Source organism: Hordeum vulgare, chromosome 2H (genome assembly GCF_904849725.1).
Source record: "Hordeum vulgare subsp. vulgare chromosome 2H, MorexV3_pseudomolecules_assembly, whole genome shotgun sequence".
In the NCBI taxonomy this organism is placed as follows: domain Eukaryota; kingdom Viridiplantae; phylum Streptophyta; class Magnoliopsida; order Poales; family Poaceae; genus Hordeum; species Hordeum vulgare.
In genome coordinates this window covers 291,016,794-291,160,972 of record NC_058519.1, presented here as the reverse complement: position 1 = coordinate 291,160,972, position 144,179 = coordinate 291,016,794, and positions in this window count along the sequence as shown.

The window sequence follows — 144,179 nt, the reverse complement described above, 5'->3', positions numbered from 1 at the left end:
CAAGCGACTCTGCACACCTTGGTATTGTCCCTTCATGTTGGAACCATTGTCATAACCTTGACCTCTCACATCAGCAACATTCAAATCAAAGGAACTCAATGTATCCAATAATACATTCAAAAGCCCCAATCCCGATGTGTCCTCAACCTTTAGGAACTCTAGGAAAAACTCCTCCACCCTCGGAATGTTGCTTGGCATATTGACACAACGCATAATGAGAGTCATTTGTTCTTCATGGCTCACATCCGGGGTACAATCCAAGATAACCGAGAAATACTTGGCATCTTTAATGATCTTTAAAATAACCTTTCTCACAGCATCGACAAGAACTGACATCAACTCATTCTAGATTCTGTGGCAAAGATAGTGATGATGAATTTCATTACTTTGAATGCGTCGGATATGTTCTTGCATAACAGGATCAAATTCAGCAATCATTTCAATCGTTCCCAAAAAATTACCATTATTATCTTGATACAACTTCTCATTTGATCCACGAAATGCCAAAGTATGTTTTGCAAGAAACTTAACAACAGAAACTATTCTTACCAATACTTGTCTCCAATGCTCCTTCTCCTTTGCAATCTCCCTTTGCATATCATCATCATTGTCTTGTTTTTTCTAAGTCTCAACGTAACTTCATTCCATGTATTCATGTTTGTTAAATGCTCAACGTTGTTCTCATGTTCTTTGAGTCGCACACTCAAACGCTTCCAGTCATTCAATCCATCACTTGCTAGCAGAGACTTCCTCTGTTTTGATTTGAACAACTTGCAACAAAAATAACATACTTTGTTCGCAGCTTTATGGTAAATCAACCACTTTCTCTAAAAAAACTCACCATTACTTAATTTTCTAGAGTAGAATGCATATGAAAAGTGTCTACCAATGATGTCCTTCTCAAACCCCATATCTGGTTCTCTAAAATGTCCCTTATCAATTAAAATATCCCTTTTGGTATTGTCAACAATTTCCCATGTTCTTGGATCAAAAATAAACAAAAGGGAATCTTGATGTTCATTATTAGCAGAAGGCTGCAAATTTTCCTCCATTGTACTGTCAGCGTCAACTTCAAAATCTGTTTGCTCCCCTCTATTTGCGCCATCTTCATTGACCTCAATATCTGAATCGACATGCTCGGGATTACTTATTTGCGCTCGTTGTACACTCGCATCAACATTGCTAGAGGATGTAAAGTACCTATTCAAAGAACCCTTCAATGGTTGAATTTTTAAATCACTTTCTTTCTTTTTTTTTCTTTTTTCAGCACCCGATAATTGCTTCTTAGGCAACATGACAGACCCTAAAATTATAAAGAAAAGAGGAATAGAGAATATAAAGAATTAGAAATTTATACATCAAATGATTGAAACCCAAGACATACATGAAAAAGTACTTGAATTACTATTTACTAAATAAAGTTGATTGTAGCACCTGATTCTCAACTCATCAAAGAAGCCTTGATAGTCAATAAGTCAAAGAAGCCGTGATGCTTTGATCACTTGACTATAGATACTATATCGATCCAGGCGAAGTAGAGAGGTACAGGGCCCTGGACAGGTATTGGAAGATTGTCAAGCTCCTGGTACAAAAAGAGATTCGCGTGCTTGGTCGATCCAGGCGACGTAGTACCTCCTGACTACTGGCCGAGCGACGTCGACCGAGGCGGCGAGGCACCATATGATTGAGGCGGCGAGGCGCCGTGCTGGAGGGCAGCGGAGACGAGGCGTCGAGCAGGTTTCTCCATTTCTGACGTGAAGTTTTTGGCTGGGCCTAGCATCTGATGATTTGACTATCTATTTTTCTAATGGGCTATATTGTATATACATACTATACTATCGGGCCCCCTCTTGTATGGGCCCTAGGCCGTCGCCCCGCCGGCCATACGCTAGGGCCGGCCCTGCCCGCTACACCAGGGGCCGAGCTGAGCTTCTGATCGTGCTCGGGAACCCCCTTTGCTTGATGCTTGCCGTGATCTTCCCTCGGGAATTAAGCCCCTAGTAGTTTCCACAGCCCGGGTGCGGTTTTCTTTTAACGATGGCTACCTAACTGGCCATCGGCGCTATCGAGGACTCCTCTGTCGCAAGCTGAAGAAATCACGTCTTTTTGTGTACTTTAGATATGCAGCGCCCCTTTGTTCAGTTGTGGAGTCGTAGCCAAGTGGTACAGAGCGCAGTGCACCACCAGGAGGTCTCGGGTTCCCTTTTCTTTTGTGTGTGGTTTGATGCATGTGGTTGTCTAGTCGGTCCTATGGCCCACTTGTCATACGGCTAGGGGACCCTGGTGTCACTGTCATTGTGACCCCCCTCTGTTATTTTGTGTGTGTGTCTTTTTGTATTTTATTATATCCAATTTACGAAATTGTACACTTCTAGATCTGTCCATAAATGGAATATGCCAAATTTGGCATATAACTTGTTATAACTAGTTGGGGGTAACTTTCTTTTCTGGTTATGGGTGTTTTTCCTACAGTAACATAGCCTTATGATATATGAATTTGTGCTAGAAAAATCTCAGGAAACCAATGGTGGCAGTATTTTTTCCACTTGAGGAAGTTTGTGAAAATGCTATTTAGTACTAAGATGTCATTTTGTTAATTTTGAGTGGAGCAATCATTGCACCCTTTGTCAAACTTCTCAACATGAAAGTTATAATGTTTAGGGAGTACTAGGCCCTTGTATTTTTACTTGCCATGAAATCCTTGTGTATTTGTGGGTTTCTTCCTATTAACATATCATCTTAATATTATGTTTTAGGAGATGTTGAAATATGACTAAGTCTGCAAATTGTTTCAAGTAGCTGTGTTGCCATGAAGATTGCCATGTCTCTACAAATTCTTTGTGCTGGTACTTTGGTGTGAATTAAAGAGCATGTTGTCGTCTGTCAAATAGTGTCATTACTTTGCAAAATACGTCTGGCGTCTAAGCTACTCTTCTATCAAACATGCCAAGTTGATGTAAACTGATGTGTATTCACCCAAGTCTGAGAATCTACTTATATCATCATGCCATGTTTAGAGGATGATATCATCGTTTCTGTTCAATTTTAGCTAATGTTTAGTTGGAGTGAATTGTAATAGATTTTACCCTCTATAACGCTCTTAAATTTCGTGCCATGAAAGTTGCTGTAGAATAGTTTTTTATTGATGTCAACATGCCATCATGATAATTCTGCTTGTGTAAAACTAAGAATTTCACGAAGTCCTAATCTGCTATATTTTCAGCCATGTTATGAGCCTGATTGCCATTGGTCCATGAACATATTCATGTTTCTGTTAGCTACGGGTTATTGTACTCTTTGATAGCTTTATACTCATGTCTTGGTTGAACTTGATGGGTGGTTGTAGCTGTTAGTTTTCATCTGAACAAAGTGGTATGTTGCTGTTTTTGGACAAATTGTTTGTTGGATTGTTTTGTGCTTTGTGTGAGTTGTGCTCCTTTGTTTTGCATGAACTTTAGGTCTATTTTACGTAGAATTTCGTGTCTAATCCAGTGTCATACTTGGAATGCCAAGGAATTGCCCATAGCCTCTCCTAAATTCTGTTCTATCATCATTGCCTTATGTATCTTATAGTGATAGTTCCGAGAGATCCGTAATTCGGTTTGCAACGTTGTTTATATGCATTTTTATCGTTTTCTAGTGATGCAATAATTTTTTCAATGTTAATTCATGCTCAAATAATTGATATTGAGGTTCTGTCTAGAATGGTAACAACTAAATAATTGCATGAGAAAGTTGACTAGTGTCGCATTGTCAAGCTTCATTCACATCATATTCATGCATAATATGTTTGAGCATCAAGCTGTGGATATGTTCTCATTGGACATTGTATTTTTATTTGGCTAGAACGGATGCCGAGAACAAGTACGAGGATCCCGTTGAGATTGTTCCCGAAGAGCAACAGTATGATCCCTCGGAAGAAGTGCCACACAACATGATCGTGACCTTGATATCGTTTCTAATTTTGTTATGCTTAGCTATCTTGTTTCCATCAGTATTTATCGCTGCCAACCATTCCAATATCAAGCCTCCTAAAATTTGCATGAAAATACTCTAATACCTCCACATCCTAGAAAAAATTGACTAACTAAGTTAGCGATTGCTCAAACCATCTCATAGCATTGCTAGTTGCAGGCGCAGGTTGATCAATGTGTTGACATGCATATTTTGGATTATCATCTTCCTACTGCTATTTAATTTAATTCACATGCATACCTACCGAAGGCGGAAGGCTTGGCCTTTTTATCGGTTTTTTGTTCTGCTTTTTCCGCCCAAATTTTGGTTACCGGTGTTATGCTGCATATTGATCGCTCCTAACACGCTTGGGGTTGTTATGGGGACTCCCTTGATAATTCATTTTTGAGTTAAGATTTTTTCGGCAAGGCCCAAAATTGGTGTTAAATTTTCTAAAAAACTTAATAAAAATGAATAGGGAATAGCTACCATGTGGATAATTAATCAACAACCTGGGCCAGTGCTCCTCATGAGTGTTGGTCCAAAACGGGCTGCTTGCGGGGTCACCGCGAGGAAACTCAAGGGTTGGTTTTTCTTGTAGCTAGACCCATCTGGTAGTGCCCTGAGAAAGAGATACACGTGGCACCAATTGGGATATGGCGTGTCGGGCGGCCTTGCTGGATTTGTACTACTCCCAAGGAATTTCTTGTGCACTAGGATATCGGTGATAGTTCGGGCTATCTCGAGGTTGAGGTCTTCTCTCCAGAGAAGCTTGTGACAGTGTGTGATAGACTAGTTGAAGCACCCCTGGAGGGTTAATATCTTTCGTAAAGCCGTGCCCGCGGTTATGTGGCAACTTGGCATTTTTGTTGACATCCGGTTATAGAAAAATCGAAGTAAACTCAATTAAAATATGCTAACTATGTGCGTAACCGCGACCGCCTGTGCTCGTGAGATTCTACTCTGACTGGGGACACGATGGGGTTATGACTGACTTAAGTAGGTGTTCAGGATCACTTATTGATCATTATTAGCTCATGTCCATTATGCCTAGACCACTCAATGTACATTCTGTCCTCGTAAGTTAGCCACCAAATAATGCTTAGTGTTATTGCAACCTCACCACTTAACCATTCCACACCTAATAACTAAATTAGTCCCGATATCACGGTCACAAGATTGTTGAGTCCCTGCGGCTAACAGATTACTACAACACCACAGGTCGAGGTACCACAGATCTAGAGACGTTCGATGCTTTTTAGCTCGAGTGGGATTTCAATAAGGAGAGCAGGCGCATGTATGTGATGTACCCCGACGAGTAGATGGCCTTGGACATCTCCTGGGCTAGCGAGGCGAACTAATTGCAATTTTACCATTTGTTTTCGTCCACACTCGGACCCTATGGCACTTTCAGAGGCCCTTGTAGCTGAAGAGCTCACCAAATTAAGATCCATGGTCGACAGGGATGATGTAACTCTTAGCAAGAGACCCAAGTCCACCTCCTTCAAGCGTGCTGATGAAATAGTCAAATTCCAATTGTACCTGATGAACACCGCTAAAAAACATTCATCGGAGCACAGCTTGACCCCGCGGACGATTACGCATTGTGCACATTCTTGTGGGAAAATCGGTATATATTTGCCCGGCACCCTTTGGACATGCCAGGAATTCAATGAAGACTCGTCGAGCATAGCTTGAACATAATAGACAGCTTCAAACCCGTCAAACAACCGCTACGTCGCTTCTCCGAACCTAAACGTCAAGCCATAGGCACCACACTAGCAAAGTTTCTCGAAGCCGGATTCATTCGGGATATCAAACATCCCTAGTGGTTGGCAAAATTGGTTAGGGTCCCAAAAAAGGACAAATCTTGACGATTATGCGTCGATTCAAAGACCTCAATAAAGCCTGCCCTATGGATCAATTTCCTTTACCTCGCATAAACCAAATCAATTATGTCACCACGGGACCCGACTCACTATGTTTCCTCGATGCTTACTTCGGATACTATCAAATAACTATGAAGGAATCCGATCAAGCCGCAACTTCTGGTTAAAGAATGTAGGTGCCTCGTATCAACGCATGATTCAAACATGCATAGAAAAACAAATTGGCAAGATAGTCGAGGCATACTTGGATGATGTGGTCATCAAGAACAAACACATCAGCCAGCTAGTGGAGAACCTCCGACAAACCTTTGACAATCTAAAAACAATATGACATATGACTCAATCGAGAGAAATGTGTCTTCGGTGTCCCCGCAGGTAAACTACTCGGTTTTATCGTCTCTCATGGGGGAATAGAAGCCAATCTGGAAAAAATTCAAGCTCTATCCCAGTTGGCGACCCGTGACAGAGTTGAAATATGTTCAAAAGCTTGTGGGTTGCATGGTGGCGTTAAGCCGTTTTATCTCCTGTCTCGGCGACATGCCACTATTGTTGTATTGAATGCTCAAGCAAACCAAAAACTTTAAGTGGACTGAAGAAGCAATGATAGCCCTAGAATTAATTGAAACATTGTTGGCCAGCAACCCAAAACTGACAGCACCTATAGTAGGGGAACATGCTATTGTACAAATCATCCACAAATCAGGTTATGAGCGAAGTACTCGTGGTTGAACGAGAGGCAACAGATCAAAAATCACGAATATAGAAACCAGATTATTTTGTGTCCGAAGATTTCGCCCTGTGCAAAACTCGATATCCTGACTACCAAAAGATAGCCTATAGAGTCTACATGGCATTTGGTAAGCTCCGACACTAGTTTCAAGAGTGTTCGGTGATGGTAGCATTTGAAGTACCCTTGAATGATATAATCAATAATAAGGATGCCACGGGATGCATACCCAAATGGGCTATATAACTCTTATCCTTGGAAATCATTTACAAGCCACACCGAGCTAGTAAATCTCAGGTGTTGGCTTACTTTCTAGCCGAATGGATGGAAGCGGAACTCCCTAGAGATTATAATACATATTACCATTGGAAGATGTACTTTGACGGCTCCAAGACGCTTGCTGGCGTGGGGTTGGTGTCATACTTACATCCCCCACTGGCGATAATATTCGGTATGTGTTGAAAATCATGTATACTGATTCTAATAACGCGGCCGAATACGATGCTCTCCTACATGGCTTAAGGATTTAAACTCTGATGGGCATACAAAGGCTCGAGGTATGAGGGGACTCGAAGCTCGCTATCTCTCGAATCAATGGTCAATTCGATGCCAAAAATACGAAGAAGGCAGCTCATAGGAACGTCGTCCTCAAAATATCAGCTTGGTTCGAAGGCCTTGAGTTCCACCACGTTTCTACATACAATAATCAGACTACCGATACCATCGTTCGTATTGGCGCCAAGCATGAACCTGTCCCTAAAAATATCTTCTTGGAATGACTCTTAAGGCCTTGTGTTGTATGGCAGGACAAGAATGAGAATATTGAAGCCATAGGAAAGGAGCAAAATACTCCTGCTGTAGTTGATCCAGACAAACAAATCATCGGTGGCTCCGCATTAGAGGAAAGACTCTCGGCTCACAAAATTATGGCCGTAATCGCGCCATGGACCGAACCCTTCCTGGCTTATCTTCATCGCCAGGAACTCCCCAATGACCAAACAGAAGCAAGACTGATAGTTTGATGGCCAAGTCTAAAGCACTACGGCTGTCCTACAACGATGCATATGAGAAGAAGAAGGTAAACAACTCTTGGCTTAAATACACGCGGGTATGGGCGGCCATCACGCAACATCTAGAGCTCTGGTGAGCAAAGTGTTCTGAGTTGGCTTCTTTTGGCCAATAGCTTGAGTTGACACTCACTCGGTTGTCCGGCATTGTGTTGGATGTCAACTCTTTGCTAATCTCAGCCACATGCGTGCAACAAATCTTCAGACAATACCGATTACTTGGCTGTCGTCGGGCCTCTGGTACCAGTGGTACTCAAGCCCATCGGTCTGCGGCCCTAGGTGTGATGCGGCTAGGCCAACCTGCCCTACCCATGAGCGAGCCCGACAAGGAGGACCTTCACGAGGGCCCTTGCCTCGCGAGGTGAGCATTTGAAGATCGTCGCCAAGGTCCTCGAGAAGGTGTCCGTGGCGAGGACGCATCCTGAGGCTACCCCTGAGACTCTCGAGGGGTGGGCCCGCGGAGGGCAACCTGGCAGAGTCCCGTGACCCTGCGCCTTCATGTGGATTATACAGGCTATGCATGTGGCCCAAGAGCGGTGCTAGCATGCACGGAGAGGTAGCATTTCCTTTTAGGATCTAAGAGAGCCAAGTTTGCTCGCGTGCTCCCGAGGTGACTCCCAATGGTTTGCAGATCGGTGCAAGAAGACTAAGGTTGGGAGCTCCAAAGGATGGAGGTCATCCCCGAGCCCACCAACGCGTCATGAAGTGAGGATTTTAAACGCGAAGACCACCTTTGTCAGGGCGGACTGGAATCCTGTCCCCTTTCAAAATGGTTGTTGTGACAATCCTTCCCGCCAATGTTTTCGAGGGAGAGGAACAAAGACAATTTAAAAGAGAGGCCTAGAATCCATAGTAGGAGAGGGATCCTCATCATCTCCACTAGGGTGAGAACACAACTTTGTACTTTTCTTCCACCTAAAGCAATCTGAAACAAGCAGGAGAAGTGTTTTACACCGCAAGGTGGCCCGAACCTAGGTAACCTATCGTGTGTTCCTGTTAGCGTCCCTTAGCTCGAGCCATCATAGAGTCATCATGAATACGAGAGATAGAATAGGGTAGGAGAGCGAGGGAACCTCTTTTGGGTGTGCAAAGCCATTATTCCAACTTTTGGTGCGCCAGGTAGGGGTGCTCGGACGCTCCTCGGCTCTAGTTTTGCTCCGGCTTCACCGACCCCGTGGGTGACGCTCATTGCATGTGCCCCGAGAGCTCGGTGCCGGACGGCCATTACAGACCTACGAGCATCGTGGCCACCATCGTCTTTGCCTCCACCACTCATGGGAGGTAGGGCTTCCTGTGGCCACCGGCGGAGCAAGGCGGCCTCCCTGTTGTGTCCCTTCCAACGTTTGTCTCAGCCTGCGTTTACGTGGGAGACCTGAACATGCAGGACGCGCTGCTCATGGCAAACGAGCTGCTCCGCCACCGCCCGAACGGTGGAGGACACAACGCCTGGGTGGTCCACATAGCCGAACTCATCACCGTTGTCAGGGAGGCCTTGGCGCCCTATGCCGCACTTGCCCCCCCCCCCCACCGGAGGTAGGGGCTCGACCAGGGAGCCGCCTTGGCCCCCACGTGGTGACTCGCTCGGTCGGCCACCCGCGGGGCCTGAGCAGACCCCGCCTCACACCGTGCTCCTCCTCCTGATGGTCCCGGTAACTGGCTCCGGGCCACCACGAGCCTCTCGTGGCGACACATGTGCAGAGGTCGGTGGGATGTTCTACGCCCATCACAACGTGCACACTCACAACACGGAGGAGTGCCAGGCAGCCAGGGTCCCCTACAATAAGCACGATGCTCACCGCTGAGACTGTGCCATCGCCGCAGACCGCGAAGGTGACCGTGGTGGCGGAAGAAGGGGCGAACTTGGCGACCACCTCCGTCGGCCTTGCTGCGACGGTGGATGTGGTCTGCCCCAAAATAACACTTGGCACGGGTGCTCCAGTGATGTGCAACACTAGGACAGCGTTGCCTTGCCGCCAAGTTCGCGGCCCCTCGGTGAGAGGGGTGTCACATAAGGTGTTGGTGTCACGGGTCTTGTGCTCCAAGCCCGCGCTCGCTCCCCCTTGATGTAAGGGGTACGCCAGGTGACCCCATTGGATCAGGATCGGGGGCTCTAGCTTAGGGCCACCGGGCATGGACGATGTGATGAGGAGGCATTGGGGTCCCCTGGACGCACGCCCCTATGTGTTCCTTCACGGGCTAGGAGAGTGGCGCCAAGCGCCAAGGTCACGGGAGTTCACCACTCAGGAGGTCGACAAGATGCAAGAAGTGTAGGCCGTGCGCACCTTGCGAGGTGTCGGAATCTCGAGGGCTCGTAAAGCTTAAAGATCTAGAAGGCTCAAGACCAAGTTGTGCCCCACGAGCAGGGTGAACCGGAGCAGTACATAATGACAGGCAGCCTGACGCACCCATAATGGTTGGGCCATCAGGTGAATTTTTGGACCGTTCGGCTTAAACAGTTCCTAGTATTTCGTATCACCCCAATAGGATGTTCGTGAATGTGTAATGAACTTGATTAACCTTCACTTGACATGGTGTCATTTGCCTTAATCCTAAGCTTTAGTGTCAAGCCGCCAGCTTGCAACCGGACTCTTCGGGCCGTATGGGACGTGATGGGTTTCGCGCTTAGGCCACGGGAGCATTGTGCTAATGTACGTGTTTCCATGCCGAGGGGCAAGAAACGTTATAGACGAACACTCTAGGGGAGGAACCCTCCATAGGCACCCATGTGTCGAGGGTGGACGTCGCTTGCCTGGAACCGGAGGGTGGGGCCCCCTACAGAATTGCCCATATCCCCACGCCAAATGCCACACACTTGCCGAGCGAGAGTCGGGGGGGCCGTCAAGACCGCTCGTTTCTCCAGGCCCCGCGCCACTTACCTAGGGACGAAGGATGGGAGGTTGGAGTCAAACACCCGGAGGCCAACCCGTGACACTCCCGCGTAATAATGAGTGAGTTGTATACGCCCGGGGCCTCGTAATAGTAACCCCACGATGAGCTGCATCGTGGCCATAGTGGAGGCCCCCTCCCATGCCCAAGTGGAAGTCCCTATGCTCAGCGTTGGCGGAATGAGTGTCGAACTGCGAGTATGCCCAAAACACAAGGGAAGCCCTTGCATAGCACCTGGGATCGATTGAAGAAGACATCTCGCAAGCCGCAACTAACACTTCTTTTAGGTTGACCCGTGCTGGATACGGCAGCCGCATTTCTTCTTAGGTCGATTTGTCCTGGGCACGGCGGCTGCTTTAATCTTTCCTATTTTTGACTTGTGAACGAGCTCATCGGGCTAGCCCGTGTTTCGTGCGGCAGTCGCACCTCTCCTTTTTGGGCTCATGAACAAGTTAGCTTTGAATTTCCTAGCGACGGTCTTGCTCTTCTGGTTTTCATCGAGCTCCCTTGGTTTTCGTCGAGCTCCCTTGGTTTTCTGCCCTCTTACCATGCACAAATGCAAGCGGGGACGCCCAAATGCAAGCGGGCAAGCGCGCCCCATCGAAACAAGGTATGTTCTTTGTAGGACTTCCCTCAAGGGTCCTTGTGAGGGTGACCTCGCGAGAAGCAACCGCTTGCGCGAGCGATCCACGTGAAGAAGGCGAGCTTCTAAGCACTATGCCTAGGGAGCCTCGCACCCACGCTCGAGGGCTGGGCTCGAGCACCACGAGACATCAAAGTGACCTCGGAGGAGGTGCAAGCTTGACAGGGAGGAGTTTATTTTCAACCGAGAATAGCGTTCAAATCAATTTGGGGCGAGTCAGCAAGTTACGTTGCAGGGAAAATAAGGCGAAGGGAAAGAGGAGGAGGCCAAGTACCAAACCACCGCCACTAGACGGCTCGGGTGGGGCCCTCACAAGGGTACCGGCCTCATGAGATTCGCGCGAGTAGCTGTTGTAGGGAGCCTCATAGTGCGTGCACACATCCGCGTCGAGGATCTGCCCCCAGGGACCTCATGGAGGACCGTGGCTAAGGGAATACGAAGCTGGACAACGCTTGCAAGATGCTGGCCCGCGGCCGGAACACACGTCAGGAATGGAGCCTCAGGAGCTACGTGGTAAGGGCTCTCGTCGGCCAGGACGTAGGAAATGCACGAAGAAAGACGGAAGACATCACATAAGGAACGAAGATATCCCGAGCATAACAGACAACCGTTACTCGAAGAAAAGTAAGTTTCAATTGTGTGATGCCCCCACGGGGCCAAGGGTTCTTTGGTGCAACAGGTAAAGGTTGTGGAATCTCAAGCAGAGGAGGCGCCATCCTCGCCGTGGTCCTCAGAGGGTGCAGCGTCGAGGCTGTCACCCTCCCAGGGAGGCGCCGTCTAAGCGAACCGTCCAACCAGAGATTCCATGTGCCCGTGCACCTCGTCCGTGAGGGGGCTCCGGAACTCCGTGGAAATTGACTCCATTATGCGGGAGAGGTCGAACGCAGGATTGTGGCGGTGCAGGTTGGAGAAGACAAGCCTCAACGCGTTACAAAGGAGGTCGCACGCGCCCGACTCGATGTCTTCCTCCATCTTGAGAGCCCGTCTCCAGTTCCTCCACCACCCATAGGAGGAACTCAGGGTGGCCTCCATCGCCATAAGCTCGCAGTTGTGCGGGGACGTCCCTAACGAACCGGCAGCACATGGCGCCCGCGCGGAGGGCCAATTCCTTGGACCATTGGGTGCACTGTGCCTCCATGCGGCGTGTGTGCACTGTCGTCCGCCGCGTCGTCCTTGGCCGCTTGCGGAGCGTCGACGGCTTCACTAATCTGGGCCAGGGGCGACTTCAGAACCTCCTTTGGCCTCCCCCTCGCTCCTGGATGTGGCCTTGATGGCGGACTGAGCCCCTTGCAGATGGGCCCTCAATGTGTTTATCTTCTCTTGGAGAGCGTCGTACTTGAGCTCGAGGAAGGTCTCCCATTGAGCGAGCTCGCCATGGTACTCCTCCAGGGTGGCTGCCCCCTCTCGAGCTTCCATCGTATTTCTACCGGAAGGATCACCTCGCACGCTGCCACAAGGGTGGCCTCGCCGGCGAGAATGCGCCTCTCCAAGGCTTCGAGGCGCTCGTGCTCAGCCTCTTGGTTGCGAGCGGTTTGGGTGGCCTCCCACTCGCGGCGGGACACGATCGCCTCCTGCTGGATTATGGTTGTTTCCCCGAGGATCAGGTCCGCCGCACGCCGAGGGCTCTGAAGGGCGAATGTGGCATCCTCGACCGCGCGCTCTTGGGGCTCCACTGCTGCCCCAGCTAGGATCGCGCCCCTGGGGCCCTGCTAGGCCAAGTGTGGAGGAAGAGGCATCACCAACCGGTGGGAAAGGCATCCCTGGGCCTCAGGAAGGATATGCAAGGAGAAGTGATAATGAAGACACACTACTCATCACTGGCGACCCAGCGCCCGCTAGTTGGGGTTGGCCTTGGGGCCGGACCTCGCCCCTCCCCCGGGGATGATGGCGGTGTCGAGGGCCATGCCCGTGCTTCGGCCCTCATGGCATATCTGCTAGCCGCCATAGAAGGGATGATGTCGGTGTTCTGGGAATGTTGGTACCCAGACCCTGCCTGCTTGCGTCCCAGGGTTGGCCCACTTCATCGTCCAAAAACCAATAGGCTCGGCACCACTCAGGGAAGGCCCGCGCGAGGGACCAAGCCTTTTGAGGAGGAGTAACATCAAGACCCGCAGGGGGCCTCTCTAGGACCCCTCCGGAGCGGCGTATATTCCGAGGTGAGACCCGGCGTCAGGAGTCAAGGATGATTCGGGGGAAGGAAAGGCGAGCAGCAGACAGCAGGACGATGGAGTTCCCCCTTTAGTGCAAAGGAGGCAAGAATGCACGCAGGTCTCCAAGGCATCTCCCAAAGTTTTCCATTCTTGTGCAACAAGGCCACCTCCGTCCGCCAGTTGGACGGATGTCATCCCTGGACCCACCCCTACTGCGTTGACACCCGCTTTGCAGGCGAAGACTACTTTTGGACAGAGGAAGAATGTTCCCCTGTACACCTTTAAAATTGGTTGTTGAGGGATCCCTTCCCGCCGAAACGATAAGGGAAGAGGACCAAGGCCGCCACTATATATATAGAGAGTAGGTTACTCCATAGGAGGGGATCCGATCCATTGATTCACCCAACGGCACCACACAAAGGCCACCCAGACACTAGAGGCTCACCAACTCTGTACTTGTTCATCCACCAACCTCCAATAGGGGCAATCCACCAAAGGAGGAGTAGGGTATTACGCTTCTCAGCAGCCCGAACCTGTCTAAACTCTCGTGTTCTGTGTCAACCTCACCATCGAGTGAGTTCTCTGCCATCCCGAGCGAGTAGCAAGTCAGGCAAACCAAAGATTTCAAGGGTCCTCCCCTACGTCACCATCGAGTGAGTATGCACATGCCCTCGAGTTAGAATCTTTAGGGTTTTGTGGAGCCCGAAATGCGACAGATGAAGACTGAGTTCGCACAACGATGGTGGAGAAGCGGGGAAAGAAGGCAGACGAGGGAGCAGTGTGGTGGCGGTTCCACCCCTTGGGCACGGCGGTTTTTGTAGGCGTAACCATGGTACCCAACACGTCGTATGGGGTGGAGGTGGTGTATGCCCAGTCGGGAACCACATGCCAAGCCTAGCGCTAGGTAGGGGGCTTGTGTCGGAGCCTCCACGCCAACAATAAGAGCCAGGCCTGGACTCGGCGACTCCATGGCAGGCGCGACCACCGACAGCCGCCGGTCCCCGGTGGTGGACGCCGTCCGGGCGAGCACGACCACCCATGCGGTTGCCTGCATTCTCGGTGGATCGCATGTGCCACCTTCTGACCGTCACGTCACGCGTTCCCTACAGCGTGAGGGGTGATTCACCCAAGGCCCGAGCCCGCGGAACACCGCGTATGGCCGGAGGTCAACATCACCTTCGGCCCCGACGATCACCCCAAGTCCACGACAGGCACCGAGACACTTCCTATGTTGTGCACGCCGACCATATCCAGCGTGGCCATCTCCAAGACCCTCATCAACGGTGGTGCGGGCCTCAACGTCATCTCAGTAGAGGCCTTCGACGCGCTGCGGCTGACCCGAGAGCGGCTTGCGCCTTCAAGGCCCTTTTCCGGGGTGGTGGCGGGATCTGTCGCCAATGTAGGACGGATTCACCTCCCTTCACTTTTAGAACCCCTTCAACTTCCGCACCGAGCAGATCGACTTTGACGCCGCCCGCATCCACCTTCCGTACAACGCAATCCTCAGCTACCCCACCATCACGCAGTTCACGGAGGCGACGCACTGAGGCTACAACGTGGTCAAGATGCCCGTGAGCGGCGGCTTGCTCACCATCGTGGGGAACATGCAGGACGCATCTCGGGTAAGCGATCTCTCCCACAAGGCCACGGCCGTGGCACGTGCCAACCTTAGGGGCATGGCGCACGCAGCGGAGGACCCTGGGAACGTTCCCGACATCGCGCCCGTGAAGAAGAGGCAATTGTTCTCCCAGGACCGGGCGAAAACTTCGCAAGTACTGGTGGATGAAGGAAGCTCGGCTCCCACCTTCCCCATCGGCGTAATCCTCCCCCAAGACAAAGAGAAGGCATTGGTGGGTTTCCTCAGGGCGAACAAGGACGCATTCGCCTGGAGTGCTTCCGACCTGGTGGGGGTCCCAAGGGACGTCATTGAGCACCACCTCATGGAGTTCTCGAACGCGCGCCCAGTGAAGCATAAGGCAAGGAGGCAAGCCCCGGAGAAACATGCGTTCATTGCTGAGGAGGTGCGCAAACTGAAGGAGGTAGGGGTCATTCAAGAGGTGCACTAACTGTAATGCGTGGCCAACCCGGTGGTCGTCCCGATGAAGTGCGGGAAGGAACGCATGTGTGTCGACTTCATGAGCCTCAACAAGGCTTGCCCCGAGGACCCGTTCCCGCTACCACGCATCGACCAGATCATGGATTCCATCATGGAGTGCGATCTCCTGTGCTTCCTGGATGCATTCTCAGGCTACCACCAGATCAAGTTGGCGGTGGGGGACATCGAGAAGACAGCCTTCCTCTCTCTGTGTGGGGGTATACTGCTATGAGTGCATGCCCTTCGGGCTGCAGAACGCCAGGGCAACCTTCCAGCCGTTGAGGCAGATCGCTCTGGGACAACAGCTCCGGAGGAACGCACATGCCTACGTCGACGACATCGTGGTGAAGTCAAGGCAGTCAAAAACCCTGGTGGAGGACCTGGAGGAGACATTCGACAGCCTAAGAGAGGTGAACCTGAATCTCAACCCCGAGAAGCGCGTCTTCGGGGTCCCATCAGGCAAATTGCTCGGTTTCCTGGTGTCACACCGGGGGATCAAGGCAAACCCGATGAACGTCAATGCCATAAACAAGATGAGCGCGCCCACAACCCTCAAGGAGATGCAGAACTTGGCAGGGTGTGTTACCTCCTTGGGTTGTTTTATCTCCAAGCTCAGCGAGCGGGTCTTCCCTTTCTTCAAGATCATGGAAAGAAAGGGGCCCTTCGAATGGACCCCGGAAGCTGATGCATCCTTTGATGAATTCAAGCGATACCTCACGAGCCCGCCGATCATGGTGGCGCCACGCCCATGGGAGCCTCTGCTTGTGTACCTTGCTGCCACCCCTCACTCCACCAGCGCCGCGTTGGTGGAAGTAAGGGAGGAGCGAACCAGCAAGGGCGCCACTTCGGGGAATCCCGGTAGGGTCCCACCCGCGGATTCTTGGGGCTCGGACAACTCGCGAGCTCCGATTCCCCCGCAGGTAGAGGTACCTAAGGCTTAGACTGCAGGGTCGGGCCATGAGATGCTCAGCCCTCTTGAGGCCCTGGCCCCTCCTCCGAACCGCGATACGCCCAAACCTCTGGGCCGCATCCTCGTCGAACACCCTGTGTACTTCGTCAGCACGGTGTTGCAGGATGCGCGCTCGCGCTATCGAATGCAGCAAAATCTCCTTCTAGCGCTCCTCGTTGCTTCATGCAAGCTGCGCCAGTACTTTCAGTGGCACCCAATCAAGGTCATCTCGCCTACCCCTTATAGAAGATCCTACATAACCCAAGCACGGCGGGAAGGGTCGCCAGGAAGGCCTTGGCTAACTTGGTGGCGGAGTGGATGGACACACAAGACAGGGGGATGGAAGGGAGCCAATCCCTTTCCCCCGGTGTGGAGGCACCCGAGGGATGGACCATGCACTTCGATAGAGCCTTCACGCAGAGGAGCAAGGGCTGGAGTCATGCTCACTTCCCCGACGGGAGACAAGCTCCGGTATGCCGTACAGCTTTGCTTCCAGTGTGGGGAGAAGGTCTCCAAAAACATAGAGGAGTACGAGGGCCTCATCGCCGACCTCAAAGCGGTAGGGGCCTTGGGGTTCCGGCGCCTTGCCGTGATGGGCGACTCCCGGCATCTCGTCAACTTCTCCAACAAAGAGTACATGCCCAAGGACGAGCACATGGAGCTGTACCTGCAAGAGGTACGTAAGATTGAGAAACGTTTCCAGGACCTAGAGCTACAACATGTCCCGCATGGCAAGAACAAGGAGGCGGAGGACATTGCCAAAAGAGCTTCGCGTCGTGAGGCTCAAAAGCCATGCGTCTTCGAGGAGCGGCTCTTCAATCCTTCCGCGACACTGTCACCCGAGTGCCCGGCGCTACGTGGAGAGGAGCTCGCCCCAGCATCGCCCTCTTGGGCTTCGGATTGCAGCAAGGCCTTGGGGGATTGACTGCTCCTCGCCCTGGAGGCGCGGTCCGATGATTGGATGGAGGAACTCGGGGCGTACCATCTCCATGGGACATTGCCGGAGAAGGAGGCAGATGCGGAGCGTGTAGCATGACAAGCCTCGACCTTCTGCTTGTGGGACAGTGACTTGTACCGCAGGCAGCCGAACGACATCGTGTTGCGGTGCATTTCCAGGGAGCACGGGCGCGAACTACTGGCTGACATCCATGGAGGGTACTCCTGCATCACTCCTCTTCGCGCACGCTCGTAGGTAAGGCATTCAAGCCAGGTTTCTACTGGCCTACAACGTTGGACGACGCCACCGAGTTGGTCCGGTCTTGCGACGCCCGCCAGTTCCACGCCAAGAAGATCCACCAGCCCGCGCAGGGCCTCCAGACCATTCCGCTCTCTTGGCCCTTCGCGTCTGGGGGTTGGACATACTAGGGCCCTTCCCGCGGGTGGCGGTCGGCTTCCGCTACCTCTATGGCGCCATCGACAAATTCACCAAGTGGGCGGAGGTGGAGCCCGTGCGCACCATCCATGCCTGGTCGGCCGTCAAGCTCATCAAGGGCCTCGGGAGCCGCTTCGACGTCACCAACTGCATCATCATCGACAACGGTTCGTAGTTCATCAGTCAACTCTTCAAATTTACTGTGCTAACCTAGGAATCCAGGTATGCTACGCACAGGCGAAGCGCGCCAACGCAGAGGTCCTGTGTGGCCTCAAGGTGAGGAGCATCAAGAAGAAGCTCCAACATTGCGGCCGGGGTTGGGTCGATGAGCTCCCATCGTTGTTGTGGTCCATCCGCACCACCGCAACTAAGCCCACCGGAGAAACCCCGTTCTTCCTCGTCTACTGAGCCGAGGCGGTCCTTCCCCACGAGATCAAGCACTGGTCCCCGCGGGTCATGACGTTCGATGACGAGCGTCACGAGGCTGCGTGGGGGATGCACCACGTGCTTGGAGAGGAGGCGCTCTGCCGGGCCTCACTCTGAGCGCGAGGTACCAGCGGGCATTACGACGCTATCACTACCGCAACATCCGCTCCAGGACGCTTGAAGTCGGCGACCTCGTACTGAGGTGGGTTCAGTCCAGGGAGGGCTTGCATAAGCTCTCACGCATGTGGGAGTGCCCGTTTAGGGTCACCCATGTATCCAGGCCTGGCGCCGTGCGCCTGGAGACTCAAGATGGAGTTCCCATCCAGAATGCCTGGAACATCCAACATCTCCAGAAGTTCTACCTGTAATGCCTCTGCATCGCCTCTGCACCGCTTCTGCATCGTCCTTTAATCCTTCCGGAACCTACTTCATCCCGTGACACTCTCACATAATAACGAGTCGAGGATGTATACACCCGGGACCCCCCGAGTACGTGGAGGGGTCCCTCCCACACCTAGTGGAAGCCGTACACTCCGCGCTGGGGAGAAGACGGTGGCAATCAACACAGTCCACCAATGACTTCCGGAATCAGGCGCCTATGCCTCGTGGGTAGGTACACCAGCGAGGCCAAAGCGTTCTCGCGACCTCCCTGATACACCCCCATCGTGACACTCTCACGTAATAACGAGCCGAGGCTGTATGCTCTCACCTAGTGGAAGCCCTATGCTCCCCGCTGGGGGGAGCCGTAGGCGGAGAATAGATTAGGCGCCAGACACGGCTTTCATTTGCTTTTTTCTCACTTGGATATGCTGAGATTTATGAAATCAAGCTTGGGGCTTTTTGAAATGAAGTCTTTTCGAAAACTTGTTTTCTTGGCCGTTCTTCGTAGCGCGCTCTCTTCCTCTGACTCAAGCATTCGCCTGCCCCCCCCCCCCCCGCTCTCGCTCGTACCCATTGAGCGGGGGCTGGGGGCATGGTGCCGATACCTCACGAAGTCCTTCATGCCCGGACCCTCGCGTGGCACTCACAGACGAGTTGGCAGACTCATGCCATCCGATACTCGCTCAAGAGTCCCATTTACTGCTCGACACGCCATCCTGGAGATGGGGCAAAATTTGATCTTTTCTTACAACAGCTATTTCCCTTGGGACAGCTTGACCACCTAAGGGGCCTCCTGAGCATCGCGCCTCAGGAGACTCACCGGTCACAAAGCCAATTGGCCACCCTGGTACCCTCTAGGCACATTCGGTCTGCACCCGGGGTGTCAGGGCCTTGCCCCGTGAGGAACGACCTTGGTAATGAGTCGCGCCTCACAACGGCAGGGAAATGTGCGGAACGGGGACCTACCGGTGCAGAGCTTCCTGAATGCAGACTAGGGATCTCCAGAAACCAGACCCTTCAAAATCAGAAAGCAGAATCCTCGAGGCCTCCTGGACGTCTAAGTAGGCTCCTGAGCATCGCGCCTCAGGAGCCTTGATACATCTCCAACATGTCTATAATTTTTGATGGTTTCATGCTATTATCTTGTCAAACTTTGGATGGTTTGCATGCTTTTTATTTATTTTCTGGGACTAACTTATTAACTCAGTGCCAAGTGGCAGTTCCTGTTTTTTCCGATGTTTTTGACCCCTTTCATAGGAGATCTTGAAACGGAGTCCAAACGGAACAAAATCCCCAAAAAGATTTTTTTTGGAACGGAAGAAGATCGAAGAACTTGGGAGCCACGCCAGAGGAGCCCCACAAGCCCCCACCCCGCAGCCAGGGGGCCATGCCATCTAGGATTATGGGCCCCCTGGAGGTCCCTTGAGCTAGATCTTGCGCCTAACTATTCCCAAATATTCCCAAAAAAATCAGGAGATCATCGCAATTGCTTTTCCGCCGCCGCAAGCTTCTGTCTCCGCAAGATCCCATCTGGGCACGTCCTGGTGCCCTGCCGGAGGGGGGATTTGTACATGAAGGGCTTCTTCATCAATACCATGACCTCTCCGATGATGCGTGAGTAGTTCACCATAGACCTACGGGTCCATAACTAGTAACTAGATGGCTTCTTCTCTCTCTTGGATCTTCAATACAAAGTTCTCCATGATCTTCATGGTGATCTATCCGATGTAATCTTCTTTTGCGGTGTGATTGTCGAGATCCGATGAATTGTGGATTTATGATCAGATTTTCTATGAATCTTATTTGAGTTTCTTCTGATCTCTCTTATGCATGATTTCATATCCTTGTAATTCTATTCGAGTTGTGGGTTTTGTCTGGCCAACTAGATCTATGATTCTTCCAATGGGAGAAGTGCTTGGTTTTGGGTTAATACCGTGCGGTGACCTCACCCAATGACAGAAGGGGTAGCGAGGCACGCATCGTGTTGTTGCCATCAAGGGTAAAAAGATGGGGTTTTCATCATTGGTTTGAGATTATCCCTCTACATCATGTAATCTTGGTTAAAGCGTTACTCTATTCGTCATGAACTCAATACACTAGATGCATGCTGGATAGCGGTCGATGTGTGGACTAATAGTAGTAGATGCAGAAAGTTTCGGTCTTCTTGTCTGAGATGTGATGCCTATATGCATGATCATTGCCTTAGATATCATCATGACTTTGCGTGGTTCTATCAATTGCTCGACAGTAATTTGTTCACCCACCGTGATATTTGCTATTGTGAGAGAAGCCTCTAGTGAACACTATGGCCCCCAGGGTCTACTCCACACCATATTTTCAGCCTTACACTTTTTACTTCGTTGCACTTTCCGCCTTCAGATCTCACTTTGCAAACAATCTTGAAGGGATTGACAACCCCTTTGAAGCGTATGGTGCAAGCTTGTTTGTGTTTGCGAGGTACTTTGGACTTGACGAGGCCCTCCTTCTGGATCTATACCTTGGTTCTCAAACTGAGGGAAATAATTACTGCTCCTGTGCTGCATCACCCTTTCCTCTTCAAGGGAAAAACCGACGCAAACCAGAGAAGTAACAAGAAGAATTCCTAATTGCCAGGGAAGGACTTTTGTTGCCTTAGCAAGCCTTACTGGTCATAGAGCCACTTCGCCACCCTGGTGCCGTCCAGGCACATTCTGTCGGTAATAGGGTTGTTAGGGCCTTGCCCCATGAGGAATGACCTTGTTAACGGGTCGCGCCTCACGATGGCAGCGAAATGTGAATGACTGGGACTTGTCGACGTAGAGCCGCTTGAATGTCTAAGGGGGCTCCTGAGCATCGCGCCTCAGGAACCTCACCGGTCGTAAAGCCACCTGGCCACCTTGGTGCCGTCCACGCATATTCGGTTGGTATCAGGGGTGTCAGGGCCTTGCCCCATAAGGGACGACCTTGGCAACGGGTTGCGCCTCACGATGGCAGGGAAATGTGCGAGAGTGGGGCCTGCTGACATCGAGCATCGACTCACTTCACCCACAGCAAGGAGAAGCCAACCGAGCAACAAGCCCCTCGAGCGCCATAACCATGTGTCACAACCAAAAAAGTTCACCGCAGGCACACCGAGCTAAGTATCCAAACTGACCAAACGCAACAGTACTAACAAAAGGGGCGGTCGCTCAAATCCATTACATACCCTAAGGGCCCTTCCTTCTTTTCATCGATGCAAAGTCAGAAGTAAAGAGGAGACAGCTAGCGACGGAGGTCCCGAGGGGGTTGCCGCCGCACGCGTCCGACACTGGCACGCCAGCACTAAGTTCGTGCCCTCCTCCTCCTTCACAAGTGCTACGGGATCAGACGAGCGGTGCCGCACTTGGGGGCCTCCCCCTCATGGTCCACGCGCGGAGGCGTCTCTTCGTAGCTGTTGTCGCTGTTGTCGCTTGGGCTCCCTATAGAGGTGGTGCCGCTACTGCCGGAGGCAAGGGGCCCCCCGAACTCATATACAAGATTGCCATGGCCAGCGTCCTCCGGGCAGCAACCTCTACGCTCGCCCTCGTCCCCAAAGATCTTGATGAAGAGCGTCGCCTCCCCGTCATACTTGAAGTGGAAGTAGCGCCTCCCCTTCAGGCCTAGAGCGCGAGCGAACGTCGGCCACCCGTGGTGTTCAGGTACACGTAGCCGTGGGGGTGACCTCTACGTCCACCCAGGACGCCCCACCACTGTAGACGTCGGCCTACAACCAAAGGCCTAGGAGCCTGCCGGTCAGCAGCAACGTCGCGAAGAAGTTAGGGAGCCGGAACCAACCGAGCTCCGGCCTATCCACCCACATCACGCACTCCATCGCTATGTTAGCTGAATGAAGCTGCAGGCGTGGCAACCGGGTGGCCACCGCCGATCTCCCACCTCGGCCACTACGAACGCTTGCGCCTATCGGCACCCCACCAACTCCGCCGATGGTGATTCCAGGGCAGGCAGAACCACGACCGTGCCCGCCGGAGACCACCATCGACATCGTCGCGTACTTCTGTGGGCGGCCACGGACCCTCTTGGGTGGCAGGGCGGCGAAACCCTCCTCGGAAGCCTTCCCCTTCTCGGCAGCGGAATACTTCCTCATTGGCGCCATGCTGAGGGGATGGAGGGCTCGAGGTGGAAGAAGAAGAAGACGGAGGCAATGTGGACCTTATCGCCCTCGCCATGTCAAATATATAGTCGAGGGGAGACTAGCATCCCTCCGCGTTCCTGGGCCCACGCGGTTCATGAGGAAGTGCGCTCGCGTGGCATGCATAGAGGTGACTTCCCGAGGAGTGATGATGGTTGGCGCTGTTGGAAATATGCCCTAGAGGCAATGATAAAATAGTTATTATTATATTTCCTGTTTCAAGATAATCGTTTATTATCCATGCTATAATTGAATTGAATGAAAACATAAATTCATGTGTGGATATATAGACAAAACAATGTCCCTAGTAAGCCTCTAGTTGACTAGCCAGTTGATCAAGGATGGTTAAAGTTTTCTGACCATATGCAAGTGTTGTCACTTGTTGACTATATCACATCATTAGGAGAATGATGTGATGGACAAGACCCAAACTATAAATGTAGCATGTGATCATGTCATTTTGTTACTATTGTTTTCTGCGTGTCAAGTATTCATTCCTATGACCATGAGGTCATGTAACTCACTCACACCAGAGGAATACCTTGTGTGTATCAAACGTCGCAACGTTACTGGGTGACTATAAAGGTGCTCTACAAGTATCTCCGAAGATGTTCGTTGAATTAGCATGGATCAAGACTGGGATTTGTCACTCCGTGTGACGGCGAGGTATCTCGGGGCCCACTCGGTAATACAACATCAGATATAAGCCTTGCAAGTAATGTGGCTAATATGTTAGTCACGAGATCTTTTATTACGGAATGAGTAAAGAGACTTGCCGGTAACGAGATTGAAAGAGGTATAGGGACACCGACGATCAAATATCGGGCAAGTAACATACCGAAGGACAAAGGAAATGGTATACAGGATTATATTAATCCTTGGCACAGAGGTTCAACCGATAACATCCTCGTAGAATATGTAGGATCCAATATGGACATCCAGGTCCCGCTGTTGGATATTGACCGGGGAGTGTCTCAGTTCAGGTGTGCATAGTTCTCAAACCCGCAAGGTTTGCACACTTAAGGTTCGATGACGTTTCGGTATAGTTGAGTTATAGGTATTGGTATATAGGATTGTTTCAGTTGGCCCCCGAAAAGATTTCGGGCATTGCCGGTAGTGTACCGGGATTGACGAATGGGTTCCGGGTTTTACCGGGAGGGGCCCACCGACCCGGGAGTGAACCTAATAGCCCAAGGGTGGCGCACCAGCCCTTACTGGGCTATTTGAGCCAACAATAAAAAAATCAAGGAGAAAAAAAGGAAAGAAAAAAAGAGGAGGTGGGAAAGAAGGAAGGGACTCCTCCCTCCAAACCGACTTGGAGGAGGATCCCTCCTCCCTTCGGCCGGCGCCCGTAGGGCAAGCCCCACCCCTTGCCTCCTCCTATATATACTTGATGTTTAGGGCTTTTTGAGACACAACTTTGCCCAGTGCAACCCTAAACCTCTACTTCGTAGTTCTTCCTCTACAACGGTTTTCTGCGGAGCTCGTGCGGAGCCCTGCAGGAATAGATCATCACCATCACTGGCACGCCGTCACACTGCTGGAGAACTCATCTACTTCCCCGTTTCTCTTGCTGGATCAAGAAGGTGGAGATCATCATCAAGCTATACGTTTGTTGGACGTGGAGGTGCCGTCCATTCGGCGCTAGATCGGAACGGATCGTGGGACTACGATGATTTGAATCACGAAGCTCTTCCACTACATCAACCACATTTCTTAACGCTTCCCGCTTAGTGATCGACAAGGGTATGTAGATCCGATCTCCCTCTTGTAGATGAACATCACCATGATAGGTCTTCATGTGCGTAGGAAATTTTTTGTTTCCCATGCAGCGTTCCCCAACAGTGGCATCATGATCTAGGTTCATGCGTAGATGTAATCTCGAGTAGAACACAAAAGTTTTTGTGGGCGTTGATGTTCGATTTTCTTTCCTCCTTAGTCTTTTCTCGATTCGGCGGTATTGTTGGATTGAAGCGGCCCGGACCAACATTACTCGTACGCTTACGAGAGACCGGTTTAATCGACTAACATGCGACTTGTTGCATAAAGATGACTGGCGGGTGCATGTTTCTTGAACTATAGTTGAATTGGATTTGACCGCGGAGGTCCTTGGAGAGAGGTTAAATAGCAATTTGCACAACTCCGTTGTGGTTTTGCGTAAGTAAGATGCGATCATACTTGATACCCATATCAGCCACGTAAAACATGCAACAAGAAATTAGAGGACGTCTAACTTGTTTGTGCAGGTTATGCATGTGATGTGATATGGCCAAAGACATGATCTGATATATTGGATGTATGAGATGATCTTGTTGTAATAGTTAAATATCGACTTGCACGTCGATGCTATGGCAACCGGCCGGAGCCATAGGGTTGTCTTTAAACTAACATTTCTGTTTGCAGATGCTTTTACTATATTGCTAGATTGTAGCTTTAGTAGTAATAGCATAGCTAGCACGACAACCTCGATGGCGGCACGATGATGGAGATCATGGTGTGGCGCCAGTGACAATGAAGATCATGCCGGTGCTTTGGTGATGGAGATCAAGAAGCACAAGATCATGGCCATATCGTGTCACTTATTAATTGCATGTGATGTTAATACTTTTATGCACCTTATATTGCTTAGAACGACGGTAGCATTATAAGGTGATCCCTCACTAAAATTTCAAGATAAAATTGTGTTCTACCCGATTATGCACCGTTGCGACAATGCATCGTTTCGAGACACCACGTGATGATCGGGTGTGATAGACCCAACGTTCACATACAACGGGTGCAAGACACTTGCACACGCGGAACACTCGGTTTAAACTTGACGAGCCTAGCATGTGCAGACATGGCCTCGGAACACAAGAGACACAAAGATCGAGCATGAATCATATAGTTGATATGATTAACATAGAGATGTTTACCACTATAACTACAATCAACTCACGTGATGATCGGACTTGAGTTAGTGGGTTTGGATCATGCGCCACTCAAATGACTAGAGGGATGTATATTTTGAGTGGGAGTTCTTAAGTAATATGATTAATTGAACTAATTATCATGAACACAGTCAAAAGGTCTTTGCGAATTATGTTGCAGCTTGCACTGTAGCTCTACTGTTTTTTATATGTTCCTAGAGAAAATTTAGTTAAAAGATGACAGTAGCAACATTGCGGAATTGGTCCGTAAACTGAGGATTGTCCTCATTGCTGCGCAGAAGGCTTATGTCCTTAATGCACCACTCAGTGTGCTCCACCTCGAGCGTTGTTTGTGGATGTTGCGAACATCTGACATACACGTTTTGATGACTACGTGATAGTTAGGTGAGTAATAATTTACGGCTTAGAAGCAAGGCACCGAAGTCATTTTGAACGTCACGGAACATAAGAGATGTTCTAAGAGATGAAATTGATATTTCATGCTCGTGCCCTTGTTGAGAGGTATGAGACCTCCGACAAGATTCTTTGTCTACAAAGTAAATGAGTCAAGCTCAATCGTTGACCATGTGCTCAGATTGTCTGAGTACAAGAATCGCTTAAATCAAGTGGGAGTTGATCTTCCAGATGAGATCGTGATGGTTCTCCAAAGTCACTGCCACCAAGCTGCTAGAGCTTCATGATGAACTATAACATATCAAGGATCGATATGAGGATCCTTGAGAAATTCGCAATGTTTGACACTACGAAAGTAGAAATCAAGTAGGAGCATCAATTATGGATGGTTAGTAAAACCACTAGTTTCAAGAAGGGCAAAGCCTAGAAGGGATACTTCATGAAATGGCAAACCAGTTGCTGCTCTAATGAAGAAACCCAAGGTTGAACGCAAACCCGAGATGAAATGCTTCTGTTATGAGGGGAACGGTCACTGAGGCGGAACTACCCTAGATACTTGGTAGATGAGAAGGCTGGCAAAGTTGACAGAAGTAAATTTGATATACATGATATTGATGTGTACTTTACTAGTGCTCCTAGTAGCACGAGGGTATTAGATACCGGTTCGGTTGCTAAGTGATTAGTAACTCGAAATAAAAGCTATGGAATAAACGGAGACTAGCTAAAGGCGAGGTGACGATACGTGTTGGAAGTGTTTCCAAGGTTGGTGTGATCAAAACATCGCACGCTCCCTCTACCATCGGGATTGGTGTTAAACAGAAATAATTGTTATTTGGTGTTCGCGTTGAGCATGTACATGATTGGATCGTGTTTATTGCAATACGATTATTTATTTAAAGAGAATAATGGTTATTCTATTGGCTTGAATAATTAGCTTCAATGGTTTATTGAATCTCGATCGTAGTGCTACACATGTTCATAATATTACTGCCAAAAGATACAAAGTAACAATTATAGTACCACTTACTTGTGGCACTGCCGCTTGAGTCATGTTGGTGTAAAATGCATGAAGAAGCTCCATGCTTATGGATCTTTGTACTCACTCATTTTTGAAATGTTTGAGACATGCAAATCATCCCTGTTGGTATAAACACATCAAGAAACTCCATGCAGATGGATAGTTTTTTGAATCACTTGAGACATGCAAATCGTACCACATGGAACAAGAAAGTAACTAGTTGGAAGTAATACATTTTTGATGTGTACAGTCCAATGAGTGTTGAGGCACGCAGTGAATATCGTTATGTTCTTACTTCACTGATGATTTGAGTGGATACAGGAGTATTTACTTGATGAATCACAAGTCTGGAATATTGAAAAGTTCAAACCTATTTCAGAGTGAAGATCGTCGTGACAAGAGGATAAACAGTCTATGATATGATCATAGAGATGAATATCTGAGTTGCGAGTTTTGATACATAGTTAAGCCAATGTGGAAATTATTTCGCAATTCATGCCACCTAGAACACCATAGTGTGATGGTGTGTCCGAACGTCATAGCCATGCCCTATTTGATAGTGTGCATACTATGATGTCTCTTATCAAATTACCACTATCGTTTATGGGTTATGCATTAGGGAAAACCACATTCACTTTAAATTGGGCACCGCGTATTTCCGTTGAGATGACACGGTATGAACAATGGTTTGGAGAAATCTATGCTGTCGTTTCTTGAAAGTTTGGGGCTACGACGCTTATGTGGAAAAGTTTCACCATGATAAGCTCGAACCCAAAGCGGATAAATGCATCTTCATGGGATATCCAAAATAGTTGGGTACATCTCCTATCTCAGATCCGGCTTAGTTAACGAGCCACCAAGGGGCCCATCACCAGAAGAGTGGCTTAAAGATGTACAAGGCAAGAGACGCCAGAAGCTTTCCTAACTTGGGGAGAAAGATAGGATAAATTTGTAGTAGGTCACGGGTGTTTATTCAACCCGGACTGTGTTGTAACCTTGGGGCCTCTGCCTATATAAAGGAGAGCCCCCAAGGTAGAAAGATTAAGTTAGAAACCCTCGACAGCATGGTTAGCGATTCTGCATCCTTGTAATCGAGATTCCCATCAATGCAAACACAAATCAGGACATAGGCTTTTACCTCCATCAGAGGGGCCGGACCTGGGTAAATCCGTCTCTCGTTTCCCAATCAACCCCTTCCAGTCGCCAAAAAGCTACGATGGCCTCACCACTATGTCCGTTCATGCGGACATCTGCCATGACAAAACCACGACAGTGGGCATGCAAGGTGGAGGCGACGAGGTTCCCCGGTGGCGGATCTCGAGCGCGGTTGCAGCGCCGTAGCGAGGGCCGCCCATCGGGCATGGGCGCGCTCCTGGTTCCGGTTGGGCATGGGCGCACTCCTGGTATCGGGCATCGGGAAGATCAGGGCATGGGCACCCGTGGGCGAGCGGCGGTGTGGCACGGCCCAATCTGGGTTCGGGGTGGGCCAGAGATGGGCTTGGCGGGGCCTGGTCGGCTAGAGGGAGGAGGTGGAGGGCGCTCGCAGCTGTTGTTTGGCTCGGCGCGGATAACGAGGCAATGGCTAGGGTTTCCGATAAGGGCATGCTAGTGTGACTATTTATAGTCAAGGGGTGTGGGTTAAGGTTTTTTTGCTCGTTTTTCGGACCGTCTAATGGCGATCGGGCGGTCCAAAACAAAGGGGTTGGCTAGCTGGGTTTAGTGGTCTGTGTAGATGGGCTAGGTGGGGATGAGAGGGAGTTTTGCAGCCCACGACAAAGTGTTTTACAAACAGAAACGTCCAATAATTAAACTTGCTATAGTGCCTATACAGGTTTATCCGTCGGGGTATCATACGACCTCCAAATGCGACAAAATTTGGCAGGCAGCCTACCTACATTAAATAAGACCACACGCCAAGTTTCAACCCGTTTTGAGAATGTTTTATACACACTTTTAAAAACAAAAGTTTAACAATGTCGCAGGAGCTTGCTTGTCCGGTAGGTCTCAAAACGGTCAACAACAAGAACAGAGATAACTAGTAAGTAATAACGGATGCAAGTTTGAAAAATGACGACAACGGAGTGCTGCTGCAATGTAGATGATGCGATGATGAATGCGACGACCAAATAAATCACATGACGAGAACATAATAACAGGGTAATTTTCTAGAGCGTTGGTTCCAGGCTGTTACAGTACATTGTTACAAAACTTTGTGTGTGAGTGTAAGGGAAAGATGATACTTGCTAAGTAAGATGACCTGGTACGATGAATGAACATGAGATGTTCAAAACCCTATGTGTATTAATATCCTAAATTGTTCACATGGATATCTGCAAACTCATGATGCATGCCTTTACAACTAATTGACCATGTCATTGCACTCAAAATTATATTTCCACAACTGACCTATTTAGTGATATATCATGCATTGGTATTGCCTTGTTCCAAACATGAGTTGCTTGTGAGTACATCCAAAGTACTCATTGGTTTGCCACTGGTTATTTTATTGGCCACACATGAAAGCACAAGATATTATGAAGAGTACTTGGTGATGTACGTGTGAGCTAGGATGCTTCCTCGTCAGAACGGTTGTAGGTTCACACTATCGATGAAGATTTTGCTGCTTCAAATATACGAAGAGTTGGCCGTAAAGGCCATAATTGAGTAAAACGATATGTAATGGATGTATGACTCTTGTTATTCGGTTTCTTTGCGTTTAGTGAGCATTGATCTCTGGGATCACTGTGCACGTACATTTGGTGATCACGACTGATGAGTCGGGGTCCCCACAACCACCAACAACTATGTCATGTTGCCCGCATGGTCTTGAATGGCCCACCATGTTGAGACCCGGGAAGGCAAAGGACCATGTGATGCGGATGGTCTTGATGTCCGTAGCCGCCTGATGGCTCCAGCTGCTAAAGCGCTGGCAGCCCTCACACTTGTCCACCAGGTCCTTGGTATCTCCCAGAGTAGCCGACTTGTAGAAGCTATGGCGGAACACTTTAGCCACTAGGGCCTGAGAGGCGGCATGGTGACCGCACTCTACCTGGTGGATGTCCTTTTGGATTTCACATCCTTTCTCTGCCTCGATGCAACAGTGGAAGACGTCGGCCAAGCTGCGCTTGACGAGCTCGCGGTTGATAATGGCGTAGGTGGGGGACCGACACTGCAGTTTCCGGGCCGTGACTTCATCGAGTGGGAGCTCGTGCATCTACGAGAAGTGCGAGGACGGTGTCGTGGGAATGAACCTGACAGTAGAGGTGTAGGGTACGAATGGAGAGGGCAGAGTCCTCGCTACGGCCAGCTTGTACGCAAGATGTATGAGTTCAGGCCCCTCTCTTGGAGGTAACAGCCCTACTTCGAGTGCTCGGTAGCTCTTGTAGTGTGGATTGTGTAATACACGGGGTGCGAACCCTTGTGCCAGAGGGGAGGGGTGGCTTATATAGAGTGCACTACCCCTCATCAAGGCCTCAACATCTAAGGCCTCGATCAATATGAGTTAAAGATATATATTACTAATAACGTATACAAGTAATAAATCCTATTAACAACCATTGGCTTAACGTATGTCCGTTGGTGTTTGTAGGTGACTTCTGGCCTTCGATGTCGACTAGAATCCTTCCGAGTGGATTCAGGTCGTCGAGTGGATGGGAGTGTAGTCCGAGTGTTCGCGTACCGAGTGACTTTTGAGGTGCCATGTCCATCCAGTCGTAATCTTCTGTGTGACCCTTGGCCTAATAATGAGATACCGTTGGGTAAGACATTCAGGTCAGGCATGTGACCCTACCCTAGGTACATACCCCCATCATTAGCCCCCAAATAGATCGGGGTTCGAGTGATGAAGGGATCGATGTGAGTTCTTGTCGATTCGTGCTCACCTTGGTCACTTTCCTGGGATTGATAAAACTTCGAGCCGATTGAAATTTTCATCATACGCCTTGATCGATTATATGTTGCGAAGTGTGCGCGAGTCATTTTAGATGCTTCGAATTATTCCGAGTGACTCACGGGATCTTTTGGTATGACGCATCACTGCGGCAGGCCCGGATCTCACTTGATTCGAAATTTCGGTTTCCACGCCCCTCACCGGAATGACACAACTGTTAGGGCAAGTGGAGCAATGGAGCCTCGATTATCGCACCGTCATCATCGCCAAACATCACGTCTCCTGTGATATTGGGATAAGCTGAGACCTGGAGGACTCACCAGTCGATGACTCAGTCGGTCGGCTATATAAATGCCGCTGGGGCTAGGGTTACGGCTGCGCCTTGATCTTTGATCTCTTCTTGATTCTCAGTGACCTTCGTCCAACAAGATTTTCTCAAGATTTCCTTCACAACCGCAGCCATGCCGAAGAGCAAAACCTCCAAGCTCGAGCGTGCCAAGAAGGGCGCCAAGGGGAGAAAGCCAGGTCAGGCCGCAGTGCCACCGGGGTGGATACAGGGGCATTTTCTGACGTCCACCGTGATGAACGAGGACGTCATGTATCTCTTGGATAACTGTATGGTGGTGGAGAACTCTTGGATATTGCCGGAGGGGGATCTTGAGACGACACCTCATGATGGGGAGCTGGTCCTTCTCCTCACACATGTCGAATGAGGTTTTTCTCTGCCTCCACATCCTTTTTTCCAGGACTTCCTCTTTTAGTTCGGCATACAACATCACAACCTTCCACTGAATAGTGTCGCATACCTTTCTACATTTATCACACTATGTGAGTGTTTCCTGGGCTGCCCTCCTCACTTGGGGTTGTTCAAGCACATATTCACTGGTCGGTCCCAAACAGTGAAAAAAGAGAATCCATGGGACACTCAGACCAATTCATCCAGTTGTGTGGTGGTTTAGGGATCCAAAAAACGGGTAGGATCCCTTATCCCCAAATGACCCTTCTTGTATCATTCTAAAACTGTCAGTCGACGTGGTTCTACTGCAATGATATCGCATCCCCGAACATGTCGACGGGCCTTCCTCCTTTCAACTTAGATCGTCCGACTTCCCCTAGAATACTGACTGTATTCGAGGATGAGAAGGCAGAAGTAGAGATGTTGGTGGGTGAGGTGATCAGTTTGGTCAGAAATGGACTGACTGGAATGGACCTGCTAGAGACGTTCCTTAGTCGGCTCATCCAGCCCCTTCAGGAAAGGGACCATGGCATGTGGCATTACTCTGGTTTTGACGATTCCACTCGATCACACCCTCAGGAAGTTTCTGAAAAATCTATAAGCCAATGGATCAAGAGCATCACCTGCCTTGCAAAAACCCCGTGGGATCCGAGTCGAGCCGTATTCTGCTGAGAATAAGCCGCAGAAAATGGTATGTTATATCTTTTCCGACTGTGTTCATGTCTTCATCGAGTGAATGCATACTTGTCCGATTGACTCTGTTGTGTTTGTTGTTTGCAGGAATGGACGAACTTGCACACTCTTCTACCCAACGGGGAGCAGTTTGATCTCGGGTCGAAAATTGAAAGCGGCATTGCCGAGTGTGAATATGTTAATGATAGAGAAGAAAGCAAAGATGCTTCAGACGACAATGAAGAAGAAGAACAACCTCCTCCGCTCCGCGAGCCGCGATCCAAGCAACGTCAGGACCCAGCGGCTGCTCCGAGCAAAACAGTCGCCTCAAGTAGTAGAAATGTGAAGCGCGACCGAGCCGCTGCAACTGACTCTTCAGAGGAGGCTGCAATGCAGCCAAAGCCTGACGTGCCCAAGCTTCAGAAGGCCTTGCCGCGAATCCGAATTGTCGTTCCGGTCGCCTCAGCGTGAGTATTTATCCTTTTCATTTCGCCATTATGACTTTCCAAGTTTTTGGTATCCGAGTGTAATTCACTTGTTAGTGCTGCTACTTCGGTGTCGACTCCTGTCGGGGCTGGAGAGGACCATATGGACTTGGACGTTGTGGATAAGCCTGCTCCTCGACTAGGTATGATAAGTATTAGCTTTACTCCATTTTATGGATTGGATCTATCAACTGACTTGACCATCACTGCTGCAGCTTTGGACGTCATTTTCTTAGATGATGAACAAGAGCCGCAACATGCAGCTGCAGAACAAACTCCTGCCGAGCCGATAACATTTGCGGTGGGAATGCCTGTGACGCCTACTTCGAGTGTACCTCCGGTCGGTTCAGCTGCTATGGCAACAACCCCTCCGAGTGGATCGATTATTGTGATGACCGTGATGAGTGCTACTCCGGTAACCCAAGCTACCACTATTCTGATGCCAACCTCCTCATCACTTGCATTTTCCTGGCATCGCGTCCCAGAGGAGCAGACTGGAGCTACCAAAGAGGCTATGATCCAGTGGACTAAGGAGGTGTTAGAGGCCAGTAAGTTGGCGCATGACGCCAGCTCGGCGTTACAAGCAAACATCCGAGTAAGTTCCAGTGTAAGTAGTTTCTGATGGAATCTTGTCAATCTTACTTTACACCCACTTGGGGTTTGTCGTGTAGTTGTTTGTCTTTATTTCAGTGGGGGCACGCTTAGTGAACCCACTTGGTGTAGTCCTCGAGACTGTTGTTGAATGCTTGCATCAGCAGGAATCTGAACTAGAGAGTTATGCTTTGTTATTGACTCGGCCAGGCCGGACCTGATCGAGTGTTTTTGTATCCAGTTGGGGCACTCTTAGTGCACCCACTAGGTGTAGTCCTCGAGACCGTCGTCGAGTGCTTTCCTCAGCAGGGGTCTAATTGGGAATTAGTTTGTGTTTTACTCGGCAAGACGGGTTTGGACGAGTAGTTTTATATCTAGTGGGGGCACGCTAAGTGCACCCACTTGATGTAGGCCCAAGACTAGTGTCCATTGTGTACGAAGGGTGTTAGTCTTATGAACTTGGGTAGGTGCGGCAGGCCGCTAATTGGTCGAATGAATTGTATTTCTCCACTCGGAAGTAGAAAAATAATTGTGTCGACTTAAACTCATTTTTTCACTCGGAAGTAGAAACAGTTGAAGCTCGACTGAAACAAATTGTTGATATTTTCAGAAGGCTTGCGAGATTGGGTCGCAATACACCCAGATAGAATCTGAGAATGACCAACTGCAGCTGGAGTATGATGCTATGAAGAAGGTGCTTGAAGACAAGGACCAAGTCCTTGCAAAGCTTAAGGAGAAGTCTGAAGCTGATGAGCAGAAGCTTGCGGACTTTAATATGATGGTGGAAGAAAATGAGAAAATGAAGAAAGAAAGAGATGTGTGGGAAAAGAAGCTTGATTCTATGGCAAAGAGGGGAAATGCCATAGAAAAGTTTGTAAAAGATTTCCTGGCAAAGATGCTTGCGGCCCTCATTGGTACATTTTCTTTGCCGAGTGTATCTTTACATACTTCGCCGAATGAAATGTGGCTGATGCTTTGTTTTTCTTCTTCCACAGAATTCTGTCCAAACTTCAAGAAAGAGACCTTCGAGGTGGAGCCGTACCTGACCCGATTAAGATGCATGTTCCCGATGACTTGGCCGTAGATATGTACCGCCTCAACTGTCGTCTCTTGAAGGTTCAAGGGTACCTCACTCGGCTGTGAGCTTCTATGGGAGGGATTGACATGGAATTGTGGTCGGAGGATACGTTCCTTGTTGATCTGGAGGTTGTCATGGACTGCTTGGGTCGGGTTCCTGACAGGGTCCAAGCGTGGAAGAAATCCTCTGCACGGTGTGGAGCTATGTTACCCTCTCACTCGTGAGGGTCCATTGCAAGGAGGCGAGAGAAGACAAGCTGAAAGCGCTCCAAGTGGCGAACACCAAGAAGCTCCACTTCAAGAATTCCATGGAGACTTTCATCAGCGTTGGGACTCGCATTGTTGATGGAATTGTCTTGATACTTTCGTTGATCCTGCAAGTCCCAGAGGCCCTTGATAAGGAAACTACCTTTATTCCCAAAAAACTTTATATTTGCCTCGATATGCCCAATGATTGACGTATCGTTAAACTTCGTTCGGGTGTAGAACCCGAGTACTTTATGGGTGCACGGATGACTTTGATCCGTGTTGAGCTCTTTTGTATTTATCCGCTTCTGAGATTTGCGAGATTTTCTTGGTTTCCTTCGAGTGAATAGATTGCTATTCATTCCGGAGTACATTTTGTACTTGGCAAAAACTGGTTCGCAGCTAAGCATCCGAGTGAATAATTTTTATTCACTCGGAAGGGTTTTGTAATGTAGGCGAATCATGTTTGCAACTAAGCCCCCGAGTGTGAGACTCGCTCTTCACTTGGGGTATGTTTTATACTTAGGTGAAAACGGGTTCGCAGCTAAGCATCCGAGTGAATAGGTTTTATTCACTCGGAAGGGTTTGTTAACTTAGGTGAATCAGGTTCGCAACTAAGCCCCCGAGTGCGAGGATCGCTCTTCACTCGGAGTACGTTTTATACTTAGGCGAAAACTGGTTCGAAGCTAAGCATCTGAATGAATAGTTTTTCTTCACTCGGAAGGGTTTGTTAACTTAGGCGAATCATGTTCGCAGCTAAGCCCCTGAGTGTGAGGATCGCTCTTCACTCGGAGTACGTTTTGTCCTTAGGCGAAAACTGGTTCGCAACTAAGCGTCCGATTGAATAGTTTTTATTCACTCGAAAGGTTTTGTTAACTTAGGCGAATCATGTTCGCAGCTAAGCCCTGGAGTGTGAGGATCGCTTTTCAGTGGGAGTAGGATTTTTACTTAGGCGAGAACTATTCGCAACTAAGCATATGAGTGAATAGTTTTTATTCACTCGGAAGGGTTTGTTAACTTAGGAGAATCATGTTCGCAGCTAAGCCCCTGAGTGCGAGGATCGCTGTTCACTCGGAGTAGGATTTGGGCGTGTAGCCACTCGACCGGAATCGACAAAAACTGAAGAAGTTATGATTTTGACAAGAAACTTTTTTCAGCAAACTTTATCCGGTACATCGGATCAACCGATGATCAAGCATAAAAACGTTTGAGCAGATCTGCATTCCGTGCGTGCGGCTCGTCAATCCACTTCTAGAGATTGTAAAGTCGATAAGCTCCATTGTTCAACAACTTGGTGACGAGGAAAGGCCCTTCCCAAGCAGGAGCTAGCTTATGAGGTCGTTGCTGATCCACTCGGAGCACCAGATCACCTTCGTGAAATACCCGAATCCAAACATGCCTTGAGTGAAAACATCGTAGGTCTTGTTGATAAACTATAGACCGAATCAGCGCCATCTTACGTTCCTCCTCCAAAAGGTCCACTCCATCTTGACCTGCTTGCTCAGCTTCAGCTTCTGAATAGAGATCCACTGGGGGTGAACTATGAAGCAAGTCACTCTAAAGAACCACTTCAACTCCGTACACCAGGAAGAAAGGTGTTCGTCCAGTCAACCGGTTCGGGGTTGTCCTCCAACCCCAGCGAACAGAATGTAGTTCGGTCACCCAAGCGACTGTGGCATACTCAAGGTCTCGCATAAGTCGAGGCTTCAACCCTTGGAGGATTCGTGCATTCACTCGCTCAGCTTGGCCGTTGGTTTGAGGATGGGCAACGGATGCATAATCCACTCGGGTCCCTTGGTTAATGCAGAAACGTCTAAATTCATCTGAGTCGATGTTTGACCCATTGTGTGTGATGATGTTGTGCGAAACTCCATATGGAATATAATTTCTTTCACAAACTTGGTGTCTGTGCGGGAATCCAGCTTCTTGATTTGTTTAGCTTCGATCCATTTGGTAAACTTGTCGACTGCAACGAGCAAGTTTGTGAACCCACTCTGACCTGTCCGGAAAGGCCCGACCATATCTAAGCCCCAGACAGCCAACGACCAGATGAGAGGGATAGTCTTCAGAGCAGCTGCATGTTTGTGAGTCAAGTTGGAGTAGAACTGACAACCTTCACTATGGTCGACAAGATCTTTGGCCATTTCATTCCCTCATGGCGAGAAGAATCCAGATCGGTATGCTTTGGTAAGAATGGTCCGAGAGGACGCATGATGGCCACAGGTCCCTGAGTGGATTTCTTCCTGAATTAGTTGGCCCCCCTTAGGGGAGATGCATCGTTGAGCTACGGCAGTCATGCTCTCTCTATAGAGCTGATAACCCATCACTGTGAAGGCCTTTGACCTACGGACAATCGGTCGGGCTTCGTCTTTGTCCTCTGGTAACTCCCGCCTTAAGGTGTATGCAATATACGGTACCGTCCAGTCGGGAGTAATTTCCAGAATATCCATGATCAGATCAACGACTACAAGAACATCAACTTCAGTCGGATTGGAAGCACTTGTTTGTTGCGGGGGCTCTTTAGTGAAAGGGTCTTCTTGCACAGTCGAAGTGTGGAAGTGTTCCAAACAACATTGCTGGGTATAGGCCTTCGAGTGGATCCGATCTTAGCCAATTCATCAGCTGCCTGGATTTTCAATCGGTGTACATGATGGAGTTCTAAGCGTTCAAACTTCTTCTCCAGCTTCCTCATTTCATTGCAGTATCTAGTCATGGAGGGGTTCCTGACATCCCACTCTTTCTTCACCAGATTGACCACCAAATCTGAGTCGTCGTAGACCATCACGCGTCGGACGCCGAGTGAAATGGTCATATGCAACCCGTAAAGGAGAGCATCATACTCAGCTTGATTGTTGGAGGAGTCTAAGTGAATCTGGAGGACATAATTAAGCTTGTTGCCTTTTGGAGACACCAGAACCACACCAGCTCCAGACCCATTTAACATTTTGGATCCATCGAAGAACATAGTCCAATGCAGTGTGTGAATCTGGGCTGGCTGTTGCTGTTCCACCCACTCGGCCATAAAATCAGCAAGGGCCTCACACTTGATGGCTTTCTTTGCTTCAAACTTGATGTCCAAATATAACAACTACATGGCCCATTTAGCCACTCGGCCCGATGCATCCCGACTGTGAAGGATTTGTGATAGTGGGACATCACTAACGACTGATATGGAGTGATCTTGAAAGTAATGTGCCACTTTCTCTGTTGTCAAATATATTCCATAAAGAAGCTTCTGGTAATGGAGATAACTTTTCTTCGAAGGAGTCAACACTTCTGAAATATAATAGACTGGACATTGAACCTTGTAGGCTTTACCTTCTTCTTCTCTCTCGACAGTCAGGACTGTACTAACGACTTGATTGGTGGCTGCAATGTATAGGAGCAATGGTTCTTTGCCGTGCGGAGCAGCAAGCACCAGCTAGGTGGAAAGTAGATCTTTGAGCTCTACAAACACTGCTTCTGCTTCATGATTCCACCCGAATACATCTGAATTCTTCATCAATTGTTATAAAGGCAGTGCCTTCTCACTGAGAGGAGATATAAACCGACTCAATGCTGCCAGACAACCTGTAAGTTTTTGCATGTCATGCACTCGCACAGGGACGATGGCGCCAATCTTCTACCGGTTAATGTCGATCCCTCGTTCGGAAACAAGGAAACCTAGTAACTTGCCGCCAGGAATGCCAAAAGTACACTTGGTTGGATTTAACTTGATGTCGTACTTCCTCAAATTACCAAATTTCTTTGCTAGGTCAGTCAGCAGGTCCGAACCTTTGTGTGACTTGACCACAATATCATCCATATACGCTTCAACGTTCCGACTGACCTGGTCGAGCAAACACTTCTAGATCATGTGCATGAAGGTTGCACCGGAATTCTTTAGACCAAAAGGCATGGTGATATATTAGAAACACCCGAAAGGGGTGATGAAGGCTGTTTTTATTTCATCTGGACCAAACAGACGGATCCGATGGTATCCAGAGTAAGCATCCAAAAAAGACAGACGCTCGCATCCCGCAGTTGAATCGATAATCTGATCAATGCGGGGGAGCGGGAAGTGGTCGTTGGGATAGAACTTATTAATGTTCTTGAAGTCAATACACATGCGAAGGGATTTGTCCTTCTTGGGAACCATGACAACATTCGCGAGCCACTCGGAGTGGTAAACCATGCAAATGAATTTGGCCTCCAAGAGTCGCGCCACCTCCTTGACGATTGTTTCACTCTTCTCTGATGTAAATCGTTGCACGCGCTCCTTGAATGGCTTTACCTTCAGATCCACTCACAAATGGTGCTCTGCCAGCTCCCTGGGTACACCCGGCATGTCAGAAGGCTTCCGTGCGAAGATGTCCCAGTTCTCACGGAGGATCTGCGTGAGCTCGGCTTCCTATTTGCTGTCGAGTGTCGTGGATATGTTAGTCGGAGCAGCATTGGAATCCATCGGTTGGACATGCACTGGCTTGACCTTGTTGGATTTCAGGCTCCGCAAAACCCCTAGGATTTAAACACTGGGTTGTGTACAAAGGTCTTTCCAAGCTTCGCCTCGCCTAACCCACTATTCGATGGAAACGATGAAGGACTCACTCGATGGCGAGGGGAACACAGAATACAACAGTTTACCCAGGTTCGGGCTGCTGCGAAGCATAAAACCCTACTCCTGCTTTTGGTGGATTGCCTCTCACGGAGGTGGTGGATGAATTAGTACATTGTTCTTGGGCCTCCGGAGGCCGAGCGACTAAGTGTATTGTTCTACCGTCCGAACGAACCCACTCTCTCAAGTATCCTACCCTCTCTAGTTATAGCGGTGGCCCGGGTCCTCTTCCCTCATAGCTTCGGCGGGAAGGGATCCCACAGCGGCCAATTTTGAAGGGGAACAAGGGAACATGCTCCCCTTCCGAAAGGTGGTCTTCGCCTGCAAAGTAACTATCCGTGCCGCAGAGACGGGCCCGTGGATGACGTTTTCCCTACTTGTGTGAGGTTGTGGATTTGTTGCACTAGAAGGGAAACCTATACGCTCCCGCCTCCTTCACACCGAGGGAAACTGCCCCATCCTGCCATCTGCTGCTCGCCTGTCCTTCCATGGAGTCACCTTTGACTCCCGAGGCCCGGTCGTGCCTTGAAATATTCGCCTCTCTAGAGGGGCCCTAAGGAGGCCCCCTGCGGGTCTCGACGTTTCTCCTCCCCATGAGGCTTGGCCCCTCATGAGGGCCTTGTTCAGGGTGGTGCAGCTCCTTGCCGATCTTGCACTAATGAAGTCGGCCAGCCCTGTGACGCAGGCAGGCAAGTCTGGGTACCTCGATTCCTAGAACGCCGACAGTAGCCCCCGAGCCCAAGGTGTGCTTGGGTTGGCTTCTCGGCGAAGCCTTGGAGGCGGTCCGAAATGCCGCGGGCCCCATTTTCCTGCGGTCTGAGACTTTAAAATGGAGAGCAAATCCTATCTACACTTCATCTCCTGATGTGAATTTGTCGCCCGTCTCCGCCCCTATCCATTCCACCACTGGTTCTTCCTCCAGATCCATGCGCATCGCGTCGTCTTTGCCTTGTTCTCTCCGTCATGCCTCAGAAAGGGGGAGAAGGAGAGGGCTCGCGGGGCCCACTTGTCCCGGCGGCACCCCAGCCTGTGCTCGAGCGGTCGGTGGTGGTAAACCTCGAGGGGTTGGAGACGGTTCGGCTAGTAGTTGCCGCCAACTCCAATGCATGGGGAGCTACCCAGATCCGGCTGGGCTCATGGCCTCGGGGGGAGAGGGTGTCTCCCGCGTTTCCTCTCCATTTCCATGCCCTCCTTTCGGGTGTGTTCTGATACGTCTCAAACATATCTATAATTTTTTATGGTTTCACGCTGTTATCTTGTCTTCTTTGGTTGTTTTATGTACCTTTTATATCTTTTTTGGGACTAACTTATTAATTCAGTGCCAAGTGCTAGTTCCTGTTTTTTCCGTGTTTTTGACTCTTTTCAGATCTGATTTTGGAACGGAGTCCAAACGGAATAAAAACCCCAAAATGATTTTTTCCCGAACGGAAGAAGACTAGGGGGCTTTTGGGCCAAGCCAGGTGGGCTCCAGGGAGCCCAGAAGCCCCCACTCCTCCACCAGGGGGGAGGCGGCGGTGGGCAGGCTTGTGGCCTCCCTGGCCGCCCCCTAACCTTGGTTTTTGGCCTATAAAATCCCAAATATTCCGCAAAAAATCAGGGGAGCCTCGAAAATACTATTTCGCCGCCGCAAGCTTCCGTTTCCGCGAGATCTCATTTGGAGACCCTTCCCGGCGCCCTGCCGGAGGGGACTTTGGAGTTGGAGGGCTTCTTCATCATCATCATCCCCCCCTCCAATGACTCGTGAGTAGTTCACTTCAGACCTACGGGTCCGTAGTTAGTAGTTAGATGGCTTCTTCTCTCTCTTGGATCTTCAATACAAAGTTCTCCATGATCTTCATGGAGATCTATCCGATGTAATCTTCTTTGGCGGTGTGTTTGTCGAGATCCGATGAATTGTGGATTTGTGATCAGATTATCTATGATATATATTTGAGTCTTTGCTGATTTCTTATATGCATGATTTGATATGCTTGTAAGTCTCTCCGAGTCTTGGGTTTTGTTTGGCCAACTAGATCTATGATTCTTGCAATGGGAGAAGTGCTTGGTTTTGGGTTCTACCGTGTGGTGACCTTTCCGAGTGACAGTAGGGGCAGCAAGGCACACATCAAGTAGTTGCCATCAAGCGTAAAAAGATGGGGTTTTTATCATTGGTTTGAGATTATCTCTCTACATCATGTCATCTTGCTTAAGGCGTTACTCTGTTCTTATGGACTTAATACACTAGATGCATGCTAGATAGCGGTCGACGTGTGGAGTAATAGTAGTAGATGCAGAAAGTATCGGTCTACTTGTTTTGGACGTGATGCCTATAGATATAATCATTGCATAGATATCGTCACGACTTTGCGCGGTTCTATCAATTGCTCGATAGTAATTTGTTCACCCACCGTCTACTTGCCATCATGACATAAGCCACTAGTAAACACTATGGCCCTCGGGTCTATTCACATCCATCGTTTACACCTCCGCTTTTACTTTGCTTTGTTACTTTGTTGTTTTCAGTTCTCACTTGGCAAACAATCTATAAGGGATTGACAACTCCTTCATAGTGTTGGGAGCAAGCTTTCGTGTTTGTGCAGGATCTTGTGATACTCCTCCACCGGATTGATACCTTGGTTCTCAAACTGAGGGAAATACTTACCGTCACTGTGCTACATCACCCTTTTCGTTTCAAGGGAACACCAACGCAAGGCTCCAAGGCCACGGGGGAAATCCTTTGCATACTTGCCTAGGAAGTCCCTTAAGGCGTAGCCGCAGCTGAAGGATTCCTGGTGCCGTCGACACACCTGTTCCTGGCCCATTGGAAGGACTTTTGTGCATTAGCATAGCTGACATCATGTTGCCACCATTCTGGGGCTTCCTTGACACGGTGCTTTCGCACTACCAGATCCACGCGCTCCATCTGGACCCCTCTCTTTGATCCTCCTCTCTGCCTTCCCGTTCTTGTGTGAGGCCTTTGTCAGTGTCACACCTTCGGTGGCATTTCGCCGCCACTTCTTCTCTCTTGAGTTCGCCTCCGAGATACAGTGCTCTGAGTGTGCGTGCCTGAAAATTGATGACGCATCAGCCATCGGGATCCCGTCCGTCGAGCTCCTCCCTGAGGTGGAAGGGTTCCGGCTGCAGTGGGTGCAGGTTGAAGCTGCCGGGGCTGGAGCTTTGTTCCAACCTCCTCCATCCCCGGCAACACCGAAACGGGGGTGGCAGCGCGAATAAGTCAGCAACCCCCGGCTCGTGCCGATCTTGACCCGACTGGGACAACTGAGGCGTACGGGGGTGTCGATGGTGATGGTGGTGCATGAGTTCATCTGTCGGTGGATTGGTCCCCTTCAACGCCACTCCCGCCCCATGTGGGCTTATGGAGGGCCTAGAGACTCGATGAGGACTCAAGTCGCCCCCTTTTCTCCTGATGTCATGTTTGAGCTCCTTCGCCGGTTGACCGAGTTGCCTCTCGTTTTCCTCTCCCCGACTTCACATTTGTCGTTTTCTTTTGCCTTTCTACTTTGCCTTTTTCCGTTCGCCCTTCTTCTGCTCGCTTTCTGTTTGCTTGTGTTACCATGTACCTTCTTTTAGTTTGCATCTTTGCTTGCTAAAAATCCATTGATATGGATCCTCATCCACTAGCTAGTCTCTTTAAGAGACCCACTATTGTTGAACGAATTGCTAGTGAGTTGAGGACAATTGACTATTTCTATGGAGTTTTGCTTAAGATGCGTGAATCTGAAAATTGTGAGGAAGAAATTCATGAAGTGATTCACGAGGGCTCCTTGGATGAAAAGCATGATTGCAATGGTTTCACTATAAATCCTATTAGTGAAAATCATGCTAAAAATATGCAAAACGCTAAGCTTGGGGATGCTAGTTTTGCTTTGACTACTACTTGTTGCAATAATCATGATTGGGGTGATGATCTTTCTTATGATCTTTAAAATTTGTTCAAACCCCATGATGAATATGATATTTACAATAATATTGGAAGTGGGTTTGGAGACGTCATGACTTTGGTTGATGATAATCCCACTATTTTTGAAGAGCGTCAACTTTGCATGCATGTGGATCATGAAAAGAATATCCTATGGGATAGCTATATTGTTGAATTTGAATATGATCCCACATGTAATTGCTATGAGAGAGGAAAATATTGTGGTAGAAACTTTCATGTTATCAAAATACCTCTCGTTATGTTGAGATTGCTATTGTCTCTTTCTTCTTCCTTGCATATGTCAACTATTGGTTGTCTTGACAATCTGTTGTCCTACAAAATTCCTATGCATAGGAAGTATGTTAGACTTAGATGTGGTTTTCACATGCTTTAGGATGCTCTCGTTGTGCTTCAATTCTTGTCTTTTGTGAGAGCATCACCGAATGCCTAGCCAAGGGCGTTAAACAAAAGCGCTTGTTGGGAGGCAACCCAACGAATCTATCATTTTTCTTTCGGTTTTGTGTTTTCCACACTTTCATAGTTCTGTTATGATTGTGTTTTTTGTGTTTCTTTTTGCGTTTGTGCCAAGCAAAACCGTTATGATTAGTCTTGGGGATGATCGTTTGGTCATGCTGGAAAAGACAGAAACTTTCTTCTCACAAAAAGAATTTTCATTTTTGTTCTGTAAGAGATTTTGAGTTGATTCTTTTTGCTGCTGATTTCTATGCAAATTCTTCAGGCTGTGTAAGTTGTCAGAATTTTTGGAGTACCATAGGTATACTAAATATACAGATTGCGACAGACTGGTCTGCTGTTAACAAATTTTGTTTTTGTTGTGTTGGTTGCTTATATTGATGAAACTATGGATAGTATCGGGGGGTATTAGCCATGGAAGATTGAAAGTACAGTAACCCAACATCAGCACAAGTAGAATTTAAGTTTGCTACAATACCTAAGGGAGTGGTGGTTTGCTTTCTTGTGCTAATGTTATCACAAGTTTCTGTTTAAGTATCATGTTGTGAAGTTTTCAAGTTTTGGGTGAAGTTCTTATGGACAAAGAGATAAAGAGTGGCAAGAGCTCAAGCTTGGGGATGCCCAAGGCACTCCAAGATATTCAAGGATGCCATAAAAGCCTAAGCTTGGGGATGCCCCGGGAAGGCATCCCCTCTCTCGTCTTCAATCCATCGGTAACGTTACTTGGGGCTATATTTTTATTCACCACATGTTATGTGTTTTTGCTTGGAGCGTCTTGTATCATAGGAGTCTTTTATTTTTGTTGTGTCACAATCATCCTTGCTGCACACCTAGAGAGATAGACATGGACACACCTAGATTTTGTCGAGCTTCACTTATATCTTTTGGTAGACAATTCAGCTCACATGTGCTTCACTAATATCTTTTGAGCTAGATACTTTTTCTCTATATGCTTCACTTATATCTTTTAGAGCACAGCGGTGGATGGCTTCGTAGTTGATCTATGCTTTGAAGGTAGTCTCAAAAGGGGTAGTTATCCAAAGGGATACGAAAACTTCCACCTTCATGTGCATTGAATAGTTAGAGAAGTTTGATGCATCTCAATTAGTTTTGAGTTGTGGTTATGGTAATATTGAAGTCATGCTAGCAAGGTGTTGTGGATCTAGAAATACTTGTGTTGAAGTTAGTGATTCCCGTAGCATGCATGTATGGTGAACCGCTATCTGCTGAAATCTGAGCATGATTAGTATACTGATTGTCATCCTTTGCGTGGCAGTCGGGATCGCGCGATGGTTTATACCTACCAACCCTTCCCCTAGGAGTATGCGTTGAATGCTTTGTTTCGATTATCAATAGAACTTTTGCAACAAGTATATGAGTTCTTCATGACTAATGTTGAGTCCATGGTTTAGATGCACTTTCACCTTCCACCATCACTATCTTCTTAGTGTCGTGCAATTTTCGCCGGTCCACAAAACCCACCATTAGCCTCCCTCAAAACAGCCACCATACCTACCTACTATGGCTTTTTCAAAGTCATTCCAAGTTATATTGCCATGCAACTACCACCATGACATGTGCCACCATGTCTACATTGCGATTGCATGATCGTAAGATACCTAGCATGATGTTTCCATTGAGGTCTATGCCATGCTAGATCATTGCCACGGTACACTACCGAAGGCATTCCATATAGAGTCATAGTTGCTCTAAGTTTTGAGTTGAAAGTGTGATGATCATCATTAATGGAGCATGGTCCCATGTGAGGAAATAAAAGGGGCCAAAGAAGCCCACCAAAATAAATAAATAAATAAATAAGAGGCCAAAGAGCCCACCAAATAAAAAAATGAGAGAAAAAGAGAGAAGGGACAATGCTACTACTTTTTCCACACTTGTGCATATTAAGCACCATGATCTTCATGATTGAGAGTCTCTCGTTTTGTCACCACCATATAGGTAGTGGGAAATTTTCATTATATAACTTGGCTTGTATATTCCAATGATAAGCTTCCTCAAAATTGCCTTAGGTCTTCGTGAGCAAGCAAGTTGGATGCACACCCACTAGTTTTCTTTAAGAGCTTTCACACACTTGTAGCTCTAGTGCATCATTTGTATGGCAATCCCTATTCATTCACATTGATATCTATTAATGAGCATCTCCACAACTCATTGATATGCCTAGTTAATGTGACTATCTTCTCCTTTTTTTTGTCTTGCAACCTCCACTACATTCCACAGCATCTATAGTGCTATAACCATGGCTCACGCTCATGTATTGCGTGAAAGTTGAAAAGGTTTGAGAAAGTAAAGGTGTGAAACAATTACTTGGCCAATACCGGGGTTGTGCATGATATAAATTCATTGTGCAATGATGATACAACATAGCCAGACTATACGCTTTTGTAGGGATAACTTTCTTTTGGCCTTGTTATTTTGAAAGTTCATGATTACTTTGCTAGTTTGCTTGAATTATTATTGTTTCCACGTCAATAGAAAACTATTATTTTGAATCTAATGGATCTGAACATTCACGTCACATAAGAGGAATTACAAAGGACACCTATGCTAGGTAGCATGAAAGCATCAAAAATTCACTCTTATCACGTCCCTACTCGAGAACGAGCAGGAGTTAAGCTTGGGGATGCTTGATACGTCTCAAACGTATCTATAAGTTTTGATGGTTTCACGCTGTTATCTTGTCTTCTTTGGTTGTTTTATGTACCTTTTATATCGTTTTTTGGACTAACTTATTAATTCAGTGCCAAGTGCCAGTTCCTGTTTTTTCCGTGTTTTTGACTCTTTTCAGATCTGATTTTGGAATGGAGTCCAAATAGAAGAAAAACCCCGAAATGATTTTCCCGAACGGAAGAAGACTAGGGGGCTTTTGGGCCAAGCCAGGTGGGCTCCAGGGAGCCCAGAAGCCTCCACTCCGCCACCAGGGGGAGGCGGCGGTGGGCAAGCTTCTGGCCTCCCTGGCCGCCCCCTGACCTAGGTTTTTGGCCTATAAATTCCCAAATATTCCGCAAAAAATCAGAGGAGCCTTGAAAATACTTTTCTGCCGCCGCAAGCTTCCGTTTCCGTGAGATCTCATCTGGAGACCATTCCCGGCGCCCTGCCGGAGGGGACATTGGAGTTGGAGGGCTTCTTCATCATCATCATCGCCCCTCCAATGACTCGTAAGTAGTTCACTTCAGACCTACGGGTCCGTAGTTAGTAGCTAGATGGCTTCTTCTCTCTCTTGGATCTTCAATACAAATTTCTCCATGATCTTCATGGAGATCTATACGATGTAATCTTCTTTGGCGGTGTGTTTGTCGAGATCCGATGAATTATGGATTTGTGATCAGATTATCTATGATATATATTTGTGTCTTTGTTGATTTCTTATATGCATGATTTGATATCCTTGTAAGTCTCTTCGAGTCTTGGGTTTTGTTTGGCCAACTAGATCTATGATTCTTGCAATGGGAGAAGTGCTAGGTTTTGGGTTCTACCGTGTGGTGACATTTCCGAGTGACAGTAGGGGCAGCAAGGCACACATCAAGTAGTTGCCATCAAGCGTAAAAAGTTGGGGGTTTTATAATTGGTTTGAGATTATCCCTCTACATCATGTCATCTTGCTTAAGGCGTTACTCCGTTCTTATGAACTTAATACACTAGATGTATGCTGGATAGCAGTCGACGTTTGGAGTAATAGTAGTAGATGCAGAAAGTATCGGTCTACTTGTTTTGGATGTGATGCCTATAGATATAATCATTGCATATCTATCATCACGACTTTGCGCGGTTCTATCAATTGCTCGATAGTAATTTGTTCACCCACCGTCTACTTGCTTTCATGAGAGAAGCCACTAGTAAACACTACGGCCCCGGGGTCTATTCACATCCATCGTTTACACCTCCACTTTTACTTTGCTTTGTTACTTTGTTGCTTTCAGTTCTCACTTGGCAAACAATCTATAAGGGATTGACAACCCCTTCATAGCGTTGGGAGCAAGCTTTTGTGTTTGTGCAGGATCTTGTGATACTCCTGCACCGGATTGATACCTTGGTTCTCAAACTGAGGGAAATAGTTACCGTCACTGTGCTACATCACCCTTTCCGCTTCAAGGGAACACCAACACAAGGCTCCAAGGCCACGGGGGAAATCATTTGCATACTTGCCTAGGAAGTCCCTTAAGGTGTAGCCGTAGCTGCAGGATTCCTGGTGCCGTCGACATACCTGTTTCTCACGCCATTGGAAGGACTTTTGTGCATTAGCATAGCTGACATCATGTTGCCACCATTCTGGGGCTTCCTTGATGCGGTGCTTTCGCACTACCAAATCCACGCGCTCCATCTGGACCCCTCTCTTTGATCCTCCTCTCTGCCTTCGCGTTCTTGTGCGAGGCCTTTGTCAGCGTCACACCTTCCGTGGCATTGCACCGTCACTTCTTCTCTCTTGAGTTCGCCTCCGAGATGCAGTGCTCTGAGTGTGCGTCCCAGAAAATTGATGACGCATCAGCCCTCGGGATCCCGTCCTCGAGCTCCTCCCCGAGGTGGAAGGGTTCCGGCGGCAGTGGGTGCAGGTTGGAGCTGCCGGGGCTGGAGCTTTGTTCCAACCTCCTCCGTCCCCGGCGACACCGAAATGGGGGTGGTAGCGCGAAGAACTCAGCAACCCTCGGCTCGTGCCGATCTTGACCCGACTGGGACAACTGAGGCGTACGGGGGTGTCAATGGTGATGGTGGTGCGCGAGTTCATCTGTCGGTGGATCGCTCCCCTTCAACGCCACTCCCGCCCCATGTGGGCTTATGCAGGGCCCAGGGACTCGATTAGGACTCAAGTCGCCACCTTTTCTCATGATGTCATGTTTGAGCTCCTTCGCCGGTTTACCGGTGACAATCCTGATGAGCTTCCCCCGGACGGCCAGCCACTCTACCACCTCAAGGCCCCGAAACCTCTCACCACGGAGATGCCACTCTTTGACGAATGGGGGTCCTCCCTGAGGGGGAAAACATTTTCGGGAGGCATGCCCCTGGGGTTTGGCTCCGCGAAGACCTTGATTGCGTGATTGCCTCCGGGGTCATGGTGGGTGACGCACCGACGCCCGCCCCCCAGCTCTGGCTCCTCGTCGAGCCGGGGTTGGTGGTGCTGATTGGTCGACAATGGAAAGAGCCGCCACCGCTACCGAGCCTCGCTCGAGGGCTGTCGAGTCCCTCTACCTGGGCGCCCCCGACTGCCGAAAGACACTACTGGGAAAACCCTAGAAGTAGTGCGGGTATTTGGTGTATCAGTAGCGCGGGTAACCACGCTACTCATACGGCGCTACATCTAAAGTTTATCAGTAGAGCACCTTGACACGCTCTGCTGCTATTCCTACATCTACCGCTTTCTGTACCGGCGCTACTGGTATGTGTATCAGTAGTGTGTTTTGACACGGGCTACTGTTACTTTAGCAGCAGCGTTTTCTTGTCCATCGCTACTACTGTCCATCTTTTTTGCTACGTATTCGCGATGTTTCTTTACAGGTTTCATATGGTATTCTAATCATATCATAAAGATGCAATATGCCCATCATATCATGACATGTCTCATCATACATAATGTAGTACTTCTTGAGGCGTCGGTTCGTATCCCTCTCTCGCACTAGTGTCAACCTAAACTAACTACTGGCTGTCTCTCAGAAACTGGAAACCAGTACACCTGGGCCTGACAATTCGGCCACTCGTCGTATACTCCTAGCGTAGCACTCTTCGCCATCGATGATCTATGCACCTGCATTTTGATGATAGGCAACATATATAGTTGAGCAACAGAAAGAGACAGACTTGGCAAAAATAGAAGCAACATATCAAAAGCATACAAAGTTCATCATACCCAAAATGCCCTAACTAGAGTGATTTTTGCTAGTTGAGGAGGACGGTTTAATTACATCACAAATAAAGTTTCATCGTGCATAACTCAAACTTTTGTCATAGAGTAAGTATGGACTAAACGGACACATTGTCATATATCGTCAATCACTCCAACATGTCGTGCGATCCATGCAAGTCAGGGAGATAGTCCCCGAGCGCAGTGAAAGGCTTCAGGTCGAGACGCTGAGCGGCTACGCATGTTCGGATGTCTTCCCACGACCTTTGCCCTTCTTCGTAGAATATCCCTGTTTTTTCGAGGACCTCCTTCATGATGATTTGGGCAAGTTCATGCTGGATATGATAGAACTCAGCTCGGAGTTGATGATCCGGGGTATCTCCTAGGTTCTTTGCCCATGGCAGAATATGGCCATTGCCGGATCTAGGTGACATGCGAAGGTTCTACTTATCTCGTCTAAACTCCTGCATGTGGTGGAGGACATAGAATCCATCACTGATAGTACCACTTGGTTCCTTATCATTGTGTGCGAGATCACTCCACCCCATACGCCGTATGTAAAGATAGCACTGTCGAGAACAAAATTGATGTGCGTGTAATCCTTTTTCTTCATGTTCTTCGACGAGTCCATGTAAAGAGCATAGGAGACTAGGGGGTAAAGGATGATGAGGATGGCGCACCCGTCGCTGCGCAAAATAAGTACACCTCAAATTAACCTCCACGCGTGCAAATGAAATGATTGAAATCGAAGGAAGGATATCTGCACAGATGACTTACATGGGATGATAAGGCACGAGAATCGTCTCCTTGTCCTTATTGCCGACCATTAAATCGCAATGTAGTTACTCGCGTATTCATGGTGCTCTTTGCAGACTGCCAAGAAGCTCTCGTGCATGAAGTACGGGTCAGCGGCACAGATATAAGGTATCTGCTCAATCCTGATGATGTAGTTCATGTGCAAGGCAAAAAGGCGGACAAACGTAAAATCCAACTTTTTCACGTGAAACATGTCGAAGATGTAATCGAATCGAAGGAAGAACTTTTCCGCGGGGAATGTGTCGACGTACAACCTTTGCTGCAGCACCTTAACCACGTAGAGCAGGTATCCTGGATTTTGCGAGGCCATTAGGCTTTTCTCTCTTCGCAGCACATCGTCATGAAGTCTCCTGAGATTGTTGTATATGGCCTCGAACGTTGCCTTAGGTACGATTGGTTCACCGGGGATATGGAATTTCTCCGCACCCATGACAGGTATATGGTCTTGAACCCAAGGTTGTGGAGCCGGCTAGATCGTAGAAGCAGCTGTGTTTCCTTTCCTCGCTCTCTACCTATGCTTCTTTGCTACTGGTAGGTCGTCTATAATATGTTCAGCCTCTGGAGGCGGAAATTCAGGCACCAACAGATGACGCTCAAACCCTGAGTACTCATACTGCTGAGCCATCAATCCTCAGTCGTCATCGGTACCAGTATTGAGATACTGTAGAGTGTCATCGTCATCCTCATCGATGTCATCAATATCATGCATTGCTTCTTTGGTGGCGGCGACGTCATCAGCGACTAATGGAGCCTCTTCCTCACCTCGTCCGCTATCACCCGACACGACAGGCGACCCTAATTGGGTAGGTGGGGTGTTGATATTCATACCTTGCTGAGGTTTCATATATGGTATCTTCCATAGTTTCGCATCATTGATGGTGGCGGTTGCCCGTAGGATGCAACCTATTTTATTGCCGAAGCACACGCGCACTTCCATAGACTCTTTTGGCTCAAAATTGTCGTCGTCGACCTCCGTGACCACCAGTCTAATAGTGATGAGTCTGTTTGGGCGCCGTTGCCTCTTTGGTTTCGGTTCTGTATTGGCTTCTCCATTCTCGATGCCGGTCTCGGCGCCGGTGTCTGTATCAGTGCCGGTCTCGGCATCTGTGTCAGTCTCGACGTTCGTGTAAGTCTCAGCAACGGTCTCGGCTCGGGTGTCAGTCTCAGCGCCGGTCTCGATGTCGGCCTCAGTCTCGGATGTGACGAGCGGGCCCTGCAACAACTGTTTCTTATCGAGAAGGTTCAAATAGGCGTCTCCCTCCGCGTAGACATTGCAATCACCAGAACCTTGTCCTTCATCATTGCTAGCCATGTTTCCTATGATTAAATATAGTCAATTAATTCTAGACCTAATAAAATGAATAATGACATAAAAGGCCAATGTCTTCCAAGATTGTTGATTCATTCCCGTTGCGGCAAATCCCGAGCACTCGATATTTCCTAGTTTGTACCCCAAGTCATGCCGAAATTCACGGAAAATTTTGGCATGACCTTTGCTACAAACTAGACAAATAGAGCGCCTACAATTTGCCGGAACGGAAATTAATCAACATTGTGGCAAAACATAGGCCACTCGGAATCATTCCCAGCAAACAACAAAAGGCCACTTGGACACAATCAAACCACTTCAGTGAAAAGAAATAACATGACCACTTCAATGAAAACATATATTCAACAATAATGCAATATGCAAATGAACATCAATGACATATATCATATAACATCAATTCATTTTTTTGTTTATAGTTGAATGCCATAGCTACTGTTTTTTAGTTTTAGCTAAATGCTTTTGTTTTTCGTTTAAAGCGAAAAGTCTAGGAAGGGATCATCTTTAAAATAAAATTTGCCTCAATTCTTTTCCTCGAAAAATAGTGGTCTTTTGAAATATAAAAAACCTTTGCAAAATGACCTCACTAAACACTTCTCTGCCTAGGACAGAACCCAAATTCTGTTCTAGCTATTCCTCTCTCTCTCACACACATAGCCACATTATTTTCTCTAACCCTTCTCTCGCTAGGACAGAACCCAATTAAATTGCAAAGGAACTCCATTTTCTCTAACCCTTCTGACCTCATCAAAATTTCCATAGTCCAAATAATTCAAATTTCATTTGAATGAAATTTGGACCAGATTCAAGTCCATAGTCCAAATAATTTTTGCTAGTTAACCTAGTTAGTTCACCTAGCTAGTTAACCTAGTTTACCTAGATAATTAACCTAATTAAACTAGTTAACCTAGCTAGTCTTCTGTCAAATCCCTAACTAATTTTTTGCACTAACCTAGATAATTAATCTAATTAAACTAGTTAAACTAGGTAGTTCTCTGTCAAAGCCCTAACTAAATTTTTGCTCTAACCTAGATACTTAACCTAATTAAACTATTTAACCTAGCTAGTTCTCTGTCAAAGCCAGAACTAATTTTTTGCACTAACCTAGATAATTAACCTAATTAAACTAGTTAAGCTAGGTAGCTAGTTCTCTGTCCAATGTTTGTGCTATGCATGAGAGAGAGAGGAGGGGTGGGGGCTTATAGAGGATGGATCCGGTGGTGGCGAGGGAGGCAGGGGCGTCTCCGGTGATGGCGAGGGCGGCTCCGGTGGCGTTGATGAGGCCGCACGGCTCAAGTGGCGTTGGAGGCGGCTCTGGTGGCGTCGACGGCGCGTGGATCTGGTGGCTCCAGGGGCGTCGATGTAGGCAGGAGACGGTGGCCAATTGGGGCGACGGCGAAGTGGGGTGAGGGATTTGGGGAAGAAGTGTTGCCCGGGGGGGGGGGAGTAACCGCGCGGGGGTTAAGTCAAACGTAGCGGTATCGCTGGTAGACAAACAACGTTATAACTAAGTTAGCTATAGCGCTTTTTGCACACCGTGCTACTGCTATAGCTATTTATTTTCCTTTTTCTTTTCTTTTTTCCTTTTCCTTTTCTATAGCGGGGGTTTACAAAACGCGTTGCTGCTACATTATCTATAGTGCCTGTTCTGAATAGACGCTACTACTATGCCGTTCACCTTTTTTTTACATTTTCTTTTTTCCTTTCTCCTTTTTCTATTTCTTGAATTTTCATTTACTTTTCTATTTGTTTTTAGTTGTATTTTATTTTCATTAGCAGTAGCGCTTTTCTCGGAAAATGCGCTGCTACAGTAATCTTAGCGGTAATGCGGTTTTTCGAGGATCGCTACTGCCATTTGTAGCCTACCAGCTTAGTAGTTTTTAGTAGTAGCGCTTTCCCTAGAAAACGCGCTACTACTACACACGTATCCGTAGCGCGGTTCACGTGCATGTGCTACGGGTAATTAGCAATAGTGCTTTCCTTTAACAAGCGCTATTGGTAAAATTCTGTGTATAAGCTTTTCCCTAGTAGTGAGAGGAAGTCGTCCGAGGGCGGTTGGATCCTCGGGCTCGGGCGAGCAAGAAGTGGATGGCAATTAATGAGTAAGCGCCAATCTCCCTCCTTGTCCTCTTTTATGCGCCTGTCCTCTGTTCCTCAGGTCTCTGTTCGACGGCTAGGGGGGTAGATCTTCGTCACCTGCTCCCGAGGCCGTTGGGCATCCCACGACTTCTTCCCTCGCACTCCAAGAGACCGGTCTTCGGAGCATCCTGCGAGTGAACCCCCTGTAGTCTTCTTCGTTGGAGGTCTTCGGTTCATCGAGGGGATGCCTTTCCCCTCACCCGTGGCAATGCCCGTAGCCATGCCGCACCTTCCACATGGGCCCCTCCAGCATGGTGATGAGGTCCCTCATGGGACGCTTAACATCGACGAAACGGGCACAGGGGAGCCCCCAGCCCCGAGCATGGACTTGGGCCGGGCGACCGCTTGCGCGCTTCTCCTATTCGCTGTTCGAGAGGTGAGGACCCCCGCGTGCCTTCGGAGCCTGTCGCAGGTTCGCCCGCCGCACCCTGGCGCTCGCTCCGCACCGCTGCGGACGCGCTTCAACGTCTCGGGGACGGGCTTGCCAGTCATGAGGCCCGTTGGGAAGGTGAACGCGAGTAACTTGCATCAGGGTCGCGCCAGCTAAAGTCGTCGTGAACCTCGACCGTCTATAGCGGGAGCGGGCTCGCGCAGAGGCTGAGGCATCCATTGTTGTGGCGGTAGAAGCCCGCGAGCGCGCCCTTTCTGAGGCCCTCGAGGCTGATTATCGATGCAGGGCCTCCGAGGACCGTCACAAGGAGCTGTGCACCCTCATCGCTCGTCTTGAAGCGCAAGCTCCACCAATGGTTCCCCAAGGGGCTCGCGAGCGTAGTCCTTCTTGTCGGTCCTCGAGCATCTTCCGACTTGCTGGTGCTTGCAGAAGTGGAGCAATGCTTGGAGCAGGAGCATTTAGAGACGCGGGAGCGCCTGCTGTCGCTTGCCGAGGAGTCCCTTGCCTCTCGTGAAGCGAAATTTGAGGAGGAGATACACAGGAGGGTGGCGGAGGCTCGACGTTCCCTTTTCCTTGATTATGGCGCAAAGTTGAGGGTCCAAGAGTCCCGCTTCCTCAAGCGTCATGACTGGGTGCAAAATGAGGTCAGTGCCCTCCGGAGGACGTTGGATAAGGAAATGGAAAGGCGACCGGCCACGCTGGATGCACAGGCCATTGCCGAGGGTAAGTTGTCTAACATCTGCAAACAAGTGAAAGTCGCATCTTCCCTTGTTGGAGAGGCTTCCGAAGAGGCCGCCCACGCTCGCAGCCTCCAACTTGAACGCTCCAGGATGTTCCAGTCCCTTGAGTGACGGGCTTCCCACGCCCTGGGCGACATCTGCGGAGAAGGCGTCTGCGGTCCCTTGATTCCTGACGACTCCGGGTACTTGGGCTTTTTCTACCGCATCATGGTGCGTCTTGAGGCAAGCGTCGGGAAGGCCTTTGCGCTCACGGAGGATAAGAGTCGCGACCTCTTGGGTCAGGCTGCCTCGGATGTCTTCACTCACCTTATTTGCCTTGACCCTGATTTCGACTTTGCTTCGGTGCTGGACCCGGTGCCAGAGACGATCCGCGCCGCCCTGGCTGAGTTGGTCGAGGTTCACGTGGAAGACCTGGTGGCAAGGCTTACTCTAGAGGGCCACGACATGGACTCCTATGAAGACGTGTCCCCATGATCCTCAGCCATGTACTCCTGATAGGTTCATGTGTTAACTTAAACATTAGTTAGATCGTGTCTGGTGGGTACGTTTTAACGTGTTTCCTCGTGGCAACGTACGTGTGGCACTTCTATTCTGGCCGCGATTGTCACCAGCCTGAGATGTCACAATGCTAATGTTTTGTCCTGCGAGCGTGGGCTGGTTCACATGTCTCCTACATGCTTTTGGGGTGGTCTGAAGACCCTTTCGGCACTCTGTGTCTGCAGGTCCCGGTCCCGCACATCTCCCTGCCGCCGTGCGGTGCAACCTGTTAACAAGGCAGCTCCTCATGGGGCAAAGCCCCGGCGCCCTGGGGGTGGAATTGTGACCAATGAGGCCCCTGAGGCGTGCTGCTCAGGAGCACCCTTTGACACTCAAGCCGCTCTGCGTCATCAGGCCCTAGTCGTGAACATATCCATGCCACCGCGGAGCTCGCGCTTCACTGGGCGGGGCCTCACCACTCCCGGCGCTGACCACGTCATCATCGATAGTGGCGAGTGGCATTATAACCAGTAAGGCTCCTGAGGTGGGACCCATGAGACCCCTTTCTTGCACTTGAGCGATTCCGCATTCCTCCACTTTTTGCGATTGCCCCGGGAGAACAGAAGACCCCCGAGGTTCCCGCGAAATATCAATCAAAATAAAGGAGAAAAGGGAACATGAGTCCGAAGAGACGAGAGAACACAAAAAACGAAATCCCCACCCTTCTTTTATTTTCAAAATGTCAAGAATTGAAACCCGCGAGCCCTTGACAACTCAGTATACAACATAAAGGGAAAGGCCTTAGAGGGCCTCAACTTAAAACGCTATGAATAAACGAGAAGAAACTGCATCCGGCATCCTAGCTATTCACCGCCTCCGTCTCCCCCCAGCGCTAAGCATAGGGCTTCCACTAGGCGTGGGGTGGACCCCTTGCGCATCCTTGGGGGGGGGGACCTAGGCGTATACAACCTCGGCTCTTTATTATGTGAGTGTCATGTTGGGGGTGTATATGGGAGGTCGCGAGGACGCTTTGGCCTCGCGAGTGTTCCTACCCCCGAGGCATTAGGCACCTGATTCCGGAAGTCATTGGGGGACTGGGTTAATTCCTTCGTCTTGCCTGCTAGGCATGGTGTGTCCCCCTGCCACGTCCTCGGGGGGCCCTGGGCGTGTACAAACTCGTCTCGTTATTTTGTGGGAGTGTCGCGGAATGAAGTATGTTCTGGAAGAATTGAAGGACGATGCAGAGTTGATGCGGTGGTGGCGCTGGGGTATCGGGGGCCTGCATCGAGGTGCTACGGGTTGATGCGGGGCCCGTGGATGCTTTGAGGGCTCCATGCCTCATGGTTGTGCGCCCCGCTCGCGATCCCCGGGCTTGTAGCGGCGTAGCGTGGCCCTCCCTGAGCAAGTCCCCGAGCGTGGGGCGAGCTCCCTGCGCCCTCCAGCCGGAAGACTGGCCCAGGTGGTGGGTGCGGGATCCCAGTGCGCCTCTTTGGGGCCCCCCGGGTTCCCTAGCTGATACCCTAGGCCGCGCCCCTAGGCCGGTCTGGCCTAGCCTAAGGGCAGCGACGGGTATCGAAACACCTGCTTGCAACCGAACGAAGCTTGCACCGTTGACATGGGCGTGTGTTCCACCCTCCGTCCCCAAGTGAGCGTCGCGTGCCCTCGGGGCGGGAGCGGGTATACCACCCCGGCCCCCAGGTTGGGTTCGTCTGGCCCGGGAACATGGGCGTATATTCCACCCTTTGTCCCAAACTGGGGCCCCTCGACCTGGACATGAGGGTGCGTCCACCCTGTCCAAGGCGAGAGGTCCCCGGTCCCTAGACCAAGACGCCTGCCTCAAGCAACTACCAACCAGTAGGTGTGCCCCACGAGCGTGCCCTCGCTGGGTACCGTCGTAGAGCCACCCCCTTGGATCACCTACACAACGTTGTTCATACCTGTACGGGTGGGGACGGTCCGTGGGGTCGCGCTCGTGCCTCCTGCTATAGTGATGGACCAAGGGGTCTCCTCCGTGGCGCATAGGCGTGCCGGTGTGGTTGTCGTCAGCCCGCGTGAGCCGTCGAGGGTTGATGTAGTCGAGCCTCTGGTACTCTCCCCCTGCTCCAGGAAGCGTCCCGGGGAATGCTAGATGACGCCCTCCAAGTGGAGTCGAGTCTTGCACCACCATCTGCTCCCGTCGGATCCCCTACGGGGGCGAGCCCTGATGGAGGTTTGAGGCGCGCTCTCGCGGTCCTTCTGTTGCAAGTCCCGGTGGCACGGGTTGACGGACACGGCTTGTGCGGGGACGATGTCGAGTTTCTCCAACGGCGGAGAACCCGAGGTGGCGTGCGTGACCTGTGACGCGCTGGTGACGTGTGGTGTGCTAGCGCCTGAGCTCATACGCTACCAGCAGCGTGACATGCCTGTGCGTCGGGTCATGGCAAGCTCGGATGAGGGGAGGGGGCCAGCAGGATGCGCGGAAGAGTCGGGGCGACCCGGGGATGCTGCACGGTTGGCGAAGATGGCAAACCCAGGCGCTCTCCTGAAGTCTGTCCATCATGGCCGTCAGGCATCGGGGTGGATGGGCGCTGTTGGGTGAAGTGGCCTGCCCACGCCGTCCGTGCCACGCGGGCAACACATCTCTCCGCGCGGAATCGTTGTTCCCCCGATATGGACACGGTCAGCTTCGGTGAGCCGAACTTGGGGGAGACCTCGACGCTCCCCTTACCTGGCGTGCCAAATGTTGGATTTCAGGCTCCGCAAAACCCCTAGTATTCGAGCACTGGGGCATGTACGAAGGTTTCTCCCAACTTCGCTTCGCCTGGCCCACTATTCGATGGAAACAATGAAGGACTCACTCAATGGCGAGGGGAACACATAACACAATAGTTTACCCAGGTTCGGGCCGCTGCGAAGCGTAAAACCCTTCTCCTGCTTTTGGTGGATTGCCTCTCCCGGAGGTGGTGTATGAATTAGTAAAGTGTTCTTGGGCCTCCGGAGGTCGAGCGACTAGGTGTGTTGTTCTACCATCCGAATGAACCCCCTCTCTCAAGTATCCTACCCTCTCTATTTATAGCGGTGGCCCGAGTCCTCTTCCCTCATAGCTTCGGCAGGAAGGGATCCCACAGCGGCCAATTTTAATGGGGAACAAGGGAACATACTCCCCTGCCTAAAGGTGGTCTTCTCCTGCAAAGTAATTGTCTGTGCCGCAGAGACGGGCCCATGGATGACGTTTGCCCTACTTGGTGTGAGGCTGCGGCTTTATTTCACGAGAAGGGAGACCTTTGGAAGATACCTTTGGAAAACTTGTACGCTCCCGCCTCCTTCGCACCAAAGGGGAAACTTCCCCGTCGTGCCATCTGTTGCTCGTCTGTCCTTCCATGTCTCACCTTTGACTCGTGAGGCCTCGCCTTGCCTTGAAATATCCTTCTCTCCAGAGGGGGCGTGTGAAGACCCCTGCGGGTCTTGACGTTGCTTCTCCCCTTGAGGCTTGGCCCCTCACGAGGGCCTTGCTCAGGGTGGTGCTGCTCCTTGCCGATCTTGCGCTGATGAAGTGGGCAAGCCCTGGGCCGCGGGCAGGCAGGTCTAGGTACCCTGGTTCCCAGAACGCTGACAGACCTCACGTGCCCACTGAAAAGCGGACACACAAGCAGGCTTCTTGGAGTGCATTAGGTCAGCTGGATCGGCAGTCCTTGGGCACTCTTCCAACTCTACTATGGTCATTTGTTGATCTGCTATCTTTGACCCTTGTTGAAAACACTCTTCTGCTCTCTGAAGATTCCTTGAAAATTTATGACCCCTTTAGGTCCTGGCATCTTCATGTTCCGGTACCCGTAACATGATTGGGCCATGAAACATGCATAGGCAGGAGGACCTAGAATAGCATGATATGCAATCTGGAAGTCCACCACCTCAAACGTTAGCTTCTCTTTGCGTAAATTCCTGTTAGAACCAAAACCAACATCTAGCCCGATCTAGCCGAGTGGCTTGGCCTTCTTCCGTGGGATAACTCCATGAAAGGACATGGTGCTCTTGTTGAGTCAGGACATCGGAATGCCCATCGCCTTGAGAGTTTCTGCATATAGGATATTCAGCCCACTACCTCCATCCATCAATACTTTACGAAGCCGTACACCCTCGACAACTCGGTCGACCACCAGAGCCTGGCGACCTGGAGTCGGAACAACAGCTGGATGGTCCAACTTATCAAACGTGATGGGGGTCTTCGACCACTTCAGGTATCTTGGGGTGGAAGGTACTGCCATGTTGACTTCCCTATTGATGACTTTTAGTCGACTTTTGCTCTCTACGTGAGCAAAAATCACCAGAGTTGCGTTGACTTTGGGAAAGTCATCTTTCGCTTCATTATTATCTTCTTTAGGGTCATTTCCACTCGACTGACCTTTCTTGAACTCTTGTATTAACAGGCGACACTGTCGAGTTGTATGGTTTGGCAATATCAGATTGCCCTCATCATCTTTCTTCATGTGAAATACACACGGCTGACCCAAAACATCCGACTGCATCTTGGAGTTCTTGGGGGGGGGGAACGGTGCCTTGGTGTCTCCCTTGATTTCTCCCGCCGCCACAGCAGCTGCCTCTGCTGGTGTAGCGTTTTCAACCTTCACTTCTGCTTCCGGTTGGAATTGACGTCGGTGTTGTAGACTACTTTACCTTTGCCGCTACGGAGGCGGCCTTCTTCTTCCTTGTTTGTGTAACGGGTGTCTATATCCATCATTTTTCTCATTGACATATCGCCTGACTGATTGAACTTCAGATATAGTTCTCGATACCTGACACATGCCTTGAAGGCGCAGACTGCTTGGTGCTCGGTAACATTCTCCACTGTGTGGTGGAGATTGGTCCAGCGCTTGATGTAATCGCGCAAGGACTAAGTCGGCTTCTGTATGCTATGTTGTAACTTGGAAAGGCTGACAGGGCTCTCGCAAGTGCCCTCGAAGGTCTTGATGAACACTCGGGCCAGATCTGCCCAACAGTATATGCTTGAAGGTGCCACCTGATTCAGCCATGCACGGGCCGAAGCATCAGGGGCAACTGCTTCATCGCAACGTTGTCATTGCCGCCGCCAATATGTACTGCAACTCGATAATCATTCAGCCAAGTTTCGGGATTGGACTCGCCTGTGAACTTACTGACTCCAGCCGCCAACCTGAAGTTGGGGGGAATATAGGCACAGCGGATTGCCCATCTTAAAAACTCGGGACCAGAAACTGCGGCACCACTTCCACACGGGTGATCTCTATATAGGCCATCTCCGTAGGCTCTGCCCCTGTCGATCCTTCTCTGTGCAATTACATCCCTGGCATCAAATCCGGGATTCTGCTCATCACCGAACGGGCGCCGGTAATCATAGTGTCGGGACACATACGAGCCACTCCATGGAGGAGAATGCAGTCGACGGTGGTCATCACGGTGATAACCAGGGGGAAACTGGTTCCCAGCCAGGTCTCGGTGCTGATACTCTCGGTGGCCCCCGTCTTTGCGACGCTGGAGTGAACCTGGACTGTAAACTGAATGGACTGTATCTTCTCTCAGCGAATTACTGTGTAACCTATTGAGCGACTATGATACAACTGAGTTCTGCTGCTGTGCTGCTTAAAGCAAAGTGCGAATCTGTATTATGCCTCTACCTGCCTCAGAATCTGACGGCTGAATTGAATTTTCTATCTTTGATGCTGCTGCGACATTAAGTACCGAAGTATGATATACCTCAGTATTGTCGTGATGACCGCTTGAGAAGAGCTGTCGTTGACGCCGACTGGAAGTTGGAGCACGACGACGACCGCATCCAGACGAGGTTCGCCGGCCTCGTGCTCACTGCGACCGAACCCAGGTGGGCTCCCCACAGAGCCCACCATGAAGACCTCTACTGTTGGGTTGTAGCTCTCGCACTTGGAGGGAATGTTAGACTGATCTGACACCAAGTGGATTGGGTCCCGAAGGGGTACAACTGGCTCGATGGTTGCAAACTAAGGGGTCGACTGAGATGACGCCTGTTGAGCCACTACGTGCTTCAGCCATCGCTGGAGTCGAGAGCGACCAGATCGCTTGTGATGATGAACAACGAAGCGAAGAGCAGACAACAGAGTCGATGGCTGCCGAAGGAGTACGCCGAAGGAGTTTGCATGGAAGTGCGTCCCTCGACGGACTGGGAGAGCCTCGATGTCAAGTGGCTCTTCCTGAAGCCATGCCGATTCATCGGTGACGAACATGAGGGTGCCGAAATGGATATCACCACCCACAAACGAATCGTAGCTGGAAGACATGACGAAGAGTGAAAATGGCAAACTTGCCGGAAGTCACTTAGACGCTTGCCCCACGATGGACTCCAACTGTCGTGGGCATGAACCTGACAGTAGAGGTGTAGGGTACGAATGGAGAGGGCAGAATTCTAGCTACGGTAAGCTTGTACGCAAGATGTATGAGTTCAGGCCCCTCTCTTGGAGGTAACAGTCCTACGTCTCAATGCTCGGGAGCTCTTGTAGTGTTGATAGTGTAATACAGGGGGTGCGTATGTTGGAATTATGCCCTAGAGGCAATAATAAATATAGTTATTATTATAATTCCTGTATCAAGATAATTGTTTATTATACATGCTATAATTTTATTGAATAAAGACTTGTATACATGTGTGGATACAAAGACAAAACACTGTCCCTAGCAAGCCTCTAGTTGGCTAGCCAGTTGATCAAAGATAGTCAGGGTCTTCTGATTATGAACAAGGTGTTGTTGCTTGATAACTGGATCACGTCATTAGGAGAATCACGTGATGGGCTAGACCCAAACTAATAGACGTAGCATGTTGATCGTGTCATTTTGTTGCTACTGTTTTTTGCGTGTCAAGTATTTGTTCCTATAACCATGAGATCATATAACTCACTGACACCGGAGGAATGCTTTGTGTGTATCAAACGTCACAACGTAACTGGGTGACTATAAAGATGCTCTACAGGTATCTCCGAAGGTGTTTGTTGAGTTAGTATGGATCGAGACTGGGATTTGTCACTCCGTGTGACAAAGAGGTATCTCGGGGCCCACTCGGTAATACAACATGAAACACAAGCCTTGCAAGCAATGTGACTTAGTGTAAGTTGCGGGATCTTGTATTACGGACGAGTAAAGAGACTTGCCGGTAAACGAGACTGAAATAGGTATGCGGATAATGACGATCGAATCTCGGGCAAGTAACATACCGAATGACAAAGGGAATGACATACGGGATTATATGAATCCTTGGCACTGAGGTTCAAACGATAAGATCTTCGTAGAATATGTAGGATCCAATATGGGCATCCAGGTCCCGCTATTGGATATGGACCGAGGAGTCTCTCGGGTCATGTCTACATAGTTCTCGAACCCGCAGGGTTTGCACACTTAAGGTTCGACGTTGTTTTATGCGTATTTGAGTTATATGGTTGGTTACCGAATGTTGTTCAGAGTCCCGGATGAGATCACGGACGTCACGAGGGTTACCGGAATGGTCCGGAAACGAAGGTTGATATATTGGACAACCTCATTTGATTACCGGAAGGTTTTCGGAGTTACCGGGAATGTACCGGGAATGACGAATGGGTTCCGGGTGTTCATCAGGGGGGGGCAACCCACCCCGGGGAAGCCCATAGGCCTTGTGGGTGGTGCACCAGCCCTTAGTGGGCTGGTGGGACAGCCCATGAAGGCCCTACGCGCAATAGGAAGAAAATCAAAGAGAAAAGAAAAAAAAAGAGAGGAGGTGGGAGAAGGGGGAAGGACTCCTCCTTCCAAACCTAGTTGGACTCGGTTTGGAAGGGGAGGGTTGCCCCCCTTTGCTCGGCCGAACCCCTTGGGGGTACTTGGACCCCAAGGCAAGGCTCCCCCTCTTCCCCCTATATATACGGAGGTTTTAGGGCTGATTTGAGACAACTTTGCCACGGCAGCCCGACCAGATATCTCCACGGTTTTACCTCTAGATCGCGTTTCTGCGGAGCTCGGGCGGAGCCCTGCTGAGATTAGATCACCACCAACCTCCGGAGCGCAGTCAGGCTGCCGGAGAACTCATCTACCTCTCCGTCTCTCTTGCTAGATCAAGAAGGCTGAGATCATCGTCGAGCTGTACGTGTGCTGAACGCGGAGGTGTCGTCCGTTCGGCACTAGATCGTGGGACTGATCGCGGGACGCTTCGCGGGGCGGATCGAGGGACGTGAGGACATTCCACTACATCAACCACGTTCACTAACGCTTCTGCTGTGCGGTCTACAAGGGTACGTAGATCGAATACCCCCTCTCGTAGATCGACATCACCATGATAGGTCTTCGTGCGCGTAGGAAAATTTTTGTTTCCCATGCGACGTTCCCCAACAGCGTACCCTTGTGCCGGAGGGGAGGGAGGCTTATATAGAGTGCGCTACCCCTCATCAAGATCTCATCATCTAAGGGTCGATCAATATGAGTTAAAGATATACGTTACTGATAACATATACAAGTAATAAATGCTACTAAAGACCATTGGCTGAACGTATGTCCGTTGGTCTTCATAGGTGACTTCTGGCCTTCGATGTCGACTGGAATCCTTCCGAGTGGATTCGTATTGTCGAGTGGATGGGAGTGTAGTCCCAGTGTTTGCGTACCGAGTGACTTTTGAGGTGCCATGTCCATCCAGTTGGAATCTTTTGTGTGACCCTTGGCCTAATAATGAGGTACCCTTGGGTAGGACATTCAGGTCAGGCTTGTGACCCTACCCTAGGTACATATCCCCATCAGATGGTTTGGGCCCAGGAAGGTGCTGCTATTTCCATTGGAGCCGACGTGGGCTCGGAGCCAGCAGCCTCCGCGAAAGAGCCTAGAGTCTCCGTGATCCTGTCGTCTGAAGGCGCTTCTCCCACTATTAAGACAGCTGTGGTATTAGAGATGGCAGCCTTCGGGGCTAAGCCGGAACCACCCACGTTAGAGCTAACATCCCCTGGGTCAGAGCCAACAACCCTTCGGTCAGATACGACAGCCACCGGGTCGAAGCCGACAGTCCTCGGAACCGGGCCAATGGGCACTCAGGGAGCCAGTGGAGTCCCCGAACCTGAGGCGGCAACCGTCAGGTTAGCCGAGACAAATATGGACTCCAATTCGGAGGAGGGCTTGACGGGGGTCTTGAGAATCTGCTTGAGGGAGACATTGGCTAGGATGTCCTGTCGGGGTAGAACCAATCTTGGCCAGCATGTCGGCCGCCTTGTTGTCCCCTCAGGGGATGTGATGGAACTCGCGGTCTTCAAAGGAGCTGTTGATTTGCTGGATGAGGAACTAGTATCTCTTCTTGTTGGCATGCATGGCAACCCACTCACCAAAGACGTGCTGCACCACGAGGTCGTAGTCACCGAAGAAAAGGATGCGCATGATGCTTATCTCTTTGGCGAGCCAGAGGAAGTGGACGATTATCTCGTACTCGGCTACGTTGTTGGACGCGGCAAAGTGGATCTGCGGCTTGTCCTTGAGTCAAAGACAATGAGATAATGGTTTTCTTTCTTGGGGAAAGGAGAGAGCTTGAGGCTCTCGTACACGTAATCCTTTGGGGAGATAATGGTTCGATCCCCTTACATGGAAGCCGCCGGTCCCCTGTTGTAGTGCATTGGTCCTCTTCCCCAAAAACATGAGCGAGAAAGGTTGGCCACAGGGCGGCAATTTGAAGAGGGCGATAGGAGGTCAGACTAATCCTGTCACGGCATGCTTATGGGGTCAGCGATGACATTCGTCGTGCATCATTCGATCCATCCTGATCCTTCATCGTTGAAATAGTAATCTTTGGCTACCAGCTATCCGGGGGAGCAGCTCGCGCTCCCTACTATCACAAGAAGGGAAATACTCCCTGTCCGTGTCGGTTGGCGCGGTACCTTCTGTCCTTCTCCACATTAGGGCGTCACCCACGGCACAGGTCCCCGCGGTTGGCGCCATAAGCCAAGCCTCGTAAGGCCGCTTGGTGGGGCTCCATGGTGCTTGAAGGCCCCGGGAGGGCCTGAACTGGCAACGAGGGGGCCTGGCAAGCACGCCCCTCGCGAGGTGGATCCTCTCGGAGCAGCTGAGGCATGACTATCTCTCTTGGGCCAGCCTGCACGTCAACCCTCGCGCCAACGGTAGAAGGCCCGTAGTACCCCAGGTCCAACTGGCCGACAGTAGCCCCGTGCCCGTGCCCCATGCATCGTGTCTGTTTGGGATGGAGAGGCGTGAGGCCCCTCTGTCAATCCATCGCCTGGACTTTACCTTGATGGCCACCGTACGATCCGACACGGAGGTGGAGTGGCGGCCGCCATGCTATTGACTGTGACATAGCATCCAACACTATGTGGGACTCGCATGTTCTGGAGCGGGCTGCCGATGGCACGACAATCCCGGAGAATACCTATGAGCTAGACCTTGGCGATCCAGAGGACAGTGCTACCAAGATGGACGATGAAGGGACCGGCTCGAGAGCCGATGTGTACGTTGATGCCAAGGCGGAGGAGGACACCAGTGCTACGACTGATGCAGGGCGATCCTTGAGGATGGTGCCTCCCCTAGTTAGAATTTGTTTTTCTGTTCCTGCTTATGATTAGTCTGCAAGCCCACCAACTGGGGTGTAGTTAATGTAATGAACTTATGGTTGTGTGCCTTTTTCTTTTGTGTATATATGCATGCTTTTGTTTAAAATTTTGTGTGTCGCCTCGTCCATTGCCTCTTTCTTCTCATACCTTCCCGTCTCCGTCTTCCGTCCTACTAGCCGGGCAGCCGGGAGTTGGTGTGTGACTGGGATAGGACATCGTCATTGATGGAGGTGACGTGATACTTAGGGTGTGAGGACTTAGGATAGAATGAGCGCGCGAGTGGCCGGTTGGGAGCAGCCGTAGAGTTCCATAGGCAAAAAGAGACTAGTGGAGTCGGGGAGTCCAAGCCAGTCACACTTCTTTAGTCAACTTTCTTGTGGAAACACTTTTGGCCCTGAACTCTTACCAGCCAGATAGCCATGAGCGGGTCTATGGTTGGACTGAAGAGGGGGCCTTGGTGTCGTGCACATTACTAGCCAACTTAGGGAGGCAGGACTCAGACTAAGTAGAAGGGGAAGATGGCAATGCACGGAAAAGACGCTCGATAGAGACGATAAAAGGTATCTCTCGAGTGTCGCTCGGGGTAGTTGCTGCATTCATTAAAACCCAAAAGGTGGGGGATATGTATGTATGCTGGTTTAACTGTAAAACTGGCAAAGGAGCCCTGCGTTCTACATGCGCTCCGTCTCCTTGCCGGAGGCGTCCCTCTTGCGCTTCCATGACTTCTGCGCATCTATGAGATAGTACACATTGTTGTGTAGCTCTTTGCTAACGTGAAGGGGCCTTCCCATGGGGAAGATGGCTTGTGTTGGCCGGCTATCCGCTGGACCATCCAGAGCACCTGGTTTCTGTGGGGTCGAATTTTCTTGATGTGGTAGCATCGCAGTCTTTGTTGGTAGATGGTCGCTCAAGGCCCGTTGATCATGTCATTGCCATATTCACGTGCCTTGACCTCCGCCTCCGTCGATAGCGTGATGCGAGGGAATCAAACTCGATATTTGTGGGGGTTACCGCCTAGGACCCATACACGAGGAAAAAGGAGCGAAGGTGGTTGAACGGTTGGGCGTGGTCCCGAGGCTCCATAGCACAACCGTCATCTCGTTTGTCCAGCAACCGGCTGAGCATGTCAGTAGCTCGACGAGTCGGGGCTTGATGGCATCTAGGATCAAGCCATTGGCCCTTTATGCTTGGCCATTGAACTATGGGTGGGCTACCAATGCAAGGTCGAGTCAGATGCCCAAGGTGGAGTAGAAACAAGCCAGCGCACCTTTGGAGAAATTGGTTCCGTTGTTGGTGATGATGTTGTGGGGAACACAATAGAAGACGTCGATGTCCCTGATGAATGTGACGGTCATTGGGACGTCCATCTTATTGATCGCCTTGGCCTCGATCCACTTGGTGAACTTGTCGACAACCACCAACAAGTGTGTCATGCCACCCCGCGTGGTCTTTAAAGGTCCACCATGTCGAGAGCCCACACGACAAAGGGCCATATGATGGGCATGGTTTTGAGGGTCATAGCTGCATGATGGCTCCGACTGCCAAAGCGCTGGTAGCCGTTTCAATTGTCCACGAAGTTCTTGGCATCAACCAGAGCAGTCAACGGGTAGAAGTTGTGGTGGAATGCTTTAGCCACCAGTGACTGCGAGGCGTCGTGGTGATCGCACTCGACCTGATGGATTTCCTTGAGGAATTCACGCCTTTTGTCATCCTCAAGGCAGGTCTTTGCACATGAACACATCACTGCGTACCCTCGATGTCGAGGGTGATGCACCGTAGCTCACATCGAAGGAGACACAACCGACAACGTCATACACAAGACAGTCGATGGGTGCTTTTGCAGACCTGAAACCCCACATGTCCGGGAGGGACTCCGTCAGGACGTGCGGCCTCTATGGGCTGTCCTAGGTTGGTCTGACCGCGCCTAGGGCCTCGTGGATCGCTGCCCTCCAAACAAAGAGTGAAGGGAGAATGAGAAAGAAGACGAAAAGGGAGAAGTTAAAAGTAAAGGTGAAATATGATAGATTGATTTGTTCGATTGTGTGTTGTTCAATCGGCCGTCACACCTAACATATATATGAGGCGGCTGGACTTCCCGTACAAGAAAATTACTAAATATCCCGTCCAAAATGTCAAAACTCCTAACTTAACTCGGATAGTAAACTTTGGCAATTCTCTCAATCAACTCAGAGCCACGAAGTGGTTTTTCTCAGTCTCACTGTGTTAACGTGGCCAATTTTCTGTAATATTCTGCATCTCACTAACAATTTCCGAGTGATTTTTCTCGGGATTACCGAGTCTACTCGGTGATACCCAGTCAAGCAAACTCGGTGGGTCCGAAATGCTTGTGCAACTTCAGTTGTTGATCTTATTTTGGCTCCGTAGGTTGCATATGAAAATCGATTGAGACAATATTTATATCAAAATTGATTGTTTGGACGAGGTGAAGTCAATCCGTGTAGAACATTTTCTCATACGAGGATGTAAAGGGGGCTTAATCATATGAACATCACTCTGGAAGTTAAATTCTCGCATTTTGTATCCAATTTCGGCCCTTGAGAAGAGACTGGACAATGATTACCGGGACATCAAAATTGTTTTATTCGGCATTGTAAAACTTCTTCATTTTCAACACCTTTTCATTCAAGGCCATCTTAATTGCATTTTGCACCATGGAAAAATCAGCTCTCAATACATGCACCCTATTTTTCGGCAAACCTTGTACGTTGAAAAATAATCTGCAATGTATTTGCTCTAAGGACGATGTAAACACTCCATCGGCCATTCATATGCTTAGGCCGATAATCTCGTATAGGTCATATGCTCAGACTGGCTGCTACGTGGGTAGGGACTCTTTAGATATTTATTGTTTTGATAACACAAGCTCCTTCACTAATGCATCCCATGGTGCAATCTGCCTGTTCTCTCAACTCGGATCCTGCAAATAAGAAAAACATGTTTCTTCCAGTCGGCCACCTGACTTGTACTAAATCATTGTTAGTGCTTGATTCAATAGTCAACCCATGCTCACAATTATTGGTAAAATTGACAATTATTGGTATTATTTGTGGTTTTAGGAGTGCACACTATGACATTCAAGCCTGTTCATTTGGTAAGTATATTCTGAAACTTGAAATTTGGGACAAATGTAGAAGGGGTACTTATTGCATTATGGTAGTATATGGTTCTGCTCATGAAGAACATAAGATGGAATTCCTTACTGAAATGGCAGATATGTGCAGGGGGGTTACTTGTCCTTTCATTATTGCGGGGGATTTTAATATCCTCAGATTTACCATTGATAAAAATAAGAAAGTTAGACTGGGCCATTCCTTTGATCTTTTCAATACTATCATTAATACCTTCTCTTTGAGAGAGGTTGATATGAGTGGTGGGCAGTATACCTGGTCCAACAAGCAGAATATGCCTACTCTTGAAAAACTAGATAGAGTTCTCATGTCTAGCTCCTGGGAGCACCTTTTTCCTTTTACTTTTGTTAGGAAAATTGTAAGGGAGATTCCAGACCATTGCCCTTTGATTTTAAATACTGAGGATAACATCCCTATCCCTGTTAAATCTAGGGGCTTTAAGTTTGATTTGAACTGGTTACAGAACCCTGAATTCTTACCCCTGGTAGCACAAATATGGGTGCAACCTGTTCAATCAAAAAATCCTATTTATATTATCAATGTTAAACTGAAGTGGTTTAAGAAAAAGTTTAAGGGATGGAGTTCCAATATTTTTGGTAAATCAAGACTGAGAAGGAAATGGCTGAGAGAGGAGCTTGGATACTTGGAAATGTTGCAAGAAACTGATACCTTATCACCTGAATTGTATATGAAAAAGGTAGATCTTGAGGTAGAGTTGAATAATCTCTTGATGGAAGAAGAAATTTCCTGGTTACAAAAATCTCACGATAACTGGTTATTGAAAGGGGATAACAATACTAGTTATTTTCATAGAATGGTGAATGGAAGGAGGAGGAGAAATACTATTGTATCCCTTTGTTGTGATGGGATTGTTATTGAGGGAAACAAGAATCTTTTGGAGCATGCCACAAACTTTTATAGGGAGCTTTTTGGTCCTGCTCCTGGGAACATGTGTGGGATTAAGAGCAACATGTGGAAAGAACAGGAAACACTAAAGGATATAGACAATTTCATATTGCTTAGACCTTTTTCAGAGCTGGAAATCAGGAATGCTTTATTTTCTATGAAACATAATAAAGCTCCAGGCCCTGATAATATTCCAATTGAATTCTTTCAAAGCTGCTGGGGTATAGTTAAGGATGATGTGAAAATGCTTTTTGATTGGTTCTATAAAGATGATTTAGATGTGAAAAGACTCAATTATGGGGTCATCACTTTACTACCCAAAGTGGTTGGAGCTGATAAGATTCAGCAATTTAGACCAATTTGTTTGCTCAGATGCATTTATAAACTTATCACCAAAGTGCTCACCATCAGGCTTGAACCTTTTGTGGATATACTGTTTAGCAGAAACCAAAATGCTTTTATTAAGGGTAGAGATATCATGGATGGCGTTATGTCTCTCCATGAAATTCCACGCTATTCTTATAGACGTAAGAAACCTGGGATAGTGCTTAAACTTGATTTTGAAAAAGCCTATGATAAAGTCAATTGGGACTTCCTACTTGAGTGTCATGTTAAGAGAAACTTTAATCCTAAATGGGTGAGCTGGATTAAGAACATTTTGGTAGGAGGAACTGTTAGTGTGAAATTGAATGATGAAATGGGGGAATATTTCCAAAGTGCTAAAGGTGTGAGGCAGGGAGATCCCCTTTCCCCTTTTTTGTTTAATCTGGCAGCTGATTGCTTGACCAAGATGGTTCTTAATGCACAGGAGAATGGCCTTTTTAAAGGGCTGGCATCTGATCTGGTTGAACATGGGGTGGCTATTCTGCAATATGCAGATGACACTATTCTTTGCTTTGAAGATAACCCTAGGGAGGTGCTGAATATTAAACTACTGTTATATCTCTTTGAGATCATGTCAGGCTTGAAAATTAATTTCTTAAAGAGTAAAATCCTCTCAGTAGGGGCTGATGATGATACTGTCAGGAAGTACTCTGAGATGTTCAACTGCGGTATTGGAAGTTTTCCTATTAAATACTTGGGAGTTCCTGTCAGTTATACTGGCCTCAAAAGCTGTGACTGGATGTTTGTGGATGATAAATTTGTCAGTCATGGTGAATCATGGATCAGTGAAACACTGTCCAGTGGGGGTAAGCTTATTAAAGTTAATGCTGTGCTCTCCCATATCCCTTCTTATTATATGTCTATGTTCTTGATTAATAAATCTACCTTGGAGAGATGGGATAAGCCCAGAAGGAAAATTTTCTGGCATCGTAATGGTAACAAAAAAGGTTATCATATGGTAAAATGGGGGAGAATTTGTAGATAAAAAAATAAAGGGGGCCTTGGGGTTAAAGATCTGAGAAAACAAAATATTAGTTTGTTGACTAAGTGGTGGTGGAAATTAGAGAAAAAAGAGGGGCTATGGCAAGACATAGTAAAAGCCAAGTATCTCAAAAAATCGCCTGCTATGATGGTTAAGCAGAAAGCAAATGATTCCCCCTGTTGGAAAGCTCTTTTGAAGGTTAGAGAGAATTATATTGCTGGGAGAGGGATCAAAGTGAACAAGGGTGATATTGCCAATCTTTGGTATGATGATTTGGGTGACAATGCTAATATGAAAGATAAGTTCCCTAATCTTTTTGAGATTTGCACTGAGCAAAATACTACTGTGAATAAAATTGAATCCATGAATCCTTGCAATTCCTTTCGTAGAAGATTTAATAGTGATATACAAACAAGGTGGGATGAACTCAAGAATTATGTGATAAGTAAGATGGACAAGGAGAAAAATGATGAAATATTCTGGAAATTCGATAGTACTCAGGAATATACTACCAAATCTATGTATCGGTGGTTAGAAAGAAACTTGGCTGGATCTAATCATAAATGGATTTGGAAATCCAAGGTGCCTTTGAAAATTCAATTTTTTATGTGGCAGATGTGCAAAGATGCTATTCTAACTAGAGACAATCTCAAAAAAAGAAATTGGCGAGGGGATCCTACATGTTCTTTCTGTGATCACAAAGAATCTGCTCAACACATTATGTTTCTTTGTCCTGTTGCCAGAGTTGTCTGGAGAACAGTGGGCTCGATGCTGAGCACTGAATATGTCCCTAATTCCATGTGGCAATATTATGTTTGGATCAACTCCTTTTTACCTTCCTGCCCAGAGGTTTATACCATTGGTTTAGCTGCTATATGCTGGGCAATATGGCTTGCTCGCAATCGTGCTACTTTTGATAAGAAATGGATCAATAATACGTTTGAAATTGTGTTCATAGCTTGTGCTTTTATACTATACTGGACAGGTTTGCAGAAGCCGGAGATGGCTGAGGTGATGAAAAAAGGTGCGGAGGTGCTCAAAGCAAATGCTTCGTAGATGCTGCTACTTTGTGGGCCTCCAATGCCAGATCCAAGCAGGCAGGATGACGAGAGTGATAACTGGGACGAATGGTGATGCGCTCGGAGTATGATGGCCCTGGTGATGTGGTGTTTTATCCTATCTTGGCCTTGTGAGGCATGTTGCTTTTCTGGTTCATATTTTGGTTGTGATCAAATGTGGTACTGGATGTTGGTCTATCTTCCTTAAGGGTGTGGTGAGATTTTGGATGATGCTAGGTTTTCGCCCCATAGCCTTGTGTTCCTGATGACAGGCGCAAGGCGGTGGGTTTCCTAGCATTGCTCCGAACTCGCTTCTCTCTCTTTCCCTCTTCTCTTTCTGATTTCGGATCCAAACTGTGTATTTCCGTTATGCATTTAATGGAAAGGGGAGAAGCCCGGTTCTAAAAAGTGCCTCTGCCCTCCGCTCGGCATGCTCGGGCAGTGCCCCTAGTGATGTTGACTCTGGTAGGTCCATTGGCCGCTACACAATTTGTTATTGTTTCGGTCTTCGTCATTGCCAGCACATGTTGCACAATCCACCACCTGACCGCCCCCTCGTACTTCTTTGTGTTGTACGGTTGGGCTGAGGAGTACGCCAATGACCGATGCCTAGACCGCCATGTTTGTTGGATGCAAGACCCCAAGAACGCCTGTTCCACTACCATCGCCGTGTACGACTTCTTCCACGACGATCCATGTACACCTACACCGCAACGACTCGATTCGCTCCAAAACACACACTTCAAAGGTATAACCGTTGAGATCATACCTGTGGATGAACGCATTGTTATATGAGAGGCGATGTTGTCCGTTTCATAGATGCCAGGCTAGTTGCACGTTGTTCGTCTTTTGCCTTGCCCCCGACACATGGGAACCCGGTAACCGGGATCACCCCATCATTCTTGGCAAGACATGCACACGCTCCCAATTCGTTGGCACCGGTATCTCATCGAGTTATCGGGACCGGAACATTGTCATGGCATCATTTCCGTTTTGCCGCCATAGTTCCCTTTTTTCGCCATGGCGACACATGCTTCATATCCTTCTTGCCATGTTTTCTTAAAATTGCATGCATGTTGCATACATGTCATATGATCTTGAGTTGCATGTATCTCTTAGAATGTAGCTCCGTTCAATGTTTTTATGTGTTAACCGACAAGAATGACGTGTAGAATCACATGCTTCACCTCTTGCCATGTTTAAACAACATTTAATATTGTCGTCTACCTAAATGAGAGTGAATTGAATAATTTGTATGTGGAGTTCCGTCAATATGCAACTCCTTGCATATTGAGCTTCACTTAATGTGTAGTGCCATACCTCGCATAGTTGAAATGGACATGCATCATATTAGGTTGTGCATCATATCGTGCATGTGCCGTGGTGAATATCGTGTGTTGATTCTTCTTTCCGCTTTGCTTCGTCTCGACAGAGTTCCGCAAGCGTGTCAGTATGTGAGGATCCGTTCGACTACGTCGGTTCGTCTCCTTCACGGATTCGTTCTTCTTCCAAGCGGGATCTCAGGCAAGAAGACCATTCCCCTAGATACCATTACTATCAATGCCATGCTAGTTGTCTCGTTTCTTTTGTTATGTCTCGCAGCCTACCACATGTTAAATGTCAGCCTCTCTACATTGCCATGAAACCTTCAACCTTTCTACAACCTAGCAAACCACTGATTGACTATGTTACCGCTTGCTTAACCATTGGATAGTGTTGCTAGTTGCAGGTGCAGTTGCTTCCATGTGACAACATGGGTTCTTGTTATATCATAATATTAACGCTATTTAATTTAGTGCACTGATATACTTGGTAAAAGGTGGAAGGCTCTGCCTTTATAGCCTGATCTTTTGTTCCATCGTTGCCGCCATAGTTTTGGCTACCGGTGTTATATTACATAATTGAGCGCTCCTAACACGATCGAGGTTGTTATGGGGACCCCCTTGCTAATTTGTTTTAGTTTAAAACTGGTCTAGCAAGGCCTAACTTTGGTACTACATTTGCCTAATAACTAATAAACTTGCATAGGGACAAGTCGACCCCCATGGATAAATAATCAACCCCCGAACCAGTGCTCCTCATGAGTGTTAGTCCAAACCGGGCGATGTCCCGTGCCCCATGGTCACCTGGGGTTTCCGCCAACCCGACCTCTTGCTCATCCGGTCGTGCCCTGAGAACGAGATACGCGGCTCCTATCGGGTATGTCGACATGCCAGGCGTCCTTGCTGCATTAGTTTTACATTTTACGAAATATCTTGTGCATCGGGATTCCAGTGATGCTTTGGGCTATCTCAGAGTTGAGTTTTAACACTAAGGAATCCGAGGAGATCATGAGTTTCTTGATCATGGGTTTCTATAAGATTTGTGGTAATTTGTGATGGACTAGGTTGAGCACCCGTGCAGGGTTAAAACTTTCGGAAAGCCAAGCCCGCGGTTATGTAGCAACATGGAAACTTTATTTAACATCCGGTTCTAGGTAACTTTAAGCAAGTTTAATTAAAATATGCCAACTGTGTGCGTAACCGTGACTATCTCTTCTCGTAAGTTGTGTATCCGAAGTGGACACGGTGGGGTTATGTCTGACGTAAGTAGGTGTTCAGGATCATTCATTTGATCATCAGTAGTTAATGTCCGCTATGTGTAGATCATTCACCTCTTTTATTCTCGTACTCGTTAAGTTAGCCACCTCAAGTAAATGCTTAGTCGTTTGCTACAACCTCACTAGTTAACCATGCCTCACCCATTAAGCTTTGCTAATCTTGATACCGATGGAAATGAGATTGCTGAGTCCCTTGTGGCTCACAGATTACTATAACACCAGTTGCAGGTACATGTAAGGTGATATTATGAAGTGAGCGCGATGATTGTGCTTTTGGAGTTTATTATTATTATTATTATTCATCGATCTAGGTTGGGTTCCACGCCAGGAGCGTGGGACAACAAGGATGGATGTTGTTCTTTTATCGTTTGTTTTCGTTCGTAGTCGAACCCTCCTCTTCTTCATGGTGACTGTATATTATTGAATTGATGTGATCTTGATGTAGCTTATGGCGAGTGTAAGACAATTCCATATACTCATCTATTCTATACATGTACTTGTAACTATATTCTTGCGAAACGACAAGATGCGCTTCTATCCCTGTTGAGGTTCTCATGCCAAAATAAGGATAGGATCGCATCTTGGGCATTACATATTCTAGCAAACAAATTACTTATCTTGACTGGTCTTTCAACATTAATTATAATTGTACTGGAAGATGCATCGATAGTATAATTTTGACCGAATCGAAAGATAAGTAAATTGTCGACTAGGTGAACCTCTTCGAAGACGTCGGGAGAATGCATTGTCGGCGCAATAGGAACAATGCTTTGACCCATGTCTCGATGACTCTCCAACGTTTCGTTTTCCTCTTATGGCTCTCGTGTCGCGTCACCTGGATGCTGCTTGTTAACTGAACATTGTTCGGCTTTACTTTGATGTTCATCTTTAACCTAATTTTGTTCGGTCATCTCCTCTTGTTCTTGATGCTCATCATCTTTGGCACAGAACTCATCAGGCAGGATGTAAGCTCCCTTACATCGTGAAAAATTGAGCACGATCAATCTGGTGCGTTTGCCATTCCTTAGCTCGGTGAAGCTTGCATATTATATTTTGGTACACCTGGCAATAACTCGGTTTATGCACTCGGTATTCATCGGCGATGTACTCGGATGGATCCTTGCACTCGAATAGCATGATGTACTCAACGGGCTCCGTTCATTCAGCTGACATGTTGCACTATGCTTTAACTGGCTTGATGCACTCGGTCTTAGTTCTATGCAATCGATATTAGCGCTGATGTACTCATATGGATCCATGCACTCGGCTGGCATGATGTACTCAAATGGGTCGATGCACTCGGCTGACTTGTTGCACTCGGCCTTAACTAGCTCGATGCACTCAGTCTTGACTCTATGCACTCAGCATTAACCATCTTAGTGCTCAATTTGGTTTCATCTGAATCAACCATTGTATTTTCTTTAAAGGAATTCTTGGACTCGACTATAGACGACTTAGTAATATTTGACTTGGTATCAACCGGATCCACCATACAAGTCGAGTTAATATTTGTTTTCTGATTTTTTTGTAAAGCTATTTTTTCTCTTTTTGTAGCATCACAAAACGGCCAACATTCTTTTTGGATGGAAGAAGGCACTTATGTGTTATTGTAACTCTTCCTCTTCACGCTTCTTCTTGAGTGCTTTGTAAGCATGTTGATATTCTGCTCGTAATTCCTAAATAGTGAGTGTAGTAAAATCGCTGATGCAATCTTCTGTGAGCTTTGGTTTGATCTCGTCCATTCTGGCCACATGTTTTTCTTAAAATTTATCTCTGCATGGATTGGCTTGCCCCTAATTCTTTTCTGATATTTCGGTAATCTTCTATTCTTAAATATCTAGAACCCACTACCCAATTTTCCTATCCATGCAACAATGCCACATCATCAAGTCATGCATGTAGTTATAAGTTACTTTTTTATTAATCTCTTCATGCAAAATATCATAATGCATGAATTCATTTAGGTAATTAAGCAAGACATTTTTATAATGGTTTTTGCATTACCATTAGTTTTCTAACATTTATCCATATATTTTTAACAAGTTTTCCGCAGCAACGCGTGGGGCATTGTCTAGATAATTGATGTTACTGAAATTTTGCAATTGTCCAGGGGGTGTATATCATGCCACAATGATAGGCCAGGACATATGCATTGTTGTTGAAAATTTTCTCTTGATAATTTGATCAATTGGCAACAGTTCATCTTCTTGCAAAACTATAGCTCTGTTTGCCTCACAATCTAGAACCAACCAATTTGATGTTGCTCAAGGCAAAGAGCACTAATATTCTTATTTTGGTCTAAACATTTTAATGCAGCCAGAGACATCTCATATCCTCCAATATTAGGCACAAATGCTCTTGTAGAATCTCCATTAACTCGTCCATTACCACGCAGTCGAGCCGAGTCATGAATATTTTTAATTGCATATGTCATTGAACAATTAATCTCATGAGGTATAGTATATGATGATTGAGGATGACCGGCTAAATAGCTAATGAAAGCATGGACGATTCTCCCATCCATCGGCATGTTTTTGGATGAACCCGCATATTGTGGGCCGGCTGCCGATGGATAAAATTGTGAGACACACTCCTGTACACGAGGTGTCATATATTGAGCATTCTAACTCATCGTGTTGTTCACCGTCATATTGAAAGGTGTTGCCGATGCATGAAAGTTCGCATCCATAAGTTGCATGTCAGAATTATGTAAATTCCAAGCTTCTCAAATGGAATAACTACCTCATGGAATACCTGGACAAGTTTGTCGTCGTATTCATCGATAACTTATTAATCTTCTCCAAATCCGAAGAAGAGCATGAGAAACACTTGAGGTTAGTGTTGGAGAAGCTTCAAAAGAACCAACTTTATGCCAAATTCAGCAAATGCCAATTCTAGCCGCACGAAGTTGGACTCTTGGGTCATACCATCACGGAAAACGGATTGGTGGTCGATCCCTCCATGATTACCATGGTAACCAATTGGGAGTCGCCAATCGATGTGAAGGAAGTTATATGCTTCCTCGGACTCGCGGGACACTACCTCAAGTTTGTAGAAGGAATATGTGGCATCACCCGACCCATGACTCAGCTCTTGAAGAAAAGCAAGAAGTTCGAATGGACGCTGGAGTGTGAAGAAAGCTTCCACGAGTTGAAGAAGATCTTGACTACCGCCGTGGTATTGGCTACTCCAGATATGAGCAAGGAATTTGTGATATATTGTGACGCATCCAGAACCGGGCTCGATGGAGTCCTAATTCAAGACGACAGAGTTGTGGCGTATTTGTCACGGCAACTACGCGTGCACGAGAAAAACTATGCCACCCATGATCTCGAATTGGAAGCAATAGTGCATGCCCTAAAGACATGGCGACATTACCTTCTGGGGAAGCGATGTGAAATATACACCGACCACAAAAGTTTAAATTATATCTTTACTCAAAGGGAATTGAATATGAGGCAGCGAAGATGGTTGGAATTAATCAAAGACTACGACCTCGGCATTCAATACCACCCCGGTAAGGCCAATGTGATGGCCAATGCCTTAAGATGGAAGGCCAGCACCTTGAATGTTCTGCTCAAGGAAAGGCTACCTGCCTTGTATGATGAGATGGAAAGCTTCGGGTTCGAGCTAGTTGAACCAGGATTCATGTCTAACCTCGCAGTCAAACCCACGCTGGCAGGCGACATCAAGGAGGCCCAGAAAGGGCACAAGAGCATCAAAGGCATCAAGAAGAAGATCCAGGAAGGAAAGGCCCCAGAATTCTCGGTTGATGAGACAGGAGTAGTGTGGTTTGGGAAGAGTTTATGCGTACCCAACAAGGCAGAACTCAAGGACTTGATCCTGCAGGAAGCCCATGACACACCCTACTCTATTCACCCAAGTGGCACCAAGATGTATCAAGACCTCCGGGAAAAATTCTGGTGACATGACATGAAGAGGGAAATAGCATCTTACATCGCCAAGTGCAACGTATGCCAAAGGGTCAAGGCTGAACACCAATGACCCGCTGGACTACTACAACCTCTCCAAGTGCCTGAATGGAAGTGGGACAAAGTCGTCATGGACTTCACCACTGGTCTGCCCAGATCAAGCAAAGGGCACAATTCCATATGGGTCATTGTCGACCACCTGACCAAGGTGGCCCATTTCATTCCAGTCAACACCACTTATGATGGTAGCGAGTTGGCTAGCTTGTATATCCATCGTATAGTGAGTCTCCACGGAGTTCCCAAGGAGATTGTATCGGACCGAGGCACGCAGTTCACCTCAAGATTCTGGAAGAAGTTCCAAGAAACCCTCGGAACCAAGCTCTCTTTCAACACCGCGCACCCGAAGACGGGCGGACAGACGGAGAGAGTAAACCACATACTTGAAGATATGCTCCGCTCTTGTGTCTTGGCACATGGTACCAAATGGGAGGACTGTCTGCCGTTCGCTGAGTTCTCATACAACAGCAACTACTAGTCTAGTCTCCAGATGGCCCTATTCGAAGTTCTATATGGACGAAAGTGTCGCACCACGCTCAACTGGTCCGAAACCAGCGAAGGATTGATCTTCGCGCCGGAAGTTCTGCAAGAGGCACAAGATAAGGTGCAACTTGTCCGACAAAACTCGAAGGCAGCCAAGTCGCGACAAAAGAGCTATGTGGACTCTCACCGCATAGAATTGGAGTTCAACCTCGAAGACCAGGTGTACCTCCATGTCACACCTCTCAAGGGAACCATGTGTTTCCACGTCAAAGGGAAACTTGCTCCAAGGTTCATTGGTCCTTTTGAGATCACGACAAGTTGTGGAGAAGTTGCTTACCATTTGGAACTACCTTCGGAACTGTAGGGTGTGCACAACGTCTTCCATGTGTCACAACTCGAGAAGTGTTTGGAAGCGCCAAACCGTCCAGATCTTTATAAGGACATTGACCATCAGGCCATCGACCTTCAGCGAGACCTCATTTATCATGAGAGGCCAATCCGCATCTTGGATGAAGCAAAGCGTTGCACTGGAAGCCGCACCATCAAGTACTTCAAGGTTGAATGGAACAACCACACCGAATCAGAAGCAACATGGGAGCGTGAAGACTATCTCCGATCTGAATTTACATACCTTTTTAGCACCTAGCTTAGGAATCTCGGGGACGAGATTCTTGTAAGGGGATAGGTCTGTCACACCCTGTTTTCACCTCACTTTCTTTGTAATTTCAAAATCAGAGTTTATTAAAACTTTTCAAAAACCAATGTTGTGAGTGCCATGGTTGTCATGGTATGCTTTTATGCTTGATTGAGTAGTGTCAAAAACCATATTTTTCATAACATAAATATTCTCAAAATTCTTTTTCTTATTTCTGACTATTTCAAAACCCTGCTTTCGGTTGCACTACAAGTCCTTCATAAAAAGGGAGTGCTATCACCCAAAGATAGTGATCGGGTTATAAAACTATTTTTACTCTCCAAGACCATAAAATAATTATTTTATCAATTGTTTTCCTATTTTATATGCATGTCCATTTGTGAGGCCAGAAATGATAATCCTACATGGAAAATTACTTTTGTGCCTTAGAAAATTCTGAGAAAAATTGGAGATATTCAGAGGACATATAGTATCCATACATAAGATATTCAACCCCTATTTATATTCAAAATATTTGAGTAAGTCCTTGAAAACTCATTCTGTTTGTTTTGACCTATTGGAATATTTCCAAAGGAAATATTTTCAATAAAATCCCATAAACTTCCAGCAACCTTCCCATGCTATACTTAGTGGACTCACCAAGTTTGACCTCATTCCAAGGCTATTTGGTTCCCTAAATAATTCCAAATCCCTTTGTATCCAAAACCAAGTTGAAACATCTCTATATTACAAAGTTTATCCAAATGGGTTGAAACTTTGTAGGAGTGTTCAACACTCGAAATGAGGAGACTCTACCAAAAATGGGACTTGCAGGAAGTAATCTACCCATATTCCCTTTGGAAGGGGAAAATCTGCCATTTGGGGGGTGATTTCAAATTTGCATTGCCAAAGTTATCCAATGAAGCTCAAATTTGGTGGAGTATCTTATTTCTTCATGAAAGTTAATCCTGTTAACTCTCAACATGAGTGGTGAGGTGTTGCTGTCCCAAACACTTGTCGAACACCTTCTGCCATATTGGCAAATCAGCCCCTACCCTACTCCACACGTGAGCTCATCCCTCCAAACACTTTGACCAAGCAGCCAGAACCACTCCCCAACTGCACAAGAGTGGCCCCACTTTGAATCGGAGCAGAAGGCCTCAAAAACCTCATTCTAAGATCTGAACCAATGCTGGCACCTCACCTTTCCTCTCTCCCCATGGCCAGCAGTGAGTCCCTCGGCTCCCAAATTGCTAGGCATCCTTAGTCCAATCCCCGGGTCATCCCAGACACGGCCAAAGCGCCCCAGAGTGCGCCAGCATGTTGTGGCATGCCAAAATTGCGCTCTGGGCATGTTGTTGCATGCACCCGAAGCAAAGATTGCCAGCCCCGGTCGGTTCGAGCCTCCGACGGATACCAATTCGAGTCGCTGATCATCCCTCTGTATCAGGGCAGCTCTAGGGGCCCTCCTCCATCGCTCTGTTGACCGGAGCGACGCGTGCCCGCGCGTGCCAGATCCAACCAGAAGTCCGTGGCCACGTGTGCACGGTCCTCCGTGCTTTATCTCCGTCTTAGTGGGTCACACGGGTACTAAACCACGTCTACATACCGTGGTTTCGATCCCGAAGGCTCACTGCTCCTCCTGCGAGATGCGGTGAAACCACCGGTGCCACCGGGTTGGTGCACCATCGGGAGCCTATAAAGAGGCCTTCCCCTCGCTCCAGCACCTCCATCCCACCTCTCTAGTGCCTAAACTCAACCCCTAGCCTGTAAATTTGAGCAGAGCGAGCTCCTGTGCTCGAGATTAACCGAGGCCCCACCGTTTTGGAGCTCCATCGATCTCGTGATATGGTCCATCTCTAACGCTCCTTTCACCTCCTCCGTGATCCTAGCAACCTCAGGGAGCTTCCCCATCACCTCCCCGAGTTAATCCACGCCCGTAGCACCAAGTTCATCAGCCTTCCGAAACAGCTCCGTCGTAGCCACCTCGTCACCGCTGAACCAGGGCCTCCCCGTCGACACCTCGAGCACCAGAAGGTAGGCGACGGTGAGCTGGTTCCATTTCTGCCTTCGGTTGGGCTCGAGGACGTCGGTAGCGTTGCCGGCGTGCCTCCCCTCCTCTCTGCCTCGAGGTGGAAGACGACCCCGACAGGTGGGGCTCACTTGTCGGTGTCTCTTCTCTCTCCCCCCCTCTCCTCTCTAGCACTTACCACAGCGGCCCGTGTGTCAGGTTTGAACCTCGCCGTGCGCGCGCCTGGGCTGGTTGGCTGGTTGGCTGGCTAGCTGGGCCGGCCCAAAACGTGTGCCGAGCCAGGCCTGAGCCCCAGCCCCTTTTCTTTTTCTGTTTAATCTGGTTTTAAAGGATTTAAAAAAGAAATTATTCAATATATTTTTAATATTTTTCCACCATAATTCTTCTAAAAATGAGTAGTTATTAACACAGCCTTTTGAACAATTTTTGAGACAACCTTTTTGTTTTATAATAATTAAAAAGGCTATTTGGAATAGTTTTGCTTCTGTTAAAGTAATTTTAAAAATTATCCTTTCACTAAAACCACAGACAAATATTTTATAAATAACAATATGGATTTATCAGAATTAAGCAACATTTTTAAAATGATTTTGTGCTCTGTTTTTTAGTGAGCTACTTATTGCTTTTTATTTCTTACGATGATAGAAACCACATTTGATGAAGGAGCTGGACTTGAAGACCCCGAAGACCCCGGATACTTAGCTAATCAAGGCAAACAGCCCTTTGACCATGTTTGAGCAAATATTATATTACATGCTAGGAGAGCAATTATTGCGTTGCATGTGATCATAAGTATTCGGTAAATCATCGATATGATGTTACCGATGGCTCCTCCGGAGCAGTTGCATTTTGAGCATGATCCTACTACCTATGAGGGTCACGCTAATGTCATGTTGACAAGTAGAGCTAAGCATAGTAGAAGGATGAGCAGGATGATAGTATAAATCAAAGGTTTAAGAAAACCTCGTCGGGTGCCACTAATGCCCGAGGGTGATGATGAGTTAGGTGTACACTTTTGGAGAAGTGGTGCATCGGGTATTTTGGTGTGAGTGGTTTCGGAAATGGGAATAGATTTATGATGTGTCGACTATCCCAACCTTACATGTGCGACCACGTCACCCCTTTATGGGACGGGGCTTTGTTGACTACTCTGGTTGGTGCTAGCAAAGAGCCACATTACTAGTGGGGGAGTGATGTGTGGTCACTCTCGTGACGGGGTCGTGCCAGGTAGGATGACTATGCCGTTTTTACGTGTTCCGGGCACACCGATGGTCCCCGGATGGATAATATTGTCCAGAGTTGGTGCTTGTAAGACGTACATCATGTGGGCTCGGTACCAATCAAGTGGACCTCTTTGTCTAGTATCGTTAGGGGAAAAGCATTGATCGGGTACTTACCTCGGGTATGTTATATACCGCAAGTGGTGGATGACACGGAAGTTTCCCTGATCTTGTGGGTACAGCGTACAACCTCTGCAGAGTGTAAAACTATTCGAATAGCCGTGCCCACGGTCAAGGACAGTTGATTGGTGCTGCTTAAACTAGGTCCAGTCATTTCCGCATAAACCAAGTGTGTGTGCGTTTAATGGTGTTATCCGAGAAAGAGTTGATATGACCAAGTTTGGTGACTTGGCATATCGGGTGAACCGGAGTGTTCCACCCTTAACTGATATATTGATATATGTAACATGTTCTTTTAAATACCACCTAGCTTATGTTGGACATCCATGATCATGTCTATTTACAGTAAGCTGCTATGCACCAATACGAGATATTACTCGTTATCCTACCAATTGCATTATTCATATCATGGGCTGTTTGCGACTACATTCAAAGTACTTATTGGCTTGCCACTGATTATATTATTGACTAGACATGGAAGGACCAGAGTTTGGAGAAGAGTACGTCATTGGAGACGTCCCTGCGAACAAGGACGCTTCCCAGTCAGAATGCCCGTTGGGGTATGCTCATGGCATGGGCACCCGCTTTGCCCCGAAATTTCCGCTACTAGTTGTATGAGTGTGATTTGGCCTTATAGGCCCTACCTTGTGAACTTGACCTTATTGGTCATGTGTTGTAATATTTCAGTACGTTGGATGTAAGACTCTTATTATTCAGCATCTATGTGTTCGGTGAGCATTGATCTCTAGGATGACTAAGCACGTACATTGGGCGATCTCGATTCGTAAGTCGGGGTCCCACAATAGCCCCATGTATCTCGTACACGATCACACAAACCTACAGAATGCGATTCTATGCATATGTTTCTTTTACAGGTTTGATGAGAATAGTATGGCTCATATGTATGTGATGCATGTGTGTAATTTAACATGACCTGCATGTCATGATTGTTAGTCGGCAGGAGCCAAAGTGTTGTCATTTTATTGTATAACGACATGCATGTCGACTTGTGATTCTCTGTAAATTCATTACTAGTTGTAGTAGTTTGAGGACCGAGATCAAGTTTGAGGCTTTGGCGTCCCGGCGTGACGAATAGGATGGAGTTCCGCCCTGGCCATCGGAGTTGAAGACGGCCTCGAAGGATGTCCATGAAGCAGCCATACTATTTCTCATATTTATGTTTATATGTGATTGATATTTCTTCTTGTTTTCTATGCATGTTAGAGTGTAGAAAGATCCCTTGTTAATATCTATAAAATTGCCATTCCAGATGTTGCACCTTCGCATGTCAAGTATGTCTAGTGGTGGGCTCATAAAATTGAGGTGCATGACAAGGCTATCAGGCTAACATGAACCTTGTATCTCATAAAGTCGGACACGGACATGCACTACATCAGGTTAACTTGACAAGGCTATCAAACGGTTTTGGGCCTTGTGGCAAAGAAGGTTTGGAGCCGGGGTATAAGATACATACCCGACCGACACGAGTCGTATAGAGATACGATTAGCAAGGTGTTGCTTAACGAATAGGCAAGTTGGCTAGCAATGATGCTAAAGCTCACTAGTCGCTCGCGCTAGACGGATCCTGAATCACTAAGAGTTTGCAGAGGGATGCCAACTTTAGTGGGAGTAGTTCTATTTAAGGCTTGAATTACTCGACATATACACATTGCTTAGTGATTGCATATTTTTTGTTGTAGATCAATGGTACCACCTGCTCAAAACTTTGCATTGAAATCAATTATGGAACAGGATAAACCAAATGGAACAAATTTTACCACCTGGTATAGAAGTATGAGAATTGTTCTCAAGCATGATAAAAAAGGAACATGCTCTAGAGGATCCACTTCTAGAGGTACCTGCCGATAATGCTAATGTCACAACCAAGAATGACTACCATAAACTCATTCACGAATTGAACGAGATCAGCTGCCTCATGATGGCTTGTATGGAGCCCGATTTGCAACAACATTTCAAAGATATTGCGGCTTTCGTACTGATCGACAGTCTCAAGAGCATCTTTCAGGTGTAGGCTAGAACCGAAAGGTTCAACGTCTCGAGATCCTTGATGGATTGTAAGGTGAAGGAAGGTGATCCACTGAGCCCGCATTTGATCAAGATGATCGGATACGTGCAAGCTTTGGCTCGTTTGAGCTTCCCGTTCTCGGATGAGCTGGCTACTGATGCAGTTTTGGGTTCTCTTCGATCTATCTATGGGACGTTCATCTCGAACTATCATATGCATGGAATGGATAAGAAGCTCACTGAATTGCATGGGATGCTCAAGGTGGCAGAGCAAGATATTAAGAAAGGCACGCATCAAGTGTTGATGGTGCAGAACTCAGCAAAGTTCAAGAAGAGTTGGTCCAAGAAAAATGGCAAGCCAAAGGGCACGGAGAAGGTTGTCTCCACCGGTGAGCCAAAGTCCGGACCGAACTTAAATACCATTTGCTATCATTGCAAGGAAGCTGGTCACTGGAACAGGAACTGTAGCATGTGGCTTGCTGGGCATGGCAAGAAGGTCGGTGATTGTTCTGCATGCAAAGCTACACTTGTTACATATATTATAGACATTTACCTTGCTGATATACATAGTAGCTCTTGCGTATTTGATACCGGATTGGTTGTTCATATTTGTGACTTGATGCATGCGCTGGTAAGAACTAGGCGTGTCTCACAAGAGGAGATTGACATCAGGGTCGACAACAAAGCAAGAGTTGCTTCGTTGGAGGTCGGCATGATGCAGCTCCAGCTTCCTTCTAGATTTATTTTTGGAATTGAATAACTGTTATGACATTCCCGCACTTAGTCGGAACATTATTTATGCCTCATGCTTGATGAGTCACGGTTATGAATTCAATTTAAAGGACAATGGTTTTTCATTTTCTTTGAATGGAATGTTCCACGGCTATGCACCCATTGTGGATGGGTTATTTATTTTGAATCTAGAAACAGAACCAGTCTATAACATGAATGTCAAGAGGCATATGACTAATGAGTTAAATCCCACATACTTCTGGCGTTGCCGACCTGGACACATTAGTCTAGAATGCATGAAGAAGCTCCATGATGATGGACACCTAAATCCGTCCGACTTCGGGTCATTTGAGACATGCGAATCATGCGAAACAGAACTACCGTGGTGTTATTTTTGTGCAGAAATAAAAGTTCTCGGCATGAGCTGAAAATTTACAAAGAACATTTTTGGAAAATATAAAAAGTATTGGCGAAAGAATCAACCGAAGGGGGTCCACCACCTGTCCACAAGACACGGGCACGCCCCTTGTCTTGTGGGCCCCTCGGACACCGCCTTAACGTGAGACCGATATCAAGAAACCTACAGAAAGAAACCTATATCGGGAGTTCTGCCGCCGCAAGCCTCCAGAGCCACGAAAAACCAATCGGGAGCCCGTTTCGGCACCCTACCCGGAGGGGGAAATCATTACCGGAGGCCATCTTCATCATCCCGGTGGTCTCCATGACGAGGAGGGTGTAGTTCACCCTCGGGGTTGAGGGTATGTACTAGTAGCTATGTGTTTGATCTCTCTCCCTCGTGTACTTAGATGGCATGATCTTGATGAATTATAAGGAGTTTTCCCCCCTGTATCTTCTTGTGATGAATTGAGTTTTCCATTTGAAGTTTTCTTATCGGATTTAGTCTTTAAGGATTTGAGAACACTTGATGTATGTCTTGTGATGGGATATCCGTTGTGACAATGGGATGTTCTATTGATCCACTTGTTGTATGTTTTGGTGATCAACGTGCGGGTTCCGTGACCTTGGGAATCTATGCATAGGGGTTGGCACATGTTTTCGGCTTGAATCTCTGGTAGAAACTTTGGGGCACTCTTTCAAGTTCTTTGTGTTGGGTTGAACATGATGAATCTGAAATTGTGTGATGCATATCGTATAATCAAGCCCATGGGTACTTGTGGTGACATTAGGGTTTTGGTTGATGTGTGTCTTAAGGTCTTATTTTAGTACAAACTCTAGCGTTGTTCGTGACACTTATAGGGATAGCTCATAAGATTGATTGGAAAAGATAACTTTGAGGTCGTTTCGTACCCTACAATAATTTCTTCGTCAGTTCTCCGCTATTTGTGACTTTGGAGTGAACTCTTTGTCGTATGTTAGGTATATATATGATTTAACTATGTTAGTATTATTGGGAGAACTTGCACTAGTGTAGATTATAGATACATTGGAGACATTTCAGCATCCCCAAGCTTAATTCATGTTCGTCCTCGAGTAGGTAAATCATAAAAGAAATAGTTTATGAAGTCTGAATGCTAGCAAATGCACAAGTTTGATCATAGATACTTCCAATCACTTTTTCTAGCGTCAATATAAACCATAAACGGTAGCTCATGTCATAATACTTCTCATGATCAAGTAACAAGCTATTCACATTTTAAAGTATGGACTAGAAAGTTTCTTTAAACCTAACAAACCATAATCCTAGTCATCGAACAATTGCAATTCATCTTATTTCTAGGAAGGGTCTACGTAAGTGCTTTGATTTAGCAAATTCCACGTACTCAACTATCATATAGTCTTCCATGATTATTGACACCCAAAGCATATTTTAAGAACAAATAGAATCCATCGAACACAGAGAAAGATAGGGGCTTAATGTTTCGCCTCCCAACTTATTTATCATATAGATAATTGTCAACAATAATAATTCATGATCATATATATTTGTGTGGATATATATGTCTAGATCATTCCCCAAGACATGACGCTTGCCAAGAGAAAAAGGAGAAATATAGGAAGTGGTGAAGATCACCATGACTCTTGCATAAATGAAAGTACTAGAAAGTATAAGATAGTCCCTTTGCAGAGGGAAGCAGAGGTTGTCATGCGCGTTTGGTTTTTGGATGTCCAAACCATGAATGCAAAGGAAAGTCAGATTGTATTGCCCTTTGTGATAGTAACCTTTATTATGCAGTCCGTCGCTTTTATTTCTTTTCCATCACAAGTTTGTACAACGCTTATTTTCCCTTACAATAAAATATCATAAATATTTAGGAGAAATTTTTATTGCTTTTTTGCACCGATGACAACTTACTTGAAGGATCTGACTCAATCCATCGGTATGTATAGTGGACTCTCATGGTAAAAACTAGTTTAAGGGTGTTTGTATGCACAAGTAGTATTTCTACTTGATGCAGAAGTTTTGGCTAGTATGAGGTGGAAGCAAGCACCCCGGGTTGGAGGATCCATAACAATATAACTTCTATACAAATATACCCAAAAATAACTCATTAAGTTGTCTTCCTTGTCCAATTTTAACTAATTTACTCGAGTTTGAAAATAATTAATGAGCTCACAATCACAGAAGATGTACAAGATAGTATATTTATATGTGGAATCTCTCTTCCTTCAATATTATTTCATGAATTGTTCAGGTGACCAATGCGGTGTTTTCTAACTTACAATAAATTTTACCACCTATAATTATTATGTCTGAAGTCATTACTCCCAATGGGGTAAGTATATGAAGCATATTTAATTTTAGATTTACGATATTCAATTCATTCAACCATTTACTCTTAGGATAAAAGTGAAGCACAAAAGTAAATGACAAAACTAGTCTGAAACATATAAGTGAAGATCAATGAGTAGTCAAGCAATTAACTAGCGATGTGAGGACTTTCTCTCTCTCTCGTAATAAATATTTTCAGATCTGAGTGTTTTATTTAAACAACAAGCAAATGAAAAATAGCACTCCAAGAATAGGAAGCACCATGTGAACGGATAAAAATTTAGGGTCAACATAGGCTAACGGATAGTTGACGAAGAGAGGTGGGATGCGTAGCATTTCCAAGCTTAGATGCTTGAGCCTTCTTGAAATATTTAATTGTGGTGCCTTGGTAATCGCCAAGCTTGATCTTTTGTATCTTGTTCAGGCCTCTTGTTTCCCGGTTTCACCTATTCTCAAAAACTTCATCCACACAAAACATGAAAAGAACTCGTGAGATAGGTTAGTGCACATAATAATAAATCAACTCTTTATGTACTGCCAAGACAAGTTGCATAAGAATTGCAAACGTCATCTACTATTTACTATCATTTCAAATTTATATCTATCAATATAGGCTATGGCAACTATAGGATAAGTAGATAACAAAACTATGACAACAATCTGTCCAAACAAAACAGTCTATAACAATATATGAAAAAAATGTACTTATGTAACTAAAAAAATTATTAAATTTAGGACATGCTATACACTTTATATGAAAACACTGTGTAAAAATTTCAGAAATATTTCACGTTTGAGTAAAATATGAAAATTCAAACAGTACATCACCAGTTTCTGTTTTTTACACAAGATCAATCAAAGCATGCAATTTAAGCATCCTAAGGAAATTCTTCGAACTTTTTATTGAAAAACAAGATTATAAATAACACCTAACAGAGAACAAAAAAATAAAATGACACTCCAAGCAAAACTCATATTATGTGACGAATTAAAATATAGCTCCAAGTAAGATATACCGATAATATTGAAGACGAAAGAGGGGATGCCTTCCGGGGCATCCCCAAGCTTAGGCGCTTGAGTCTTCCTTGGATATTAGCTTGGGGGTGCCTTGGGCATCCCCAAGCTTAGGTTCTTGTCACTCATTATTTTCCTCATATCGGTGTCTCACCCAAAACTTGAAAACTTCAATCACACAAAACTTAACGGAACTTCGTGAGATGGTTTAGTATAATAAATAATGATTATTCACTTAGGTACTATCAAGACAAGATTCATAATTGTTACCACATGACACCTACTGTATTATACTATTCCCAAAATTTATATCAGTGAATATAAGATATGCGAACACTAAAACAAGCAAACTGTGCATGCAAAACGGAATCTGTCAAAAGCAGAACAATCCGTGAAGAACTGTAGTGTAACCATACTTCCCTATATCTAAAAATTACGAACAATTAGGAACATCAAGGAAATTTGTATATAAATCATGTGTAAAAAATTCAGATCAAAGGCACGTTCCAGTGAATTTACAAAATTCATGGACTGAGAGAAAATGTTTCTGTTTTTGCACATAATCAAGTCAACTATCATCCACACTATGCCATAGGCTTTACTTGGCACTTCCATGAAATAAAAGGAATACAACATGATTACTAGAGTAGCTTAATCATGTGAATAGAAAAAAATAAAAAGTAAAAGTGTTGGGATGTCTTCCAACAAGTGCTTTTCTTTAAAGCATTTTAGCTACGCATGATGATTTCAATGATGCTCACAGAGGAGTAATAATTATAACATGCGAAAGAGCATCATGAATCTCATGACAAGAACATTTATGTATAAACCACTTCCTATGCATAGGGATTTTGTGAACAAACAATTTATGGGAGGAAGAATCAACTAGCATGGGAAGGCAAAACAAGCATAACTTCAAAACTTTGAACACATATAGAGGAAACTTGATATTATTACAATTCCTACAAGCATATGTTCCTCCCTCGTAATAATTTTCAGTAGCATCATGAAGGAATTTCAAAATATAACCATCACATAAAGCATTATTTTCATGATCTAAAAGCATACAAATTTTACTACTCTCCACACAAGAAAATTTGTTCTCATGACTAATAGTGGGGGTATCATACAAGAATTAAATACTACAAATTGGTTCCACATTAAAAGAGTAATATTCAGTAAAAGATATTCATAATTATGACAAGTATCACAATATTAATCATCACTCTATTTAATCGCATAAGTATCATCACAATAGTCATAATAAGTAGGAGGCATGTAATCATTATAATAGTTTTGCTCATAAAAACTTGGGGGACTAAAAATATCATATTCATCAAGCGTAGCATCCCCAAGCTTGTGGCTTTGCATATCATTAGCATCATGAATATTCAGAGAATTCATACTAACAATATTGCAATCATGCTCATCACTCAAAGATTTAGTGGCAAACATTTTAATAACTTCTACTTCTAACACTTGAGCACAATTTTCCCTTCCATCATTTTCACGAAAGACATTGAAAAGACGAAGCATATGAGGCAATCTCAATTCTATTTTTATGTAGTTTTGTTTTATAAAACCAAAATAGTAGAAAATTTTGTAGTATAATGGGCCTCCAAGCGCAAAGTTTTGTAGGACAGTAGAAAATTTCACTCAAGTGGATGACCTAAGGTTTATCAATTCATGGGAGGTGTAGGATGAAGATGGTCTCTCTCAAACAACCCTGCAATCAAATACAAGAAATCTCTTGTGTCCCCAACACACCCAATACAATGGCAAATTGTATATGTGCATTAGTTCGGTGAAGAGATGGTGATACAAGTGTAATATGGATGGTAGATATAGGTTTTTGTAATCTGAAAATATAAAATTAGCAAGGTAACAAATAGTAAACAACAAGAAAAACGTTGTATAAATGCTTGGAAACAAGGCCTAGGGTCCATACTTTCACTTGTGCAAGTTCTCCCAACAATAATAACATAGTTGAATCATATACAAATCCCTCACATGCGCTAAAGAGTTCACTCCAAAGTCACAAATAGTTGAGAACTAAGGAACAACTTACTGTAGGGTACGAAACCACCTCAAAGTTATCTTTTCCAATCATCCTTATGAGCTATCCGTATAAGTGTCACGAACAGCCCTAGAGTTCGTACTAAAATAACACCTTAAAACACGCACCGACCAAAACCCTAATGCACCTAGATACTCCAATGTCACCACAAGTACCCATGGGCTTGATTATACGATATGCATCACACAATTTCAGATTCATCATGTTCAATCCAACACAAATAACTTCAAAGAGTACCCCAAAGTTTCTACCAGAGAGTCAAGACGAAAACATGTGCCAACCCCTATGCATAGATTCCCAAGGTCACGGAACCCCCAAGTTGATCACCAAAACATATATCTAGTGGATCAGTAGAACATCCCATTGTCGGCACGGATATCCCATCGCAAGACATACATCAAGTATTCTCAAATCCTTAAAGACTCAATCCGATAAGAAAACTTCAAAGGGAATACTCAATTGATCACAAGAAGATAGAGAAGGGAAAACTCAATATGATTCATCTATATTAACAAAACTCGCGGTAGATCAAGATCGTGCCATCTGAAGGACACGAGAGAGAGAGAGAGAGAGAGAGATCAAACACATAGCTACTCGTACATACACTCAGCCCTGAGGGTGAACTACTCGCTCCTCGTCATGGAGAACGCCGGGATGATGAAGATGGCGTCCAGTCATGCTTTTCCTCTCCGGCAGGGTGCCGGAATAGGCTCCCGATTGATTTTTCGTGGTTCTGGAGGCTTGAAGTGGAGAAACTCCCGATCTAGGTTTCTTTCTGGAGGTTTGTTGATTTATAGGAATTTTTTGCGTCGGTCTCACGTCAAGGCGGTGCACGAGGGGCCCACAAGACAGGGGGCGCCCCTGGCTTGTGGCCAGGTGGTGGACCCCCTCCGGTTGATTCGTTCACTAGTACTTTTTATATTTTCCAAAAATAATATCCGTAAATTTTCTCATTCCGAGAAAAGAAATTATGCACAAAAATAACACCACGGTAGTTCTGCTCAAAACAACGTCAGTCTGGGTTAGTTCTAATGAAATCATACCAAAATCATATAAAATAATTGTAAACATGGCATGAATACTTCATAAAATATAGATACGTTGGAGACGTGTCAAGGCTGAACTCAGTCCAGGAATGATTGAATTGCAAGTTTTTAATGAAGGACCTTGGAGAGGCAGTGTCCATTTTAGGCATCAAGATCTATAGAGATAGGTCGAGGAGACTTCTTGGCTTAAGACACATCACAGGTGTTAAAGAGGTTCAGCATGAGTGAGGCCAAGAAAGGGTTCTTGCCCATCTCACATGGTATAAGGCTAAGCAAGGCTCAGTGTCCTACGACTTCCGATGAGCAAAACCGAATGAGCAGGATTCCATATGCTTCAGCAATAGGATCCATCATGTATGTCATACTATGTACATGACCTCATGTTGCCTATTAAATAATCTTAACAAGGGGATACCAGGCTGATCTAGGTGAGAATCACTGGGCAGTGGTGAAATATATCTTGAAGTACCTAAAAAGGACTAAAGAGATGTTCCTAGTTTATGGAGGTGAGGAGGAGCTCAGCATAAAGGGTTACATTGATGCTAGTTTCCAAACCGACATGGATGATTGTTGGTCGCAAACTAGATTCGTGTATGTCATCAATGGAGGAGAAGTGAGTTGGACGAGTTCCAAGCAAGATATGGTGGTTGACTCCAAACAGAGGTCGTAAACATTGCGGCTTGTGAACCTGCAAACGAAGGTGTTTGGATTCAGAAGTTGCTGGAGGATCTTGGTGTGTTCGTGGGCTGGTCAAAACCGTTGGGCCTTTATTGCAATAATTCAGGTGCCATCGCACAAGCCAAGGAGCCGAGACAATACCACAAGACTAGGCACATAGACTTAAAGTATCACCCGATATGAAAGCTCCTACATAATGGTGATACTAAGTTATGCAAGATTCACACGGATGCAAATGTCGCAGATCCGTTGACTAAGCCGCTTCCACAACCCAAACATGAGGGGCATGTTAGAGCTATGGGCATTCGATGTCTATTTGATTGACTCTAGTGCAAGTGGGAGACTATTTGGGATATGCCCTAGAGGCAATCTTGTATGATGATATTTCCTATGTGTTTATGAATAAAGCTTGTCCTTGGACATTATCAATGATGTGTATTAACAACTACATGACTTGTTTGTGAGACTATACATTGTATGATGATTATCTTAAATGGTCCCTATTCGAAAGAGTTGTGTGGATGCGCAACCAACTAGAGTGGCATATGATATGGTGGATGGTCAGGTCTCACTGACCATGTACATTGGTTGGTAGCCGGATAATACGGACCCAGAAAGATCTAGTCGGATTTGTCGTAGTCGGATTTGAGTCAAGATAAGGCCTGAGTTGGACAGACCCAACTATGAGACGCAACGATAGGTCATTTGTGTGTCACTAGTGAAATATATGTTCTATATCCTAAGACCTGAGATGGCGCATGTACTCGGATGGTGGCATACTTGCTTTGGGCCGACCAAACGCTACTCCCTGACTAGGTAGTTACAAAGGTAGGTTTCAGGCTTGTCCAGACCCATGTTGCGAGACGTGGTAGACCAAGATGGGATTTGCCTCTCCGACTAGGAGAGATATACTCTGGGCCTCACGGGTGATCTGACATGGATAAGCCTGGCCATGCGATGGGGATTATGCGATAATTCGAATGTTGGTCATCACCGGAACATCAAAGAGGTTGTGTGCCAACAAGGACAACCAAGTCGCCTTGAGCACGACAACGTATATCGTTTGGCAAAGGGAACCGAAGTATGATGTATAGGTTCGCCTAACCAGCTTCATCAGACACTTGGATTCGGCGCGCCTTGCTAGAGGTCGCTACCGACTAGGTGAGTTGGATGTAGTCTCACTCACGACCAAGTGAACGACAACCTAAAGGTTAGTGCGCTTTAGGGAAGAACACATCGTCTTTATGGTCCATGTGACGCCCAAGAGTTGAGCCTGCGACGGTCTCCTATATATAGTGGTGGTGTGGTGCACTTATCCGATTGATTGCTTCGGCAGTGTCATTAGGGTTGTTCATGTGTTGCACCTAGCCACCTCCACTCGCCGCCACCAACTGTGTGATCCGGACTTAGTGGTGCGCCGCACGGTGTTCCTCCTGCACGCGCGGATACCATTAGAGGCGGTGCACCTACGTTGATCCGGTAAACCTGTACATGGGATCCTGCAAGCGGTTGTTCGAGGGAGACGATCCGGCAACCGGCTGTTTGAGGGAGATCAAAAGAGGAGGAAACAGACCATGCGGACGTGTTTCCCCAACTCTACTTCCGCTGCACGGCACTGCGCGTCTAGTGGTAACGATCTGTGAGCCATCTCCGTAGCATGTTCTTGGATGTTCTGCGTGTAGGAAATTTTTAATTCGCATGCGATGCTCCTACGGTAGAACCCAACACGCCCTCAGTAAGTACGCTTCTCGGGGAGGGGCGTCAGGAGGCACCTCCTTCTCGCGAGCCTCGCGGGAAACGGCGTGCGGTGAACCACACGATTGGTCCCTCACGAGGGAAAGTCCTCCTAAAAGTCAAACCCGTGGGCCTTAGCAAGGGGCACCCCGAGGCCCACAGTATGCACTAGGCCTTGGGTTGTAGTCAGGCGGGCCTAGGTATCCCCGGTCCGAGAGGCCCAGTAGTAGCCTTTGAGCCCGCGGTGTTTACGACAAAATAGTGTGGGGTGAGATGGTGTGGGCTCTCCCCGGCAACGGGCTAGACGAGACGCGTGGCACGCGGCGAAACGTGGGGCACCCCACTTTTTTGCAGTGTTCTCGCATCTGCCCCAGCTGACATAAAGTACGCACACAGGGTGGATCTGACTGCACGCCATTCCCACCTTTCTGCATCTTCACCTTCCGTGCAAGGATGCACTAGATCCAATCTCCGAGCAAGTCGCATCCTCGCCCCCTTTGCGACTTTGGACACTGTATGGTGCCCAAGGGCAAGAAAGGGAAGGCCGTGGCATCTTCTGTGAGCACTGCCTCTGTCGGGCCTGCTCTCACGCCTTCCTGCATCTCAAAGGCGGAGGACCTGGTTCCGCTGCTCCCGCTCATGACCGAGGACGAGAATGAGTGGGGAGTGACTACCATCTGGCTGGGCTCAACGGTGCCGAGCAGCTTGGTGAAGTCTGCCTACCCCTTCTTCCTCCACAACATTTACGTCGAGCTAGTCTCGCCGTTCTCCGTCTACTTCTATGTCGTTCTTCCCTATTACCAGATCCAGGCTCTACACCTTCGGCGCAACTCCGTCCTCCTCTTGGCTGTCTTCGCATTTTACTGCGAAGCCTTCATGGGTGTGAGGCCCTTGGTGCCACTCTTTTGCCACTTCTTTAGCTTGCCGTACACCGCCCAGGGTCAGCGCTCCGCATTTGTTTCCTTTGTTGACGTTATGGGCGCGGGCAGCCGCCTGAAGGCCATGAAGAAAGTCGAGGGTTACAGGAACGACTTCATCTTTATGGACGTGTGCCGGGAGAGCTCACTCTTGGCGACCCCTTTGAGTCCGCCAGAGCAAACCCCCGAGTGGAGCCATAAGAAACTCACCGACCCGAGGGCTCGACCCATCCTGGAGCGAATCGCCTTCCTCGTGTAGGCCCGCCTCATGGGGGCCGTGATTATCAAGGAGTTCTTGGGGCATCGTATTGCGCCACTCTAGGTGCACCCGTGCCCCTTGTGGGATTTCTCCATCGGTGGCGACCCGATATGCATGACGAGCTGGACGGAACCTTGGGAGCTCTGTTGGGTCCCTGTACTGAGGACCTCCTACGGGACATGCCCCTGATGTACACCTGCAATGATATGGAGGGAATGGTCGTGGCAATGACAACCTTCGACGAGTGGGGCTTGTCGGGCCGCACAAGGACCCCCCATCATGTTCTCATACTTAGTGGAGGACATCAGCGACCAGGACTCGGAGGCCACAAAAGGGGAAGAAGGTGCTAGTCAAATTCCACCAGCCAGCCTCCATCTGTCCTGAGACGGTCTTGGGGATGATGCTGCCACGGAAGAGCATGCCATGAGATTCCCCTTGAGCTCGCGTTCTTAGGGGCTGGAGCGGGGCTGGGCTCAGTGAAGGCAAAGGCGTTGGGGGAGGGAACCCCCGATGACGATGCTGCGCCCCCTCGACAGTAGCCGCGGTTCGCTCGGGGGCCCTCACGCTCCCAGGAAGTAGGGAGACTGGAACAAGCTCGCTGAGCACCGCATCAATCGCCCCTCTGGTGGCGATGGGGTGGTGCACAAGGGTGGCGAAGATGCACCGCCCGCTGTCGAGAAGAAGAGAAAGTGCGCCGCCAGGGAGGAGTAAGTACATTGGCTTGTCCTCAAGCTATTTATCTGCGACTAGTCTGCTTAGGACGTCTCTTCTCTGGAGCAAGTTCCCTTGCAGTGGCGAGGAAAAGAAGAAGAAGGCGATAGCTAGGGAGAAGGTGACACGGGTCTCGAGGGCTACTTCATCTCTCGATAGGGGTATCAACCGACACGGAGGTAGATCGTGCAAGTCGGGCGCCATACTCGAGCGCACAAGCATCTCTGCATCTTCGATGCAGCGGCCCTGTCGCCGACTTCGCTGGCAGAGGCCGTGTCGGTTCAGCCTAGGCGCCAACGGGTGAAGCTGTGGTCTCCGCCGGTGCCTTGGAGGCGGGGGCGATGACCCTCGTGAGCACAACGCGGACGCTCGGAGTGGGGAAGGACCCAGAGCCCCTAGCACCCCAAGCACAGGGTGTCGAGGCCGCTCTCGTTGCAGAAACGGATAGAGCCAAGGTGGCAGAATCTCCAAAGGCCTTCGTCCCAACGGGCACGAATGCCTTTCTCCGGCGTGGGCCCTGACTGATGCCTTGAGCCTCCTCCCCCGGCTCGAGGAGTTGTTTCGGGATGCTGAGGCGCGTCAGGCTGCAGAGCATGAGAGGTTCACCACGAGGTGGCGCCAACTCGATGTCGCCGCCAAGGAAGTCAGAGGAGAGACCGAGGTCGTCTGCACGGAGGGCCGGCGGGAGGCCGCCGAGGCAAAGACTGCTTGCGCGAGTACCCTTGCTGGGAAGGAAGCGCCCTCCAGGCTTTGAAGGCGCGCAGTGAAGAAGAAGAGGCCGGTTTAAAGGTGCTTCAGGAGGCCACCAAGGCCAGCGAGGCTAAGCTCGCCGAACGTGACTCCAACCTAGCAAGGGCGGCACCCGAGCAGGTCGCGGAGCGTGGGTGCTTGCAGGTGGTTTAGTGCAAGGTTGATGAACCTTGGGACGCCCATGCAAAGCAAGTCTCCGAGGCCAACACCAAGTTGGCCACTTGGGAAGAGGAGACCCGGGCCGCTACTGACGCAAAGGCTGCAGCGGACCATGCTACGCTTTCTTCTCTGGACCTCAGGGCCCATCAAATTGTGAGATCCATCAGCAGGTTGGAGCTCGAGGTTCCCGTCGTTCCTCAGGACATCGTCTCCGCCAAGAAGGTGGACAACATCCTAGAGGAGGAGTGTCCAGACCATTCTCCGTGGCTGTGACCCGCGTCTTCAGCCACCTCCTGCTTCACGATCCCCACTTCGAGTTCGAATGGGTGATGGGCTTTGTGCGTGAGGAGTCCTGCGGTGACTTGGCTACCGACGTGGATGGCCACGTCCATACGCTGCTCTAGAAGTTCCCCCATGACAATGATGAGGAGTTCGGCGAGGATCCCCCTGCCTTGCTGTGCAACAGATTATCCTTGCCTCGAGCAGGCATCAGGCATCACCTTTTATTGTATGGAACAATTCGAAATCTGTAGTAACTGCCCGCAATTCATAATGTCTATCTCCTTGCTAGGGTTTTCTCTTGCTTGTCTTCCTGCTCTACGTTGGTAGGGCACAACTCTGCTAGTATCTCATCAACCACTGGATTACTAGGATGTGAGAGGCCATATGGCCAGTGAAGGTCCTCAGTGATGATGCTCATGCACCGCCCACCCTTGACACACAACTGACACACTTAGGGACCTTTGTGTTCCCCTCAGGAGCCTTGCCGGTCTACATCGGCAGGGCCCAACCCTACACATATCTCAACCGCCACTAGATTACTAGGAGGTGAGAGGCTACAGGGCCAGTGAAGCTCTTGAGTTGCGATGCTCACCCCCCCCCCCCTTTACGCGCAAGCGGCCCCCTTGAGGGCCCTAACGTTCTCCTCTAGAAGCCTTGGGGCTTTACATTGGCAGGGCCCAACCCTGTGTGTATCTCAACTGCCACTAGATTACCAGGAGGTGACAAGCTACAGGGCTAATGAAGGTCCTGAATCGCGATGCTCACGCACCCCCTTGACATGCAAGCGACTCCCTTGAGAGCCCTAGTACTTACCATGTGGAGACTTTGCGCTCTATGTCAGCATGGCCCAACCCTACGCGTATATCTCACCAGCCACTAGATTGAAAGGAGGTGGGAGGCTATAGGACCAGTAAAGGTCGTGAGTCACGATGCTTTAGGCACCCCCACTTGATGCGCAAGCAATTCCCGGTCAGTGATGAAGGCCTTGAACTCTGCATCGATAGGGCCCAACCCTGCGCGTATCTCAACTATCACTTGATTACTAGGGGGTGTGAGGCTATAGAGTAGTGAAGGTCCTGAGTCGCGATGCTCAGACACCCGCCTTGACCTGCAAGCGGCTCTCATACGGGCGAATTGGTCAGAGCTCCGTGCCCCTGCCTGCTTGCGCTTAGGTGTCGCCCGGGAACTAGACACCAAGGACCTTTGGAGGTGACGCGCGCGAGGGTAAGCCCACAAGACAGAGCTCGACCGCTTGCGTTTTTCAGTGCCGTAGGGACGAACCCGAGCACAGGCACCGTGTCCTAGCCCCCGCCCGTGCGAGGTACAAAGAGAAGATGGCGAGCATGGAGCTCCGACGATCCTCCCTGAGCGCGATGCATGGGGCTTCCACTTGGGCGTGGGCATAGTCGTGGTTCGATATTAATTCGGCCAACACGGAGCATGGGGACTTCAACTTGGGTATGGGCGGGGGCCTCCATTGTGACCAGGACATGGCTCATCACGAGGTTATGCTTAGGAGGCCCCCGGGGCGTGTACAACCCCAACATTCATTATTACATGAGAGGGTCACGCGCGGCAATTCATTAAGGTGTCGCATACCCCAGGCACAAGGCTTAGGAGCTCCTAGCCTCAGCCTTCAGGAAGGTTGCACCTCATTCTTTACGCATTAGAACGCTCACGGAACATGCAACACGAAGGGGGCAGCATCCGTTGGGTGACCGTTGCGATGCTACTGCACGGAGATGTTAGGCATCGAGGGCCCCAGGAGGTGATGTATACAGGCGTAAGCCATTCAGTTAGAGCTACATGGACAAACCCGAGCACAGAAGTCGTGACAGGCTCCTTCATCGAATTATCAAGCAAAAATCATCCGTCTCATAGTGCCCGAGGCAACGAAGCGCCAAACCAGCATTGATGCATTTCAAGCAAACAACATAAGTTTTGAAGGGAAACAACAAATTTTTACAACACAACCAAAAAGCATGAACTTCGCGAGGGCGGGCCCTCATGCCTGAGTGTAGGGGAGATTGAAGGGCGCCCTTGATCTCAGATGAGATGGAACTTCACCGGGCGACCGCGTTGTTGTTGGAGCTCTAGCTCACTGGATGATGCGCGTCATGACAGTCGATCTTCTTAGGGGTCTACTTCCTCCCGGGGCCTTGTGGGATGGCGGGGCCCGGACGCCATGCGAGGCGCCTGTGCGAGCAGTGCGAGCCTTTGGAAGGCGATTGTGGTGTTCTTAAGTCCTAAAGGCATACAAGCGCGACGAGCATGGGCGCATCGGTCCAGCCCCGCTCAGGATAGCAGGAACTCGAGGAACCGACCCTGCTAAGCCCCGCGATGTCAACGCAGATGCGCGTCACCATGGTGCCCTCGGGAGTGATGAGCCTCCTGAGGTAGCCCTCCGTGCGGTGCCCGTCGCGCATGGTGTGCGCCTCCCGCGACCTATCCATCTCCTGGGCGATGAACTGCTGAGCCACCGGCGCCTGACGTTGTACTTCTCGCTCGTGAGGGCACGTGTTGAGGCGCTCCTCCAGGTGGTGCCCAAACACCTCTCTCAGTGCAGCAGCCAGGTCGGATGCCTTCCAGGTGGAAACACCCGAGCCCGACATGAGGGAGGCACTGGGCGTGCCTTCCTATGCTGGAAGAATGAAAGCACCCGTGGAACACGTGGGGCTTGTGACCTTGGCCTCGACCACTGGATCCTTTGCCTTTGCAGAGCTAAAGGCGCTCAGCGACTGCCTCTTCCTCGGAGGTGCGGCCTTGCGAGGAACATCGCCTCCGGCATCGTCTGAGCGCTCTGTGGTAGAAGCCCTGTAAGCACGCTCTAGGGAGCAGATCGCTTCCCTCTCATAGCATGCGATGGCGATGTTGCCACTGCAACCCGACATCTTGAGGACGTTGTAGCCGTGGTGGGTCGCGACCATGAACTTGGCTAGCGCGGGGTAGCCAGGGATGGCGAGCAACGTCAAAGTCGATGTGTTCGTTGTGATAGTTGTCGCGCGTGCCGAAGGTGTCCGGAAGGCAGACCTGCCCCGTTGGAATGGTGGAGCCCTTTGTCACCCCTGAGAACGGCTTGGGCGGCATCAGTTAGTCGTACGGCACCAGTAGCGTGTCAAAGGTTTCGACAGAGAGAACATTGAGGCCCGCACCCCTATCGATGAGGTTCTTGGTGACTCCCACGTTGTTGATGGTGGGATTGCCCATCATGGGGAGCGTGCCCCGCGACAGCATTAGACTTCAGACTGTCCTTTGTGTCAAAAGTGATGGCTTACTGGGACAACTTGAGGGGCTTCGCAACCACTGGCATCAGGAAAATGGCGTTCACCTCGCAGGAGAGGTTCTTGAACCGATGGTTCAATGAGGGGGTGTGGGCCCCGCCGAGAACGCAGGCCAACGCGCGAGGCTCCTCGTAGGCCCCAACCTCCTCGTCATGCTGGTTGTCCTCATGCCTCCTCAGAGGCGATGGAGGAAGCGGGGGGAGCTACCTGTTGTCCCGAGGGCACATCTTGCGAGGCAGATCGCGCGAGTCGTTGTAGCGAGGCTGCTCGTACCAACCCCGGCGAAGGTTGTCGTTGCAGTTGTCCGATCTGCCGCCGCCGCAACTGGCACCACGGCCCTTGTGCTCCGGGAGCTGGCTAACCCGCTCATACCAAAGGATCCTGAGCTCCTGGAAATCTTCGGTGTTGTGGGTGTGCATGTCGTGGTAGATGCAGAATGGGCAGCGCTCCTTCTCGGGGATGCCCCACTCATGGCTGCACTTCTGCTCGGGTTCAGCCACGAGCACGGCGGGTCCCTTGCGCTTGACCTCCTTAGTCTTGGCCTTGGCATCCTCAGGCATGTCGTCGGGGTTGTCGCGGGCGAACTGGCAGCCTTCTTCAGCGTTGGTGCACTTTGTCGACCAAGTTGAACAGCTCCATGGCCGGGCTCGCGACGTCATTGACGTAGAGCTTGTTGCACATCTTGAGGTCCTTGACGTGGTTGGTGAATGCCATGATGACGACCTCGTCCGTGGGCGCGGGATTTTGTTGCGCACCTGGTTGAACCTCTGGATGCACTTGTGGAGGGTCTCGCGAGGGCGCTGCTTCACGTGGCGCACGTCGTTGATGGAGAGAGGGTGTCATGCATGCCCTTGAAGTTGGCGACAAACAACTCGCGGAGGTCGCTCCATGAAGGGACCAAGCCATCGGGCAGGTTTAGGAGCCAGGACCATGCGTCGTCCTTGAGCGCCATCAGGAACCAGTTCGCCGTGACCTAGTTGTCGCTGCCTGACGCTTCGACGCTCAGAGCACGGAGCTCGAGGAACTCTATAAGGTCGAGGGATCTATCTTAGCGTGGGGGCAGGTGAGGCTGGAACTTAGCTGGCCACGCCACCATGCGAAGTTCGCGGGTGAAGGCCCGGTAACCCACGGTGCTAGCATTGCCGCCATGCATGAGAGCAGCCCGGTTCTGGTGCTCGGTCGCTGCAACGTCTTGGACGACCGTGTCGAGGAGCTTGTCCTGCTGCTTGAGGACCGCGCATGCATCTTGTGGTGCATTGCATTGGACGATCCGACACGTGTCTCCATCTTCTTAGGCTCGTGGTGGCAGTTCGCGACGCTGGTTGTCACATCCATAGTCTTTCACTTGGATTTCGTTAGCATGTGTGTTGCATCATGTTTAAAATGTTGCTAAATTGAAATGGGGACTAACAAAACCTTAGAAACATCATTGAATAAAACAATTCCAAAATAGTGGTGATTTTCAATGAACCAAAAATGGCCTTATAAAATGTTCACCATCTCACAAAAATGTCGGCAACAATATATCATAGGTGAATTATCTTTTTAAAACACTTTGGAATTTGAAATAATCTAGAGAAGCCACTAAAAATATCAAATAAAAGAATTATAAATATTCCAGTTGTCCAAAATTGCTAAAACTTCTTGTGGACCTGGGAAATATTCAAATTATACTCCATAATTATTTTCAAGGTTTTTCGTTTAAGTAGTCGCGCAAACCAAAAATAAAATAAATTGCAGAAACAGAAAAAGAGAAAAGAAATAGAGAAGGGGGGGAACTCACATGGCCCTTACTTGTGAAGTGGTGTCCCAGCCCACTGCAGTAGCCCTTGTCGTCTTCCTCTTACCAGTAGGCACACGAGGAGCCAGCCGCTGCACGTGTTGCCACCGGCACACGGCTACCTGCCTGCACTGCCTCCTCGCCGTGCTGGCGAAGCGGATATGATCGGGAGGGAGCCATCCTGATCCATTCGTTCTCCCATTGCCGCCACAGCCGAATGCTCGCCTCCGTTGCTAGCTTACCTCCGCCTCTCTCCCTCGCACCAAGCGGCCCTTTAGCTCTGCCTTGAGATGCTGCTACTCTTCATCGAAGGAATCGATGCAAGGCTCCTCCATTCGACGACCTCGAGCTCATCTTCATCTTCGGCTACCGCAGATTGCCGCCTTCGATTCACCATCTCCAGGTCGTCCCCGAGCCATACATCTATGCCGTCGTCACCGTTGTGAGCTTGCAGACCCATTCCCCTCCTCTCGCCATCGATATCGAGTTGTAGTTGCTAATCCGACCGATCCTCGAATAGCTCCGCGATGTGGAGCTCATCTTCGGCGAAGCTCCGGTGTCTCTCAGGTCCAACTGGTGAATGCATGGCGTTCGTATGCTCGCGTAGATATCATAGGTGTCGAGGATTGCCTTGATTCAACCATGCTTCATCAATCCCGATGACTCCCTAACTCCGGCGTCCGTCAAGGTCGTCGCGGGTGATGCATCCGGCCAACTCAGCCCCTAGGGCATATCCCATTAGTCACACATGTGTGCAGTTGTTATGTAGGTGGTCTCCGCTATCGATTCCGCCCGATGGAAGTTTCCGAGCCACTCCACCATGCGTGTGGTCGCCGGCGGCTCAAAGCTGGTGAGCCAGCCCTTGTTGACAATCGGATTTGACCCCATGGGTCACACGCACGTGGGGCTAGGAACTTGTTAATATTTCAGTTAGTCACTAATTGAATAAACTAATCAGTTAACCTAATGGGTCTCTAAATAGTGGTCCCAACCGTGTTAATTAACACTAAGAGTTTTATTTAATTCAGTTTAGTGCGTGGGTCACTGGCATGTGGACCCCACATGTCAGGTTTGACCTCGCAATGGCACATGACGTGTTGAGGCCATGCTAATGCCACGGTGATGCATTACTCTAATGTCCTATGTAGAAATAATTCTAGAAGTTCCAGAAATTTCTTAAAACTTCGAAAATTCATAGAAAATAATGTGTAACTCGAATTGAAATAAATTATATATGAAAAATTATCAGAAAAATCCAAGGAATCCATTGGTATTGTTATCATGCATGTTAGAGGAAGTTATAGCTTTTCATCAAGTCAAATCAATTAAAGGGTATTTGAAAATACCATATTTGAAGTGGAATTTGAATCTTTCATTCAATCGAACTTCAAACAATCTGTTGAAATATGCATTAGCTCATCCAACATATTTATATCATGTCATGGTCATGCATCATATTATTGCACTTGCCGTGTGTTGATTGTTATCTTGTTTGCAATGCAGTAGGCCCTGCTCCGCACGATACTTATGAGTATCAGAACAAAGAAGAGCTTCCCACTTAAGATCATCAAGGCAAGCACCCCTTTGAACATTCTAATACAATCACATGTTCTCACTCCTTCTCTCATTTAGTGCGTTAGGACACAATGTTTCAAATGCTACTAGTTTTGGTAGTTGAACCCATTCCTCTGCATGACCTATCATTTTCATAGTAAAAAGCTAAACCAAGCAACCAAGCATACCTGGTAGATGCTTAAGCCATGATGTGACTTACCCTGCTATGCTTGCTATGCTTAGAGTTGCATCAGGCCCGATTCATCTGGATGATGAGTTGGAGTGAATGCATGTGTTTTGGTGACAAAAGTTAAATGATGAACCTGATTCGGTAAAGGTAACGATGAGAGGTTGTGTATGAGTACATAGCGGGTTGTCTCATTGGAGCCTCTCTTAGGAACTGAGTCCTGTGTATGTGATCCTAGAATAGCTACTACAATGCATTGGGCTCCATGCGCTCCAAGCCCTCATGGCTTATTAATCGCCCAATAACCTGTCCAGGAGTTGCAAGTAGTTTCTGATGTTTATAGTTTATGCTAAGGGCCGTGCATAGCACTGACCTTAGGGGTGGGCTATCACGCGATAGGAAGTGGAACGGCGTACCAAGTGGCACCCAGATGGTGGGCTTAGCAACCCTGCACACATCGTTTAAGGCTATAGCGGAAACCTCAGCCGGATTTCCATGCGGGTTCATTCTCAAGTAGGCGATAAACATGGACTAGGTGTTAGTTTGCTTAACGGCCGTGGCCGACTCCCTCATTGGGCTTCCCCTTGAGGTTTGCTGAGGTGCATCAGGTGCACATGGCGATAAGTGGCGAGAGCTCATGTCAAAAATTACATCCCTGCATGGTTATGATCTGTTAGAATAGCCTCGTCCTCGGATATGGAATACATGGAAACATATGTTGCTCATAGATAACTTCAATGGATACTCATAAAAGTATCAAGACTAGTGTGAGTACCCTGCATGGCATTCTCGTACGAAGATGAGAAATGATCCATGGTAGTGTATTATTGTGGAGATAGTGGACTCATGTATGACTTCTCAAACTTGCTCAAAAGTATTGATAGTCGTAGTACATGTTAGCCAAGAGTCAAAGTTGGCTTGCTGCATGAAACCCCACAACTCCCCTTGTTGATACATGTCCATGAGTAGTTAGATATGATTTAAAGTCTTGCTCGGTACTTTTGTACTAATCTTTGCTTAATAAATGTTGCAGACGACACCCACGAACCATTGGGTGGGTTCTACCTAGACATTGATGAGGTAGAGTGGTTGGTGTCCCAGCTATCATCCTGAACCCTTGGGAGGGTTCTACATAGTCACACAGTGTGCTTCTTTTATGTTTTCACCATCTGTACTCAGACGAGCTTATGCTTCCGTTTGGTTTGAAAACTTGCTTGTATGACTTGTGTGTTGGGTCATGAGACCCATACCTGTATGAATATATTATGCAAGGCTCTTCTGAGCCTTCTAAATAAATTTTGTGATGTTGTATGATTATGTTGTGATGTCATAGTTGCATTTATGAATATTGGGCATGTCATGCGTACGTGTGATGTGCAACGATATGTATGGGGTTTGACACCTAGTTGTGTGCCTTTAGTAGTACTCTTTACAGGGAAATGCCCCTTTGTGCTTCCACTGAGCCTTGGTAGCTTGCTAGTGCTCCGGACACATTAGTTGACTGGCATGTATCCTTCTTTGCTGTTGTGTGTGTCCCTTCGGGGAAAAGTCACGCGGTGCAATGGAGTTCATGAAGCTTGCTACAACTCGTCTACACACGTTGTTGACCGACACCTCCATTGTTGGGTTATGTATGCATGTCCCTGTACGGATGTGCCACTTGGGTTTATAACTAGCTATGTCGTCACGGGTTCTTTGACATTTGAATGCCAGCGACACATTCACATACGCAAGTCCAAAGATGCAAACGCTCCCGGCGAAGGTAATGTGGCAGGCGTCGGGATAACCGTGCGTTAGACTGCAAAGTGATGTGATGTGTTATAGGCTGGATTCTTATATCTTAGGATCGGGGTCCCGACAACATTGGTATCACATCGTGACTAACCGTAGGATTACCAATCCAAACTGGTTGAAGTCGTGTCTAGAAATGCTTTACTTATATAAGGGAATTGATTGTGGAAGGGAACGTAAGGCTCTTTTTACTTCTCTTCTCAAGTCATTCTATTCTGAGTCACCCTCAACTTTTCTACGGGGATTAAGAACTAGGATTCTTATCTATCTCTTGGGATCACGTGTTACTACTCCATAGACTTGTACGGAAAATTGCTTGAGAGTCAACTCTAGTTTTCAAGTGTTCCTTTGTGAGAAAAAGTAGTTGACCATGGAACTCTCAACCTGAAAGTTGAGTGGTTATGCTATCGAATCTTTTGGACGACGTCTCAAAATTGTTTTTGAGCATTTTCAGCCGTTATGCTACCCGATTTTTGCTAGGAGCTCTATGCTTTTCCATTATTCTCTATTTCAAATGCCTCCTCATCCTTCTCATCAGTTGGTCCATCTGACTAGGTGAATTGATGTATCAGGTCACACAGCCATGTTGATCAGAGTGATGTTAATGACTGGTTACCGTTGGTACCCTGAGTATACAGTGGACGAGCAGTACCGGGATTTTAATCAGAGTCAGTATCTCTATACTGTTAGGATGTATCCATCATACCGTGGAGATGTGGAGCCGATTCATTGGACTTATGGATTGGGGGTTACCATTGATATGGACGTCCAAGATGTCGCTTACCCTGTGTTGACTATTATGAGAAACAGTCATGCTTTGTTGCAGAACACTGAGTTTTGCTATATCCCAGCCTCTCAGCCAAGAGAAGAAGGCTATCTAAAAGGAGTTTACTATGATTATTCTCTGGAGGATCCGCTTCTGTAGGTTACAACTCATATGCTACAACACAGGTACCGTGATGTCCATGCTTTCGCTTGGAGCCTTATGCTACTCACACCCATCTGTGGATAGCTTTTACGCAGCTAGCACATGTCATTCAGACAGGTTGTGGAGACATGGAGATGTTGAACCATTTATAGACCCATCTGAGAGCTCTCGTAGACTGGCCCGATGTTGGGGGTGTCACCCCTCTTCGTGGACATCTGATGCCGCCAGCCAGGGGACCTAGGCCACATTCGTGTCCTTATGGTTTAGAGGGATATCACGCTAGGGTATTTCTTGACCCTCAGGTTCATCTCCTAGGTCACGGGGGAACCTGTATGAGATGTTCTACGCGGATGCTTGAGTTCGTGTGTGGTTGTAGTAGTATTGTAGCAGTTGTATTTGCCACATTCCTGTGTGTCTTCGGGAATATGACTCAGGTGTGAGTTGAGTTCTGGAGGCTTAGATAAATAATGTATTGGAATCTTGAAATGTCTCCGATGAGTTGTACCATCTTTTCAGTAGTTTGCCCTTCAGTTTGGGCTTTTACTGAACTATATTATTGTGTGTATGAAGCATGGTGTATCTATAGCAGTTTGCTTGTTGCCATGATGTTCGGATGTTTATTCCTGCATTCCATATTCTTAAGTGCATTCCTTAACTCTTTTGTTAGAGTTGATGTCTTGCTTGTCTAAGATGTGATTTTTCTTTGTCAGGATGGTGTTCACTAGGAACAACCATACTCCTACTCATGAGTAGGGTGAGAGAAGTCAAGCAGCACAGGAGAACCTGCCTCACTTGCCATCCTTGCCAGAGGTTATGCCTGAGATGGAAAGAAACAAAAGAGAAACCAACCGTCTGTTGGAACGTATTGAGCAAAATACGGCTGGCCAACAACGCAATGATGAAGTGTCCCTCAATGACTTCATGAAGCTCTATCCACACAAGTTTCACCACTCCGTCGACCCCCTCGATGCAGATGATTGGTTCTGCGAACGTCTCTAAAGTTGATAAGGTGACATTTGCTGCATACTTCCTTGAAGGCCCTGCCAACCTATGGTGAAAAAATTGTGAGGCATGCGACCTAATGCTCCAGCAGCCACCTGGGCTGACTTTAGTGCAGCTTTACGTTTGCACCATATCCTAGAAGGTCTAATGAACCGTAAAAGAGAAGAGTTATGTGCTTTCACTCTAGGAAAGTTAACTGTGGACGCTTATAGCCGCAACTTAGGAAATCTCACCCACTATGCACCGAAGAGGTCTTGACTAACGCCTAGAAGCAAGCAAGGTTCCGCAAGGGACTAAGCCCTGTGCTTCGTCGTGAATTGCGCCTACACGAATGTGTGAGCTTCCAAGTTTTGGTCAACAAGGCTATGAGTGATGAAACCAGACAGAGCGGTTATGAAGGAACCAAGAAGCACTCTCATGACTCCGGTTCATCATCCAGCTCTGGATTCCAAAAGCGTCGGGTGTGGGTCCCGAACATCTCTCTGCCGTCAAGGTACACTGTGAGGCTATCCTATGAGGCGCTTCGTGCAAATCATACGAACCCTCGACCCAAGACGTGACTTCCCGAATGTCTTTCCAGAAGAACTGCCAGACATTCCACCTAACAGAGATGTAGAGTTTGTGATACATCTTGTGCCACGAACTGTTCCAATAGCCAGAAGACCCTATAAGATGGCACCCTTAGAGCTATCCAAGCTTAAGAAACAACTCGATGAGGCCTTGAATAAATACTTCATTCATCGTAGCTATTCTCATTGAGCTTGCCTTGTACTCTACATCAACAAGAAGGATGGAATGGATCAGATGGTTTTAGGTTATCGAATAGTCAACGTAGCTACCATAAAGAACAAGTATTCGCTCCTAGGATCAACGACTTGTATGATCTGTTTGCTGGATCCTCATTATTTTCCAGAAAGGATTTGATGTTGGGCTACCATCAAATCAAAATCAAGAACGGGGACATTCCAAAAAACGGCCTTTGTCACTAGTTACGGCCAATACGGGTACATCGTCATGTGTTCCGTTTAACCAATGTTGCAGCCACCTTCTCTCGCTTGATGAATTCGATCTTCATGAAGTACTTGGATAAATGCATCGTCGTTTACCTCGACGATATACCCATTTACTCAACGAACGAACAGGAACATGCTGAGCCTCTAAGATCGGTATTGGCAAAACTTCGTAGCACCGCCTTTATGACAAGTTCTCTAAATGTGAATTCTGGTTTCCAGAAGTAGCCGATCTATGCCATGTAATCTCTGGTGAGGATATTGTTGTCAATCCCGAGAGAGTTCAAGTTGTCCTTGACTGGACTTGACCTCAATCGGTTAAGCAAGTTAGGAGTTTTCTTGATCTAGCGAGCTATTGTTGCCTCTTTGTCGAGAACTTATCCAAGGTTGAAGGCCACTAATTGAACTCCTCAAGAAAGATAAAAAGTTCAAGTGGAACCCACAATGTGAGCACAGTTTTCAGGAACTAAAAAGATGTGTGACTTGTGCACCCATATTGGTACCACCAGATATTTCTAAGGACTTTTTATCTATTGCGATGCCTCGCGTCAAGGATTTGGTTGCATTCGCATGCAGGATCGTCATGTGATTGCATACGCATCTCGATAGTTGCATCCACATGAGAATAATTACCTAACATATGATCTGGAGCTTGCAGTTGTAGTCCATCCACCGAAAACATGGTGACATTACCTTCTAGGTATTCATTATGAATTTAAACTGATCACCAAAGTCTGAAATATATCTTCACCTGACCGAGTTTGAATCTCACGCAAATACGATGGGTCGAGGTGATCAAAGATGACGACATAGGGATAAATTACACCCCGGGGAAAGCCAATGTCATGGCTGATGCATTAAGTCATAAGTCCTCTTGTAACAACCTAATGTTACAACCAAGTCAACCACTTCTCCATGAGGAATTTCGGAAGATAAACTTTCACATTGTTCCGCAAGGATTTGTTTCCACCTTGGTGGCCAAACCTACCCTTTCGAATCAAATTATAGCGGCACAGAAGCAAGATACGGTAATTTCCCAGAACAAGAAAAACATCAAGCGCGGATCTGCTGGTTTTTTTAAATGAATGATCAAGGTGTTGTTTTCTTCGAGAATCGATTGGTGGTTCCCAAGATTCAACATTTACGGTGGTTGATCCTTAAGGAGACTCATGAATATCCTCTCACGATTCATCCTTGTAGTACCAAGATGTATTAGGACCAATGCCAGAGGTTCTGGTGGACTTGGATGAAGAGAGAAACTGCTCAGTTCATTGCAAACTGTGATGTTTGTTCTCGTGTTAAAGAAGAACATCAAAGGCCTGCTGGCACCCTTCAACCATTAGCTATTACTGAATGGAAATGGGATAAAGTCAGTATGGAATTCATTACCGGATTTCCCAGGACCAAGAAAGCGAATAATGCTATGTTTGTGGTCATTGACCGTCTTTCCAATTTGGCTCATTTTCTTCCTGTTCGAGAGGGAATAAATGCTAGCCAGCTGGCGGAGTTATATATCTCTCGAATAGTGTCTCTTAATGGTTTTCCTTTGGAGATTAATTCATACCGTGGAAGTATCTTTACTTCTTGTTTCTGGGAGAGCTTCAAAAATGCCATGGAGACCCATCTCTCCTTTAGCACTACTTTCCATCCTCAATCAAGTGGTCAAGTAGAACGAGTCAATCAAATCTTGGAAGATATGCTTAGAGCTTGTGTTATATGTTTCAGCATGAATTGGGATAAATGCCTTCCTTCGCCGAATTTGCTTATAACAATAGTTATCAATCAAGCTTGGGCAAGGATCCTTATGAAGTTCTCTATCGACGAAGGTGCCGAACACCCCTTAACTGGTCAGAAACCGAAGAGAGGCAACTCTTTGGTCCGGATATGATTCATGAGGCAGAAGAGCAAGTTCACATTATTCGTCAAAAGTTGAAAACATCCCAATCTCGTCAAAAGAGAGAATATGATCGTCATCATAAGGTTGTGACCTTTGAAGTTGACGAGAAGGTGTACCTTCGGGTTACACCTATGAAGGGTACCCATTGATCGGGTTGTACATTATATGTAGGCTTACGGACCTGCTTCCTTAGGCCCACCTAGGACCCATTACGGACATCCCTGTCCTTAAAATAACAATTGAAGCTTGGACCTCATTCAGTTCAGGAACCGTCACTCGACCTGCTCAGAGTCACTCGGACCGACCTGTGTCAGTCGGACGCATCCCGTCACATGGACCACAGCAAGGTGAAGGCACCGAAGAGGCAACAATGGCTAAGAACTTAATCCACCACATGAAGTGCAGTGAAGACTCACGTTACTAGTAACGCCAAGGGTTAAAGTTGTCGTTTCTAGTAACTTCCCTCTTTATTTGCATTATTTGCCTTTTAATGAAGCTCATACGGTCGTGGTAGCTACTATATAAGCCACTCTCGGGCTCCAGCTCAAGAATTCAGCGCATTTGCACCCCCATGAGAAAACACCAGCCCGAGGGCTCTACACATAGGGTTGTTACCACTTCCGAGTGGGGCATGAACTCATAAATCCGAGTGCATCCGCTCCGCCTAGTTAGACTTCACCCCTTCGTTCGTACCCCTAGATACGATTATCACGGTCATTCCCACGACAATTGGCGCCCACCGCGGGGCTGCACGTCTAGTAAAACTAGCGCAGTTGGAGATTTTTCATATTTTTGTCAATATGATGACACTCGGTAGAGAGATCATCTTCAGTTCCCTCAGGTTCATCATCGACGACTCGACGTATCTGCATGATCCGTCACTCAACATCGACGCCGTCCCCATGCGAGGTACGCCGCATTTCGAGGCCTGAACCGGCAGCCATCGATGTCGTATCACTCGGCATCCCGCGTCCCGCTGCCGTTCGCCGAAAGCGCTCTGGGCGCTCGCGGATGCAACGGTGGATCAAACATGCTATGGCCAACTAGGCCATTTTCAGATAGGTGGCCATGCTCAGCTCTGATGAGCCCACCATCAGCCGCTTCCCTTCATTGAGCGAGGAGTCACATGGCGACTCCGATTTCGACAGCAGCAGGGGTGCATCCAAGATCCTGATGGCCGACAACAATAGGGGAGGCAACCTACATTACGTCGCGGAGAATTCTCCCGGGCGCGACGGCGGAGAGCGTCGCCATGGTGATGGCAAGCAACACATTCCGTAGCCGCTCACCGAGCAGGAGGAGGAGGAACTCTGGTGGAGGAGCGATCAAGGCCCCCACACCCCCATCACCGAGAACACCCCGGAGGAGATCGTGGTGGAGAACGTGCAACTGGCCAATCTAGCCAAGTGCGAGCGCCTCGAGCGGCTCCAGCGTTCACTCGACGCTCGGGCCGCGAGGGACCAGTCGAGCTCCAACCACAGTCGCATGCAGTTGTTTCTGAATGACCGCCCGCGGCACGTCGAGGTGATGCAGACTCCTGTGATGAACCTAACCGCCACCAATCGGATTGCTGATTCCATTCAACCGAGTGACAGCGCGGCTGGGCAAGGCATTCGGCAGATTCAAGCTCTACTAAAGACAGCCTTGTAGCAGAATTCCTCAGTGTCGTAGTCGCGGCACCGCTTTCACAGCAAGTCCGTCCAATAGGACACCTTGCGGTCGGCTCATAACCCGCACATGCACAGATGACGCCAAAGATCTCCTCCTCCTCCGAGAGGCCCATAGGGAGACTAGAGGCAGGGTCATCGGGACCGAAGCAAGTCACCCCCTCACGGGAGTGGCTCACTCGGTCCCCGTCCACAGACCGTAGGACAATCCCCAATCTGCGTCGAGTGCTTCGGCTGACACATCCAAGAGGCCGAAATCCCCTCCAACTACTAGTTGGCCATGGGGATTGGCAAATTCAACGACGAGTCAAAGCTAGAGACCTGGTTGGAAGACTCCCGAGTGGTCGTCCAGATCGGCGGCGGCGACGACTACGTCGCTATGAAACATCTGCCCCTCATGTTGGAGGGGTCCGCGAGGGCGTGGATCAACCAGTTACCCTCCAGCAGCATCCACACCTGGGGCGATATTGTCTGGGAGTTCATCAAGACCTTCGAGGGCATGTACAAACGCCGAGGCGGTCAGACGGAGCTGCAACACTGTGTCCAGAAGATCAACGAAACTCTCCGGGAGAACATCTAGTGGTGGATCACTCTCCACTACACCGTTAAGAACGTCACCAACGACCAGGCCTTGTGCGCCTTTAAGGCGGACACTCGGTACCGAGAGCTCATCCTCATGTTCGGCCGATCGGGGGACCTATCGCTCGGTAGGGCCATGGAGATCGCCAATCAGTACACGAATGGAGAAGAAGAAGACCGCCTCCGCAGTGGCGAAGGCCGAGCCAACGAAGCTCCTGAGTCAGGCAACGCTGGGAAGAAGCAAAAGAGAAAAGGCGACCAATCAGGTATTGCCAAAGTAGCTGCTGTCCCAGGACAAGGCCAAAACAAATCCAGGGACAAGAAGGACTGGGCAGGCAAAAAGAATGTTGACACAAAGAGCAACCTCTTGGACCATCCGTGTCCGATCCATTCTTGCAAAGACGAGTAGGGGGAGACTATCCCTACAAGCACACAGCTCGCAAATGTCACCTAGTCCAGACAGAGATGGGCGGAGAGACCTCCTTCGAAAAGTAGGATGAGGACGACCCTGCGGATGCCGCCGGGTATCCTAACATTCAGGTGAACCTCATGATCTTCACCGATGTCGAAACCAAGAGCCGATTGGAAGTTATTAATCAGGAGTTCAATATGACAGCCCCGGCTGTCACAAAGTACCTCGACTGGGCAAACACGTCTATCACCTTCGACAGTCAGATCACCCAGCCAGGATAGCCACCCCTGGGAGGAATGCGCTGGTGGTCGATCCCGCAATCAAAGGGTTCCGACTACGGAAAGTCCTCATGGACGGAGGCAGTGGCTTCAACATTATCTATGTGGACACTCTCAAGGCTAAGGACATTCCATTGTCCCGGCTAAGAAAGAGTAACATGCAGTTCCACGGGGTCATCCCCGGGAAGAAAGCCGAGTCACTCGGTCAGATCACTCAGCGTTGTATTAGGAAGCAAGAATGTTTTTCGCAAGGAGAGGTTGACCTTCGAGGTGGTCGACTTTCGCGGCGCCTATCACACCATTCGGGGTAGGCCCGCCTACACACGTTTCATGCCACGTCCATGTTACGTGTATCTTAAACTTAAGATGCCAAGACCGAAGGGCGTGATCACGGTGACTCACAATCGGAAGGTTGCTGAAGAGTGCCTCCATCAAGGTTCTAGGATCGCCAACGAGCAAGTCCTCGAAGCCGAGCTTGATGGGTACAAGAAGTCAGTGGACACCACGGATCTGCTCAAGTTGAAGCGGCCAGTTAATGAATCCACCTTTCAGTCGGCCGGCGAGACGATGCAGGTTCACGTCCACCCTACCAATATGAGTGCTGCTGCCACCAACATCTCCACCTCACTCAGAGAGAAATAGGAAGTCGATCTCATCCAATTCCTCCATCAGAACTGGGACATCTTCGCATGGAATTTGTCTGACATGTCGAGGGTACCCAAGGAGCTGGATGATCATCGCCTCCTAGTGGATTCGAAGATCAAGCCCGTCAAGGAACACCTGCGTCGCTCCTCCGTGGAGAAGCATAGGGAAATCCGCAAGGATATCAGTCGGCTCCTAGATGTCGAGTTCATCCGCGAGGTCTACCACTCCGACTGGTGGCGAACGTGGTCCTGGTGCCAAAGAAGAACAATACACTCCGAATGTGTATTGACTTCAAGCTCCTCAATCGGGCCTGCCCGAAGGACCACTTCCCTCTGTCTCGCATAGATCAAATCATAAATTCCATTGCTGGATGTGAACGCATGTCGTTCCTGGATGCGTACTCCGGGTACCACCAGACCCGAATGTATGGACCGGATGAAATAAATACAACCTTCGTCACCCCATTCGGGTGTTTTTGTTACATCATGATGCCATTTTGTCTTAAAAACACTCGAGCTACACTCCGACGTATGATTCAAAAGTATTTGCAGGAACAAATCAGTCGGAATTTCGAAGCGTACATGGACGACATCGTGTTCAACTCCAAGAAAGGTTCCGATCTCCTGGCCGACCTCGCCGAAACCTTCGCAAACCTTTGGTGCTTCGAGATCAAGCTCAACCCGGCCAAATGCACCTTCAATGTACCGGCTGGTAAGCTACTCGGTTTCCTCATTTCCGAACGAGGCATCGATGCTAATCCCGACAAGATCAGAGCCATCATCCAGATGAGATAGCCAGAGCACATCCACGATGTGGAAAGGCTTATGGGCTGCCTCGCAGCCCTTAGTATCTTCATCTCGAGACACGGTGAGAAGGCCCGAACTCTCTACCACTTGATGAAGAATTCCGATAGGTTTGAAAGGACTTATGAAGCGCAAGTTGCATTCGACCAACTCAAAGCTCTATTTTCCACCCAGTCAGTGTTGGCTGCTTTGAGCAGCTAGGAGCCCTTGCTCTTGTACATCGCTGCCACTAGCCAATGGTTAGCACCATACTCACCATGGAGCGGGAAGAAACATGCAAAGCATTCAAGGTACAAAGGCCAATTTACTACATTTCCGAAGTGTTGACCCTTTCAAAGCAGAGGTATTAGCACTATCAGAAGCTCATCTATGGTATCTACCTGACTGTGAAGAAGGTGGCCCACTATTTCCATGATCACTCGATCACTGTCATCAGGGACGCTCCCTAGCAGAAATTCTACACAATCGGGACGCAACTGACTGAGTGGATAAAAGGGTGATTGAGGTCCTACCACTAGATATCAAGTTTGAAGCCAAGAAAGCAATCAAGTATCAGGCCCTAGCGAACTTTCTTGTCGAATGGGTAGAGGAAGAGCATCCTACTCCATTCATCCCCGAGCATTGGTCTATGTTCTTTAATGGATGCAAGATGCTCCAAGGCTCGGGGGCTGCGGTTGTTCTCGTTTCCCCCAGGGAGATCGATTGGGCTCCGTGCTCCAAATTCACTTCTATTCGTCCAACCATTAGGCCGTGTATGAGGCCCTCCTATATGGGCTTTTCTTGGCCATCTCACTTGGCATCCGCCGATTGATGGTTTATCATGACTCGAATCTCGTTGTCAACCAAGTCATGAAATAATGTGACATCCGAAGCCCAACAATTATAGCCTACTTCAACGCGCTCAGGAAGCTGGAGAAAAACTTTGAAGGATTTGAACTCACCATGTGCCCCAAGCCAAGAACCAAGGAGCCAACGACTTGGCAAAGATCGGCTCCACTCGGAAGATTGTTCCAAAGGGCGTGTTTCTCGAGAACCTATGCGCCCCCTCGGTCAAGGAGGATCATTTCACCAAGGAGCCCCCGGAACCAATCGGTTCGTCTGATCCGACTAAGATGGACGTCCCGGCCATGGTCGACCTCATCCATGAGATGTTTGTCATCACTCCCGAATGGACACAACCTTATCTAGCTTACTTGCTCCGGCAAGAGCTTCCCGACGACGAAGAGGAAGTCCTCCAGATTGTTCGGTGGTCTAAAGCTTTCGAGGTACTCGGAGAGAAACTATACAAGAAGAGCATTACATGAGTCAGCCAGAAATGCATCTCTCTAGAGGAAGGACTACAAATCATGCACGAGATCCACTCGGGAACCTGTGGGCATCATGTGTCCTCTCGGTCCTTGGTGCCAAAGGCCTTCCGAGCGGGTTTTTATTGGCCCCGAGCCAATGAGGCTGCAAGGGACTTGGTGGACTTGTGGTTCCGGTGCCAATACAAGAATCAGTCGCACAAGCCTACATCCGCGCTGAAGACGATCTCGCTCGCTTGGCCATTTTCCATATGGGGGCTGGACATTATCCATGCCAACCCAACAGACACCTTCGGAGATACCTGTAGAGCACCTTTATAGTCACCCATTTATGTTGTGTCGTTTGATACACACAAGGTATTCCTCCGGTGTCTGGGAGTTGCATGATCTCATGGTCGTAGGAACAGGTACATTGACATGCAAAAAGCAGTAGCAATAAACTAACACGATCTTATGATATGTTCATATTTGGGGTCTTATCCATCACATCATTCTCCTAATGATGTAATCCCGTTATCAAATGACATCTCATGTCTATGGCCAGGAAACCTTGACCATCTTTGATCAACGAGCTAGTCCTTCAGAGGATCACTAGGGACACTGTGTTATCTATGTATCCACACATGTATTTGAGTTTCCAATCAATACTATTCTAGCATGGTAAATAAACGATTATCATGAACAAGGAAATATAATATTAACCAATTTTTTATTGCCTCTAGGGCATATTTCCAACAGTCTCCCACTTGCAATAGAGCCAATAATCTAGTTCACACCACTATGTGATTGCAATGAATCTAACACCAATATGGTTCTATGGTTTGATCATGTCTTGCCCGTGAGAGATGTTTCTAGTCAACGGGTCCGAAACTTTCAGATCTGTGTGTACTTCATAAATGTCTATGTCATAATGTAGATCCTTCTACCACGCTTCACTTGGAACAATTCCAAATGATCGTTCCACTATACGAATCCGGTTTACTACTTAGAGTTATGCAGATTAGTGTCAAATCTTGCATCGACGTAACCCTTTACGACGAACTCTTTTATCACCTGCGTAATCGAAAAAAAATCCTTAGTCCACTAGTTACTAAGGATAAATTTGACCGTTGTCCAGTGATCCATTCCTGGATCACTCTTGTACCCCTTGACAAACTTGTGGCAAGGCACTCATCAGGTGCGGTACATAGCATGGCATAATTTAGAGCCTACGTCTAAGGCATAGGGGTCGACCTTCGTCCTTTCTCTTTCTTCTATCATGTTCGGGTATTGAGTTTTACTCAAATTCTCACCTTACAATATAGTCAATAACTCTTCTTTCACTGATCCATTTTTAACTGCTTCAAAAACTTGTCAAGGTATGTATTCATTGAAAGTTTTTATCAAGCGTCTTGATCTATCTCCATAGATCTCTATGCTCAATGTTCAAGTAGGCTTAATTCAGGTTTTCGTTTGAAAGTCACTTTCCAAACAACCATGTATGCTTTCCAGAAATTCTACATAATTTCCGATCAACAATATGTCAACCACATATACTCATCAGAAATTCTATAGTGCTCCCACTCACTTTCTTGGAAATACAAGTTTCTCATAAACCTTGTATAAACCCAAAACCTTGGATCATCTCATCATAATGTATTTTCCAACTCTGTGACGCTTGATCCAGTCCATAGAAGGATCGTTGGAGCTTGCATATTTGTTAGCATCGTTAGGATCAGCAAAACCTTCTGGTTGTATCACATACAACCTTTCCTCAAGGAAACCATCGAGGAAACAATGTTTTGTCATCCTATCTGCAATATTTCATAATAATGCAACAACTGCTAACTTAATTACAACAGACTTTAGCATCACTACATTTGAGAGAGTCTCATCGTAGTCAGTTCCTTGAACTTGTCGGAAACATCTTTGCGACAAGTCGAGCTTTCTTAATGGTGACATTTACCATCACCGACCATCTTCCTTTTAAAGATCCACTTCTACTTAATAGTCTTACGACCATCAAGTAGTTCTTCTAGAGTCTACACTTTGTTTTCCTACATGGATCCTATCTCAGATTTCATGGCCTTTAGTCATTCTTCGGAATCCGGGCCCACCCTCGCTTCTCCATAGCTCGTAGCTTCATTGTTGTCCAGCAACATGACCTCCAAAACAGGATTGTCGTACCACTCTGGAGCAGTACGTGTCCTTGTCGGCCTATGAGGTTTGGTAGTAACTTTATCCGAAGCTTTATGATCACGATCATCAGCTTCCACTTCAACTATTGTAGGAGCCAAAGGAACAATTTCCTGCACCCTTCTATTCTCTGGATGAAGTGATGGTTCAGTAACCTCATCAAGTTCCATCATCCTCCCACTAAATTCTTTCGAGAGAAACTCTTCCTCGAGAAAGGACCATTTTCTGGAAACAAACACTTCGCTTTTGGATCTGAGATAGCAGGTAATCCCAACTGTTTTGGGTATCCTATGAAGATTCATTTAGCCGCTTTGGGTTCGAGCTTATCAGGATGATTTTCTTTCACATAAGCGTCGCAGCCCCAAACTTTTAAGAAACTATAGCTTAAACTATAGTTCATACGGTATCATCTCAACAAAATTACGTGGTGCCCTATTTAAAGTGAATGTAGTTTTCTCTAATGCCTAATCCAAAAAAGATAGTGGTCATTCGATAAGAGACATCATAGTATGCACCATATCCAAAGGGCGCAGTAATAACGTTCGGACACACCATCACACTATGGAGTTCCATATGGCATGAGTTGTGAAACAATTTTCACATTGTCATAAATGTTTACCTAACTCACAACTCAGATATATATTTACCTCCACGATCACATCGTAGACATATTATCCTCTTGTCACGATGATCTTCAACTTCACTATGAAATTTCTTGAACTTTTCAATACTTTAGACTTGTAATTCATCAAGCACATACAATGGTATCTACTCAAATCATCACTTAAATAATAACATAACGATATCCACTGCGTGCCTCCGCACTCATTGGACTGCATACATCAAAATGTATTATTTCCAGCAAATCACTTGATCGTTCCATCTCACCGAAAACGAGGCCTTCGGTCATCTTGCCCATGTGGCTTGATTTGCATGTCTCAAGTGATTCAAAATCAAGTGAGTCTAAACAACCCATGTGCTTGGAGTTTCTTCATGCGTTTACACCAATAGGAATGGTTCGCATGTCTCAAACGATTCAAAAACGAGTGAGTCCAAAGATCCATCAGCATGGAGCTTCTACATGTGTTTTATACCAATATGACTTAAGCGGTAGTGCCACAAGTAAGTGGTACTATCATTACTATTTTGTATCTTTTGGCATCATTATTATTAACATGTGTATCACTACAATCGAGATTCAATAAACCATTCATTTTAGGTGCAAGACCATTGAAGGTATTATCCATGTAAACAGAGTAACCATTATTCTCTTTAAATGAACAAACATATTGTGCTAAACACAATCTAATCATGTCTATGCTCAACGCGAACACCAAATAACAATTCTTTAGGTTCAACACTAATCCTGATGGTAGAGGAGCGTGCGATGTTTGATCACATCAACCTTGGAATTACTTCCAACACACATTGTCACGTCACCCTTGCTAGTATCCGTTTATTCTGTACCTATAATTTCGAGTTACTACCATTTAGCAATTGAACCGACATCTAATACCCCAGTGCTACTAGGAGTATTAGCAAGGTACACGTCCATATCACGTAAATCCAATATACTTTCGTCGACTTTGCGAGCCTTCTTATCTACCAAGTACCTTGGGTAGTTCCACTTCAGTGACCGTTCCCCTCATCACAGAAGCACTTAGACTCTTGTTTGCGTTCAGACTTGGGTTTCTTTACTAGAGCGGCAATAGGTTTGCCATTCAAGAAGTATCCCTTCTTGCCCTTGCCCTTATTGAAACTGGTGGTTTTACTAACCATCAACAATTGATGCTCCTACTTGATTTCTACTTTCGCGGTGTCAAATATCTTAAATAACTCAGGGATCATCTTGTGTATCCCTGATATGCTATAGTTCATCATGAAGCTCCAGTAGCTTGGTAGCAGTGACTTTGGATAACTATGTCCATCACTATCTTATCTCGAAGATCAACTCCCACTTACTTTTTAGTACTTAGACAATCTGAGCACATGCTCAACGATTGAGCTTTTGTCCCTTACTTTGTAGACAAAGAATCTTATCAGAGGTCTCATACCTCTCAACATGGGAAAGAGCCTGAAATCCAAATCTCACCTCTTTGAACATCTTATATGTTTCATGACTTTCAAAAAACGTCTTGGGCGCCTCAATTCTAAGTTGTTAAGCATTCCACACTGAACTATCATGTAGTCTTCAAAAACGTGTATGTCAAATGTTTGCAACATCCAAAAATGACGCTCGAGGGGTAGCACACCGAGCGGTGCATTGAGGATATAAGCCTTCTATGCAGCACTGAGGACAATCCACAGTTTACGGACCCAGTCCGCAAATTTCTACTACCATCTTTCAACTCAGTTTTCTCTAGGAACATATCAAAAACAGTGGAGCTACAACGCAAGCTACAACATATTTTGCAAAGATATATTGACTCTGTTCATGATAATAAGTTCAATTAATCATATTACTTGAGAACTCCCACTCAAATTGACATCCCTCTAGTCATTCGAGTGACACATGATCCAAATTCACTAAGTCAAGTCTGATCATCACGTGAGTTGAGTTAGCTTCAGTGGTGAACATCTCTATGTTTATTATATCTACTATATTACTCATGTTCGACCTTTTGGTCTCTTGTGTTCCGAGGCCATGCCTATACATGCTAGGCTCGTCAAGTTTAACCCGAGTGTTCCGCGTGTGCAAATGTTTTGCACCCGGTGTATGTGAACGTAGAGTCTATCACACCCGATCATCACGTGGTGTCTCGAAACGATGAACTGTCACAACTGTGCACACTCGGGGAGTACACAATTTTATCTTGAAATTTTAGTGAGGGATCACCTTATAATTCTACCATCGTCCTAAGCAAAATAAGGTGTATAAAGGATTAACATCACATGTAAAACATAAGTGACAAGATATGGCCATGAACTTGTGCTTCTTGGTCTCCATCACCAAAGCACCGGCATGATCTTCATCATCACCGGCGCCACACCATGATCTCCATCATTGTGCTGCCATCAAGGTTGTCGAGCCACCTATGTTGTTACTACTAAATCTGCGGAACTAGCGATAAAGTAAAGCATCACCGGGTGCCAAAATAATTAAAGACAAGTCTATGGCTCCTGCCGGTTGCCGTAGCATCAACATGCAAGTCGATATTTAAGTATTACAACTTGATCATCTCATACATCAAATATATCATATCATGTGTTTGGTCATATCACATCACATGCATAGCTTGCAAAAACAAGTTAGACGTCCTCTAATTTGTTATTGCTTGTTTTACGTGGCTAGTATGGGTATCTAGTATGATCGCATGTTACTTACACAAAACCACAACGGTGATATACAAGTTGTATTTAACCTTCTCCAAGGACCGCCTTTGTGAAATCCGATTCAACTAAAATTGGAGAAACAGACACCTGCCAGTCATTTGTATGAAACAAGTTGCATGTTACTCGGTGAAACAGGTCTCTCGTAAGCGTACGAGTAATGTTGGTATGGGCTGCTTTATCCAACAATACCGTTGAATCAAGAAAAGACTAAGGAGGGGAGAAATATGAACATCAACTCCCACAAACTCCTTTGTGTTCTACTCAAGATGTCATCTACCCATAGACCTTGCTGATGATGCCATTGTGGGGAAACGTCGCATGGGAAACAAAAAATTTCCTACACGCATACAAGATCTATGCATGGAGATGAGCATCTACGAGAGGGGAGAGTGCATCTACATACCCTTGTAGATCTCTAAGGGTAGCGTATATAACGTGGTTGATATAGTTGAAAATCTTTGAGATCCAATCATGATCCGTCTCAAGATCCCATCACAATCGTTCCGCGATCTCATCACAATCCGTTCCGCGATCTCATCACGGTCCTTCCCGGTCTAGTGCCGAACAGACATCACCTCCGTGTTCAGCACACATACAGATCAATGACGATCCTTGCCTTGTTGATCCAACAAGAGGGGAAGAGAGGTATATGAGTTCTCTAGCACGATGGCGCGGTGATGATGGTGGTGAACTAATCCAGCAGGGCTTCGCCAAGCTCTATTGAACTAATCTAGAGGAGAAAATGACCTGGAGGGAGAGAGGCAGCACGTGGCTTATTAGGGTTAGGGTTGCCCTCAAATCCTCTAGTATATATAGGAGGGAGTGAGGGGAGGAGGCAGCCTCAAAACCCTTAAAGGGTACGGCCGAAGTGGAGGAGGTGAAAGAGTCCACCTCCAATCCTACTCCTAGTCGGATTCCTCCCTTCCCCACTTGGGTTTTTTTCCTTCCCACCTCCTAGCCGCATTAGGCCTTAGTGGGGGGTTCGGCCAGCCCACTACGTGCTGGTCCACGTCCTCCCACAGCCCATGAGACCCTTTGGAGTTGGTGGGCCCACCTGGCGGACCCCCCGAAACCCATTCGTCACTCCCGGTACACTGCCGAAAATTCTCGAAACTTTTCCGGAGTTTAAAAACCACTTTCCTATATATCATCTTTACGTCCGGACCATTCAGGAGCTCCTCCTGACATCCGGGATCCTATCCGGGACTACGAACAACCTTCAGTCACCAACATACATAACTTAGTAACATCAAAACATCACCAAACCTTAAGTGTGGAGACCCTACGGGTTCGAGAACTATGCAGACAAGACCTGAGATATTCTCCGGTCAATAACCAATAGCAGGACGTGGATGCCCATATTGGCTCCTACATACTCTACGAAGATATTTGTCGGTTCAACCTCTATTTCAAGGATTAAGTTAATCCCGTATCCTATTCCCTTTGTCCATTGGTATGTTACTTGCCCGAGATTAGATCGTCGATATCTCTATACCTAGTTCAATCTCATTACCGACAAGTCTCTTTACTCGTTTGGTAATAAAAGATCTCGTGACTAACTCCTTAGTCACATTGCTTGAAAGGTTTATTGTGATGTTGTATTACTGAGTTGGCCCAGAGATACCTCTCCGTCAAACGGAGTGACAAATCCCAATCTTGATCCATGCCAACCCAACAGACACCTTCGAAGATACATTCATAGCACCTTTATAGTCACCCAGTTACGTTGCGACATTTGATAGACACAAGGTATTCCTCCGGTGTCCGGGAGTTGCATGATCTCATGGTTATAGGAACAAATACATTGACATGCAGAAAATAGTAGCAATAAAATGACACAATCATATGTTGTGTTCATTGTTTGGGTCTTGTCCATCACATCATTCTCCTAATGATGTGATCACATTATCAAATGACATCTCATGTATATGGCCAGGAAACCTTTGCCATCTTTGATCAACGAGCTAGTCCTTCAGAGGCTCACTAGGGACAATGTGTTGTCTATGTATCCACACATGTATTTGAGTTTCCAACCAATAAAATTCTAGCATGGATAATAAACGATTATCACAAACAAGTAAATATAATAAGAACCAATTTATTATTGCCTCTAAGGCATCTTTTCAACATAGGAAAGATTGATCTTGTGAAAAGCAACTTGGGGAGGCTAGAAATCAAGGTTCAAATGTTTAGAATGGAATCTCTTGATCCCAACACATGAGTAGGTGGTTCTCTCTCGGAAAAATGGATCTGACAAGTGTAAGTGTGTTCTGAGTGCTTCCTCTATGAATGAGAGGTAGGTGAATGGGTATATATAGGCATACCCCAAAATCCAACCGTTACAACATCATTGCCCAACTCGGTGACACCAAAATGAATCTCGGTGGTACCTAATTGCACTAAATGTGGAAAAATTTGAATTCTCGCTGAGACCAATATAGGAATGTCAAAAATTCCTATTCTTGAAATGTTCTGAATAGAAAGTTGGCCACTAAATCTCGGTGGCACCAATGTGAAAGTTAGTGGTACCAAGATGGTAGGGTTTGGCATAGGATTTGTCAAATGTAAAGTTGTTAGGGACGAATGGAAATAGTTGATGGCACCGATTTTGAAGGTTTGTGTTTGGACAAAGATATTTTGTGGCAAAATGGCTGAGCATTTTTGGTGTCTACCTCTAAACACTTGAGCAACCAATTCATCATAATACTTCACCCCGTTTTAATAGTATTGGCTTTCCTATGGACTCAAAGTGATTTGACGCAAATGTAAAATGAAGAGTCTTCTTGCTTGAAGCTTGAGCCAATCCTATTCATTTCCTTGCATCAAGGGGCATATCCTCACAATCCTATAGCCAAGGCAACTTTGAACTTTTCTAAACTAAACTTGGATAAGATCATTAGTCCAATGATGCATATGTTGTGATTAATTACCAAAACCATCTTAGGGAGCAATTGTGCTTTCAATCTCCCCCTTTTTGGTAATTGATTACAACATATAGATCAAAGCTTCGACAAAATATATAATCAATGATTAGCATCAACTCTATGATAAGTATGTGAAAAACAAGAGCTCCCCCTAAATATGTGCATTATTTAAAATTCGCGTTTGAATGCAATCGTACAATTGATTAGGATCATGGGTTATTGTTCCATGTCACATACAACTTTGTGGTGCACATAAATGATATGAATGAATAGAAATGCACGTAACATCAAACAAGCAAGTGAACGATCATCATGTAGATAGCTCAAAGCTAATAACGTGATAGCATCAATCAATGAAAGCGTATGATCAAACACACTTCTAAAAGGATAAAGTCATCCACAACACCAAAAGTTTTGAAAAAACAAATGAGAGCAAATATGGTGCAAAGCTCTCTCTCTCGAAGCCATATTTGATCTGTACACTTCTTCCCCTGCTCTTGCAGCGTGTGCTCCTCGGCCTCCAAGGTCGCCAAGTCGGCGAGGGACGTCTGGGCAGCCTTCATGTTGGACGCCGACGTGTCGTAGGTGCATACGTTGCCGCCGAGGATATCGACAACAAAGTGGCCGTGATGGCGCACCTCATCGCGCTGGACCGGCTCGGGGGCGGACGGGGTTAAGACATACACGATGTTGTACTCGTGTTTCGGACTCCATCCAGCGTTGTGCGGAGACGAGCGCAGAGGCCTACGCCAGTAGCTATTTGCGGGACTCATCGAGTTTAGCCCGGCTACAGTCGCGTTGGCAGCAAGTGCGATGGGGCTACGCAAATTCTCCATGGTGGCATTCAGGGGGTCACACTGGCTGGCACAAGCCGCGACTATGGCTACCACCTCCGTCCTTCCATGCCCAGAACTGGTGCTGGAACTGGTGGTCAGCGCCTTGACACGGACGCACAGGTTGTCGGTGTCATCAAGAGAACTACTGTCGGCAGATGGTAGTGGGTCAAAGAAGATGAGCACCTCGTTGGGTACTCATCGAGAATGGGCGCGACCCTGATGCACGGCTCACCAAAGCGAGTGTATAGGTCATCGATGTCGTCAAGCGTGCCGCCACCAGCAGATGGTAGCGTGTAGAGAAGGTGATACCCTCACTGGGGTACTCATCTGGGACGAACTCGATGCCAACGTACAACTCATCAAATGAGACGATGGTACCGCATGCGGGCCAAGCAAAGTAGCACTGCACATTGCACCATCTTCTGTGGAACGGTATGTTGCGGGCTTGCAGCATAGCCCGTGAGCGATGAGCTCACCAGAGTCGGTGAAGGGTCTCGTCTGGAACATGCATCCGACCGGCGTCGCAGACAGCCCCATGGTGGGCGCCTACTTTCATGGTGTGTTCACGGGCAGATGCCATGAGGGTGGCTTATGATGTGTGGTTAGGGCCAAAGTATGTCAGCGGGTTCTGGAGGAGAGACTGTGGACAAGGAGTGCGAGACACACAATGTACCCACATTCAGGGCCTTCCATGGGAGGTAACATCCCTAGTCCTGTCGGATCGAGTATATGATGGGTAGCCAATACATTGGTGCTCTTTGATCTGTTCATTGGGGGAAGAAGGAGCTAGCTCTGTCTTCTTGCCTCTCCCGTGTCTGTGGGGCACTATCCCAGTTAAACCCCGAGCTAGGATGGGGTTGGAGGGTTTTATAGGTCAACACTTTGATTACAAAGTGTGTGGTCTTGTCGAAGTGTGGGCGTGCCAACTAGTCGCCACGTTAGCGACGCGTCAACGATATCATGGAGTGGTTGGCACTGTGCAACCACAGTGCCGCCACGCCCGATCATAGTCGGCCTGGGTCAGTGTTACGATCGCCTGTGCTGTAGTCACTTGTCTACCGGTCAATGGTACCGGGGCCACTATTGCCACACCTCATCATCGTGGTATGTTCTTGTCGTATGGGGAGATGGGACATGTGTTGAGCCGCCGATTCCCGGATCACCTTGAAGTCGGCCCATGGGGAGCTACGTGCCAGGGTAGACCGGGCGGTGGCTTGCCGTGCCAAAGGGTTGCGGGTGGCAAGCGGGTCTGGCGGAGCCGACCTTAAGTGTCATAGCCAAGCCCGATGTTTTGAAAAAGGGACAACCGTCCTTCAGCCTACTTAGGGGTCATCCCCCAACAGATTGTCTCGCAGATCTAGGATATTTTTATCACCTCACTTCTGCTCACACTTTAAAGGTTATTTTCCTCCTGTAACATCTCCTAAATGAATCATATTCAAATTCCAGGAACAAGTAAATTCTAAAATGGACAGGGAAACCTAAATCCATCAGGTAATTTAATGTATAACATGTCAGGAATAGTGACACTTCTAAGAAAATACTACATTCTTCTAAGACTGCCAACCATTTGGGGCAATAAAGGGAAACCACAATGGGATGAATAACATCACAATACTTAATATGTATATAACAGAGTCAAATACACAAAAAATGAGGCCAGTTGTGAGAAACATCTACTTTAGCAACTCAAATTAAAAAAATTAATGAAAACAATAAAGAAATTAAAAAGGTCATTTGAGTGCTAGACATGTAGTTAAAATATGAGATTAACACAAAAAATCCACATCAAAACCACATCACAGTGTGGCCTAACTTACATATAAAATATACATGGTGTATTTTACTACAACGTCACAATAAATCACTTAATTACTTATTTATTACATCATTTATACAGTTATAGAAGGCAAGAACACTAACTTACTATATAGATTATGCTTGTGAGAGTATGAGTCATCACACAACAAATATTTGACAGAAAAGAGCAGCGTTTACTTAAGGAAATGGTTGCCCAAGTGAAATGGTCAGAACTTTGTAGACACACCCAGTTTGGTTAGAACAAACTATATATGCCATTTCTTTGGATAGGATGAACTAACACCGTACACAACATAGTATTTCTTTGGATAATATGAACCATGTATAAGAACACAGGGAAAACATAGCAGCGAGACTCAGTTGTGCTTTCCAAGCAACAATAGCTCTTCTCTTTTCATTGAACCAACAAAACACGCCAGCCCCATCTTCTCTTCTGGTGAGGGCGTGTGTGAGAGGATGTTAGGACCTGGAGTACTTTGAACAAGAACAGGGGACTGATCATAGCTAAAAAGTAGAGAATGGAGGTAATTTCGGGAGCTAGGGTTTATATTGATCAAAGGCAAAAGGTGTAGCTCACCATCGGCGGCTAGGGTAGGAACCCAAATATCTTTTACATGCCTCCATCGAAGGGGTTGGGCAGGGCTTATAAAGCCATAGCTGGAAAGTTGAAGCTAAAAGCAGAGGAGCACATGCTCGTGCTGTAGAACAAGACGAGGCTCAACAGCCGTAGGATAGACGAGCAATGGTTAGTGACAGTTACTCCCATGCATGAACTCTAGCCGTTGGATGTAAGACGTAGGTACCAGATCAGAGGACTCTGTATCCTGACAATACCCCCTGAAGAAGACACAGCTTGCCCTCAAGCTATAAACGAGGGGAAAACTTTCTGAATAAATGTTGAATCTTCCCATGTAGCTGCTTCTGGAGGCAGATTCAACAACTTGATCAGCCATGTCACCACTGCAATGCTGATATTGCCATGAGGCCTGGGAATCAGCTTCCTATCCAACACAGCTTCAGGCTCCATTTTGATGCAGCCATCTGAATCCACCAGGGGCAGATGTTTGGAAGGAACTACCCGGTACCCCAGATGCTTTTTGAGCTGGCTGACATGGAAGGTGTCATGCATCAAGCACCCTTGTGGAAACAACAATTGATAAGCCACTTGGTGAACTTTCTTTAGGATACTAAAGGGACCATAGAATCTGGAATGGAGCTTCAAATGCTTGTGCAAACTTAGGGAGGTGTGCATATAAGGTTGAAGCTTCAAGTACACCATGTCAGCCACTTCAAAAGTTCTTTCGTGTCTCTTTTTGTCTGCATAGTGTTTCATCCTGGACTGAGCCTTTATCAGATTTTGTCTGATCACCTCCAATGCAAGCTCTCTGTTCTAAAGCAGATCACCAGTGTCATCTGAGATGGAATCAGGCAGGGCAGATTCTGCTATCATAGGTGGGGGAAAACCATAAAGTGCTTGGAAAGGAGTCATTTTAAGTGATGTGTGGAAAACGGTATTGTACCACCATTCAGCCAAAGCCATTCACCCATGCCACTTCTTTGTATGCCTTCAACACATACATCTTAGGTACTTTTCGAGGCACTGATTAACTCTTTCAGTTTGACCATCTATCTAAGGGTGATAACTAGTGCTCATGTGTAGCTTGATATTGAGGGACTTGAACAACTTCCGCCACAGGTTGCTAGTGAAAATCCTATCTCTGTCAGTAACAATCACCAAGGGCATCCCATGCAGCTTAAAAAGAGTATCAGAGAATGCTCTAGCCATAGACTGAACAGTGATGGGGTGTTGAATTGCTATGAAGTATGCATACTTAGTAAATTTTTCGACCACTACCCCTATAACATTCCTATTCTCAGACATAGGCAGGCCCTCCACAAAGTCCATACTAATATGTGCCCAAGCAAAATTAGGTACTGGCAGGGGTTCCAACAGCCCAGGGTAGGGGTATGTTTAGACTTGTTGAGATGGCACAGTGGGCACTGCTTAATGAATTCACTCACAACTCATATGTTGCTCTTTCTGTGATAAGTTGCTCTTTCCCAGAATGGCCTCCCAACTCATAAGTGTGGAATGTTTTGAGGATATCCAGTTTTAAAGCAGTGGACCTACCAATCACAATTCTGTTGTTAAATCTGAGAATTCCATTCTTGAATGAGTAAGAGGAGTCAAGTTTGTACCCATAACACATTCAGCAATTAAATCTTGCACTTTCTGATCATTGTAGTAGCTTTTAATCACCTCTATGATCCAGACTGGGGTTGAAGCACTAGCAGTCAGAGGAGAGACCAAGTATTTAACCCTGGATAGAGCATCAGCCACCTTGTTTTCCTTCCCCTTCTTGTACTCAATTGTGAAGTTGTATCCTAACCGTTTTAGCAACAATTTATGCTGAACTCCTTCAGTTAACTTCTGCTCTTGTATATACTTTAAACTCTCTTGATCAGTTCTAATCACCTATGATGTAGCAGCAAAGTAATGCTTCCACTCCTTCTCTACTTCAATAATAGCCAAAGCTTCCTTATCATAAGTGGATAGAGCAGTTTCTTTAGGGCCAATAGCTTTGCTAAAATATGATAGGGGCCTGCCATCTTGCATTAGAATAGCACCCAGACCATAACCACAAGCATCAGCCTCAAGTACAAATGGTTTGGTGAAATCAAGCAGGGCTAGAACATGGGCATTTGTTAACTTAAGCTTGAGACTTTCAAAGGCCAACCGTTGACTATTAGACCAGACAAAAGAATCCTTCTTCAAGCTATAAAATAGAGGTTTGCATATTATTCCATATCCCTGAATAAACTTCCTATAGTAGCCACACAATCCCAAGAAACTCCTGAATTCAGATACATTAGTTGGTGCTGGCCAATTCCTTATAGCAGCAATCTTAGTTGGATCAGTAGCTACGCCCTCTTGGTTAATGACATGACCGAGATACTCCACCTGAGATTGTCCAAAAGAACATTTTCCAACCTAGCAATAGTTTGTTTTCAGCCAATATGTCCAACACTTGAGTCAAGTGCAGTTTGTGGTCTTCCAAGGATAAACTGAACACCAAGATATCACCAAAAAATACCACAACACACTCGAGGTGACCAAACAAGAAGTTCATGAGGGCTTGAAAGGAAGGTGGTCCATTACATAGCCCATATTACATAACCAGATATTCATAATGGCCCATGTGAGTAGAAAATGCAGTTTTATGAATATCCTCCTCGGCCATCCTGATTTGATGATATACATTCCTCAAGTCAATCATGGAGAATATTTTGGTTCTTTTGAGTTGATCCAACAAATCTTCAATCACTAGTATGGGGTGCTTGTTTTTGATGGTGATTTGGTTTAATTTTCTGTAATCAGTGCACAACCTCCAAGAGCCATCCTTCTTCTTGAACAACAAAGCAGGAGAGGAGAAAGGTCTAGTGCTGGGTCTGATTACTCCTGACTTTAACATTTCCACTATTATTTATCCGATGCTTTCTTCTGGTGATGAGGCAATCTATAAGGCCTTTGATTTACCACTTGGTTTTCATCCATTCAGGGAGTTCTGTGATCAAAAGGTCTTGCAGGAGGTAGAGCAGTAGGTTGAGCAAACACCCTATCAAACTTTCGTATCACATGTTGAAGTTCAGATGGTAATTCTGGGTTGCCCACAACTTCCATGGAACAAGAAGCGGTTAACAGGAAGAACCCACAAACAGCCTGGTCCATCAGCGAGTCAGCCTAAGCTTTAGCTTCCACAGTGTGTCTCCTAGGAACTGTTTCATCCAGAAAAGTTACCAGTCCTCCTTGGGGATGATTCACCTTCATTTCCATTTTAACAAACTCTAGCTGAATTGGGCTATACTTCCTCAACCAATCCACCCCTAAGATCATATCGTAACCCTTAAGCTTTAGAACCCTGAAATAGTCTGTAAAAGTGTGGCCCTGTATTTCATAAGGATAGTTAACAGAAGAGAATTCATTCCATAAAATGCCACCACTAGCCACAACCACCTAAACTTTAGGAGTAGGGACTGGTGCCACAGGTAACTTGGCTGCCATGTCAGGAGATACAAATGTGGAAGTACTCCCACTGTCCAGTAGTGTAGTTGCTATCACCGAACCAATTTTGACAGATAAAATGAATTTTTTTGGCTACCCCAATGTTCATAGCAGCATGTATAGACACCTGGAGCACAATCTGATTAGTGAAAGGGTCATTCTGCTCTAGCTCAGTATCATCAACATTAGTGACATAAATAACTTCATGTGCATTTTCCCCTTGAGCTTGCAAAGCTTGGATCTGAGCTTTCTGGCTCATCTTGCATACCTGCCTGTGATCAGGTACCCAAGGCTCCCTGCACTTGTAACATACTTGATTTTGTTTGGCCTGCTGAATGACATCATTCTTGTTCTATATAGGATTACCAAGACTCACCTTAGGTTGCTCAAACACCACCTGTCTCTTAGGTTGAGGATTGTAAGGCTTACTGGTTATTGGTGCAGCCACTTTCTCCATTCTTCTGGCAGACCAAATTGCAGTCTGCATATACTTAGGTTTTAGGCACTCCACATGTCCTCTAATGTAGGGGCTCAACCCAGATAGAAAACTAGTAACATAGTAATCATTAGGAATAGTAGGATTTTCTCTCCTCATGCTATTAACTAGCTGTTCAAATTGCTCCACATAGATAGCCATAGTAGATGTTTGTGTTACAGCATAGAATGAATTCACAATGTCACATACAGAATCCAAGGAAAACCTTTCAGAAATATAAGAACAGAACTTATGCCTGGGAACATTCCGTGGGGAAAATCCAGTACCTCTCCACCACTACACTGTTGGGCCTTGCAAGTAAGACATTGCTAATTCAGTCCTGTGCTCCCATGGGGTTCTGGCTGCTGCAAAATATTGCTCCAAGTTCTGAATCCAAGATTCAGGGTCACTCCCACTAAATTCAGAAATATTTAATTTTGCTGGCTTCACAGTTAGCACATTTATTCTGGTCTCATAAGGAGAAGTAGGTCTGCCTCTTCTGTCACCCCCATCAGGCCATTCTTCCTGAGCCATATTCTCCACCACAGGTTGCTGATGCTGTTGAACTAACAGTGGTGCTTCTTGAGGGGCTATGTGCTTTGCAGTACCAAAATTGGGATGTATGTAAGGGGCCTTAGGCGTGCCATCCAAGTTCAACTCTTTGCCATCCAGATCTCTCAAAACAGTTATTCCAACCACCTGATTTGCCACTTTGTCACGCATTCCCACTGAAGCAGGTGTTCTAGCCTGAAGCTGCTTAGGTCGACCAGGCTGAATCACTTGGCCCTGGTTTTGGTGTTGCTTGGGTTGCACACTACCCTGAGCTTAGTGTTCATCTAACACTTCTTCTTGATCCGGATCAATCAACAAAAGTTTGAAGCTTTCTTGGATCTTATCGAAATTCTATTGCATGGTTACAAAATTTCTGGTTACCAGAGTTTGGAAATCCTTGAACTCCTTCCTGTCTTCCTCTCTATAGCGTTGTAATGTTTTCATATCAAGTTCCAAAGACTGCAGCTGCAACCCTGTTGTATCTGCTGAATCCACTGGGTTTGACATGGCAGCACCTGAATTGGACAGACTGAAGAAACAAGGTGGGAAGGGAGGGAATTGAAAGTCACCTCTTCCGATGAACCTGTGCTGCAAGACACCGACAGAAGAAGTCGCACGCTTTCTTCGTAGCATGCTCGATCCTTCCGGCTGTCTCCACCATCTCCGACTCCACCGTAGGATCCACGCCGCCACCAAGAATTGATTGGCTCTAGATACCAATTGTCCAGACCCGGAGTACTTTGAACAAGAACATGGGACTGATCATAGCTAAAAAATAGAGAATGGAGGTAATTTCGGGAGCTTGGGTTTATATTGAGCAAAGGGGAAAGGTGTAGCTCGCCACCGGCGGCTAGGGTAGGAACCCAAATATCTTTTACATGCCTCCACCGAAGGGGTTGGGGAGGACTTATAAAGCCATAGGAGGAAAGTAGAAGCTAAAAGGAGAGGAGCACATGCTCGTCTTGTAGAACAAAACGAGGCTCAACAGCCGTAGGATAGATGATCAGCGGTTAGTGACAATTACTCCCGTGATCAACGCTGGACGTTGGATGTAAGACGTAGGTACCAGATCAGAGGACTCTGTATCCTGACAGAGGATGGAGGAGAGGGCGAGGGCGTGTGTGGCAGAAAGGGAGGATGAAGGCAAGGACGCGAGGAATGACCACTCGAGTGGACACACGATGCTGCGAGAGCCGAACGGAGCCGGCTGTCTCTGAATATGGATAATGTGACAGGGTTTATGCATCACGAACCAGAGCGTTCGGGAGAGGGAGAAGCATATCTACTAGAAATTTCACCGGCATGTCAACCCCCTGTTTATTCTCGAATTTTAGTGTCGTCGTTGAAGGAACCCAACCATATCATGAACAATATTTAGAGCGAAGCTCATTGATGATGGCACAGTTAGCAGACACAAACTGTATAAGTGAGGATATTCCTCTTTGGGTATATTAAATAGGTTGTACATATATCTTTTAGAGTAAATAAAAAAATGATATCAACCAAGCATATCTAAAATCCATCATAATACATGAAAAGAATGTGTAATAGCTTATATTTGAAATAAAACGGAACTTGGCAATTAGATAGTTACTTATAAGTGAAATATGATTTAGGTGTGTTCTCAGAAAACAAATAAAAATAGAAACCAGGTGGTTTATCCAGATACAAAAGTGACCATATTCAAATTCATTTTCATATGAGAAACGCTATAGTGGAAGCAACAATCCTATCGAATCAACAATCCTGTAATAAATTGAGTACTGAATGGAATAAAAAATATAGATAGTAAATTCACCCAAATTAGAGAGGAAAACTACTTTGAGCGAGACATTACAACAAACATGTGATGGCAAAGCTCACTAAAAACTTGTTTTGGCAATTTAACTGCCTCCTCATCGATGAAGAAGCAACCACAAGGCAAGAGAAAATCAAATGACATGGCAAAGTCACAAATTTTCCACATTGGTTAATATGACTAATCGAACAATTTTGTAATATGGCATGAGTGAACGCAAAAAGAAATTAATGCTTCAATTTATGCTACCACGCCACTATGTGGAAATATAGGTTAATTACGTCCTTTGACAAATTGATTACGAAATAACTATAAATACATTCTACTTTCAAAAGATCATACATGAAAGAGTGAGTAACAAAATTTGCCTTAACAATAAAAAACACTAGAAACTGAAGAATGCCAAAGAAGGACAGATCTTCACGGGATGAAAAGCAACCTGAACTTCTTGAGTGAGTGTGCTTCCACCAACCTGCACAAATAATACCACAAAAATCGTTTGTTACTAAAAAAGGCTGACATGGAAAAAGATCAAGGAACAGAGCTGAGGCCATCACCAGGCCACCATGGTCCACGAAGCAACAAAGCTCTTCAGCGGATGAAAAACAACTGGAACTTGTTGAGTGTGTGTGCTTCCATCAACTTGCAAAGATCATACCACACACAATAAATAGTTCATTACTCAAATATGATGTCATCTACGAACGACAGGGAAATCTGGGGCCGTCACCAAGGGTCATGAGTCCCATCCATGCTGCCTCTACTACCTTGATAGATAAATAAGGGTGATGAAATTTTTCAGAAACATACATGATTCAAGATCCATGAAGTGCAAACACAACTAATTAAAACTGCACAAATTACACATGGACAAATGGCTAAATCGAGCTCATGGACCAGAATTTTATACCTCCACCAACTTGGATAAGATCAGGCGTGGAGCGCAAGGGCGGTGGTAGGCGGCATAGTGGTGCAATGCAGAGCGAGGCCCCAATGGAAAATGTGGTACAATGTTACTGTTAGGATGATCTCTTCCGCGTGGGCCCAACGGCCCACCGGACCCTTGATCCATGCGCCCTGGTCGAGGGTGCCCAATCCATTATGGTTGGTGAGCCCCTGTGACCCGTGCTATATTAACAAAGGTGGGGGCCGGGGCATGAGACACGAGGTTCGCCACCGCCACTTTCCGCACCTACATGCCCTACTGATCTAGGGTTAGCGCGATGCTCACAGGAAGCACTACCGCCACCACATCTCTCCATCGGCGCCGCCGTCACCACCTCACCGATGGACGCGGGGGGGAGCTCCTCAAGTGCGGGGTAAAGAACAGATCAGATCTCGATCTCAACGCGCATCGGCAAGCTGAGGCGTCGGAAGAAGGTACCACGTCTCTAGGGGCAAAGAACAGATCAGATCGAGTCCAGAAAACAAAAAAAATTCAAAAAAAGCACACCTCACAGGGGCAAAGAGCTCTATCACCAAACCGCTCGACGGCGGCGCGCTCACCGCAAGGCGGACGCGCAGTCACCGAGGGGGATGGCAACAGAGAGGTTTGGGGACGCGCAAAGTCACCCCAACAAGGGCAAAGAAAACCACCCCAACAAGGGGCAAAGTGCCCCACCAACGAGCCATTCGATGGTGGCGCGCTCTCCTTCAGGAGCTCGCGCGACCGACGAAGGGGTCAGGAGGGGTGCCACCTCTCTGTACTTTGAAGCTATCTCTCTCTCTTTGTAACATGGAGAAAGAAGGGCGAAGGGCAGGGGAGGCTGGCATCGCCAATGGAGGTGCAGCGCGAGAGAGGTGCGCGAGAGGGACATAAGAAGTTGGCCGCTGTCGCCCCGAGAGCAGAGAGAACGGCGCGGTGGCCGGAGAAGTAGAACGGAGCCCCAGCTCCGGCCAAAAGATGAGATGGCTGCGGGCAGGCGCTACTCCGCAGAGAGGAACAGGCAGCTGGGGAAGCCGCGGCGTGCTCGGCGCGGAGGGCTCCAACCACGCCGTTGGCGGCCGGGCCTCACTGCTCCATGGAGCCCAGCGAGAGAGAGCCTCGTTGGGGGAGGACAGGGGCATGAGCAGCGCGGTGAGGGGAGAAAGACTGAGCGGTGCAAGGGGCAGCCTCTGCAATTCTGTTTTGTTCGAGCTAGGAGCGCGGACGGCCGTTTGATCTGATGGACGGCTAGGATGACACAGGGAGGAAACCCTAGTCCCGGCACAGGCCAGTTGGGCCGAAAGTTGCCGCCCATAGGCCACGTCGGGCCAAAGGGGGAGGAAGGCCAGCTCAGGCCGAGGCGAGCCCAACGCACGGAGCTGCGCTAGAGAGCAGCTCGGGTCAGGCTGGTTTCGGCCGAGAGAGGCCCTAGAGCGCACTGTTTAGTTTTTTTTTCTGTTCAATTTTTTAGGTAGATTTAAAAAAATTTACATTTCTTGTTTCTGAAAATAGAAAAGTAAATATAAATTTTTCTACCAAAAAATAAATAAATGTTTCTGAAAATAAAAATATAGTTTTTTCACAAAAAAGAAAAGTTCATGGTTTTTATAAAAGGGATAATCAAGTTCATGAAATTTTATATTTAACTGATTTTTTTTGTAAAGTAGAAAAAGTACATGAATTTTATATTCACGTTTTCCGGTGCAAAGTATTTATTTTATTGCTCTTCTACAAAGAAAATAAAAGTTAAGAGAGAATTAAAATCAAAGAGCACATTAAAGTGATTGTTTATTAAAAGAGAATATGATTATGTTATTTTCTAACCAATGTTGCTAATAACATAATTATATTTTATCATTATTAGAATTAAAGTGATTTATTCCATTCTTGCCCCTAGTTGGTTCACCCCCGGGTTTTGCCCTTACTTTTCGGGCATGCTCGGTTTTGCCATTTGTTTTTCCCCTCCATTAGCTCGAATGCCCTTCTATCACAGCTCCGCTTGGTCAGCGCCGTTTGACCGTGACGGCTCAAAGTTTTGGACACATTTGCCCGTGGGTTTGATACCCGCTCCCATTTAGTCATCTTCTAGCTCCCGCTGCACAAGAAAACAGAGAAGCGACTGGGAGGAGAGGTGTGACATCACGGTGTGGGGAGAGGCAGGAAGGATCATGGCGACGTCGGCCATCTCGTCGGAGAACTCGTCACCGACAGCCGAACAGGTTTTATAGCTCATCTGGTCCCCTACTTTTCTAGGGTTTGGTAGATTTGGGGGTTAATTTCTGGATCTTGGCCTGATTTAGGTGGATGGGGTAGGCATTGTTGAACACGGCTCTGAGTTCTACTTGGCAGACTCGACGTAATGTGGCTTGGAGCTGCGCTCGAAGCATCGTTGTCCGGGGCACCGGCTAATCCGGGCTCGCCGTGTCGCCTGGGGAGGCGCAAGCACTTGACGTTGTTTTTTGGTTTTCCCTCTGGATGTATGATTTCATTTGCATTGCATTTTCGTTTCCATTTTCTAATTTAATATTCAAGGATAATTTTAATCAAATTTATTGATTTAGTTGCCACATGAATGTGAATGGGTAGTTTGGGTTGACCCACCACCTCCAGAACGTGTTGGTCTTGCCTTTGAAGAACTGCACAGAGTGATCGAACATAGCTGGATCAAAAGTCAGCATCTGGAGAAGAGAGCGATTGATCTTGCGAAGAAGAATCGTGCATTGAACAAGGAGTTGAAGAAAATGAAAGAAATGATGCGCATAGGGACAATGTTGTTTGCTAGCATTTTCATTTGTTTTCTAGCAATCTCAATGGCTCTCTATCCACAGAATGCACATTAGTTTATGATCTATGTAGCTCAAATGCACTTGCTATGTTATGAAGCTCTAATGAACATATGAAGTTGTATGACCCAACAATTTGCAAATGCATGTATTACGAAAACAAATATGTAACATGAATCTTGCTGGAACATAAGTAGCATTTGATATTCTTCAACAACCAAATGAACATAGTTCACAACCAATCTTGGTGCAACTAGACATAGTTCACAAGCAGCATTAGATAATCTTCAACAACCAAAAGAACATAGTTCACTACCAATATTGCTGCAACCAAAAGAACACATTACAACAAATCTAACAATTTCAAACTTGCACAACACATTAGTACTCATTTTCCATATTTGGTCTTCTTGCTCCTTGTGTTGCTAGATGGGATTGTCATCTCCCTAGCCATGATCCTAGTCAGTCTCACACGGATTTGGGGAACAACTAGAGGGAGAACTTGCTCTTCACATGCAGCAACTCTTGCATCTACATTGCTACCAGTAACTGAGCAAGGTTCTTCTTCTGGAGTTGTAGAAGTGTTAAGCTTCCTCTTCTTGCTGATAGCCATTGGAGATGCTCCTCTCTCTGCTGCCTTCTTCTAGTTCTTCCTTGGTGTGCTAACAAATAGGGAAGAAATAGTTGGTTAGTAACAGTACAAGAGATATTTCTAGGTAAAAGGACATAAATACGACACATAAATAAATCAAAGAGGAACAACTGTCTCAGGTGATAGTTGTGCTTCTTAATGCTATAAGTCAATGAACAAGGCCACAAATGTTGGTCATAGAAGTTCCCCCTGAATTTCTTAGAAATATTCTGAGCCAGATGTCTCATGTACTTTCCGTGCTCTACCCTAGGGTAAATGTCATCTAGAGTTGTCTCAAGACCCTTGCATGCATCAGTATGAATTACTAGTCCTTGAGGATGACCTATCACCTTCTTCAAATTTTGGAAAAACCAACCCCACCTCTCTTTAGACTCTGTCTCCAAAACACCATATGCAACTGGAAAAATCCATTTATGTGCATCAATTGCACATGCAGCAACCAACTGACATCTGAACTTACCATTTAGTGCAGTAGCATCAACAACAAGTTAGGGCCTACAACCAGCTAAAAATCTCTGCCAGCAAGCTTTGAAACTGACAAAAACTCTCCTAATACACTGCTTCTCATACCTCTTTCCTCTTAGCTGGAAAGATACTGTGTGTGTGCCAATTTCTACTACACTACATGGAGAAACCCTCTCAACCTCAGCTTTGAATGTGTACAAAAGCTGAAAACTATCCTCATATTTACCATACAAGTTGTCAATTGCCATTTCTTTACCATAAAACACGCTCATGTATGGCAATTCTATACCGTATTTTTTCTTCAAATTAGTTACCAACTCATCAGGACCAATGATGGAGTTTGCTCTGACCCAATTTTGCACGGCATCAGCTATCCACCTCCTCTTGGCTGCTCTGAGCCTCTCAGTTCTGTTCACACTTGGGGCAGTGGTGCTCATAAGGATTTACTTTAATTTGTAAATTGAAACAAAGCTAAACATTAAGCAAACTGTGTAGCTCACTGAAACTGAATATGCAAACTAAATATGCAAGATACTGTCAATGAGATTAGTTAGTTAGTATTGTTACTACCTAAAACAAATTATTGTTTCTCATTAAAGAGTCATGTAGCCTCCCTCTACACCTTGGAAATGCACAATAAATAGTGAACCTTGATGGATCACTCTTCTCTATTTTGAACTCTACTTAATGCTTAATTGAGAATGTGGCAACTGCATTCCTGCAGTCAACAGCAGAAGGAAAAACAACTCCTTTAGCTAAACTAGGATTTTCCCTGTCATACATCATCTCAGGCCTGTCCTAATCATGATTCTCAAAATGTCCCATGTCAATGTTCTCTTGTTCCACCTCTGAATCTGTATCTGAGAACTCAGCAGGAATAAAATCTTCATCTATCTCTTGATTTGTCTTGTGCACAAGATCTGGAAACATCCTCTCGTCCTCCTCATCTGAGCCCAGCACATCATCACGCTCAGTCTGCTCAATCATAGGCTCTAAAGGAATTTCAGTGTCTTTGGAGCAAGTACTACTAGGGGGTGCTGACCTGCTCCTAGAAGTACTTCATGTTGCATGTGTTTTATTTGTTGCTTTAGAGGCACGGGACTTTGCTGCTGTAGTTGCTGCTTCTGCTCTACATCTCTGAATTACAGTAGTTTCAACATTTGCAGTTTTGGAATCAGCATATGTTGCAAACGTTACACCTAACTCATCATCACACTGTAGAGGATTCCAAGTAGCTTTCTCTACATCCCAGAATCTGATGTCAACTGCATCATGCATACCCCAAGGATATTTCCTATAGATTGCAGAACTAAAATCATTGTAAGAGCTTGTGCAGTCCACCACTATAGGGAAACTGAAGCTTGCATCATGTCCCTTAGTACCACCCTTTTGTTAAAAGAGTGGTCTCCATTCTAATTGTCAGAAAGAACGCACGCGATGGATCCATCCTACGATTGTGACCACAACCAAAGTCATGGAATGCACCTTTCTAATCATGGAAATAGATGAGTAAGTACTGGATCTGGAAACTTACCTACCGGTATCTCCTACCTTGATTCTATCATGCACCCACTCCTCATGGCATCGTCGCCGCCGCCACCACTGCCACGCGAAGAGCGTGTCTCCACCATCACCGTTGCGCGATGTTGATCCGGCGATGAGGACTTCACGACATGGAGGCCACGGTTTCAATGGGAGCTCGTGTCGCTGCCGAGTGCTAGTGTTTGGGTCGGCTTTGTCGTCGCCGATCTAGGGTTCGGGGCTGGGATAAGACAGAGGGAGGGGAGAGGAATGGCAACTACACTTTCTACTCTATGTGGACCCACCTATAAGGAAGTCCCAGGGGCAACCAGTGTCCAAAACGTTGCGTCATCACGGTCAAACGGTGCTAACCAAGCGGAGCTGTGACAGAAGGGCATTCGAGCTGACGGAGCGGAAAAACTAAGGCAAAACTAAGCATGCCCGAAAAGTAAGGGCAAAACCCGGGGGTGGGAACCAACTAGGGGCAAAGATGCAATTGTCCCTAATTTTAATTGCATAGACAGTTGTATGTGTAATTTGACCAACGTTAGATTAATGCATATGATTGTTATACTGATCTCACTTACAATGTTATTTCAGGAGGCTTCCACGTGATGAGTTGCCTTAAAGATGTTCCGACACTCAGATGTTATAACCACTGTGAGTGGAGGAAGAAAGTAGACATGGCTTTTGTGTGTGCTGAGGTGGACTTGGTTCTGGAGGAACCACAACACATTAAACCTACAGAGCCAGTCAAAGAGGCCACTGATAATGATGATGCATGGGAGAAAAAGGAGAGGGATCATGCTCTAGTGGAGATGTCCTACTCGCTTTACAATCGGAAGTGGATCAACGCCAACAAAACGTGTCTGGCATTTATAAAGAATACAATTGATAACACCATTGTGGGATAAATTGTGGAGTGCACTTCCGCAGGAGAGATGCTTACAAAGATAAAGAGCTAGTTCACTGGTTCTTCAAAGGCATATGCCACACAGTTGAGAAAACAACTGGTTACAGAGAACTACACTAGCAGTGGCAATGGCTTTAGAGAACACATCCTTCGGATGAGCAACATGGCATCAAAGCTCAAGCCAATGGACGCGGATCTGGAAATCAAACCAACACTCCTCGACCACTTGGTCATGGCTTCACTGCCAAAGGAGTTTGAAACCTATGTTGTGAACTATAACATGTCCCGTGAAACATGGGACATTGCAAAGACAATAGCAATGTGTGTCCAAGAAGAGGTCAGACTGAAAGCTTCACATGGTGGTTCACTCAACTATGTGAAGGACAATAAGAAAAAGAATTTGAGTCACAACAACAAATTTTCTCCTTCTAAGCCACATGGTAAAGGCCCCTCGCATCTCATAATCAGCAAAAGCCTCTTCCAGTGGACGGGGACACTTGTCTCCATTGCAAGAAGACAGGGCACTACAAAAAGGTTTGCCCTGACTGGCTAAAGACCATCATGGCAAAGAGAGGTAACGACATCGTTTCCTTTGTTAATGAATACCTATATTCATAGTTTTCAAAATCTACTTGGTGGATTGACTCAGGTGCAATTGTTCATGTTGCAAACTCTTTACTGCGATTCCGTTCGACGAGGATTATGCAAAGAAGAGAAAGAAGTATTGAAGTCGCATATGGCGTCCAAGTAGAAGTTGAAGCTGTCGGCGACATCTCCTTGGAGTTGGCTGAAGGATTCAATCTTTTGCTTAGAAACGTCCTATTTGTTCCTTCATGTAATAGAAATTTAGTAAGTGTTTCTTGCTTAGATAAATACAATTACGAGTGTTATATTGGACATGGAAAGTGTTGGTGTTGCCTTACTTCACAACAAGCTTTATTTGTTATCACTTCATGAAAAAGTGCATTACGTGTGTAATGTGAATGAGCAAGATTCCTCATCGAACAAATAACAAAATAAAAGAAAGAGAACTCACGACTCATCGAAGTTATGGCACTGTCGTTTGGCCCATATTTCAAAAGGGAGGATAGAAAACTAACTA